The sequence below is a fragment of the Grampus griseus genome, assembly GCF_964374135.1.
Source record: "Grampus griseus genome assembly, chromosome: 2".
Lineage (NCBI taxonomy): Eukaryota > Metazoa > Chordata > Mammalia > Artiodactyla > Delphinidae > Grampus > Grampus griseus.
In genome coordinates, this window is record NC_139018.1 from 14900580 (window position 1) to 15033421 (window position 132842).

The 132842-nt window shown below is 39.7% G+C and overlaps 2 protein-coding genes across 4 annotated transcripts; one reads left to right on the forward strand and one right to left on the reverse strand.

Moving 5' to 3' along the window:
* Positions 1-70540: 70540 nt before the first annotated feature.
* Positions 70541-121416, reverse strand: TTC8 (tetratricopeptide repeat domain 8). Of its 3 annotated transcripts, XM_082648696.1 has the most exons (15): positions 121290-121413; positions 111491-111520; positions 105857-105977; positions 104688-104751; positions 104414-104573; positions 104129-104218; positions 101445-101489; positions 96662-96747; positions 88827-88914; positions 86377-86487; positions 78117-78256; positions 76597-76771; positions 76161-76283; positions 73294-73377; positions 70541-71112 (listed from the first exon to the last, which is right to left on the reverse strand). In XM_082648696.1, exons 1-15 carry the CDS (start codon positions 121401-121403, stop codon positions 70996-70998), a joined length of 1548 nt encoding a protein of 515 aa, XP_082504822.1. In that variant the 5' UTR covers positions 121404-121413; the 3' UTR covers positions 70541-70995. The 3 variants fall into 3 exon arrangements, with proteins under 3 accessions (XP_082504822.1, XP_082504823.1, XP_082504824.1); XM_082648697.1 differs by lacking the exon at positions 111491-111520 and having other exon boundaries at positions 121290-121416; XM_082648698.1 differs by lacking the exons at positions 105857-105977; positions 111491-111520 and having other exon boundaries at positions 121290-121398.
* A 3493-nt stretch (positions 121417-124909) lies between these two features.
* On the forward strand, positions 124910-126608 carry LOC309818558 (elongation factor 1-alpha 1-like). The gene has a single exon (XM_082648315.1). The coding sequence runs from the start codon at positions 124919-124921 to the stop codon at positions 126305-126307; it is 1389 nt and encodes a 462-aa protein (XP_082504441.1). The 5' UTR covers positions 124910-124918; the 3' UTR covers positions 126308-126608.
* Positions 126609-132842: the final 6234 nt, after the last annotated feature.

A 132842-nucleotide genomic window follows, 5' to 3' on the forward strand; every position in this document is an offset into this window, starting at 1 on the left:
CAGTGCAATGCCAGCCAGCAAACACCATCACCACATTTGCCCTCTTACCATCTCCCCTCATGGAGCAGCTCTACGGTATAGCCAGCCCTCGGATCCCACAGGCCCAGCTCTGTCAGACTGGCTCCCTCCAAGCTGTGGGATCTTGAACAAGTCATTTATCCTTAGTTTTCTCATTGGAAAAAATAGGAATGATAATCTCACCTATCTCAGAGGACTCTGGTGGAGCTTCGCAGGAATGATGGATGTCAAGTCTTCCTATATGTGCTCAGTAAATGTCTGCTATTTCCAGCTGTCATTGTTATTATGAATAATTGTCCCTGAAGGTAGGGACCATGTCTGGTGTCAGTCAGTCTTCCCTGGAGCCCTGCCCATCCCCCTGGCACACAGAAAAGACTCTGTACATCCTTGTTCTTCCTTTTCTAGTTTTTTTGTTGTTGGTGGTTCTCTTTGGAGATTTTTGGCAGACTCTTGACCTTTGCCCATACATGGCCCGACCTGTGGTTCAGAACAGGTACGTTAGCCCTTTACAGAATTACCTTCACAGTCCAAGTCACAGCATTGTAAATTACAAGGATGTCTTACTGGTTCCTAATATAGATTTAAAATATTTAAAATCTTGCATTTCTACTTACGCCTAGACCTTTCTGGCCCCTGTCTGAGGTGTCTTCTCCAAATATACAATTCTAGTGGGAAAGGTACCATTTTCCCAAAGGTTCCAACCTACCGTCCACACGAGGACTGAACTGTAGGCTGGGGTCCTTCAATAGAAGGACCCTGGAAGGAAGGAGGCTGGTTGCTCAGAGTTTGTCAATATACTCACGAGGACCAGCTACATAATTTGTGGGACCCAGTGCAAAATGAAATTACATGCCCCTTCTTCAAAAACAGTTACTAATTTCAAGACGGCAGCAGCAAAGCATTAAGCCGACCCTGGGGACCTTCTGAAAACCTGTGCAACTCTACAGGTCATATGCTCATGAACTTGGCCTTGATACTCACCTGAAATCAGCAGAAGAGAAAAAAAATGCAGTCATTGAAGATAAAATGCAATTTAATCGAAGATGAGCCTCAGCCATTAAATTTGCTTTCACTCCAGGAGTGCCCCCTTCCTCTGACTCCCATCCCATGCCTCCCACCTCTCTCTCCCTGCCCAGGTTCCAACCGCAGTGGCCTCCTTGGAGCACCTGGAACATGCTTGTTCTTTCTTGGTTCTTCCTGTCCCTTCGGTCAGGACCACCTTCCCAGACTCTTAACACAGCTGGTTGCTTCTCCTCTTCAACTGTCAACTTATATCACCCCCACGGCCTGCTACAGGCACCCTGTGATTGTTCTCTACCCTAGAACCTCCTTTATTTCCCTCAGAACCCTTATGGCCATCTGTATTTTTCAGTTTATGATCCGTCACTCCCACTGGAGTGTGGTCCCCTAAATGCAGGAAATCTTGTTGACCTTGCTCACTGCTGATTCTCAAGTAATCAGAGCAAAGCCTGGCATGGGGAGGGGGAAGGGATAAATTAGAAATACAGAATTAACAGATACACACTACCATATATAAAATAGACAAACAACAACAATTAACTCTATAGCACAGGGAACTATATTCAATATCTTGTAATAACCTGTAATGGAAAAGAATCGAAAAAAAAGTGTATATATATATATAACAAAAAAGTGTTATAAAAAAGTGTAAAGTATTATAAAAAAGTGTTATAAAAAACACGTGTATATATATATACACAAGTGTATATATATATATAACAAAAAAGTGTTATAAAAAAGTGTTATAAAAAGTGTATATATATATATATAAAAGTGTGTATATATATAACTGAATCACTTTGCTGTACACCTGAAACTAACACAGTACCATAAATCAACTATACTTCAATTGAAAAAACCCTCACATAGGAATAAAGATGCAGACGTAGAGAATGGTCTTGAGGACACGGGGAGGGGGAAGGGTAAGCTGCGACGAAGTGAGAGAGTGGCATGGACATATATATGCTATCAAAGGTAAGATAGATAGCTAGTGGGAAGCAGTCGCATAGCACAGGGAGATCAGCTCGGTGCTTTGTGACCAGCTAGAGGGGTGGGATAGGGAGGGTGGGAGGGAGGGAGACGCAAGAGGGAGGGGATATGGGGATATATGTATACATATAGCTGATTCACTTTGTTATACAGCAGAAACTAGCACACCATTGGAAAGCAATTATACTCCAATAAAGATGTTAACAAACAAACAAACAAACAAAACCCTCTCATACCTATCACAGGAGTTTGTAGTGGGCTGAATAATGACCTGCAAATACATCCAGCCCCCAATCCCTGGAAACTGTGACTGTCCTTATATGACTACATGAAGCTTTACAGATGTGACTGAATTAAGACGTCAAGATGGGGGGGATTATCCTGGATTAAACACGTGGACCCTCAATGCCGTCACAAGTGTCCTTTTAAGAGGAAGGCAGAGGGAGATTTGACACAGAAGAGAAGACCACATGACAGAAACGGAGGGAAACAAGAGTCTGAAAGATGAAGGAAGAGGCCACAGGCTGAGGAACACAAGTGGTCACCCCTGAGCCTCCAGAGGGCTGTCAACACCTTGATTTTGACCCATTGAGACCCTTTAAGACCTCTGGCTTCCAGAATTATAAGAGAATAAATTGGTGATGTTTAAGGCCCCAAGTCTGCGGTAATTTGTTGCAGCATCCACAGGAAACTATACAGTGTCCAGTAAAAATGTGCTGAATAATTGATGGTTAAGCAAATCTGTGGTAATTCATTCAGTGAATATTGTCCAGAGCTTCCCGAGTGTCTAGCAACATACAAAAGGGGTTAAGGATAGCTCTTGCCCTCAACATGCTCAGAGTCTCACAGAGAGGCTGTCAGAAAACTTGGAAATAATCAGGCGAAAGTAGAGAGCCATACAAGGCCAGAACACATCAAAGCACTGAACTGGCGATGCTTGTCAAAGGATATTTTATCCCCCTTAGTTTTCTTTATGACTACACCCTGTCCTTCCTTTCCAATCGCCACAATCTTTGATGCCTTTCGTTTGTTAGTTGACTACTCTCTCCCCTTCTCATGTCTAAGCTCCATTCAAAGTATGAAAGTGTCTGTGTGTCAAAAACCAGATATGAGACAGAATTCTATACCAGAAAATTAATCTCTAAGTTGATTGCTAAATTAAACATACAGGTCAGAGCATATAGTTGCTCGGGGAGGAGAGCTCTGTGTCGGCTCCAACTTTTGCGGTGGGAATCGAGGGGCAGGTGGCACTTGCAGTGGATGTTTGAAGACCTTTGGGCATGGACTGAACCCCTGGGTGGGTCCTGGCCAGGGTCAGCATATTAGTCCCCAGGGCTGCTGAAACAAAGAACCACAAGCAGGGAGGCTTAAACAACAGAAATGTATTGTCTCCCAGTTCTGGAGGTGAGAGGTCTGAGATCAAGGTGTGAGAAAGTTTAGTTCCTTCTGGAGGCCCTGAGTAGCATCTGTTTCAGGCCTCTCCCCTGGCTTCTGGTGCTTTGCTGACAATCTTTTATGTCCTTGGCTTGTGGCAGCGTAACTCCGATCTTCACGTGGCGCTCTGTCTGTTTCTTATCTCTGTGTCCAAATTTTCCCCTTTTTATCAGGACACTAGTCATATTGGATTAGGGACCCACCCTACTCTAGTGTGACCTTGTTTTAACTAATTCCATCTGCAATGACCCTCTTTCCAGATAAGGTCACACGCTGAGATACTGGAGGTTGGGAGTTCAACGTGTGAACTTTAGGGGGACACAACTCAGCCCATAGCAGCAAGGGACTCCTCTCCTGCCAAGCACATAGTGGGGACCCACTGGATTGGCCCATTTTGCCCTTGCTGTGGGCCCCTCCTTGCATCTGTCTAGAGGACCATTCCACAGGCTTGGCTTTATTCAGAAAGCTTTCTTCAGTATCTCCCCCTATCTTTGTTGCCCAGAGCAGAACAGAGCTGGGCTGCCCAGAAACCACCGGCACCAGCACCGCAGCCCTTTCATCGCGGGACTTGGCCTCAGCTGACTCCCCAGGGAGGAGAGCTATTGCAGTGGCTCTGAGAGCTTTCAAGTGGAAATTTCTCACCCCGCAGGGGACGGCTCACCTTCAAGCTCCAATTCGAGGAGGCAGCTCCTGGGGCTTCTTCTGACTCCACTGGCTTGGGTCTCACCTCCTTCTTCTGAGAAGCCCTCCCCAGCTGCCCCTGGTCTCCCAGGACTCCTCCACAGGTGATTGGCTTGTGTGTCTCCTCACACCCCTTCTCATCCCACACACTCATCACAGCCTGTTGACTTGTCTGCTTCCCACAGGACAGTGAGCTTGTGGCAACAGAGACCAGGTGTCAGTCACTGCTGTGTGCTTGCACCCTGCCCAGAGCCTGGCTCCCAACTGGGCCAGGGGATGGCAAACTACAGCCCATGGGCCCAATCCATTCCACTGCGTGCTTTCATTGGCCTGCAAGTTAAGGATGATTTTTACACGTTTAAATGGGTGGAGAAAATTCAAAAGAAGAATATTTCATGACACAGGAAAAGGACATGAAACTCAAATATCAGTGTCCATAAATAAAGTTTTATTGGAATACAGCAATGCTCACTCATATATTGTCTGTGGCTTCTGTAAAAATTTTTTAGCTTTACTGAGGTATAATTAACAGATAAAATTGGAAGATAGTTAAACGGTACATTGTGATGATTTGAAATACGTATACATTGTGGAAGGATTCCTCCCATCTGGTTAACCAACATATCCATCACGATATTTATATATACATACTTGGTGAGAACATTTAAAGTCTACTCTCTTAGCAAATTTCAACTATACATACAGTATTATCAACTGTAGTCACCATTGCACATTAGATTACATTATACCTCAGACTTTTTTCATCTTACAGCTATAAGTTTGCACCTTTGTACCAGCCTCACCCTATTTCTCCCACCCTATTTGCCCTCACCTCCACCCCTGTCTGGCTTCTTTAGTGCTACAAGGACAGAGTCGAGCAGTTGGGATGGAGACCATCTGTTTCACAAAGCAGAAAATATTTACAATCTGGCCTTTTACTGAAAAAGTGTGCCAACTCACCTCCTGGACACTCAGGAGACATGTTGACTGCCGACTAAACGATTGGATACGTGGTCTCTGGCGCTCACGCAGCTCAGGCCACCTTGTGCTGTTAGCTATTTTTATATATGAGATCCTGGGGGCAGGGATTGGGTCTTCTTTTCCTTTTTTGGCTCCTGCACAGGGTCAGCAGGTCTTGGAAAATGTTGATGCTGATTTGTTGCCTCAGACGCCAGGGAGCAGGGATGCTGAGGATAATGTACTGCACACTGACACCTGCTCATCTTAGAGGAAGGTGTAGACTGTCTACACAGTGAAACCGCTTCCGTGAACATCAGTGACCACTTCCTTCCAGTCTGCTTAGAGTCTGAGGTTGGAGAAGCCAGAGGAGAAGGGTTCTGAGATGCTGAGACTCCCTCACCTCGAGGTCAGGCATCCAATGTCTCCGCTCAGGGAGAAGCGATCCCTCCACGCACTTCGAGAAGGGGCGTGAGGTCCACAGACCTGCGAGAAGCATGTGGCTTGGGGGTGGGGAAAACGAACACAGCACCAGGAAGAAAGTGTGGACTAGATACTGGCAGGGCTGCATTGAAACCTCATCTGTGATTCTTCCTGACTCTGTGACTTGACGCAAGCTGCTGTTTTCTCATCTGCGAAGTGGAGATAATAAACATCTCCCCCTTACAGGGCTGTGCTAAGAGCTAAGAGACACAATTGTGTGTAAAAGGATGTTGAGAGATTTCCCATATCCTAGGAATTGGAACCAATACTCAGTCACTCATTCAATAAGTGCTTATTGAATACCTACAATGTATCAGGCACTGTTCTAGCCTTGGGAGATATTTCAGTGAACAAAACAAAGAACATAACTTCGCATCCATTTCATTCTCTGCGAGGCTGTAAGCTATAGAATTCCCAGGAGTACAGGCACAATGACACACACTCTGCTAGCTCCGGAGCCATCCCAGCACCTGCTTGCTCCTCTCTCAGGGACACCTGCTCCGTTGGGAGCAGGTGACTTTTAGCCCTGTTACCATCCTGTGGCAAAGCTCTGGGTCTCTGTGTCAGGTTGGTGGGAAGCGAAGGGATGATAAAGGTCTCTTTTGGGTGTTGCACCTCCCCGGAAATGAAGGGGAGAAGTCGCTCAGGGGGGTCTCTTTTGTGCAACTACACAGTTATGGCATTTCCAGCTGCACCAAAAGAGCTAATGTTCGGCAAAGTCTCTATCTCAAGAGCTGATTCAGGGAGGCAGAATTGTCATTTGAGTGTTGTCCTCAGAACTCTTTTCCATGCACTGGTGGCTCTCACCCTTTGCACAGCCCCACTCTGTGACAGCAGAATGTTGAAAAGGGAGGACGTTGCACTGCCAAGGGGTCTGGCACCAAAGGCCACATACAAGCTGCACCCCATAGACGCCCAAGAAATCAACTCACTCCCCAAGCAGCTGTGCAGTGGCTGCCGTCTCACACGGCCTTCTCCTTAAAGGTTCGAAGTTGAATTCCCAGTGCGCTGGAAGGTTCCAGGTCTCTGGAATCCTTTTCCCTTCCTAGCTTGCTCAAGTGGAGTGCATTGAACTTGGAGGACATAGTTTTTCGAAGAAAGAAAGAGAGAGAAAGGAGAGAGGAATGGATTGAGAGAGAGAAAGAGAAAGGGTGAGGAAGGAAGGGAGGGAGGGAGGGGAAAGAAAGAACAAACTGGTGGGAGGGAGGGCCTTTTTTTTTGTGGTACGCGGGCCTCTCACTGTTGCAGCCTCTCCCGTCGCAGAGCACAGGCTCTGGACGCACAGGCTCAGCGGCCATGGCTCACGGGCCCAGCTGCTCCGCGGCATGTGGGATCTTCCCGGACCGGGGCACGAACCCGTGTCCCCTGCATCGGCAGGCGGACCCTGAACCACTGCGCCACCAGGGAAGCCCAGGGGAGGGACATTTTAGCTTAGGTCTCCTCAGGCTGCACCTGCCTCGCATTAAAGATGGGACCTTGTTAGCAGAAGTGAACTCCATCTCTTGGATTCTTGGCCTTACCTAGAACTCAGGTCCCAGCACCTGAATATTTCCGGGAGTTTCTGGGATGTCTTTGTGAAGGAAGAGTTGGTCCTCTTTGCAGCCCAGTGGTGGCTGCCCTTGTCCTCACTGTTAGCAAGCCCCATTAGGAGGGAGGCTGCACCACTGGCTAGGGGCCACAGCAGGGGACCTGCCCACGCATAGCTGTGTCCTGGAGGCTGGTCTCAGAGCCACCACGTCTGCATCCGAGGCTGCAGCCTCAAGTACGCAGGTACCTCCAGGGCCCAGGGCACCTGCTGTCCATGCAGGGCTGCGGCAGAAATAAGGAGGCTGCGCTCTGTGCTCTTTCTTTACCCCTGAGAGGGACGCTGAGGATGATGTACGGCACACTGACACCTGCCCATCATAGAAGGTGTAGACTATCTACACAGTGAACCCGCTTCTGTGAACGTCAGTGACGCCCTCCTTCCAGCCTTCTTAGAGTCTGAGGTTGGAGAAGCCAGGGGAGAACATTTTCATTCTTTTACTGAGGTGTGACATAAGTACAGTAAAGAGCACAAATCTTCACTTAATGAGGTCACTGCTGTTCTGACTTCTATCACCGTGGAATCCGTCCCCTCTTCTTAAAACTTTGTATCAAGGGGACCATGTGATGTGTGGTCTTTCATGGCTGGCTTCCTCTCCTCAGCCCGTGAGATCCATCATGTTGTCCATCAGTTCACTGCTTTTCCTTCGCTCTGTAGAGTTTCCTAGCAAGAGTGATCAGAGTGCTAGGTCCCAGAAGCAACCCGCCCCCGGCGCACATGACGGTGGAGAAAAAAGTGATTTTCCTTTGCCTCCATCCTGTGGTGGCGGCTTCATAGGGCCACTCAGAGAGCTTGATTTGAGTTTTGGAGCTGGAGGGGAACCCAGCGAAGCTTCTAAAGGTGAGGGATTATCCAGTGGAGAGAGGCGGCTGCCTTCACAGCAAAGGAAGATGCTTGAAGGTCAGAATCTTGTCGGTAGAAAAGGGCAGGGGTGGAGGAGGACAGAAAGGGAGCAGCAGCTCATCATGGCAGTTGCCCTAGGACCTGCACTTTGCAGAGTCTCCCTCCCTGAAGGCAGACCCAGGGGAAGCCACCCTTCTGAGCACCAGGAGGGTCCTAAGGCATGGCTTAGTCAACTGGCATTAAACTCTAAAAAGTGCATGAGGCTTATGTCTCACTGTCACCAGCGCTTATCAACCTCACCTATGATGGAGACCAGAGTGGACTCCTCTTCAGCTGTTTCACAGTCCTGTGCAAGTTTCTTTTTGCCTCTCTTCTGACTTCTCTTCTCCTTGAGGACCATTCTTTCTATCCATTTAAACCTCATTTGACTTCTCTGTAAATGGTCAGGGTGCCCAGGAGTTCATGAAATGTGATTCTTTTCCTCTTACACCTTGCATCCCTCAAACAGCCCTGCCTGTGATTAACATCCCATGTTTATAATCCCCCTTTCTCTGCCCAGGAGTCAGGGATGCAAGTAGACCCAGCTAGCAACCGTCTATCCCTCCCAGGGCAGCATCATGGCCAGGTAATCATCAGGCAATGACCAGGTGATCGATTGATAAATAACCTGGTTCATATTCTTATACTAGGATTTCAAAGAAAAAGAGATTCTTTGAAAGTCATTCATATACTCTTGACTGAAGCATAGGTCTCTTCTATCTGGGTAGATCATCTTCTTTCATCTCAAGACTTTGAAAGAGAAGTGGAGGAAATGAGAGGGAGAAAGGGGACGGCCTCCTATGGCCCATATCAGATGAATCAACCCCAGTAATCATGGAGTGTCGTATGTCACAGCCAAATTCCTCTCACGTTCATAGGCTTCATTAATTCATTTTGCAAATATTTATTGAGCATGTACTATAGGCCAGGCACTGGAGATAGAGTAATGTGTTAGTTTGGGTGTTTTGGGTAGATGCCAAAACAGGATTAGCTGTGCAAGAGATTCATTAGAACACGTATGGGGGAAAACGAGAAGGGATCCAAAGGCAGGCTGGGAGAGAAGTCAGACCTCAATTCAGGTCTGATTCCAGGTGAAGAAAAGACAGGGAAGTGTGAAGGTTAATTTTATGTGTCAACTTTGCTGGGCCACAGTACCCAGATACTTGGCCAAGCATTAGAAGTTTCTGTGAAGATATTTTTTTAGATAAGATTAACATTTAAATCAGTGGACTTCGAATAAAGCAGATGACCCTCTATAATGTGGGGGGCTGCATCCAATCGGTTGAAGGCCTTGATACAAACAGACTGACCTGCACCAAGGAAGAGGGAATTCTGCCAGCAGGTGGCCTTTGGACTCAGACCACAACTCTCTCTGGGTCCCCAGCCTGTTGGCCTACCCTGAGAATTCTGGACTCACCAAACTTCCATAACTGCGTGAGCCAATTCCTTAACAATAAACCAATCTCTGTCGCGCACACATTTGCGCTGTCTCTCTCTCTCCGTCCCTCTCTCTCTCTCACACACGCACGCACACGTCCTGTTCGTTCTATTTCTCAGGAGAGTGCTGACTCATCCAGGAAGGAAGGAAGGTAAGAAGGAAGCGTCTTAGACTGAGTACAGTTCTAAGAGGGTTTGGCAAGGAACTGTTTACAAAGGTGTTGAAAGCCTGAAGGAACAAAAAGAGGACACAGAGGTAACCCAGAGGCGAGTAACTACAGGCAGCAGCCACAACCTCGGAGGAGTAAAAGGGGGGAAATGGTGCTGTGAGAACCTGGGAGCTCAGAGCAAGACCCCACAGACTGGTGGGATGCCAAGCTGTCCCCTCCACAGCTGATATTTGGGTTCCTGAGGAGAGGGACATCCTGGCACTCAGGTCTCTGAGGAGGGGTCTGAACCTACTGGATGTCTGGAAGGCCGAGAGAACATGGCCCAGTGGATAAGGCAGTATGGCAGGTTCTGGTACTCCTAATGCAACATGACGAAGCTGCTGCTGGGGGTACTGAAAGAAATTGGAACCTGGACCCATAACTTCTGCTGCTACCAGAGAGACACTAACAGGAACTGGAAACAGGGAAGGTCTCTTCTCCTCCCCTCCTGCCTCCCAGTCTCCCTTCAGTGTCTCCCATTGGTGGAACCTAACAAGATTGGCAAGGGAGTCTGGGAAATCGAGTTTTCAGAATCCTAGCTCCAATATCCCAGAGCACAATATAGAAGGGTGGGCTTAGGACTGAGAGCCATTAGGTCAATAATGCAAGGAAGCATTAAGGAATTAGTGAGAAAAAGGAAAATCACACATGAGGACAGAAAATGGAGACAGGAACAAGGCTCCTTTCTTCAGAAATGCCATGAAATCTTCCACATATACAATGGGAGGGCATAAGTTTGTGAGCTGTTCTTACCCTTTTATTTTCCTTGGCCCACGTGAAGAATCCAGTCCATTCTCATCAGGCACAACTGAATGTGTTACGTGGTGCCACACCATTTCCTCTCATGTGTACTCCCAGGATTGAAGTCTCGATGTGTCTGCCATTCCACCTGTATTTTTATAAAGCATCTTCCCACACAACGCTATAGCTTATCGCTTCTCAAGGCTGGAGCCTTGTCCTCTTCCAGAAATGGAAAGCACAGGTATGTGAGCCAAACCCTCAGAATCAACTACGCTCTTGAAGGAGATAAAGTCCTTCCTCCTGATCACCACAGTGGCCACACCCATCACCGAATCCTCCTCAAGACTCATGCAGAGTGCCTCAGGCCATTGGTTGGAATGCTACGGCCTACATATAACAGAAGACCCAACTCAAAATATTTTATTATTTTTTAAATATTTATTTATTTATTAATTTTCTTATAAGTCATCCATTTTATACACATCAGTGTATACATGTCAATTCCAATCTCCCAATTCATACCACCACCACCCCCCCCACCCCCCCTCTGCTTTCCCCCCTTGGTGTCCATACGTTTGTTCTCTACTTCTGTGTCTCAATTTCTCCTCTGCAAATTGGTTCATCTATACCATTTTCTAGGTTCTACATATATGCATTAATATACGATATTTGTTTTTCTCTTTCTGACTTACTTCACTCTGTGTGACAGTCTCTAGATTCATCCACGTCTCTACAAATGACCCAAGTTCATTCCTTTTTATGGCTAATATTCCATTGTATATATGCACCACATCTTCTTTATCCATTCATCTGTCAATGGGCATTTAGGTTGCTTCCATGTCCTGGCTATTGTAAATAGTGCTGCAATGAACATTGGGGTGCATGTGTCTTTTTGAATTATGGTTTTCTCTGGGTATATGCCCAGTAGTGAGATTGCTGGGTCATATGGTAGTTCTATTTTTAGCTCTTTAAGGAACCTCCATACTGTTCTCCAAAGTGGCTCTATCAATTTACATTCCCACCAACAGTGCAAGAGGGTTCCCTTTTCTCCACACCCTCTCCAGCATTTGTTTGTAGATTTTCTGATGATGCCCATTCTAACTGGCGTGAGGTGATACCTCACTGCAGTTTTGATTTGCATTTCTCTAATAATTAGTGATGTTGAGCAGCTTTTCATGTGCTTCTTGGCCATTTGTATGTCTTCTTTGGAGAAATGTCTATTTAGGTCTTCTGCCCATTTTTGGATTGGGTGGTTTGTTTTTTAATATTGAGCTGCATGAGCTGTTTATATATTTTGGAGATTAATCCTTTGTCCGATGATCCATTTCCAAATACTTTCTCCCATTCTGAGGGTTGTCTTTTGGTCTTGTTTATAGTTTCCTTTGTTGTGCAAAAGCTTTTAAGTTTCATTAGGTTCCATTTGTTTATTTTTGTTTTTATTTCCATTACTCAAGGAGGTGGATCAGAAAATATCTTGCTGTGATTTACGTCAGAGTGTTCTTCCTATGTTTTCCTCTAAGAGTTTTATAGTGCCCGGTCTTACATTTAGGTCTCTAATCCATATTGAGTTTATTTTTGTGTATGGTGTTAGGGAGTGTTCTAATTTCATTCTTTTACATGTAGCTGTCCAGTTTTCCCAGCACCACTTATTGAAGACACTGTCTTTTCTCCATTGTATATCCTTGCCTCCTTCATCATAGATTAGTTGACCATAGGTGCATGGGTTTATCTCTGGGCTTTCTATCCTATTCCATTGATCTATATTTCTGTTTCTGTGCCAGTAGCATATTGTCTTGATTACTGTAGCTTTGTAGTATAGTCTGAAGTCAGGGAGTCTGATTCCTCCAGCTCAATTTCTTAGCCTCAAGACTGCTTTGGCTATTCGGGGTCTTTTGTGTCTCCATATAAATTTTAAGATTTTGTGTTCTAGTTCCATAAAAAATGCCATTGGTAATTTGGGATTGCCATTGGTAATTTGGGATTGCATTGGGATTGCAGTGATAGGGATTGCATTGAATCTGTAGATTGCTTTGGATAATATAGTTATTTTCACAATATGGATTCTTCCAATCCAATAACATGGTATATCTCTCCGTCTGTTGGTATAATCTTTCATTTCTTTCATCAGTGTCTTATAGTTTTCTGCATACAGGTCTTTTGTCTCCCTAGGTAGGTTTATTCCTAGGTATTTTATTCTTTTTGCTACAGTGGTAAATGGGAGTGTTTTCTTAATTTCTCTTTCAGATTTTTCATCATTAGTGTATAAGAATGCAAGAGTTTTCTGTGCATTAATTTTGTATCCTGCAATTTTACCAAATTCATTGATTAGCTCTAGTAGTTTTCTGGTGGCATCTTTAGGATTCTCTATGTATAGTATCATGTCATCTGCAAACAGTGACAGCTTTACTTCTTCTTTTCCAATTTGTATTCCTTTTATTTCTTTTTCTTCTCTGACTGCCATGGCTAGGACGTGCAAAAGTATGTTGAATAATAGTGGCGGGAGTGGACATCCTTGTCTTATTCCTGATCTTAGAGGAATGCTTTCAGTTTTTCACTATTGAGAATGAAGTTTGCTGTGGGTTTGTCATATATGGCCTTTATTATGTTGAAGTAGGTTCCCTCTATGCCCACTTTCTGGAGAGTTTTTCTCACAAATGGGTGTTGAATCTTGTCAAAAGCTTTTTCTGCATCTGTTGAGATAATCGTATGATTTTTATTCTTCAATTTGTTTATATGGTGTATCACATTGATTGATTTGCGTATATTGAAGGATCCTTGCATCTCTGGGATAAATCCCACTTGATCATGGTGTATGATCCTTTTAATGTGTTGTTGGATTCTGTTTGCTAGTATTTTGTTGAGGATTTTTGAATCTATATTCATCAGTAATATTGGTCTGTAATTTTCTCTTTTTGTAGTATCTTTGTCTGATTTTGGTATCAGGGTGATGGTGGCCTCATAGAATGAGTTTGGGAGTTTTCCTTTCTCTGTAATTTTTTGGAAGAGTTTGAGAAGGATGGGTGTTAGCTCTTCTCTAAATGTTTGATAGAATTCACCTGTGAAGCCATCTGGTCCTGGACTTTTGTGTGTTGGGAGATTTTTAATCACAGTTTCAATTTTATTCCTATGATTGGTCTGTTCATATTTTCTATTTCTTCCAGGTTCAGTCTTGGAAGGTTATACCTTTCTAAGAATTTGTCCATTTCTTCCAGGTTGTCCATTTTATTGGCATAGAGTTGCTTGTAGTAGTCTCTTAGGATGCTTTGTATTTCTGCAGTGTCTGTTGTAACTTCTCCTTTTTCATTTCTAATTTTATTGATTTGAGTCCTCTCCCTCTTTTTCTTGATGAGTCTGGCTAATGGTTTACCGATTTTGTTTATCTTCTCAAAGAACCAGTTTTTAGTTGTATTGATCTTTACTATTGTTTTCTTTGTTTCTATTTCTTTGTATGGGTCTTGTTTTGTATCCATTCAGCAAGCCAGTGTCTTTTGGTTGGAGCATTTAATCCATTCTCGTTTAAGGTAATTATTGATATGTATGTTCTTATTACCATTTTCTTAATTTGGGGGGGAGTTATTTTTTTTGGGGGGGGGAGTTGTTTTTGTAGGTCCTTTTCTTCTTTTGTGTTTCCTGCCTAGAGAAGTTCCTTTAGGATTTGTTATAGAGCTGGTTTGGTGGTACTGAATTATCTTAGCTTTTGCTTGTCTGTAAAGCTTTTGATTTCTCCATCGAACATGAATGAGATCCTTGCCGGGTAGAGTAACTTTGGTTGTAGGTTCTTCCTTTTCATCACTTTAAGTATATCATGCCACTCCCTTCTGGCTTGTAGAGTTTCTGCTGAGAAATCAGCTGTTAACCTTATGGGAGTTCCCTTGTATGTTATTTGTCGGTTTTCCCTTGCTGCTTTCAATAATTTTTCTTTGTCTTTAATTTTTGCCAATTTGATTACTATGTGCCTCGGTGTGTTTCTCCTTGGGTTTATCCTGTATGGGACTCTCTGTGCTTCCTGGACTTGGGTGGCTATTTCCTTTCCCATGTTAGGGAAATTTTCGACTATAATGTCTTCAATTATTTTCTCGGGTCCTTTCTCTCTCTCTTCTCCTTCTGGGACCCCTACAATGCAAACATTGTTGCGTTTAATGTTGTCCCAGAGGTCTCTTAGGCTGTCTTCATTTCTTTTCATTGTTAATTCTGTTCCACAGCAGTGAATTCCACCATTCTGTCTTCCAGGTCACTTATCCATTCTTCTGCCTCAGTTATTCTGCTATTGATTCCTTCTAGTGTATTTTTCATTTCAGTTATTGTATTGTGCATCTCTGTTTGTTTGTTCTTTAATTCTTCTAGATCTTTGTTAAACATTTCTTGCATCTTCTCGATCTTTGCTTCTATTCTTTTTCCAAGGTCCTGGATCATCTTCACTGTCCTTATTCTGAATTCTTTTCTGGAAGATTGCCTATCTCCATTTCATTTAGTCGTTTTTCTGAGGTTTTATCTTGTTCCTTCATCTGGTACATAGCCCTCTGCCTTTTCATCTTGTGTGTCTTTCTGTGAATGTGGTTTTGGTTCCACAGGCTGCAGGATTGTAGTTCTTCTTGCTTCTGCTGTCTGCCCTCTGCCCCCATATAACTTCTGAAACTTTTGCGCTGCACTAGTCTCAAAGCTCCCACCCCTGCTCCTCAGGTCGGGTCCCCATGGGAGGCGGGGCTGCATCTAACTCAAAATATTTGAAACCAATGGTACTCAACACTGGCTGTCCATTCAAATCAACTGAAGAACTTTTAAAAAGACATCTTGCCTGGCATAAAAACAAGATTGAGAACCAATGACTAAAATAATAAAGGGATTTATTAGCTCATATAATATGAGGTCTGGAGGAAAGGCTAGGGATGGTTTATTTAGCAATTTCAACAAGGCTCATCAGGGAGCTGGGAAGATTCTGTCTTTCTGTTCTGCTGAGGAGGGCATCCTTGGCATAATGATTTGTTTCTTCATCTTTGTCTTCTCATGGTCACAAATTATATGCAGCAGCTCCAAGATGCTCCTCACACAACAATATCTAAAGATGGGAGAGAATGACTCTTTGAGCCTTTTTTAGTATCAAGTTTATCTCATATTTTAGTGGCTACAACTGTGTCACATACTTATCCTTAATCTAAGTACTGGTAAAGGAGATGGAATTATATGCCTGGCCTAATCTAACCAAGACCCATCCTCTGAATCTGCAGAGGGGCTTAAAATACAAAGCACGGAAGGAAGAGGACCATGTCTCTTGGGTAGGCAGGCAACAGTGTCTGACACCATTTACCCAGCATCTTCATGAGCTCCTACTCTGGCCTGTCGATTCTACATAAAGCCTTTAAGTAATTCTAGACCCTGAGTTACACACAGAATATAATTCTCATGGAATTTTTCATAGAATTATGGAATTTATAGGGTTAAGGCCTCAATGCAAAGTCTAAATGCTAATGAAATCTGGGTTTTCGCAAACTTCACATACTTCCAAAGCAACTGGAGAATATTGCTGAAGCAGGAAGCTTTGAAGAGTTTCAGATTACCAAAAGAATTCTCCTTGAGCAGTAATACAGAAAATAGGCTTTAAACAGTGGCCAAGTGTAAGCACCAACCTAATTCTTGGACTCAAAGTTTTTTATGTGACTCAGGTGCTGTTGGTTTCTGGAATCATCTCCTGGCAATATATTGTGGCTTTATTTCCTGGCACATCACAGAGAAAGCCTTTTTTCTATGAAAATTGTTTTCCTAAATATGACCCATCTCTGCAGAGGCAGGCCACTTGGTAGGTAATTGATTTATACGTGCTCTTCAGAGATGTGATGAGGTTACTCAACAAGATGATAGGAAAGACAGAGCCCCATACTTCTAAAAATGCTACATGTAGGCAAGTGCTGAGTGAAATTGCATTAAAGCTCCCAACATTTGCAGCTTCTTCCTTCACATCGCCCTTGGGTGGAGATAAGGACTTCCATAGCAATTGCTATCACTACCTTGTTGGTCTACACTTGAAAAGAAAACAATTTTCTTCCAAAATAAAACACCATCTGATTTAGTAGAAACAATGACCAGTTTACCACTAGGGAAATATTTTTATTTCAGAGGTTGGCCACTGTATAATTTCCTTAAAATCCTTAGAGATGTGTTATAATGATATTAAGTCCAGGAAACATAAGTGATTAAAGGGTGGAATGGCCAGATATTTAGCGACCAGTCAACTTGGATGCAGAATGACATCAAAGGCATAAATTACCAAATTCCATCCAGTGACTCAGAGCCCTTAAGGATAGCCAGAGTGAGTATCAGTTCCATTTTCTGACTTTTATTTGCCATCTCACATGCTAATAGATAAAATTAGCAGCCATTTAAAATTAAGAGTTAGGAAAGTAACAAATCTCTTCCACAGACAACGTAGTAGATCAAGGGTCTTGCTCAATGGTTGGTTCTTGATCACTTAACCACTTAACCACTCAGTTTTCTAGAGAGTAAAGAAGAACAATGACAAGGAGAATAACTTATTACCATGGGAGTCAGAGATACATTGATTTTTTTTTAATTAATGATCTTTATTAAGCGCCTGTTACATGCTGTATACTGGGCTAGCTCTTCTGGGTACTATGGTAGACCAGTTAAGACATGGTCCCTCCTCTCATAAGGGTTATGATATAGTGAGGAAGATAAGCATTAATCAAACACACAATTAAATGTAAAGTCCTAAACATAATAAGGCCTCTTCTTAGGAAGAGGAAGACAGTGCAAGGAAAAAAAAATCATATGAGAATTAAACTTATCTGAGGAGATCAGGAAGGTTCCCTGAGGAAGAGACATTGAGCTGAGATCTGAAGGAAGAGAAAGACTTAATTAGGTAGAAGGGTAGAGGGAGAATGCTCTGGCAGAGGTAGAAGGGGACACACACACAAAAGACAAAAAGATATACGATGCTTGCAGTAGTTAAAGTTGCTGCTAAGTAGCTATGACAAAAGACCCCCAAAACACAACTCACATGAGAGCAATTTATTTATTTCTCTGTGTAATAACTACCTAGGATGAATGGAGCTCTGCTCCATTAGCTCATTCAGAGACTCAGGTTCCTTCCATCTTGTTGCTCAGCCATCCCCCTAGAAACACAGGGTGTTCTCCTTATCTACATAATCAAAGATGGTTCACCACAAAAACCATATCAGCATTTCAGCCCAAATCAAAAGAAGTCACTAGCAATCACCGCTGGAGAGGGCTTAATCCCAGAGCCAGATGCAGCTGCAAGGGAGGCTGGGAAATGTGGTAACCAGCAAGATGACCATGCACTCTAACAAAACTTATCTGGGAGTGAGAACAAACTCTACGCTAAAGGGGAGAGGGAAAGAATGGGTATCAGGATATAATAGCCTCTTCCACAAAGCAAAAGCACTCCCAGCATGCAATGCTATTTTCATTGAACTGGTGAATATAGGTGAATATCAGCTGTTGCCTTGGTTCAGTTGAAATGACTACAGCATGAAGATCATTTCTTAATTTTATAAGGTTCCTAGAAGTGTCCTTGTTGCAGCTCCCCATCTTTGCAGATCATGAATGAAGCATTGAGGAAAGAGCTCCCAACACTTTTTACCATCTATGAAGTGCATACTACGTCAAGCACTGTATGTGCTTTGCATACATTATCTCATTTGAACCTTATAACAATCCATTTTATAGATGAGAAAACTGAGGTAGAGAGAAATTAAGATCACATTAGGTCACATAACAGGCATATGATGGATTAGAACTCAGCTCTGATTCTAAATTCCACGCTTTTAACAGGTACACTGTACGACTGCTCCTAGAAAATATGACTCTGATGAAGGAATTTAAGAACTAATGCATAGTCTATATCCAAAAGAAACTAAACCACTATACTGAAAAGATATCTACACCCCCATGTTCATTGCAGCATTATATACAATAGCCAAAACATAGAAACAACCTAAGTGTCCATCAATGGATGAATGAATAAAGAAAATGTGGCATATATATAATGAAATATTACTTGGCCATAAAAAGAAAGAAAGAAATCCTGCTATTTGCAACAACATAGATGGGCCTTGAGGGCGTTATGATAAGTGAATTAGTCAGACAGAGAAATATAAATACTGTATGATAGCACTTATATGTGGAATCTAAAAATAATTGAACTCATAGAAATAGAGAACAGGTTGGTGGTTGCCAAGGGCAAGGCAGTGGGGGTGGGGTGGAAGAGTTGGGTAAAGGTGGTCAAAAGGTAAAACGTTCAGTTATAAGAGTAAGTTCTGAAGATGTAATGTACAGCATTATGACTATAGTTAACAATACTGTATTGTATATTTGAAAGTTGCTAAGAGAGTAGATCTGAAGTTCTCATCGCAAGGAAAAAAATTGTAACTATGCGTGGGATGGATGTTAACTAAACTTATTGTGGTAATCATTTTGCAGTATATACATATATCAAATCATTATGTTATACGCCTTAAACTATTACCATGTTATATGTCAATTACATCTCGATAAAACTGATGGGGGAGGGGAAAAACAAATTGAGGTATGACTTGGCAAAGGACAAGGAAAATAAAAAGAAGTAATACAGATATAACTTGTTAAATTCTTTCTATTTTATGTCCTTAGGAATATTCTGGTTTAAACGTCTGACTTTTTGTTTCTTTACCCTTAAATGCTGGCTTATACCAGGTACTGGACATTGAATACTGATTTTTCAAGGAGTGAAACTCTCAGAACTGATTGCTTCTAATTCACTGAAAGAAAGAAATTTAACTTTTTTTTTTTAGCCATTCAAAAGTTCTCAACTTCACTTCTTCAACAAACTTTTACTGATCATCTATTTTAGGCACAGTGTTAAGCACAGGTTACGAAGACTAACATGGCCCAGACCCTGCCCTCAATATGCTCTCAGCCTTATGGAGGCAAACACACCAGCAGGTGCTGCCATTAGCAGTACTGCCATGATACAGTAGTCAAGGACACTAAAGACTGTGTGGGAAGCAGGATAGGTGCTAAGGACAGGAAAGGCTTCACAGGCAAGATGTTATTGGAGGAGTCTTGAAAGGTGAGAAAGACTTAACTAATAGAGAAAGATAAGGAAGGCCTATCAGGCAGATGGAAGAGCATTTAGCAAAGGCACAGAGGTGTGACATATATGGACACTTGCTTTACAACAAAAGCCCTATGGAAACTGATGGTCTTTTTGGTCATTGATGCTGAGTCATGGGATATTCATATGGGAATAAAAGAACTTCAATCTCTACCTCCCACTGTACACAAAAATTAATTTATGATCGATCATAGAACTAAATGGGAAAGTTAAAACAATAAAGTATGTAGGAAAAAATGTAGGAAGATATTTTCATGACCTTGGGGTAAGCAAAGATTCCTTAAACAAAACACAAAAAACCCACTAACTTTAAAAAATTTGATAAATTGAATTAAATTAAAATGTAACACTTTGGCAAAAACAAACAAAACATTGAAAGAGTGAAAAGGCAAGCCACAGGCTGGAAGATACACACTGTATCCCACAAAGAGCTTGCATCCAGACTGTAGTATGAACTCCTAAAAATCAATAAGAAATAGACATAATGGGCAAAAGAACTGAACAGTCACTTTACAAAGAAGAATATAAAAGTGGCCAATAAAATGTGAAAAGGTGTTTAACATCATTACTCATCATAGAGGTACAAGTTAAAATCACAGAGAGATACCACTACCACAAGGAGATACCATTATACTTTTAAGTGGTTAACATTTAAGATTAGTAACATCAAATGTGGGCTGCAAAGTAGAATAACTGGAACTTTCTTTTGTTCTTGGTGGGCGTGTAAATTGGAGCAACCAGTTTGAAAAAGTTTGGACAGTAACTACTATACCTAAACATACGTACATTCTATGGCCCAGCAGTTCCACTCCTGGATCCACACCCAACAGAAACAAGCGCTCATGTCCACCAAAAGATTTGTACAATAATGTTCATAGCAGCATTGTTCATGGTAACCAACAATTGGAAGCAGCCCAGATGTCAATCAACAGAAGAACAAGTAAATAAATTGTGGTGCTGTCATATAATGGAATACTACTCGGCAATGAAAAATAATAAACCAGCATACCATATTGAAAGAAAGAATTAAGACACAAAACAGCACACGTTGTATGGTTGTATTCATATCAAGGTCTAAAGCAAGCAAAACCAATCTATGGTGCTAGAGGTCAGAATAGCAGTTATCTTTAAGGGGTACTAACTGCCGAGGGACTAAAGGGAGCCTTCAGAAATGATAGAAAAGGCCTATATCTCAATCTAGATGGATACACATGTATGCATATATGTGTGTAAACATGTGTCAAGCTGTACAATTAATATCTGTGCACTTTACTTGAAGGGACACCTCTATCTAAAAAGCATTTTTTAAGTCCAGAGGTGTGAAACTACCTGACAAGTTTGGGGATTATAAGTGCTCTGGACTTATTAGAATGTGTGGTGCTGGGGACAGTATGGGAGGAGATTCATTCATTTAACGAGTGCCAGGTGTGGTGCCTACTATGGGGCACTAACAGTCTGGACTCAAGGGCTCCTGCCCTCATGGACACTGCATTTTCGTGCAGGAGACAGCAATAAGAAAAATAAGCAACAAACATGTGATTTCAGGTGTAATGAAAAAAAACCACACGAAATCAAGGTAAAAAGATAAGCGTGACAAGAGTTGCTATTTTCATGAAGAGAGGTCCAGGAAGGCCTCTCTGACATTTGGTCCATAACCTGAAGGAGCTGAAGGAGGGAGCCATGTGGACATCCGGGGAAGAGGGCTCCAGGTCGAGGGAATAAGAAGTGCAAAGGCCCTGAGGTGGGCTATGGAACAGTGCAGAAGCCAGAATGGCTGGTAGAATGAGAGAGAGAGAAACGGTAAGGGATGACATTAGAGAAACATCAAGGGGCTAATCACAGAGACTCTCCAGGACCAACCAAGGTGAGGGCCTGGGATTACAGCCTGCATACACTGGGACTCCGTGGGGGGACAAGGGGGTGCAGAGTCTGAGCAGGGGAGTGACATGACCCAATTTAGGCTCTCTGAAGCACGTGGAAGCAGGAAGACATGTTGGTACATGACGGGAAAAGTCAGCAGGGGTATATGGTCATTAAAGACCTTACAGCCAGGACGTTACTTGCTCAGATTCATATTTTAGAAAGATCCCTCTGGTGGGCGTGGAGAATGACCCTGAAGTGGAGAGTGGGTAGGGAGGAGACTGTTGGCAAGGAACCAGGTGAGTGGCCATTAGAAGACCCAAATCTTCCCCAGGATCAACATTCTAAGCATCTATAAACAGCTTGTTCTAGGTAGATGGGCGTGCTGACGAGTTGGGAGCTCTGGTTAACAGGATGCCCGATGCCAGAGACCTTTCTCGACAGAATCCGCACAGCAAAATGACAGCATGCTCCTCAGCCCTTCCTCGCAGCGTTTTACACGGAGGCAAAATGAACAGCTGCCCGCGACATGGACTTTTCCCCCCCTTTTCTTCAAACAAAATAGCAACCGGAGCAGAGCACAGCAGAACCGGGAGGGTCTGGCTGCTCTTTTGGGTCTAGCCCAGTTTCCTAGCTCCTAGTCACTCCCATGTGCCCATGAGGAGCTGGTTTATGGCACACGAATGAAGACCAGCTGTGAGCGAGGCAAGCGAAAGAAGGGTCATTATCATAACATCTGATCTGAATTTCATTCTAGCGTGTCCAAACAACAGAGGAAAATTGAGAGATTAAATTCACTGAGAGTCAAATGGAGCTTTCTTAGTTTCAAAGAGACGTTGCAACTCATCGCTGAAAAAAATCACAGAGGCCTGGGGGCAAACAGCCATTTGCAAATACCACCGTGTCAGAGAAGACCTCTTTCCGGGTTCAAGCTCAGGAATTCAGTGTAACATTCAAAGGAGTGTAGTACAAATTCTTTTTTGTGCTTTCTGAGGGGGGCTGGGGAATAGGTTTTAAACATCGAACAAGTATAAGCAGACCAGAATATTGCTTATTACACTCAAATGCTGTAGAAATAATACGAAAGGCACTCCCTTTTATCTGAAAAGCAGGGAGCAGTGGGGTGGCTGTAAGAAAATAACAGGGAATTCGGAGTTGGACAGATCTGGGTTCACATCCCAGCTCTACCATTTATCAGCTGAATGACCTTTGGAAATTTATTAAACCTCTCTGAGCCAAGTTTCTTTCTGTAAAATAGGGATAAAATGCTTATCTTTCAGGGTTGTTGAGAATACTAAACTAAAAAGTGCCCATAAAGCATTGGACACATAGTAGGTACTCAATAAAACAAGATATTTAAACAACACCTTACCATCTACATATTGCTTTCATATGTGTAATTGTATACACTCGATAGTAACAAAACGTATTGGAAACATCAAGTAAAATGGTCATTTTGAATATTCCTCCACCAGGCCTCCTACATGATGCTCCAAAGGCCCATTGTCACAGGACCTTCTTCCATGTGAGACCTCATGCCAGCCCAGGAGGCATTCGCAAGAGTCTCCAGGTCCCCAAAGGCCTTCAAAGGAAATAATGAGGTCTCAGGAGCTATCGTTGGTATTTCAAGAAAAGGCCAACAAAGGCTTTGCCTTGTATAAATCTGCACAGACTATCTAAAAGGTCAAGTGTTATTGCTTCTGTCTGGAATTAAGACAGTCCAGGTGTTAACTCATGCTGAGCAGGACCTCAGATTCTTCGCCAGACATGTTCATGTCTTTGATGATTAAAGATAAGCAAAGTGAATTATACATTTTTTCTCAGATTGTCTTAGTACATTCAGGTGACATAACAAAATACCATAGACTGGGTGGCTTATAAGTAACAGACATGTATTTCTCACAGTTCTGGAGGCTGGGAAGTCCAAGATCATGATGCTGACAGATCTCTGAGGCTGGTGAGAGCCCGCTCCCTAGGCAGCTATCTTTCTTCTGTAATCTCACATGAGGAGGGGCAAGCGATCTCTCTAGGGCTCTTTTATAAGGGCATTAATTCCATTCCATTCTGCCTTCATGACCTCATCACCTCCCAAAGGCCCCACCTTCTCATACCATCACCTTAGGGGATAGGCTTTCAGCATATGAATTTTGGGGGATACAAACATTCTGGCCACAGCACAGATGAAATTTTTCTTATGGGAGCCAGAGGTCAGCTGGGGCCTCCCTGCTCCTCTGAGATCTGGGGAAACCTGGCTCAAGTCTCTCAGTTCCATAGTGTGAGAAAGTCCAAGGCCATTGCTGAGGTGTCTGCAGATCTCTGGGGCTTTGGTTCCCATGATGACCTCACTCTCTGTCTCCCGTGCTGCCTCCTCTTTGACTCCATTTCAATCTGGGGCTAAATCGCCATTTACACACACATACACTGTCCACTCACAACATGCGTGGATTTCGTGAGTTTAGTTGACCTCGCTAAGGTTCGGGGTTCACAATGATGGGGGTCACGGGCAAGGACCCCTCCTCCTGCTGACTTCACACTAAAACCCCCTTTCTTTTCTGTCTCCCTCTTGCCTCCATTCCTTTCTCATTTCTCACCTAGTCTCAGCCATGAAGCCTAGCCACATCCTTTGTAGCTAGAGCATAGCTTCTTTCTCCCTCCAAATACGGCTCTCTTCCTCCAATGAATGGCAAGAAATAAAAAGTTTTCCCACTTAATTAAGCTTAATATAAATTTCTTTGAGGAAAATCATCAAGAAAAAGGGTCTTTGCAATCAAAAACTGGGCAGAAGTCCTAAATAGACATTTCTCCAAAGAAGACATACAGATGGCCAAGAAGCACATGAAAAGCTACTCTACATCACTAATTATTAGAAAATCAAAACTACAGTGAGGAATCACTGCACACCAGTCAGAATTGCCATTATCAAAAATCTACAAATGATACATACTGGAGAGGGTGTGGAGAAAAGGGAACCCTCCTACACTGTCGGTGGGAATATAAATTGGTGCAGCCATTATGGAGGTTCCTTAAAAAACTAAAAATAGAGTTACCATATGATCCAGCAATCCCACTCCCAGGCATATATCCAGGAACAGTCTAATTCGAAAAGATACATGCACCCCAATGTTCATAGAAGCGGTATTCACAATAGCCAAGACATGGAAGCAACCTAAATGTACATCGACAGATGAATGGATAAAGAAGATGTGATACCTATATGCAATGGAATATTACTCAGCCATAAAAAAGAATGAAATAATGCCATTTGCAGCAACATGAATGGACCTAGAGATTATCATACTAAGTGAAGTAAGTCAAAGACAAATATATGATATCACTTATTTGTGGAATCTAAAAAAAATGACACAAATGAAATTATTTACAAAACAGAAATAGGCTCACAGACATAGAAAACAATCTTATGATTACCAAAGGGGATTGGGGGGGAAGGATAAATTAGGAGTTCAGGATTAAGAGATTCACACTCCTATATGTAAAACAAATAATCAACAAGTACCTACTGTATAGCACAGGGAACTATATTCAATATCATGTAATAATCTAAATGGAAAAGAATCTGAAAAAGAATATATTTTATATATATAACTGAACCACTTTGCTATACACCTGAAACTAACACAACATTGTAAATCGATTATACTTCAATAAAAAAAAAAGAAAGAAAAGAAAAGGGGTCTTTGCAAACAGAAATATAGGAATTGTTAATCTAGGGCAGTGGTTCTCAAAGTGTGGTCCCTAGACTAGGAGGAAGGGCATCACCTGGGAACTTGTTAGAAATGCAAATTCTTGGCCCCGCCCCAAATCCTTGGAAGCAGAAACTCTGGGGATAGGATCCGGCACCTTTCATTTAACAAGGCCTCCAGGTAATTCTGCTGTGTACTAAAGTTTGAGAAGCATTGATCTAGAAGGAGGACTTTGGCTGTAACAAGGTGGAGATGCCAAACCCAATGCCCATAGAGACAGGCGGTAATAGAAAGGGTAGTAGGCAGAAGGGAGTGTGGTGGAGATGGGAGTGAACTGTGGCTGATTTTTACCATGTGAAAAGGGAGATCCAGGATGGTCAGTTTTTCTAAATTTGTAAGAGAAGACAGAAATCTGAATTTTTATGTGCAATCTCCAGATGTTTAAATGTTAGCAACAAATTCGTTTTGTCCTTCAAGTTTGATTCAAAGGCTTGCAGGAGCTGCCAACATCATCTCCCTGTTTAAATGAAGAATCACAGGTTTCCAAGCCATGCTCCTGGGTCTGCTACTTTCAGTTCAATTTTTAAAGCACACTTAGATATGGAAAAGTAAAAAGAAACAGAGACGCTCATTTAACATGGATTTTGTGTCAAACTTTAAAAATGGGTTTTTACGTTAATACAGGGCTGTGGAGTAAAGAGCACATAAAATGGCAGTGAAATGGCAGTTGGACTAATGTAAGGTATTGTTTCTGGGCAGCCTTTTTATTTCTGTCCTTATTTTCTCAGAAAGTCACCAGGGAATCCGTTTCGTTCCCCATATCATATTTAAAGCCAGGCTTATAGAATATATGCAGTGCTCAGCCATCGCCATGGCAACCTATCTTCTCCTAATTCCCTTTCTTTTCTAAAAATAAAGTGCCCTTTCTCAAAGTATCTATTACCAATTTTTATTTAAATTTCACTTTTTGCAGAGGTTCTGTCTCCCTTTGACCTGAAAGCTATTTTTGTTTTGCTCAAGAGGAGATGGTGATAACACACATTCTGGGCATGACTATCAGCTATCTCCAAGTGTTTCATTAGAAGACTAATGAGAGCTACAGACACCGGCCGGGTTGGAGGGTGGTTTTAAAACAACCCCACTGATTTCATAGAGGGGGTCATGGTCACCTTCTTATAGTGCAGATACCACTTGGAACAGTGTTTCTCCAGTCCGTTATTATGTCTGCTGCTTCCAAAGAATAGTATTTCTACTACATAAAAGAATATTCAGACAAAGAGATGGGCTGAGGACCCAAAGCCCAAACATCTGATGGTGGATGGAGCCTTGGACACTCACTCCTTTGATCCGTAACCAGAGAGTTCTCTCTCCTTGGTTCCTTGCCCTCGTTGCAGGCTTTCCTTTGCCTGCGGAGGGGTCTTGAGGGTCCACTTCTGAGCCATTAGAAGAGCTGCAGGGGAAGGAAATGTTGAACATCAGCCTAAATTCTGCAGCCTTTGTACATCAAAGACCAGGCCTTGATCAAAACGCCCCTGAAAAGTGATTGCTTGGAACTTCTGCACCGAAAGGGAAACACTCTATAGACTGTCCTTTTGGGGGCCATTTGCCATGCTGAGATGCTACAAAGCTTGGGTATTGTCATGAGATAAGATGAAAAAATCTGCCCAAGACAAAAAAGACACATGGCTGGGATTCCTGCCTTCTGTGAGTCCACACCCAAACAAGGCCACATTCATGTGTCCAAGCAAATGAGCAGAAGATTTCGGAAAGTCACGGAGGCGTCCGTGGCTCTCAGGAGGATGTGTGCTCGGAGTTTTCTCCACAGTTGGCGAGCCATCCACACTCCTGCCTCTGCATCTCTACCATGGCCAGCCTGCTCCTTGACTCCAAGCCTCTCTGTCAAGTCCGTGACGGTGAAAAAGGTGTGTTCCACCCTGCCAAGCTAAGTAGCCAAGGCAGAAATGGGAAGTGTGACTCTGACTCACTTACACCATAAACAGTTTGTGTTTGGGGCACAATGGGTCTAATGAGAGTCTGAAAGCTTGCCCATTACAGATAATACAGGGTTAGGCGAAAATATTACTTTCTTTCTCTTCCTCTTGCCATTTCAAGGGCTAGTCCTGTCCAACATTCTGTCCTACTGTAGTGTTGTTCCCTTGGATGATGGTCCTTTGGCACAGCTAATCTGGAGCCCGAGCTCTGTGGTGTCTTTGCTGAGGGAATGTCACCTCAGTAAATGTCACACCCGACTGTGTACCATGGCTTGGGGCCAGGCTGGACATGATGGGTCAGCCACTTGGGACTCAAAACAGATGATTGAGGATTGCTTCTCTGGACTAGACAGCAGCCAAGATGTCCAGGGCAGCAACTGGGGTCCTGACTGTATCTTCAGATGGACAAGTTGCTCACCGCAGAGGGCACTGAACTGTGGTAGTGGCACTGGGCAATCCAACCATGAGGAGGAGAAAGTCCAGGGCTGGGACCTTGCCCTGTGGGAGGGTGGGGTCACCAGCGCAGAAAGGAGGAATGCACCGCGCTCTGACCGCTTCCCCCTGCATCTCATAGCCTGATCCCTAAAGGTGCGATCACACACGCATCAGCTGCGGCTTGCCTTTCACAACACTTTCTCTAAGGTCTCATCGTAGGCTTAATAATCTTCATGTTAATACTTGATCTTAAAAACACTCGTTGATCCAAAAGAATGCAAAGTGGGACTCAGGTATTTGTACACCTGTGTTCATAGCACCCTTATTCAAAATTGTCAACAGGTAAAGCAACCCAAGTATTCACCAACAGATGAAAGGAGAAACAAAATGGGATACATACATACAGCAGAAGATCATTCAGCCTTAAGAAGGAAGGAAATCCTGTCACATGTTACAAAATGGATGAGCCTTAAGGACATCGTGCTAAGTGAAATGAGCCAGTCACAAAAAGACAAATACAGTATGATTCCACTTATATGAAGTACTAGGGTAGTCAAATTCACAGAGACAGAAAACACAATGGGGCTTTCCAGTCGCTGGGGGAGGAAGAGAATGGGGAGCTATTGTTTAACGGGTACAGAGTTTCCATTTTTCAAGATAAAAGGAGTTCCGGAGATTGGTTACACAACCGTGTCAATATATCTCACACTGCTGAACTGGACACTTAAAAATGATTAAGATGGTAAATTTTATGTTATGTTTATTTTACCACAATAAAAACAAACAAAAAGGAAAAAAGCACTTGTTGAGTAATTCCTCTTTGTTTCCTCAGCTACTCCACTGAGATGCACTGAAGCTCTGGTCCTGATACCAGAACTGCTATTCATAAACCCAAAGACACTGTGAAGCTCACAAAAGCTTCCTGAGCCTAACTTTCTTCATGGGTACTTGGGAATAATAATAGTGACCCTGGAGGATCATGTGAGAAGAGTTCTGTGAAATAAAACGTGAATAGCACTTAAGAGATAATGAGGATTATGAAGCCATTATACCCCACACACCACGTAGCACAAGATCTCACATCTATTAAGGATCAAACGTAGGGAATGAAGGGATGGATGAAGAGATGTGCCCTGGACAGCCATTGACCCACTGTGTTGAGACAGAACAGTGAGGTTAGTGAAATTGGTCTTCAGGCTCCACCTGGGTACCTGGTTTGGATATCTTCCTACCCCCCTAGACCCTCAGTGCTCTCATTCACCCCTTCCCAGAAAATTAGGTAAAGTTTTACACTCAGATCTCTGTTCACCGATATCTTGCACGGGTATCTGCAGTTTCATATACACTGGGGAAAACAGAGCGCTTACCCAAAAGAATAAATGCCGATGATGGAAGTTCAGGCACTAATGATAGCATAATGTGGAAGACGTGCTGGGGAAGGGGGCAGAAGAAAGGATTGTGACTTCTCAGCAATCTTTGAATCACAGCACACAGACAGATGCTAGGTCCACCACCATTCTGCCAATGGGGAAGTCAGCAAGGAAAAACAAGGTCCTTATCCGTAAGTCATGCCACCATTTTGGTGATAAGCATCATAGCTTAGGGTTAAGAGCAAGGACACGGGAACCCAACTAACTGGATTTGGATTCTGGCTCTGCCACTTAGCAGCTGTGTGGTCTTCCACTTATCATTTAACCTCTCTGTGCTTTTCAACTTTAAAATGAGGATGGTGAAAACAGCACCCACCTCATAGGTTTGTCATAAGGATTAAACGAGTCTTTACTCGGAGAGCTCTTGGCATATAGAAAGTGCTCTATGAATATGTTAAATAAAGTCCAGAAAAATTTGTAACCCCCAGATCTATTCCCTGGCTTCTCCATTTGCTCTCCCTCTCCATTCCTCCTATCATCCGGATTCCCTGAGTGGAAAATGTACTCCCCGCTCATGTCCTGACCACAAACAGATAAATCTTTCAGACTAGATTCCTGGCTGCTAATAAAGCTGGCTTTCAGACCTCATTTCCTAGTTAGTTGCCTAATTTAGAGACCTTGTCAATTTGCATTACATAGAAATAATGCAATAGGACTTCAAAGCTAGTTGGAACCATGCCCTGCAGCCCATAGCTCTGAATCTTCCAAAGTGGATTGGGATAATCGTAAATTATTTGAGAGCATGAAACTTCTCCTTTGCCGATTCTCTTATGATCACCGGGCTAGGACAATTTTGGGGGTAACTGTATAGAAATAAATGCCCAAAGTGTGCTATTTTCTAACTACAGATTGAAGGTGAGTTGAAATTAAATGTTTTCATCATAATGATTTGGGTTATCCTGTTGTCATCACCGGTCTTGTTCATTTCTTTCTCCTACTTCTTTTCTTATTTTTTTAATCTAATAAACCTGTTTGAGTTTTAGATAAAATAGTGAGAATGCACAAATGCAACCTGCACCCAAATTTAAAAAAATATTTATTACAAGCCCCTCGAAGCCTCATCATGACCCCTTCTAGTCGCTACTCCCCCACCGTATTTCTAAGGGCACAGAAGAGTTTGGACTGTTTTGATACTTTACATGATTGGAATCTTACACAATGTATGGTCCTGTGTCTTTTTTCACTCCACATTGGGTTTGCAAGATTTGACCACTTGATTGTTACGTGTAGTTGTGGTTTGTTCACTCTCACTGCTGCATAGTGTTCCACAGCATGATTATACCACAATTTATTCATGCATCCTAGTGCATGGACATTTGTGGAGTTTCCAGTTTGGGGCTGTCTTGAATAGGGCTGCTAGGAACCTTCTGATATATGTCTTTTGGTGAATGCGTGTAATCTATCTTGTGGGTACGGTTGTTTTAGTTCCCTCTTTTTCTAACAAGCCTCCCTCCATTTGTCGCAGTGAGGCAGGGTAGCCCAGAGTGGGTGGAGGGTAGGAGGAAGAAGGAAAGGGAGACCCTGACTGCCTGACTTCCAGCCTCCACCTCCCTTCTTCCCCACCCCATCCCTCATACTTGGGGTTCTGTCCTACCCCAGCCGGTGGCCGCCTTCCTGATGACGTGCTTTCCTGCAGCTCCTCCCTGGAACTCCAGCTCCTGTGCAGAGGTGCTGCCACAACCTCTTTCACTCCCCTGCAGGTCAGAGTTCCTGGGACCTCAGGTGAGTCCTCTGAGGGCAGACTCCCAGCCCCGACCGACACTCTGGCCTGTCCCTGTCTTCACTAGATGCCATGATTCTCCTGCTCTGCCAGACTTCCTTCCATCCCTCATAGCTGTTGCTCCCGGGCTTTCATCACCCCAGCAAACTTGTCTTAAGCACTTTTAGTAGTTATGAGTGTAGGATTTGGGGTCAGGACATCTAGATTTGAAATTTGGTTCAAGGTTCTAGTTGTGTGATCCTTGCAAGCGATTTCATCTCTCTGCATCGCAATTTTCTCATCTGTGTTAACAGTCATAATATACACTGAGCTCATAACATGACTGTTGAGTTAAGTAAGATAATACCTTTATTGTGCTGGTGGTCGCTGTTACCTATGCTCTGTGTTAGGTATGCTGCTTTTTGCCTTCTAAAGAGGGATCGTTCTAATTCTTCAAAATCAGCCAGTTCTTATCATAAAAATTACCTTGAGAATGCTATTGAGAAGTAATCACAATTAGTCTGATTCTTTTGCCCTTTTTTGAATACAATGTAAAGGCAGAGGGTTGGGAAGTATTCACGATATACTGTTACATCTTTTTAAAGAGGCAGGATAATAATTTACATATACATACACGTAGTTTTCATTTTAGAAAAATCAAAGAAATATATAGAGAAAGACACTGCAAAGAAAGATATAAAAAGCTAGCAATATTTCTCTCTGGATGGTGGTATTCTGGGTGATTTTTATGATATCCCTTATATTTTTCTATAGACGCTGATATATATAGTTACCCATATATATGTAAACACATATACTTTTATACACATATACACATAAAATAAGCCTAGTTTGACCAATGAAAAGGAAATCGAATTAATGGGCTGGTTATCTGAGGGTGGAGTCAGGATATGGTTTAGTATTAGCCTCCTGGGTTTCACTTGCTTTTTCTGTGCAGAACCAACTTGGGTTGCTGCCATGCAACGGGGGTGAGGAGTAGTGGGTTTGGCACCCAGGTGACTCATTGGAACACCTCTTGGTACCTGCACCATTTTGACAGTAAGTATATGAGTGCAGCAAGCCCAACCTGAGAAGGGCAACAGGGGCACAGACCCCTCTGGGATGCAAATCTTAGTCAGACCACCAGGCAAGCCATCCAAGAAGCAGAGGTGCTGGCTGAGGGTGAGAGGAAGCTGGAATGGATGGTAGAGAGATGATGATGAATAGCAGTCATGATTCTAAGACGAGATGCAACAGCAGGGACTCTAGCTTGTCTTCCTAACCTTCCTCTTCTAAGCTTCCCCCTCGAAAGAGGCCCCCTGAGCTGTGGAAGGAGCTGCTTCCAGCAAGTACATGAAGCGTGGATCTCACTACACAGGGTAGTTGCTGTGATGCATCCCCTATGTCCCCTTTCGGGAACGGCTTGTGGTCCATCTTCTGGGAGTGCTGTTGGTGACTGTCTTTAGCTGTCAGCCCTTCAGGACAAAGAAGTGGCAGCACCAAATCTGTGATTTAGAGACATTTCTCTGACAGCTGTTAAAAAGAATAATCTAGGGCTTCCCTGGTGGCGCAGTGGTTGAGAGTCCGCCTGCCGATGCAGGGGACGCGGGTTCGTGCCCCGGTCCGGGAAGATCCCACATGCCGCGGAGCGGCTGGGCCCGTGAGCCATGGCTGCTGAGCCTGCGCATCCGGAGCCTGTGCTCCGCAACGGGAGAGGCCACGACAGCGAGAGGCCCGCGTACCGCAAAAAAAAAAAAAAAAAAAGAATTATCTAGATCTGTATACATCCACACAGAGAACTATCCAAAACAAATCTTGAGGGTAAAACTCAGAATGTACAAAAATATATCTAGAATGTAACCATTTGTGTAAACCTTGGAACACATACCAAACACAGCCATATATTGCTTGGATATCCACATATGTGGATATATATGTGTGTGTGTGTGTGTGTGTGTGTGTGTGTGTGTGTGTGTGTGTGTGTGTATCAAGATATACAAAATGAACACAATAGACACATTTGTGTTCATTTTGTAAATTTTCACATGCATAAATATTTTGAATTAGGTTTTTTTTGTTTGTTTTGTTTTTCTGCTGTATAACAAATAACCCCAGTATCTTAGGGGCTTACAATAACAAATGTTTATTTTTACTCACATTACAGAGCCATGGCTCTGCTCAACTGTGCCAGGCTCTGTTGTACTGTGATGAGCTATGTCCTGCCTCTAGGAAGAACAAGAGGATGAGGAGGTAACAAATTACTGTGGGAAAATAACACGGACTACTCTACACATCAAACTTCTGAGGGCAATTGCCCCTGGAAGAGCAGGAAGAATGAAAAAAGGAGTTAGTGAATAGAGGGGTTGTTATCTAGAACTGTGGCATAATTTTAGAAAAGACTGGATGCAAATATGACAGTTCTGAATGATGGAAATAGGGATGATTGTTTAATTATCCTTGGGACTTTGCTTTCTACTTTTGCAGAAATGATAGATTGATCTGGGAAGACATTAAAGATGGAGTTGGGAGGGGGCGATTAGGAGGTAGAATTCCAGGCAAAATGATAAAGACCTGAACCATGACTAAGCATAGAAATGATATCATGGGGACTTCCCTGGTGGCGCAGTGGTTAAGAATCCCCCTGCCAATGCAGGGAACACGGGTTCAAGCCCTGGTCTGGGAAGATCCCACATGCCACAGAGCAACTAAGCCCGTGCGCCACAACTCCTAAGCCTGCGCTCTAGAGCCCGCGAGCCTCAACTACTGAGACTGCGTGCCGCAACTACTGAAACCTGAGTACCTAGAGCCCATGCTCTGCAACAAGAGAAGCCACTGCAATGAGAAGCCTGTGCACCGTAACGAAGAGTAGTCCCTGCTCGTCACAACTATAGAAAGCCCGTGCACAGCAAGGAAGACCCAAGGCAGCCAAAAATTAATTAATTAATTTTTTAAAAAAGAAATGATATCATGGAGTTACTTAAAAGCTAGAGGTCACGAGACTTGATGATCAATTACATGTGAAGAGTGAGAGAGAGGTGAGTCAAGAATGTCTCCAGAGATGAATCCATGGTGATGGCAGGGCTCCCGGCTCAGGTGTCTGGGTGAAGGAGTAACCATTCTCCACCCCAAGAAACAGAGGGGAATCAGGCCGTCGGGTGGGTGGGCCAGGAGGAGGTGATGCCTCTCATCGCAAGGCTTGGTTGATAACTCTGAATCATTATGATTTTACTTTTTTCCCTGTTCATTTGTTTACTTATTTGTTCCTTTGCTTATTCTTTCCTACTACTAGTTTACAAACCAGGGGTACATACATCTAACTTTAACTGTTATTTTTTATAACAAGGCCCTTCACTTGAGGCTGTGATTTCTGCAAAGATAAGGCCAATGAAATACTGTAGTCTGGTCAGGAGTGAGTTGCTCTGAAGAAGAAAATGACCACAGTGACAATTCAATGACTGACCAGCACATACATACTGCAGACCTCTTAACTTTGCTTAGGACATTGCTTTACCATAACTAAATACATGCATTTGTTTATTTGATATGAACCTGGAGCTTCTTACAGAGAGATGCTTCTATGAGAGCCTGCTAGACAGCAAAACAATTCTTATAATTTAGAGTCTCAGTCCTTGTGACCTTTTGATTTGGGGTTCATATTTGAAACCACTGTTCATCTCTCTCTGTCGTTTTATCTCACCTTCAGCCAGTCTTGAGGGAGTCCCTCTGCCCTTACTCCTAGGACTTCCCAAAGGAAACTTTTAAACAAGCCAATCAATATTTAATCTCCAAATTGTTAAAAAAAAATCTCTCCAACCTTTTCACATGATGAAATAACAAACAAAAGAAAAATAAATAGCTGCATTTGGCATTATGTATAGAAATAAATCCTAAACAACAAAAGGACTACTTTTTCTGATTATAAGCCAGCCTGACATTGCATCTGGCCATGACTTAGTTCTTCCTCAATCAGCTGTGCTTGAGGAAGAGACTAGAAGCTAAGAGCTAATTCTCTACCCACCCTTCCGTTTCCATCTTTCTCCATAGCCCTTCTCCACGATCGCCTGCATCTCTAGCTCATTATTTGCAGAAATGATAGATTTCCACAGTAAAGTGCTCCAATCTTACTCCACTTAAAAACGGTACTGGAAGAAACGGTGGTCCTAAAACTGCCTGGAACTCACCTGCTGCTTCCATCCCAACAGTAAGGAGAACATAATAGAAGAAATGCCGGGCTTGGAGACCCAGTCTCTCCTTTCCATTTTGTGGTTTTGAGCAAATCACATAACCTTTCAGAGGCTTGATTACCTCATCTGTAAAATAGGGAGAGCGATATCCACAATGCAGATGTTTTTATGAGGATCGAATGAAATAAAGTGTGTGAAAGTGCTCTTGTTTGTTAGAGCAGAGCTTCTCAGACATGGATTTGTGTATCAATACATGGGAATGGAAAACAGGCTCATTCTCTAGGTCGGGGTTGGAGCCTGAGGTTCTGCATGTCTCACAATCTCTCCAGTCACACCAAAGCTGCTGGTCCGTAGACCATAACTTGAGTCATAGGCTGTTTTCTGTGCTGTCCATTATGGTAGCCACTGGCCATTTGTGGCCACTTAGACATAAATTAATTTAAATTTAAATTCATTTAAAATCCAGTTTGTTAATCGCAGTAACGACATTTCAAATGTTCAATAACCGTCGGTGGCTAGTGGCTCCCATATTGAACAGCACAGATCTAGAACATTTCCATCATTACAGGAAGTCCTACTGACCTTTACTGTGTTAGAGCATCACAGAGATGTTAGAGAGCCATTCGGCAGCACTCAGACTGTATGTACCGAGCACATTCCATGAGCCAGAAAATTTTCTAGGCCCCTGTGATATAGCAATGAGCAAAATAGCTAAAATTCTTGCTCTCACGGAGCTTACCTTTTAGTGATTATTGATTTGAAAACATAAGAGATCATTATTAGATGGACGTAGACATGGCTGCTGTCCCATAAATAGACTCTAACTTTATTTTATGACAGCCTCACAGTGGAATCAACATTCCGTTATATCTCCCCAGAGCACAGCCACTCAGATAACCATAAGTGAAGAATTAATCTGAAGATTTTACTGAAGATTTCTTTTTTTTTTTTTTGCGGTACGCGGGCCTCTCACTGTTGTGGCCTCTCCCGTTGTGGAGCACGGGCTCCGGAAGCGCAGGCTCAGCAGCCATGGCTCATGGGCCCAGCCGCTCCGCAGCATGTGGAATCTTCCTGGACTGGGGCACGAACCCATGTCCCCTGCATCAGCAGGCAGACTCTCAACCACTGCGCCACCAGGGAAGCCCTGAAGATTTCTTAAAAGATGGTAAGGGGAAGTTTATATTACATAACAGAGAGCACTTTTACTATTAATTTTCTTTTTCATTTTTCAATTACACAGGTGGTAAATGACAAATAGGATTTTACCTGCTTCCCACTCCTAAACCCCCAAAATATCCCATATATTTCTTCCTAAGTGTTTCTCTTCCTGGCCACCCACTACAGAGATCTCCCGCAATATCTCTCTTTTTTTATGATCTCTGTCCACCTTCTCAAGGTGTGCATCCCTATACCTCTTACTTCTCTGGGTCCCACCACGGCTTTAATTAGAGCAAGAGCCGAAGTCCGCCTGCCCTCACATTGTTGACAATAGAACACTGATGGTGTGCTGGGGCCAGCTCAGAGAAGCTCACAGGAGCCAGTAGTGAATATCTCCTCCCAACTCTGCATTCAGTGACCTCACATTGGAAAGCTTGCAGTTGGCCATGGTGGAGGTATTTACACCACAGCAATTGGCACATGCAATAAGTCAGGGCTCCCTGATTTCCCCCACCCCCAGAGAGCCAGTTGTTAAACATTTACTAGCACACCACTGGGTGCAGAAATTGTGGGGAGATGACATGGTACCCAATGTAAGTTAGAATTACTTGGAGGACTCTTATTTTGCAGTCCCAGATGCTTCTTTCTCTTTGTTTTCTGCTATGGGGTCTGACCTGGGAAACCTGCCTCACTTCTCTGACGGGAACCCTTCCTGACAAGATACAGGAGAAGCAGCCAAACATTGCTTGGTTCAAATGGCACCAAATGGTTCAAAGTCACCATTCCATGGCTTAAGACCGTGTGATCTCCAGTGCCAGAAAAGATACCAGGGAAATAATGAACCAACACCCCCCACACACCCCACTCCTGATAGGCTGCACCTCTTACCTGTCTGCAGGTGTGCTTCCTTGGGTTTGGTGGTCAAGCCAGTTGAACTCATTTCTCCTGTGAATATTAAACTGAAAACCAAAAATGTGCAGAGGTGATAAGGGAAAACTGGGCTTACTTTTCATATCTCACAACTGTCCTCAGCGGGCCATAACCATCATAAGAACACTCTGGAAGACGGGAACACCAAGAACTAGGTGATAGTCACCTCTGCGCAGAACTGGGGCTGGTGGTGAGGAATTGAACACAATGATGTGAAAGTCATTTGGGAGACTGACAGAAGCTCTGGGTGTGGCAGCCCCTGGGCATCTTCTCTTCAGCTCTGTTTTCTTTCCTTTAGAGAAAGTACGCCAGGGACTGAGGCTAGAGCCAACTCTACAGGATTGCAGTGGAAAGTGCCTCCTGAGAGATTCCTACATCTATGCCTGTTCTTCTGCACTTCCCTGTTCAGTTTCTTCTGAAGGCTGACTTTGACGTTCAGTGAAGCCTCTTTTGCTTTGGTTCAAAGTCCTGGAAGTGGAGAGGGAGAGAGTAGGGAGGTTTCCACTATGATTTACCCTATAGTTTCAGCAGGGCCCCAGGTTCACGCCCTCACAACAGCACTGGATGTTAGGTTCTTCCCTAACCCCCTGCACCCTGAGGCTTCAGTGGAGGGGCCACAAGGATGGTAGCAGCTCATGAGGAGCGGGGTCTGCCTCTGGCTGAGATGATAGGGAGAGAAGGAAAAGAAGCACCACTGAGAAGGGTAGGATCCATGGACAACACTTCCCTGTCGCTTTGGCCCTCAATTCACTCTTCTGCTCCTTTATTCCATTTGGATCAGTTGTGGGCTCTTTCTCTCCTGATTACAGTCTATAAATGCCAAGTTTTCAATGAGTTGGCACCTAAATTGAGGCTGCACTTTTCCACAGTGTAGTTTGGTTTTTAATAGCCTAATTAACAGACAACTCAGGTGAATCAGCATGCTTGTAAGAATGTATTAGTGCTACGGGGCGGGGGGGAAATGTCTTTATAAGGTGGCCCTCTTAAAGGTAGATCCAGACATAGCATGTCAACAAGGAACTCCATCTCCCTATGTCTCCATTTTCCTATAATGAAATAGAAATAACAGTACTTTCCACATAGAACTAAGATAAGGTTTAAATGAGATCACATATGCAGAGCACTTAGAAGAGTGTCTGGCACATAGGAGATGCTCAAAATATGTTAACTGTTGGAGCTGTGATTGCGGTTTTTGTGCTTGTCTTATATTCTATTTGACCAGTAGGGTATGGTGCCAGCAGCATCCTTGAGGACTGGAAGGTCGCTGAGATGACTGGATGTGGACAGAAACAGCATTGATGGCTACAGTCAGTAGATAGATAGCTATTTTAGGCAGCTCAGGAGGCTATGATAAAACTACCATTGACTGGGTGGCTTAAATGACAAACATTTGTTTCTCACAGTTCCAGAGGCTGGGAAGTCCAAGATCAAGATGCAGATTCAGTGTCTGCTGTAATCCTTTCCTGGTTTGCAGACAGCTGCCTTTTTTGCTGTGTCCTCATATGGCTGAGAGAAAGAGATGATCTCTCTGGTATCTCTATTACGAGGGCACTAATCCCACTCGTGAGGGCTCCATGTTCATGACCTAATCACTTCCCAAGGATCCCACCTCCAAATACCACCACATTGGAGATTAGGGCTTCAACGTATGGACTAGGTGGGAGCCTGGGGCACAGACATTCAGTCCATAGCAAAGGCAGAGTCAGAAGTCACCTTATCGTGCAGGCCTTCCCTAACCACTGCTAAAATATCACACGCACACACAAACACAGATCACTGTCTTCCCTATTCTGCTATGATATTCATCACCTCCTGAGACATTATAAAGTTGTTTGTTTGGGGTCTTCCTTTATTGTCAACCTCCAACCTGACTATGAACTCCACAAGGGCCAACATCTTGCTTGTTTGCTGCTTTATCTCCAGAGCCTCTAAATGGGGCTGGCGATACCAGGTCTCAATAAAGAGTTGCTGCCCAAAGGAATGAGCGAACGAATGGGCATAGTGTTCTGTGCCATGGTCCAGTCCTTAGGGAAAGATGAGTAGTGAACTTAAAAGAAACAAAGAATGCCAAAAGGGGCACTTTTTTCAATCAAAAATTCTGTGTCATAGGGGAGCAGGGTCATATGTGGCAATAAGTTTGGGGCAACGAACACAGCCATCTCCAGAATAAAGTAGTGGGGTGTGGTATGGGTACAAGACTGCTTTTGTGACATCCGCAGAGCCTGGGGATGGAAGCAACAGCAGCGGCAGGGCTGGGTGGTGACCAGGCACCAGGAGAGCATTCCGACTCATTAGGTGGCAGTGGCAGGCCTTTCTGCAAGGGCAGAGCTGGGGCTCAGACAGCTTTAACAGCTAAGGCCGTTGCCTTCAGCTGGCACATCATGGGAGCCAATAGCTCCTGTGGTTGATGGCAGCAGCACCCTGGATGGCAGGTGCAACCATGCACGGCAGCACCTGAGCTTTAGTGGGTGCCAGACCCTTTAGTGGCAGAGCCAATGCGAAAGCCACAGGAGCACCAGCCTCAAAACTCCCCGGGGCAGGGCTTCCCTGGTGGCTCAGAGGTTGAGAGTCCGCCTGACGATGCAGGGGACACGGGTTCGTGCCCCAGTTCGGGAAGATCCCACATGCCGTGGAACGGCTGGGCATGTGAGTCATGGCCGCTGAGCCTGCACGTCCGGAGCCTATGCTCCACAGCGAGAGAGGCCACAACGGTGAGAGGTCACAACGGTGAGAAGCCCGCGTACCGGAAAAAAAAAACAACAACAAAAAACTCCCCGGGGCATATACCACCAAACAGAGCCCCAAAGAAGATCCCATCAGTTGACAGATGATACCCAAGAGTAGTGCGTTTATGGATAGCAGCGCTTGGAAATACTCCAGAAGGCCCACGGGAATATCAGGAGGGTATCTTAGAGAGAGCTGAAGACCCCGTAACTGTGCAGGGGGCAAGAGCCAGAGGAACGCTGGTTTTGTTAACAGAGCCCTGGTACAGAGGAAAACACTGGGATTAAACGTCGTGCTTGGATGAAACATTGTCTGTGGTCCATAACCACCTTCATGTGCTCTCAGCAAAGAAGAAAAATTCCATTAGGTTCTGCTGACAAGAAGCGCGCACCAAGGCTAGGAGCAGGGAGGAGAGTGGATGCCATTTCTTTGCTGGTCCTGTTAGTGGTTAACCAGGGGGAAGGCAAGGACCACGGGCCCCTTCTGGGGCAGCAGCAGAGTTCTGCACTGTCTGGACTCTAGGGAACATCATGCCTTGCTGCTTTCTGCTCCCACAGCACGTCCCAAGCATTTTGTGACCTAATTCCTACGTTAAATTTCTCTCCACCTAATATCCTAGAGGGGTTTCTGTCTTCCGACTGATAACCCTGACTGATAAAAATATGTATCATCCATTTGTTTAATGGTTTATGGTGTTTTTAAATCTTTTAATTGTCTTATTTAAACTCTAACAATTCTGTAAGGTTGCAAGGACAGGGATCATGGTGACCATTTTTATGTGGCAGATAGAAAAAGAGAGAGACTAGCAGGAACCTCATTGCAGGTCCTGTCTTTTCTTCTGAACAGCTGAGTGATTATGGCCCACTTACTTAATCTTTCTATGCCTCAGTTTCCTTTCCACATGAAGCAATTGGGCTAAAATCATTAGCTTTCAAACAGTTTTTATTGCAACTCACAAAAAGAAAAATATTTTATATCACTACCCAATACTTACATCTGCATGTATATAAAAAACTAAAATTATAGTTTCATGAAATAAGATGCTTAAGAATCACAACGTACTCCGATTTTTTTCTATTTATTCTATTTATTTTTAAAATGCTCCTGGTAATTATTATGTACTGAACGCGTGTGTTCCCCTCCAAATTCATATGTTGAAATCTTAACCCCCAATGTGATGGTATTTGGAGGTGGGATCTTTGGAGGTAACTAGGTCATGTAGATGGAGCCCTCATGAATGGGGTTAGTGCCCTTATAAAAGAGATCCCAGATAGCTCTCTCACTCACTGTCTCTCTACCATATGAGGACACAGAGAGAAGTCGGTGGTCTGCAACCCTGAAGAAGGTTCTCACCAGAATCCAAACATGCTGGCAACCTGAGCTCGGATTTCCAGCTTCCAGAACTGTGAGAAATAAATTTCTGTTGTTTAAGCCACCCAGTCTATCTTAATTTGTTTTAGCAGTCTGAACGGACTAAGACAGCAATCTACTACATAGATTTCAAAACCCAAGTACTTGGGAAAAGTAACATCCATTTCCTGAGTCTCAGTTTCATCATCTGTAAAATGGGAGAAATAATACCTCCTTTATAGGGTTATTGATGGAATTAAGTAATGACTAATTCTGGCTCAGGGTTTAGCCCAGGGTTGATGTTAGATTTATCCCTGAAACCCAACTGACAGGATTAGATCATACCTAGTAGTATGATTACATTAAAATGAAGAAGAGGGTATGAAAACAGCCCAAGGGGAAAAAAAGAAACCTTAATTGTTTACAATATAAGAACACCAGCTCTGCCAAGTAGTTCAAAACCTCCCCTTCAGTTGCCAGGAATTCAACGTAGAAACACTCCCGAGGCATTATACATGCTTGGGGGTGTGAAGTTGAAAGGAAAACAGCTCATATTGGGAATGGATATCATACCATCAAGCGATGTGCCAGTATACGTGTAAGTGAGAAGTAGCCTTATTTGACATGCTTACGCAGCGTCCCATTGGGGTATTTTACAGTCCAAATGTCTTTACAGGTTTCTAGTTGCCAAATACCTGCCTTCTGCTTAACGGTAATGTTATTTCAATAGTTTTGCTCTCCAAGAGGTTGTGAGAAAATTGGATTTTTATAAATCAGCTATCATCCCCCCACTGGCTTAAATTATAACTTGCAGAGGTTTTGTTTCTAATTCCTCATTCGTTTTCAACCCTAACACGTCACTGAAAGTGTCTCTGCCTCCTCTAACCTACCTGCATCAGTCAGAGTTCTCAGCTGAGAAAAATAGAAGACATTCTAGCAGTTTACACAGAGAAAGGAATGTATTAAATGATACAAGGTCACTTAAGGAAATTCCTGGAGGGCTAGACTCACAGCTTGTTTTATTTCTTTAAGAGTACATACTGTTATGATGGGCAGTTACTTCATTTATTTGTTTCCAGTTAATTGTTGGTCTTCTCCTTTTGGAACATAAGAGCCGTGAGCAGGAATCTTGTCTGACCAGCTCCCTGCACCCAGGACAATTGATGGCATACATTAGATGCTTAATAGGTATGGACTGAATGAATGATTTAAACCTTAAAGGATAAGTAAAAGTTTGTAAAGAAGGAAAATAGGGACAGGCATTCTAATCTGAGAGAACAGAAGAGTGTGTGTAATTAGCACTAATGAATAAAACAGCTTGACACTTCGAGGAAAAGGCGAAATGTAGGCAGGCAGAGGTCAGGAGAGTCCTGTGTGCCGTGCTGAAGGATGGGAACTCATTCCTGCGGGGAGTGAGGAGCCATTGGTAGGTTCTAACCAAATGTGAAAGGAAATACACTGAAATGAGACCAACCTGCAGAGATAAAGACAATGGAAGGAGAAGGTACTTAAGGTCAGGCTGAAGACCTTGGATTGGATCTGTTACAGGCACTCTTAAAAAGCCAGGTCGTTATATGGGCTTGGCAGACACTGTGTAAGACGCATTGGGGTAGAGAGAAGCTAGAATCAAGGAGACTAATTAGGAGATGCACATATCCCAAACAACATGTCACTAGGGTCTAAACAAAGATGGTGTAATTTACAATGAGAAATAAGGAGCCACGAGACACTTTAAAGAACCAAGAGGATCTGGTAACAGATTGGCTATTGGAGTCAAAGAAAATGACTGGGTTCTGGTGAGACCCCTTTTCCGGACTGCAGACTGCTGACTTCTGTTTGTAACATTCCCTGGCAGAAAGGGAGCTGGAGAGCTCTCTGGGGTCTCTTTTACAAGGGAGCTCATGCAATTCACAAGGGCTCCATCCTCATGAATTAATTACCCCCCAAAGACCCCACCCCCAAATACCATCACATTGGGACTAGGGTTTCAACATATGAATTTGGGGGGACACAAAATTTCAGTCCACGGCATTGGCCCTGACCCTCCCTTTTCTCCCCTGGCTCCTCCTGCCTGTCCTTGGAGCCTGGTTCTCCAGCCATCCCTCCATTTCTGTGGTCTATCTCACATCCTTCAGATACATTCACTTTCCACTCAAGTTAACCAGACTTATTTCTATTATTTGCAGCCAGGAACCCTGACTATCCCAGCGCCTAATAAAGAGACTTAGAAAATAAGTCAAAAAACAAAAAGAAACAAAACCCAAGATATTTGATTGTTACCTGAAGAACTTGAAGTTGTGAAAAGAAAGAGAGAAACTTTCTTCCAAGCATATAGTAGTTGCGCCTATACTTTAAAAGGTTCCCTGGCAGAAATCCCTGTATTCAGAAGGAATGTTCACAAAAAGCAGCAGCTGGAATAATAGTAAGATGCCAGCCCATCCTGCTCCAATACTCCTTATATTCCTGTGGTTTAAACCAGATTAATAATATCCAAGTCACTGTATGGAATGGATGGTGATACATGCCTAGGAAAGAGCTGAGATGTAATCCAAAAGTCATAGCAGGCCCCCAGAGATAAAAGCTGGGCTGTTATATGGCAGCCAGGAGAGATAAATTGCTACAGAACATAGAAGTTAAATTCTTAAAAAAAAAAAAAAAAGGTGGGGAAGGGAAGGTACTTAATTGGTGCAGTATATGACGGGACACGTCTTCCAGGATTTAATAAAGTTTAGATTATGTGAATCAAATTGTGAGGCCATTTGCAACATCAAGTTACTAGACAGCGTTTTTCAAAATAACTCATGTTACCAGGAAGGACTGTAGCACAAATGATTCCCTGAATTATCCCTGAAGGGGGTTCTGCTGGTCAGGAAGCAAAGCTCCTGGAAAACCTATCACATGTTATATATAAAATATGGGTTTGACGGTCCCCTCTAGCAGTGGGGAAAAGAAGAAACTTAGTGAACATAACAAAAAAGCAGATGAAGGTGACCACTTGTCATCATCTCCTGGTCCATCTCACACCTGGGTTTCTGTAATGGTTTTCTAATGTCTCCTTGTTTGTGCTCTTATCCTTTATGTCTATTCTCATCACAGCAGCCAGAGTGATCCTTTTAAAACCTTTATGATTCTAATCAAACCCTCCAATGATTTCCTACCTCACTCAGAAAAAAAAGCAAAGTCCTTACAATGGCTTAGAAGACCCTAATGATCTGTCAATATCTCCCTACACACACCCCCACCCCACACACCTCTGACCTCACCTTGTGCTGCTCTCCCCCTTACTCACCTCCAGCTGTACTGATCTTCTTATTGCTTCTTGAATAACACCAAGCCTGAGCTGTTCCCTCTGCCTGGAACCCTCTTCCCCAAGATACCCACTTAACTTCTTCCGTCAACCTTCCTTAAGTCTGTGCTCAAATGTTATCTTCCTCACCAGCCCTACCCCATCCTCTCTATTTAAAATTGCAACTTGTGGACTTCCCTCGTGGTTCAGTGGTTAGGACTCTACGCTTCCAATACAGGGGGCATAGGTTCGATCCCTGGTCGGGGAACTAAGATCCCACATGCTGCGTGGCATGGCCAAAAAATAAAAATAAATAAAATCGCAACTTTCTGCTCCGCTGCACACTCCTGACCCCTTTCTCATGTTCTATTTTTCCCTCATATGTGTCCTCTCCTAATACACTATATACTTTACTTATTGTTACATTGATTTATTATTGTCTGTCTTCTTTTCTTGAACCCAATAAGTGCCACGTTGACAAGAATTTTGTGTATTTTTCCCTCTACTGTATCCCCATAGCTTAGAACAGTATTTAGCATTTAGAGGATGCTCAAAAAATGAATGAATGTCTCAGGGGAGATATACAACCAGGCAGAGAATAGAGACAGTCTTCCTCAGTTTTTAAAACTCTAAGCCACTGAGCAATAGGAAGGGTAGGGTGTAGACAAAACATTTGGAAGAAACTTGAAAGGGAGAAGGATTCCTCCCTGCTCACTTATTAGAAAAGTATTTGAGGGGATTGAAAAAGAGTGATGAAAGCGGAGAGTTTGGTGAGTTCTGGAGAGTGAAATCTATGTCTTGCCTTATGGACTCAGGCCTCAAGACCCCTGAGGAGGATGCCTGGGTGCTGCATCCATGTAGAAAGGACCAAAACAGCATCTCAGAGAAGCACACACCCACGAGCGAGCAGAGCAGCAGAGAGAGGTACAGGACCAAAGATTGCCACGTGGACAGAAAAGAGGGAGGTCTCAGTGACAACCTGTGTCCCCAGATGTCCCCTCCCCAAACCTGACAGTATGTAACCAATCCCTCTGCAAAGCCTTCATATAACCCTAAGAAAGGGAAGCGATCCCAAAAGACATTAAATTTTCCCACCATCCCATTGGGATAAAAGTAGAAACCATAACTAAGTTAAGTTGTGTAAAAATAAAACTCTATTTCTGCATGCCAAAGCTCTAACCTGCCTCATTTTATTTTATGTCAAAACAAGCACTAATATTTTAAGGCATGGAATGAATTTTAAAGACATTTTGATCATGTGCCAGGCAGAGACCAATTTTGTCCCCAGGAGTCTGGGACAGGCACTCGGCTTCATCCTCTGCTGACCTTGTGTGCACTTCTGTAGGGAAATCAGAGAAGCGTTAAACACTGCACGCAGCTGAGTAATTGCCATGGCAACCAGAGGCCCATCACCTGAGCTTTATTCCAAACTGCTTTATCAGGAGTGAACTGCAGACAATCTCAGAAAATGAAAGATGGATATTCATATTCTCACTCTCTCTTTTTTTCCTCCTTTCTTGTGTTTTGATACTGGAGTTCTAAAAGTGGCCCATCCTTTCTCCTCCTAAATTATTCTCAGTGCCTTTTATTTCTGTCTTTGATGTGCCGTCTGATTCATGAATGTTCGTGCTTGATGAGGTGAGGGATTGGGATAGATTTAGCACACGGCAGTTCCTTGGGTGTGACCCCCCGTGTCACATGTTGGCAAGGCTGGCAGAATGACGGTGTGTCTCTGAAGAGGTCACACTGGGGCGAGCACATCTCGGTCTGTTGAAGGGGATCCATGACCCTGTCACTCTACTGTCTGGAGGGGACCATAACCAAGATAGAAAAGTTGTCATGTCAGGCAGTTTCTGGACTTGAGGTGGTGTTAACGAATAAATGATGACTTGTCGACCAGATTTTTGTGGGGTTTTTTCTCTCTGATCTATCATTTAAAGTAGAAGGCAGTAAACACGAAATCATGTGAAATATGGTTCAGGTGATGGGTTCTTCCGTTGCTATGGTGATAACTCAGCTATGAGTCAATGTCCCTTCTAAAAACAGTTCTACCACCTTCATAAGCCTAAGAATCGACTACAGAGCACATCTAAAATGTTTATTCCTAGGACCCTTTATTCCCCAGGATCTGAAGAGATAGATATAGGGCCCAGGAATTTGTGTTTTTAAAAGACACCTTCTCCCCAAGGGTATTTTCTTTCGTATGGTCTTCAGAACACACTATGAGAAACAACACTTCCAAAAGCTGCCCCTGTGAGTAAGGTTAGTCTCCACCAGTACAGGTGTGGTGACATGCCAGCGGGTACCAGCTGATTTGGAGGCAGAAGAGCATGGCTCCAGTAGGGTCTGCTACTTAAGTATGTGCCCTTGGGCTAGTTATGACCTCAGTTTTCTCATCTATATTTCCTTTATGCAGGGATACTTGGACTACTTATGAATGAATAGCTAATACAAAATCACTAACCCCTGAATATCAAACGTATACACGGGCAGGCAAAAAAAAAAAGTTAATTCTAGTCTGGTTTGTATGAAAATAGACATTATTTTTTCAGAAACGTTGCAATAATGATTTTTCTCAAGTGAAAGGAAAGTTCAGTCTCCTAACTTGATGTTGAGATTGCATAAGAAATGTGTTTTTATATCTCTGAGTCTCCAGGGCAGGTGTAATAAGAAGTAATATAGATTTTATGAAAACTTTTATTACTTTGCCTTAAGGGGATATACATATACATTTTGGTGTGGAAGATGTAAAATCATTACATATATGGTTATATTGGGCTGCAGAGAAATGGATGGAATTGAATTAATTGTCGGAACTGAGCTAAATCTGTCGCTAATTATCCCTTGAAAAAGAACAACCTTATAGGTCAGTTATAACTTATAGACAAAATTATGGGTTTCAAACAGAAAAAAAAGAAGAATCATGGAATTTTAGGTTGAAAAAGACCTAAGAGATCCTCTATTCCATTATTGACATTCACGGATACTCAGAACTACCCAAATTATATTGTACTAGAGTTTTATCTTGCTGATTATAATGAAATAGGCTTCCCTAGTATTCAAATATCTTTGCCATTCAGGTTTTATTTATTTGTTTGTAATTTCTTTGCTTTTTAGTATTTGGATTTGACTTCTATTTTTCAAACTCCATTTGGGGTTTTTTGTTTTGTTTTGCTTTAGAGAATGGAGTCAGATGAAGCAAGTTGTTTGGAATAATAGAAAAACAAGCTGATACCAGGACTGTGGAAAAAAGAAAGAAAAACAATTTTTAAGGGATAATAAGGCTGTCTTAGTCACCTTGGGCTGCTATAATAAAACACCATAGACTGGGTGGCTTAAAGAACAGACATTTATTTCTCATAGTGCTTGAAGTTGAGAAGACCGAGATCAACGTGCCAGAAGATTCCATTACTGGTGAGGGCCGTCTTCCTGGCTTGCATAGGCTGCCTTCTCACTGTGTCCTCACATGGCAGAGAGAGAGAGATCTCTGGTCTCTCTTTCTCTTCTTACCAGTCCCATAGTGGGGGCTCCATCCTCACGATCTCATCTAAATTTAATTACCTCCCAAAGGCCCTATGTACAAATACCATCATGTTGGAAGTTCGGGCATCAATGTATGAATTTAGGGGGAGCATAAACATTCTGTCCATAACAACGGCCTTGTAGAAAGAGCATTTGATGTGGCTCAGAAGACCTGAGCATACTGTTTCTTTTCTCTTGACCTTCCCACAACATCTAATGCGACCTGGCTTAGGAATCATCTTCAGCTGGCAGATCTGGGTATCACCTTCCCTGGCCATTGATGATCTCAAGCCAGGCCTTTCAACATTTTGGACAATGACCTTATCTGAGACACAAAAGGGAAGGATTGAACACTCTGTATAAGTTCTCTGGCTTCCACATGCTATGACTCCATCATCAGCTAGTGTCTAGCTCTTGGTAAGCCCTCCAAAATGTGACCAAATGAATGAATACATGGATTGCGTGCCTATGGAGAAAAAGAAATCCTCTGGCCTCTAGGAGCTTCCCAGATCCTTTATCAAAAGTCACAATTTTGAGATAAAAGAAATCATCCAGTTGAGAAGCACAACTGTTGAGGTAGACGTACAAAATTGTTTTGGTGGAAGATGTTTCCACTTCTTTCCTTTTAGCAATTGCTTTTTTACATAAATCCAAAAAACAACACATTTTCCTGAATATTTGATAAAGCTTACTGTTTCTTTTCTCTTGACCTTCCCACACATCTAATGTGACCTCGTTTAGGAATCATCTTTGGCTGGCAGATCTGAGCATCATCTTCCCTGTATTTCATGCTGGTCTTGTCTGAATCTCTGAGCCTCTTACAAACCCTGACATTTACCTAGATATTTACCATCAACACTCCATGCTTTAGTTAACTCAGTGCTTGAAACAACACTATATCATCTTCAGATGAGCTTTCCCACATTTTTTGGGTAAATAACTGTAAGAAAATATGCCTATAATTGGTATTTGAGTTATGCTGAAGAAGAGATACACAATATAATACGGTGCCTGGCATAGAGTGAGCCTTCAAGAAAGGTTTGTTGAACGAATAAATAACTGGATTCTAAATATTCTTACCAAGATCTCTCTTTCCTCACTGCCTGCAAACGTCCCTTCACTTGCTGGCCATTCCTGCCCCAGAACTTTGAGCCCATGTGTTCACCACACACAAAGAGGTGGGCCCCAATTTTACACTGATTCTGCCATACCTCTAATAGCCCTTATTCCTCCCAGCAGGCTTGTATTTCTGCCATGTGGACTTCACCATGAACATGGCCCTTGGCTGGCAGTGTATTTTTCCTTTGAGTCAGAGCTTTTCATCAAGAATATAAAAAAGAGAGTAAGGAAGAGGTTTATTTTTCCAGACCCTGTAGGGTGTGCAGCCAGTGCTTTTCCAATTTGCAGAAGGGAACATCAATCTCTCTTTTATTAGAATACCTTTCCTGTCATGGCCCAATGTGCCCAAAGCACCATTCTGTCCTATACAATCTACCAAGACTTTTGCTCCTAAAAGTACCTTAAAATTCTCTTTCAGAGAGGACTGGCCCCAGTAAGGTGATGGGAAGTAACAGACTTCATTCAGAGGCTTAGACCATTCACTATACCCTTACACATCATCCCCTATGGTGGGTTAAATGGTGTCCTCCAAAAATTCATGTCTACCTGGAACCTCAGAAATTTGGAAATAGGGTCTTTGCAGAGGTAATTAGTTAAGATGAGGTCATAACTAGTAGAGTGGCTCCTCAATCCAGTAACTGGCGTCCTTATAAGAAGAGGAGAGGACACATACAGACACATAGGGAAGGAGGCCATGTGACAATAAAGGCAGTGACTAGAATGAGACAGGTACAAGCCAAGGGATGCTGAGGATTGATGGCCACCTGGGAAGAGGCCTTCAGAGGGAGCATAGCCCTGCTGAGAATTTGATTTTGGACTTCTAGCTCCAACACTGTAGGATTCCCCAAATAAAATTATATTAAGGTAAGACAATATTGTTCTGCATTCTATACCATGACACCACTGGCCATCAAAAGCTGGGACCATTGTGAAAGGAGGAGAAAGAGAAGGAAAGAGATCGAGCACACACTGGCTCAACAGAAAAGCACTGAGCTAGATATTTAGGACGTAAACACACATAATCTTATTTACTACCCAAATCCAAACCCTGTGAGATAGTTTATCAATTTACTATGCTTTCAAGAATCAGACAAATTTAATAGATAAAAAAGGCAGTAAGGACATATGTATACTGAATAATAAAATAAATTAAATAGAAAAAAATATTTGTACATTAGAGAAAGAGAAAAAAATCTGATATCTCTTATGTAGAGAATAGACATTTTTATGTCCATGAACACATATCAGATGTAAGGTAAGTCTCCCTGAGAATTTATAACCAGATGCCACAAGTCACAAGAAGAACTGTGAACAAAGAAACTGGTCATCACATAGGTATATCTAAGCAAGCATTAGCAACAGTAGTAACAAATGACTTTTTTGAGAGATAGAGATACAAGGTGAGATTAAAGTACTTGTAACATGTTACCATATAAAACTGGAGGATTTTGAAGTATGCAGGGAAAGGGTGGAAATATTAAATTTAAAATAGGTTTAAATTGAGTATGTCTCTTAATATTAAGAATAACTGCTAAAGACACAGAAAGTGATTCTGAAACTTCCAGATCAGTAGAGAGAAGCTAAGCGGAATATTCTCTGACTCTCCTCAAGGGCAACTTTAACTCATCTCTGCCTTTCAGTTCACACCACAGTGAGAGCAAGCCAGCCAATGGATTTGCTACTCCCCATCCCTGCAGCTGAAGCAGGAGGGGTGGGGGTAGTGTCATGCCCTTTAAACAGTGTCTGTGGTTACGGAGCAGATTCTTCCCAGAGAGATCATGGGCCTTAACAATATGCCTATTGCATATGGTTGAGTGATGCTGCTAATGTGAGCCCCCATGACTATAAAGATTGTCTCTGTATTAAAAGCAAATAGAAGATTTTGATTTCCCAAGAGGCACCTACACCACAACTCTCAGGATGAGATTAACTTGCAAAAAAAAAAAAAAAAAGAATATGATGTCCTCCACTATACATACACCTACACACACACACATACACACACACACACGAATGCACAAAGAAACCACCCCACAGAACCCCGAAGGTGTAATCTGTGTGGCACCATGTGGGCAGAAATGGTTGTGTGAGCCAGCACAGAAAGTGTCTCCAAACACTTATTCATCCTCCCACTGCCTTCCAAAAACATTGTGTTGCATTTACAGCTTTGAAACTGTAATTAACACTTTTACTCATGGGAGAGTAGGTCCTGAGAATTTTAACAGGACATACTAGAAACCGATTCAAATCTCAATGAGCAAAGGTTTACCAGAAGGATAAACCAAGTGCAGTCACCATTTCCTGGTCTCCTGGGAATCTGGAGACCAGCATGGGCGTGGGCCAACCTTTCTTTAAATCTCGCTGTCATTGTCGTCATATCCCTCCATCAGATTGGAAAATTAAACCCCGCCGAGTACAGCTCTAAGCAATACCATGGTGAAAACCCCAAAAGTCTATTTAAATGACTAGGACCTAAAACCTTCTGGCTTTCTGCTCTAACTTCTCCAGCCACTCTCATGGCTTTGGGATTTGCAAGAGCGGTGTCCCTCCCGGGATGGTTGTGCTTGGTTGTCCAGGATCGTGCTGCTCACCGCATGACAGGCCAATAAGTAGACAAGTTGCTGGGACAGGGAATAGCGAGCAGACACAGAAGATGGTAGACGACTGTCCCAAAGAACCGTCTTGCCCAGATTTGGACGCTAGTTTCTTTTTAGGGCAAAGAGGGGGAAGTAAGGCTGTAAAGTGAAAAGGCAATAAGCTGTGCAAATATTTCCTCGTTCCGGCCATAGTCCAGAGGGGATGTGTTCATTTCTTCTTTCCTACAGCCATTCACAGCCATTTAAACACCCTAGTCGGGAGGTTTTCTGTGAGCTAAACAAAGGTATTTTAGCTTAAGGCTCAGGCATGGGAGGCAGAGTTCCCAGAGTTGGGCCATTGTGTGTACTTTAAGTTATAGGCAACGTTCCTTTAGTGTAACAAAAGCAACAGAATACAAAGGTAAAAGTAAAAGAAACAGATCCATTATGGAGTCAGGTTTGTTCTTCAACTGTTACAGCAGCTTCCAGGGTGTGAGCTCAGGGATGCCGTGGAGCAGGGGTCCCCAAACCCCCAACTTTGCTTTGCACAGCAAGCAAAGCTTCATCTACCACTCCCCATCGCTTGCATCACCTGAACCATCCCGCCCCGCCGCCCCCATCCGTAGAAAAATTGTCTTCCATGAAACTGGTCCCTGATGCCAAAAGGGTTGGGGACCGCTGCCGTGGAGCTCTCCTGGGCCCCAAGTAAGTCTCATGTAAGTCTGCCATGATGTCTGAAATCCCACGTGAAACTACAGGTATTTTACTTAGGAGAGAGAAACACACGAAGTTGTACACATTAGACAGAATATGGCATAATCTTGGAAGAAGATGCAGAACTGGCAGATTTGGGTAAAAGGACATAAAGGTCCCGAACAGGAGACGCTGCCGAACAGGACAGGATAGAATCCTGAGCCCTGAGCATGGGGGAAAGGAGGCTGTGTGAGCCAGAGGGGGAGGTGGGGACAGGAAGGTGCTAAAAAAGGCAAACCTCACCCACTTAATTCTTCTACATAGAACTAGAAATAAGAAGGATAGAGCGTGGGTACTGCTGGGGAAACCACAGGTCAAATTATAGACCTTTGCCCTGGAACAGCTGCTTTATGTGAAGATGTGAGAAATATATTATTTTTATATTAAAACAAATATAGATTTGCTTTGGGGATAATTGCAAAATCCAGGTGACTATTTTTTAATTGAAGTATAGTTGATTTACAATGTTTCAGGTATACAGCAAAGTGATTCAGTTATCTATCTATATACACAAGTGTGTGTGTGTGTGTGTGTGTGTGTGTGTGTGTGTATGTTTTTTTTCAGGTTCTTTTCCATTATAGGTTATGACAAGATATTGAATATTTTTCCCTGTGCTATACAGGAGGTCCCTGTTGTTTATTTCTCTTACAGCAAAATTGAGAGAAAGGTAGTAAAGAGATTTCGCATATCCTTCCTGCCCCCAGATGTACACAGCCTCCCTCATTTTCAGCATCCCTTTCCTTTTATATATAGCACAACAATCCAAACTATTACCCAAAGGTGGAAAGAGTTGAGGATGTGACGCTCTTTGATGGTAGGCTGAGGAACGTCTTTCAACGCACATCATTCAAACTCCAGTCCCCACACTTGAAAACTGGTTTCTATTGCACAGACTTGATAATTTGCACTATGTAATACATGCCGAGCCACGTTCCTTGGAATCCCCTTCTGAATTCCACAGACAACCTTGCTGCTGGCCACTCAGCCCGTTTATATGTTTTGTATGTGGTAGTGTGTATTTGTTAATCCCAAACTCCTAATTTATCCCTTCCCCTCCGCTTTCCCTTTTGGTAACCATGAGTTTGTTTTCTATGTCTGTGAGTCTATTTCTGTAAATAAGTTCATTTGCATCTTTTTTAGATTCCACATGTACGTAACATCATATGATATTTCTCTTTCTCTGTCTGATTTACTCCACTTAGTATGATAATCTCTATGTCCACTATTTTAAAGAGAAAAACCCAGGAGGCTCCAACTTCAAATGTCCTGCTTACGGTGGACCTCTTGGGTGGTGACCTGGACTCAGATTTTCTCAGGTCAGTCACCTCCCCTCCTCTTGCTACTGAATGTCACTGTAACACCTGGAAAAGCTACTTGCTGATGAGCTTCATGAATGTGAAACTAAGAAGCCTTGTGCTGGAAAGCCGTATCAGAGCATAGCTCAGTACTAAGAACACAGGTTCTTTTCAATCAAAGTTCTTGAGACATTTTTTTCTAACTGAAATCCTATCAGGGACTATAAAACCAAAGTAAGCCCGCCGTAAGCTTGCACAGGTCAGAATGCAGGGTTTGAAACACAGCCCGTTTCTGTCAGAGCCATTTGGGGTCTTCTGTTTCTTCCTTTGGAATCAATGAACATCCTCCATGCTTACTCAGTGTGATGTACCTAAAGATGTACTCAGACCCATTTGAGGTAACCGTGTTTCTAAACACAGGTCTCCTTTGCCTGGAAAGTTTAATGCATGCAGCTTTGCCTTTCAGTTCATCTCTGTGTTATTAACAGTCTGCGTGGTTGGGAAAGTGGAAATGAATGGTGTAGAAGGGACTAGAAGACCTGTTGTTAAGTCCCTAATCTGTCTCTTACCAGCTATGTGACTTTAGGTGGATCATTGTATCTCTCTGAATTTTGTTTTCTCATCTGGAGGATGGGGATATGAACCGCTGGGTTGCTAGCCCCGCAGGGTTGCTGAGAGGATCAGAGAAGATCCTGAAAGCACTGTGTGACCCGTAGAATTTGTGGAGCCCATTCTGATGGGAGACATCTCATTGTTTGTGGACCATCTGTTCCCTGTCACACCTCATTTCTCAAATTTGTGAGGAGCTACCAATTCGTCTTCTACTTTCGCTAGTTTATCTGTTCTTAACTGGTTGAAAGAAGATAGCATGCCAGGATGCTGAGATTTCCAGCTCTGCCTTTTACTATCTAGGTATCCTTGGGCAAGTTATGTAACTTCTCTGAGGTTTTCACCAGGAAAATGGGAGTCATAATAGTTAATGTGTAGAACTGTAAAGATTACAAGCAGCAGGCCCTTGATACATAATAATTACTTATTATTTTGTTGTCCTTTCTCTGCACCTCTGTTCACAAGTATTTCATGAGGGTCTCAAAAGATGGCCTAGATCCTTCAGTTTAAAACCCTCTCTCAAGGAGTCTGGGACACCTCTCATTGACACTGTACTGGATATCTCCCATTTGAATTGTATTAATAGGTAGACTCTTTAATAGATATAGGGCTATTTAGGTTATCTATTTCATCTTGAGGGATCTTCTGTAGTTTGTGTCTTCTGAGGAATTTAGAGGTGAAAGTGCTCTTAGAAACCATGTAGCAAAGTGGTTCTCAAAATTTAGGGCACATCAGAATCCCCACAGCCTACCCCCAGACACTAGTTGTAACAAATATTATAATGGAGGAAACTGTAGTAAGTATTAATGTTTTTCTTTCCCCCAAATTCCTGTTTCATGAAATGTTAAAATATCACATAACTCATAGACTCACTTTTGTGAAAAGACAGAAATCTTAAGAAAACTATTTGTTGCAAACCGTAATTAATGAAGCACCATCTGTGATACTCAGTGTTCTTTGCATAAGCTGTGACTAGGCTATTTTTTATGCTTTTTAGCACTCATGGGAAAGAGAAAAGTGTGTAACCAAGCAGAAGTGTGGCATGAACTATCTGATTGGCTGCATATGCAATGCAGTTGAGAGATTTTTGTCTATTATCTAGTGTAAATATATTCATTTTCACACTCTTCTGAGAAAACTTGATTTAAAATCTATATGCAACTCTATATTCTCCAACTAATCCTAAACATTGTCCCCAGGTCAATTCTTACAGAATACCTGCTTCCTTTTCAACCCTCAGGTAAAAACTCCTTAACTTGGCATTCAAAACCTCCTCTGTGCCAGTCCTTCCTGAGCCTCCAAATCTAGCTCTCATGAGCAGCCTACTCCTGCTGCTACTGCCCAGCTCCCATCCAGCCAAATTCATGTTCTAATGGCCCCCAAAGCCCTGCCTGGAATGCCCCTCCATAGTCTATCTCTGCTCTCTGGTTGTCAAAATCCTACTGATCCTTCATCCAGTGATTTCTCCCATATGCTCTCAACCCTTGTTATTTAAAAAACATTTATAGAGCTCCTAAACTTTTACAGCCTTAAAGCATTTGGGGAAAAAAAAAAGCATGGTGCTTCAGTTAACTGTGATATATTTATTTTTTAAATCAGGTCTATTAAAGTATAATCTACATATGGTAAAATTGATTTTTTTGTAACGGTGTAGAATTCTATGAGGTTTTTTGTTGTTTTTTTAAAAAAACTTTTTATTGAGGTATAACTGACATACAACAAACTGTAAATATTGAAAGTGTAAAATGTGATAAGGCTGACATACACATACATTGATGAAACTCTTACTACAATTAAGATAATGAGGGACTTCCCTGATGGAGCAGAGAAGAGTTAAGACTCTGCACTCCCAATGCAGGGGCCTGGGTTCGATCCCCGGTCAGGGAACTAGATCCCACACGCATGCCACAACTAAGAGTCCGCATGCCACAACTAAGGAGCCGGTAAGCCACAACTAAGGAGCACATGTTCCGCAACTAAGGCGTCCATGAGCCGTAACTAAGAGCTGGTGCAACCGAATAAATAAATATATATATTTTAAAACACATCATTTAAAAAAAAAGATAATGAACATATCTATCACCCCCCAAGTTTCCTCATGCTCCTTCATAATCCTCATAATCCCTCCTACTCCTCCCTGTATCACCCCACTCCCCTCCCCAGGCAACCACTCATCTGCTTTCTGTCAATATAGATTAGTTTGCATTTTCTACAATTTTATATAAATGGAATGATATAGCATGTGCTTCTTTTTGTTTGGCTCTTTTACTCAGCAGTTATTTTGATATTCATCCATGTTGCACATATATAAATAGTTCATTCCTTTTCACTGCTGTATAGTATTCCATGTGTGGAATATGCCACAGTTTATCCATTCAGCTGTTGATGGACATTTGGATTATTTCCAGTTTGGGACTATTACAAATAAAGTTGTTATAAACAGTCATGTCCAACTCTTTTTTTGAAGGTATGCTTTCATTTCTCTTTGGTAAATACCAAGGAATAGGGATGCCTAGATCATATGGGAGGTGTAAGTTTAACTTTGTAAGAAACTGCAAAACTGTCTTCCAATGTGGCTGTACCAATTTACACTCCCACTGCCAGAATATGATAGTTCCAGTTGCTCTACATGCTAACCAACACTTGGTATGGTCTCTCTTTTTAATTTTAGCCATTCTAATTTAATTTTAATTTGCATTTCTTTAATGAATAAACATACTGAACATCTTTTCATGTGCTTATTTGCCATCCATATAGCTTCTTTGGTGAAGTGTCCATTCAAATTATTTGCCCATTTTTAAATTGTGTTGTTTTCTTATTGTTGAGTTTTGAGAGCTCTTTTTCTGGGTGCAAATTCTTTATCAGATATAAGGTTTGCCAATATTTTCTTCTAGCCTGTGGTTTGTCTTTCCATTCTCTTAACAATGTCTTTCAAAATGCGAAAGTTTATAATTTTCATTATGTCTAATTTCTCAATTTTTCCTTTTTTGGAGTGTGCTTTTGGTGCTATAGCTAAGAAACCTTTGTGTAACCCATACTCACAAAAATTTTCTCTTGTGTTTTCTTCTAAAAGTTTTATACTTATAGGCTATGCATTTAGGTCCATCATCCATTTTAAGTTAAATTTTGTATACAGTGAGAGGTATGAATCAAAGTTGGGTTTTTTCTGTTGTTTTATTTTGTTGCATTTGATATTTAAGTGTTTCAGCATGCTGAAAAGATTATCCTTTCTTCATGGAATTGCCTTTGCACCTTTGTTGAAAATCATTTTCCATATACCTGTGGTTCTATTTCTAACTTGCTTTTCTGTTCCATTGATCTATTTGTCTGTAATGATACTAATATCACCTTGTACCAATTATGGTACCTTTAAAGTAAGCCTTGAAATCAGGTATGTTAGTCTCAAATTTGTTCTTTGTCAACATGTTTTGACTATTCTTAGTTCTTTGCATTTCTATATTAATATTAGAACCAGCCTGTCAATTCCCACCCAAAAAAGCTGGGATTTGGCATGGGATTGTATTGAATCTATAGATGAATTGGGAAGGAAATAACATATTAAGAATATTGAGTCTTCCAACTAATGAACATAGTATATATCTCTCCATTTATTTAGGTCTTCTTTAATTTCTCTTGGCAATATTTTTAGAAGTCTTGTATATATTTTGTTAAATTTATCCCTAAACATATATTTTTGATGCTGTTATAAATGGTATTGACTTGTAATTTCAATTTCCAACTGTTAATTGCAAAGATATGGAAATACAAATGATTTCTGTATATTGAGATTCTGCCCTGCAACCTTGCTAAATTCACTTTTTAGTCCTGGTACCTTTTTGTAGATTCCATAGAGTTTTCAATATAGACAATTATGTTATCTGTAACTAAACATTGTTTTATTTCTTTTTCTTGCCTTATTGCACTAGTTAGAACATCTAATACAATGTGACTAGAGGTAGTGAGAGCCAGCAACCTTGCCTTATTCATGATCATAGGGGAAGGCACAACTGTACCAGTTTCTCACCATTGACTATATTAGCTACAGGCTTTTTGTAGGTGCTTTTATCAAATTGAGGAAGTTCCTTTCTATTTGTAGTTTGATGAGTGGTTTTTTATATAAAAAATGGATGTCAAATGCTTTTTCTCAGTTTATTAAGATGATTTTTTGTTTGTTTGTTAATATGGTGACATATTGATTGACTTTTGAATATTTTAACAAACTTGCATTCCTGATACAGGAGCTTAATGCCATAAATTTTCTTCCAAGTACTACTTTAACAGATTACCACAATTATTTTTATGCTTTGTTTTCATTTTCATGCAGTGCAAAATAATTTCTAATTTCCATTTCAATTTCTTCTTTGACACTATATTGTTTAAAAGTGTGTTATTTAGTTTCCAAATATTTAAGGGGAGGGGTGTTGAGATACCTTCCTGTTATTGATTTCTAATTTAATTCTATTATAGTCATAGAGCACACTTTGTGTGACTTAAATCTTTCTAAGTTTGTTGAGATTGACTTGATGACCCAGAATACGGTCTACTTGGCCTTTCAAATTCTTGATGCTGTTATACTGGTATTGATTTATAATTTCAATAGAAATATGTTTAATGTGCATTTGAAACTTGTTGTTGGGTGGAGTGTTCTATAAATGTCAGGTTGATACTGGTTGTTCAAGCTTGCTATACTCTTACTGATATTCTATCTTCTTGATATACCAATTACTGAGAGAGGTCTATTCAAATTTCCAATTATATTTGTGGACTTGTCTATTTCTCCTTGCATTTGTTTTTGCTTATGTCCTTTTGATGAACTGACCCCCTTATCACTATCAAACAGCTTTCCCTATCCGTGGTAATATTCTTGGCTCTAAAATCTACTTTATCTGATATTAATGCAGAATTTCAGCTTTCCTTTCATTTGCATTAGCATGGTATATCTTTTCGTGTACTTTTACTTTTAACCTATTCATGTTTTTATATTTAATGTGTGTGTTTTGTAGGTAGTATGTATCTGGGTCTTTTTTATCCAGTCTTAAAATCTCTGCCTTGTACTGGGGATAGTTACATTTAATTTAGACCACGTTATGGACTGAATTGTGTGCCCCCAACCCCCAACCCCTGCCAGATTCATATGTGAAACCCTAACTCCCAATGTGGCTATCTTTGGAGACAGACCTATAAGGAAGTGATTAAGGTTAAATGAGGTCATAAGAGTGGGGCCTTAATTCAATACAGCTGGTGTCCTTAGATGAGGAAGAGAGGCCAGAAATTTCAGCCATGTGAGGACATGGCAAGAAGGCAGCCACCTACAAGCCAGGAAGAGAGATCTCATTAGGAACCTTGATCTTGGTCTTTCCAGACTCCAGAACTGTGAGAAAATAAAATTCTGTTGTTTAAGTCCATATAATACAATTATTGATGTGGCTAGGTTTAAATGTACTGTACTACTTGTTTTCAACTTGTGCCATCTCTTCTTTGTCTACTTTTCCCTCTTTTCTGCCTTCCTTTTCTTATTTTGATTTTTTGTTTGTCGTTGGTTTTCATTTTGAAGATACAGGGAGGTGCAGATACATTGTTGTGGGACTTCAGAGATAGGTGACACCTAATTAGGAAGCACTTCATGAGGGAGCTGGATCCGAAGGGGTCCTAAGATTTGGACATACAGAGGTTGAGGTTAGGAGCATCCAAGGCTGACAGAAAATCACACCCCAAACCTCAAAGGTGCACTGAATATTCTGAGAACTAACACTTATGTTTGACTGGCACAAAGGTGACATAAAAGAAATAACATAAAGGGTGGAACTGAAAGTACGTTTGAACCAAATGCTGGCAGAATGAAAATACCTGAGACATCAGTTCAATTTATAACAAAGTCCATTTGATTTAAGTACTATATATGTTTTTTGAAATTTTGCAAAATTAATAACTTGCCTAGAGTCTCCTCAGCCAACACATAATTTTGAAAGTCTTTTCATGGGAAGAAAATGCACTTCTCTAACTTTTCCTTTGTTTACTCTGCCACTAGCACCCTAAATTATTACTTGCACCTGAGTTTTACCTATATATGTTTTCCCCTAGATAAGAAAAAAAAAATAATGTCAGTCAAAATATAATATAGTAGGTAGCTCTGAAATATAAAATTAGTGAGAATGACCAAGCAATTCCTACAAGAAAAGTAGGAGTCTGCAAGTCTCTGATCTGGTAGGATAGCCTTTTAAAAAGCAAAAAGTCGGGCTTCCCTGGTGGCGCAGTGGTTGAGAGTCCGCCTGCCGATGCAGGGGACACGGGTTTGTGCCCCGGTCCGGGAAGATCCCACATGCAGCAGAGCAGCTGGGCCCGTGAGCCATGGCCGCTGAGCCTGCGCGTCCGGAGCCTGTGCTCTGCAACGGGAGAGGCCACAACAGTGAGAGGCCTGTGTACCGCAAAAATAAAAATAAAATAAAATAAAATAAAATAATAAAATTTAAAAAAAGAAAAGTTTTTTTAAAAAAAAAGCAAAAAGTCTTCATTATATAATATGAAACACTAAAACATCTGTTAAATTTAAAAAATTTTTTAAATTGACATATAACTGACATATAACATTATGTTAGTTTTAGGTGTACAATGTAACAATTCAATATATGTATATATTTCAAAATAAGCAACATAATAAAGCTAGTTAACATCCATCATCACACATAGTTATATTTTTTCTTGTGTTGAGAACTTTTAAGATCTATTCTCTTAGCAACTTTCAAATATACAATATAGTATTATTAACGATAGTCACCATGCCGTACATTATATTCTGATGATTTATTTATTTTATAACTGGAAGTTTGTGCATTTTGACACCCTCCACTTATTTCACCCCACCCCTCACCTTCCTTTGGTAACCATCAATCTGTTCTCTATATCTCTGTATCTATTGTTGTTTGTTTGTTTTTAAGATTCTACACATAAATGGAATAATATGGTATTTGTCTTTCCCTGTCTATTTACTTCACTTAGCATAATGCCCTCAAGGTCCATCCATGTTGTTGCAAATGGTGGGATTTCCTTCTTTATGGCTGATTAATATCTATATCTGTATATATCACATTTTCTTTATCCAGTTGTTCATTGATGGACAATGTTTCCAAATCTTGGATATTGTGCATAATGCTTTGGTGAACATGGTGGTGCAGGTATATTTTTGAGTTGATGTTTTCATTCCCTTTGGATAAACATTCAGAGGTGGAATTACTGGACGTATAATAGTTCTATATTTAAGTTTTGAGGAACCTCCATACTATTTTCCATAGGGGATGCCTCAGTTTGCATTCCCACCAATAGTGCACAAGGGTTTGCTTTTCTCCATAACCTCACCGACACTTGTTATTTCCTGTCTTTTTGATAATAGCCATTATAACAGGTGTTAGATGATATATCATTGTGGTTTTTGGTTTGCATTTCCCTGATGACTAGTGATGTTGAGCACCTTTTCATGTACCATTGGCTATCTGTATGTCTTTTTAAGAAAAATGTCTGTTCAGATCCTCTGCTCATTTTTAAATCAGATTGTTATTGTTTGGTTGGGGTTTTTTATGTGAATTATTTATATATTTTGGATATACGGTTTGCAATTACTTTTTCTCATTCAGTCAGTTGTCTTTTCATTTTATCAATGGTTTCCTTTGCTGAGCAGAAGTGTTTTAGTTTGATGTAGTCCCACTTGTTTATTTTTACTTTTATTGCTTTTGCTTTTGTTGTCAGATTCAAAAAATCATTGCCAAGACCTATGTGAAGGAGCTTGCTGCCTGTTTTCTTCTAGGTGTTTTATGGTTTTCAGGTCTTATATTCAAATCTTTAACCTGTTTTGAGTTAATTTTTGTGTATGGTTTAAGATAGTCGTCCAGGTTCATTCTTTTGCATGTGGCTGTTCAGTTTTCCCAGCACTATTTATTGAAGAAACTGTCCATTCCCACTGTATATACTTGCCTCCTTTGTCATAAATTAATTGACCATCTTTATGTGGGCTTATTTCTGTGCTCTCTATTTTGCTTCATTGATCTATGTGTCTGTTTTTATGCCAATACAATTTTGACCACTATAACTTTGTAATATAGTTTGAAATCAGGATGTGTGATGCCTGCAGCTTTGTTCTTCTTCCTCAAGATTGCTTTGGCTTTTCAGGGTCTTTTGCAGTTCCACACAAATTTTAGGATTGTGCTATTTCTGTGAAAAATTTCATTGGAATTTTGATAGGAATTGCATTGACTCTGTAGACTGCTTTAGATAGTATGGACATTTTAACAATATTAATTCTTCCAATCCATAAGTGTGGAATATCTTTCCATTTATTTGTGTCTTCAGTTTCTTATACCAATGTCTTATAGTTTTCAGCACACAGGTCTTCCACCTCCTTGGTTAAATTTATTCTTAGGTATTTTATTCTTTTTATGAAATTGTCAATGGGATTGTTTTCTTAATCTCTCTGACAGCTTGTTGTTAGTGTGTAGAAACACAACCGGTTTTTGTATATTGACTTCGTATCTTGTAACTTTACTGAATTCACTTTTTAGTTCAAACAGTTTTTTTTGGTGGAGTCTTTAGGGTTTTCTTTATATAATATTATGTTATCTGCAAATAGAAACAATGTTATTTGTTCCTTTCCGATTTGGATGCCTTTTATTACTTTTTCATACCTAACTGCTCTGGCTAGGACTTCCAATACTATATTGAATAAAAGTGGCAAGAGTGGGCATCTTTGTCTTGTTCATCATCTTAGAGTATAATTTTTCACCTTTTCACTGTTGAGTATGATGTGAACTGTGAGCTTGTCATATATGCTCTTCATTATTTTGCAGTACACTCCCTCTATACTTAGTTTGTTGAGAGGTTTTTTTTTTATCACAAACGGATGTTGAATTTTGCCAAATGCTTTTTCTGCATCTATTGAGATGATAATATGATTTTTATTCTTCATTTTGTTAATGTGGTGTATCACGTTGATTCATTTGCCAATGTGAAACCATTCTTGCCTCCCTGGAATAAGTCCACTTGATCATGGTGCATTATCCTTTTAACATACTGTTGACTTTGGTTTGCTAATATTTTGTTGACGATTTTTGCATCAGAGTGATGATGGCTTAATATTGTTAAGATGGCAATAGTCCCCAAATGAATCTACAAGCTCAACAAATTCTGCTGAGGGAGGAGCTTCAACATAGTGGAAGAGTAAGACATGGAGATCACCCTCCTCTCCACAAATACATCAGAAATACATCTACATGTGGAACAACTCCTAAAGAACACCTACTGAACACTGGCAGAAGACCTCAGACCTCCCAAAAGGCAAGAAACTCCCCACGTACCTGGCCGTGTGGATGACAGGCTCATGGTGCTCCAGCCAGGTGTCAGGGGTGTGCCACTGAGGTGTGAGAGTCAAGTTCAGGACACTGGTCCACAAGAGACCTCCCAACTCCATGTAATATCAAACTGCAAAAATCTCCCAGAGATCTCCATCTCAACGCCAAGACCCAGCTCCACTAGACGACCAGCAAGCTACAGTGCTGGACACCCTATGCCAAACAACTAGCAAGACAGGAACACAGCCCCACCCATTAGCAGATGACATGATACTATGCATAGAGAATCCTAAATATGCTACCAGAAAACTACTAGAGTTAATCGATGAATTTGGTAAAGTAGCAGGATACAAAACTATGCACAGAAATCTCTTGCATTCCTGTACACTAATGATGAAAAATCTGAAAGTGAAATTAAGAAAACACTCCCATTTACTACTGCAACAAAGAGAATAAAATATCTAGGAATAAACTTACCTAAGGAGACAAAAGACCTGTATGCAGAAAAGTATAAGACACTGATGAAAGAAATTAAAGATGATACAAACAGATGGAAAGATATACCATGTTCTTGGATTGGAAGAATCAACATTGTGAAAATGACTATACTACCCAAAGCAATCTACAGATTCAATGCAATCCCTATCAAACTACCACTGGCATTTTTCACAGAAGTAGAACAAAAAATTTCACAATTTGTATGGTAACACAAAAGACTCCGCACAGCCAAAGCAATCTTGAGAAAGAAAAACGGAGCTGGAGGAACCGGGCTCCCTGACTTCAGACTATACTAAAAAGCTACAGTAATCAAGACAGTATGGTACTGGCACAAAAACAGAAATATAGATCAATGGAACAGGATAGAAAGCCCAGAGATAAACCCACACACATATGGTCACCTTATCTTTGATAAAGGAGGCAAGAATATACAGTGGAGAGAAGACAGCCTCTTCAATAAGTGGTGCTGGGAAAACTGGACAGCTACATGTAGAAGAATGAAATTAGAACACTCCCTAACACCATACACAAAAATAAACTCAAAATGGATTAAAGACCTAAATGTAAGGCCAGACACTATCAAACTCTTAGGAAAACATAGGCAGAACACTCTATGACATAAATCACAGCATGATCCTTTTTGACCCACCTCCTAGAGAAATGGAAATAAAAGCAATAATAAACAAATGGGACCTAATGAAACTTAAAAGCTTTTGCACAGCAAAGGAAACCATAAACAAGACGAAAAGACAACCCTCAGAACGGGAGAAAATATTTGCAAATGAAGCAACTGACAAAGGATTAATCTCCAAAATTTACAAGCAGCTCATGCAGCTCAATATCAAAAAAACAAACAACCCAATCCAAAAATGGGCAGAAGATCTAAATAGACATTTCTCCAAAGAAGATTTACAGATTGCCCACACACACATGAAAGAATGCTCAACATCATTAATCATTAGAGAAATGCAAATCAAAACTACAATGAGATATCATCTCACACCAGTCAGAATGCCTATCATCAAAAAATGTACAGGGCTTCCCTGGTGGCGCAGTGGTTGGGAGTCCACCTGCCAATGCAGGGGACACGGGTTCGTGTCCCGGTCCGGGAAGATCCCATGTGCCGCGGAGCGGCTGGGCCCGTTGGCCATGGCCACTGGGCCTGCACATCCAGAGCCTGTGCTCCGCAACGGGGGAGGCCACAGCAGTGAGAGGCCCGCGCACAGCAAAAAAAAAAAAAAAAAATGTACAAACAATAACTGCTGGAGAGGGTGTGCGGAAAACGGAACCCTCTTTCACTGTTTGTGGGAATGTAAATTGATACAGCCACTGTGGAGAACAGTATGGAGGTTCCTTAAAAAGCTAAAAATAGGGCTTCCCTGGCGGCACAGTGGTTGAGAGTCTGCCTGCCGATGCAGGGGATACGGGTTCGTGCCCTGGTCCGAAAAGATCCCACATGCCACGGAGCAGCTAGGTCCGTGAGCCATGGATGCTGAGCCTGCGCATCCGGAGCCTGTTGCTCCACAGCAGGAGAGGCCACAACAGTGAGAGACCCGCGTACCGCGAAAAAAAAAAAAAAAAAAAGCTAAAAATAGAACTACCATACGACCCAGCAATCCCACTACTGGGCATATACCCTGAGAAAACCGTAATTCAAAAAGAGTCATGTACCAAAATGTTCATTGCAGCTCTATTTACAATAGCCAGGACATGGAAGCAATCTAAGTGTCCATCAACAGATGAATGGATAAAGAAGGTGTGGCACATATATACAATGGAATATTACTCAGCCATAAAAAGAAATGAAATTGAGTTATTTGTAGTGAGGTGGATGGACCTAGAGTCTGTCATACAGAGTGAAGTAAGTCAGAAAGAGAAAAACAAATACCGTAGGCTAACACATATATATGTAATCTAAAAACAAAAACAAAAAATGGTCATGAAGAACCTAGGGGCAAGATGAGAATAAAGACGCAGACCTACTAGAGAACGGACTTGAGGACACGGGGAGGGGGAAGGGTAAGCTGGGACGTAGTGAGAGAGTGGCATGGACATATATACACTACCAAATGTAAAATAGATAGCTAGTGGGAAGCAGCCGCACAGCACAGGGAGATCAGCTCGGTTCTTTGTGACCACCTAGAGGGGTGGGATAGGGAGGGTTGGAGGGAGGGAGATGCAAGAAGGAGGAGATATGGGGACATATGTATGTGTATAACTGATTTACTTTGTTATAGAGCAGAAACTAACACACCATTGTAAAGCAATTATACTCCAATAAAGATGTTAAAAAATAATAATAATGAACAAATTCTGTTAATGGGTATGAAGTTTCTATTGGGCATAGCAAAAGTGTTTTTAAATTGATTATAGTGATGGTTGCCTAACTGTGCATATGTTAAAAGCCATAAATGGTACACTTTAAAAGCAAGAATTGTGTGGTACATGAATATTATCTTTAAAAACTGTTATGTTAAAAACAACAATAACAACTCTGGATTTGCTAATGACAGTCATTAATGACCTCAGCGAGAGCAGCTGAGTAGTGGTAGGGGTTGAAGCCAGACTGAAGAGGGTCAAGAAACAAATGGAAGATGAGGACGTAGGCAACAAACATCACCTGCCCTTTCTAGATGTTCTGACAAAGGAGATAAAGGAGTTCTAGAAAGGGGAAGGTTTACAGGGACTGTGATGTTTTAAAAAATTAAAATACAAATCAAAAAATAAAAATCAAAAATTAAATACAAAGAAAACATATTAAAAGCAGCAAGGGAAAAACAACAAATAACACACAAGGGAATCCCCATAAGGTTAACAGCTGATCTTTCAGCAGAAACTCTGCAAGCCAGAAGGGAGTGGCAGGACATATTGAAAGTGTTGAAGGAGAAAAACCTGCAACCAAGATTACTCTACCCAGCAAGGATCTCATTCAGATTTGATGGAGAAATTAAAACCTTTACAGACAAGCAAAAGCTGAGAGAGTTCAGCACCACCAAACCAGCTCTACAACAACTGCTAAAGGAACTTCTCTAGGCAAGAAACACAAAAGAAGGAAAAGACCTACAATAACAAACCCAAAACAATTAAGAAAATGGGAATGGGAACACACATATCGATAATTACCTTAAATGTAAATGGACTAAATGCTCCCACCAAAAGACACAGATTGGCTGAATGGATACAAAAACAAGACCCATATATTTGCTGTCTACAAGAGACCCACTTCAGACCTAGAGACACATACAGACTGAAAGTAAGGGGATGGAAAAAGGTATTTCATGCAAATGGAAACCAAAAGAAAGCTGGAGTAGCAATTCTTATATAAGTTATATATATATATATATATATGTAGTTTGCTTGAGTGCAGTGTTTTTTGTTTTCTGTACTGAATTCATTAGCATGGGTCGGTATAAAATTTAGCATAGGACAATATGTAATTTGTAAACTAATAAGGTCTTAAAAGTGAGGAATTAAGTCTTAAATTTAATTATTTATTGTAAAGAGCAGAATAGCATACATAAACAGGTGCCTAAGGAAAACTTGTATTCTAATATGGAACTCTCATGAACACCTTTTTTTTTTTTTCTTCTAACGGTATGATAGTAGGCCATTTGATTATTTTTATGGCTTTAACTTTACAACAATGAAATATTCGTAAATTTAAAAAAAAAAAAAAAAAAAAAAAGGAAAAAGAGAGAAAATCCAGTAGAGAGAAAATGTTGGAGCCCATGGAAACTTCAGTTTCAAACACTGGAAGAAGATCTATCTTCTCTGATTTAAAACAGAAAAAATATTTCTTCCTAATATCTGTCTAAATATGACCTTTTCTTCCCTAAGATAATGTGGTGGCTTTCTCCAAGAGTTCCCATCATTTACATTTTACCAATTACTCCTTATTAGTCAGGATTCAGGTAATGGAAAGTATCACATTGCAAGAAATATAGCCTCCAAGGATTATAATTTAATCTTTATGTAATCCTTATTCTTTTATCTCCAGAATTGGACTTTAATACTGAGGACGTAAAATGACAGCATCTCTCAAAAATGTTAAATTTTTAGTCAGCCAAAAATAGGACTAAGGCCATCAATATGGAAGGATGTAAAACTGTGGTTATTTTCAAATCAATAGATAAACTTTTTCCCCTAATATCTGAGCCTAGATAACCATTTTAGAACTCTGGAACATATCCGTGGATCATTCCAATTTACCTATTCCCTAGAATTTAAAACTATCCAGTAATGGCCTTTTACCAAAACTTAATTTCTGGGTTCATTATTTTCCAAGACTGAGTCCTCCTGTGGTAGTTCTAAAATCTTTGTTATTTTTCTGAATGCTTAAATTCAATTCCAGCTGAAAGCTCTTGATAAAAATCCCTGATATTGGTCTTCCCTGGTGGTGCAGTGGTTAAGAATCCGCCTGCCAATGCAGGGGACACGGGTTCGAGCCTCGGTCCGGGAAGATCCCACATGCTGTGGAGCAACTAAGCCCGCGAGCCACAACTACTGAAGCCCGCGCACCTAGAGCCCGTGCTCCACAACAATAGAAGCCACCACAATGAGAAGCCTGCGCACCGTAACAAAGAGTAGCCCCCACTTGCCGCAACAAGAGAAAGTCTGCACGCAGCAACGAAGACCCAATGCAGCCAAAAATAAATAAATAAAAATTTTTTAAAAATCCCTCATATTAATAAAGAGTTGGTGGTGGAAACTATAGTAATGTGTTATCTTTATTAATTTTCCTATTTCTAGGCCATAAATTATATCCTGATGGGTGCTCTGATGCAGGGAAATACCATTCAGAAATGTAACACAACAGTAGTACCATAGGGAACTGGTTCAGATATGACCCTTTTGAAAAGGAAGAACGTCTAACCTCGGCAATTATTCATTGTAGGCAGCCTTCTTGCCATATCTCGTTTTCATCAGCTGGAAGCTCAATAATGTTAGTTTCAGCTGAACAATTTATATATGGATAGAACACTTTTTTAATCATGGTAGAAGACAATTGTTAACCTTCCTGATATAGAAACGTTGGCACAGAAGCCAGAAGTTATACGGTCCAGAAATAATTTTGCTACAAAATATATGTAGCTTCTGATGCAGTGTTATGTCATCATTCTGCCCTTAGCCATCCTGACTCATTCTTTGCATTGGTGTTCACATTGAATTAACATAAATTCAAGACAAAAATCTCTCCGTATCACCTTAGGAATGCTGGCTCATTAATTTTTTTGCTGTGTTAATAGTCCCTTATAATTCAACTTTACTAATGCATGTAACATTCATTTTAAACAATAGTAGCTTTATTTACAGGAGAAACACTAAGAGGAGATTTGACATAGTAGTTAAGAACACATACTCCAGGGCCACACAGAAATCTGCTGTTACCCTTATACCCATTCCTTTATAATGTGCATTTGGCTCCCGAGTATGTGCTCTTACCCACTGTATTAAATGTGCATTTGAATCCCAGCTCCGCCATTTAATAGCTTTAGAATTTGGGCACGTAATTTGACTGTGCCTCTGTGCCTCATTTTTTTCATGAGTAAAATGGGAGTAACAGCATTTCATAGGACTGCAATGGGAATTAAATGAATTACTCCATATCAAGTGCTCCAGAACAGTGCTGGGTACATACAACATCCTCAGTAAACGCTAGCCACTGTTATTAGTTCTTATTTTAAATTAACTAAGAAAATAATTCACAATATAAAATTTGAACCTAAATATTGCATACAGTGTTAGGAAATCTGATAGTGCTTGAGGAAATTCTCGCAAGCTGAACGAGCACTGGCGTATCATGGAGAACCAGGGGAGGTTCAAGTCTGAAGTGCAGGAGCAGGTCTTGTTTCCAGCCTTACCAACCAGCAGTGTGACTCTGGGCGTGGCCTCCTCCTGTCCCATGGAGAGATTCATCTACATAGTCTCTGAAATTACTTCCAGCCTCAAACAGTCTATTCCTTGAATTCACATTTTTTGTGTTCTGTCAGCTAAGTAGTACTATTTGTATAATCTGAACAGAAACAAATGAATACCTGCAAAATAGTTTTCATAAAGTTAAAAAAAGGTAAAGTAACACAGATAGAGCCCAAAGCCCAAAATATGAATGTGAGTGGCCTTGGCCCTTTAACGCATTTTGTTGTATGAACACCTCAATGAGAATTCCACTAAATACTGGAGAGGAGAGCCTGTCTAGGATTTTACAACGCACAGTATTGGGTCCAGCCTAGCCTTCTCAGGGCTGACCACAGGGGACTTCTGGCCTATGACTCCATTTCTAATCCTGATATTCTTATATTGACAACATGATAGCCCATAAATAGCTTCTCAGGAAAAAGCAAAATTGATCGCACATCATTTCAAATAAAATTAGAATAAAGACTTGATTTCTAAGACTCCTGGACTTCTGGAAAACTTTTTTTAACTGAGATGACTGAAATAAAAACTCCTGAAAAATAACGGAATGATGGTGTTTTATACACATTTATTTTAAAGCATAATATATAAGAAAGAGTAGAGTGTCTCACAAAGCATTTGATAAAAAATAGCCTTAAGTACAAATTTTAATCTCTAAAGTCTCTACCAAGGATAAGTGTATACACTTTTAGTCATAAAAGTGCAATTTTAAAGGCAGATTTCAGACCTCTTAAGCTACATGATAGCTAATGGCCAGGACATTAAAAATGTGCATTTATAAAAATTTGAGGAAATTCATGGAAATGTTTTGTAAACATTATAAACAAACATCTACCATATAATGTGGGAGGTTTCATAATCTGCTTACAAATGCTTAAATCCTGTCTCTTATAACATTATCTTATAAAGTTATTATTATGAAGTTTTAAACATTCTGGTTTAGATTTCCTTATGTCACCTTCACTAATATCAAGCACAGGTCTGTACTACACATATATATACACTACTTTTTCCCTTGCATAATGTTCCTCCCTAAGAATATCTTTAGTCTGAGGAAAACTCAGAGCATAGCAAAATGCTGCTTTAACTGCTTAATTAAATGTTGAGTGTCCACGTGATCTGGAAATGCTGCTTCAGACTTTTGAGCAGCAATGTAGCTCCTCTGTAGATCTCCCATCTGTAAGAAAGACCAGACCAGAATAAGACCACAGAATGAGAACCAGAAAAAAAAAAAAAAAAAAGACATAGTATCTGCACAATGTAGAAACCCAAGGTGAATTGCTTGATTGTGCTACTTCGATTTAAAATTTTTTTCACCTAGATTACAACTCAATCTTGAAAAAACATGAGAAAAGTAAAATAACCAATTAATAAATAATTTCTGCTCTATTACAGTTGTCTAGTTATGAATTCATAAACCTGTGTTTTCTTTTCCTGTCACTGATAGTTATCATAAAAATAAACTGATGTCTGCATGCTAAAACAGCCAGCTCGGTAAGAAAACTATTTGTAATGTACCACAGACAATGACATATTTTGATTAGGGTATTATCTTTTAGACAGAAAATTCAAGTAAAAACTATTGTATTTAAGATACAATAACATGCTCTGGGAGCTTTTAAATGGTTGCTAACACAGTAATGTTGGCCAGATAACCTGGTTTTAAAAGTTTATAAAGGACATATCTGATTTTCTTTTCTTTTTTTTTTTTGCGGTACGCGGGCCTCTCACTGTTGTGGCCTCTCCCATAGCGGAGCACAGGCTCCGGACACGCAGGCTCAGCGGCCATGGCTCACGGGCTTAGCCACTCTGCGGCATGTGGGATCCTCCCGGACCGGGGCATGAACCCATGTCCCCTGCATCGGCAGGCGGACTCTCAACCACTGCGCCACCAGGGAAGCCCAACATATCTGATTTTCAATAAACTTTGTGTTAAAGTCCAGTCCCCAAGGAAAACACACACAGTAACCAAATCCATCTGAATGTATCTTGATTCATGTATACATTTCTACAAAGAGAAAGCTTTTTAGTGTGTACACACCAAAAAAAAACAAAACAAATCTAGATCATTCACTTCTGGTAGTTTTTTGGTAACATGCATATGAATTAAAAACGTAAGTTTCCTTTTTTAAATCATAGCATTTCTTTTCAACATGCAGTTTTCTCTTATGGAAATGTAGCCTTTGGCTTAAAGAAATATTTCATTTGCATTATATATTATTAAAATGTAATAATCGTCCTGAAAGAAAGTAATCAAGGCTTCTTTGTGGTTTAACTAAGTGGCAGCACAGTGCAGTGGAAAATATGTGGGAATCCTTGGGAGCTGGGCATGAATTCTGCCATGGGACTCCAGGGAAGTCTTCTAAGTTCCAGAAGCCCTGGGTTCCATTAGAATATAAGCTGCACGAGGTAGAGGTTTCTGTTTTACTCATTGCTAACATCCTCTGTGCCGACAACAGTGCCTGGTACGTAGCAGAGGCTCAACAAATGAAACATCAGTTGTATGAAAAAATGAGTAGGGGAGGTAAGTGTTACCTACATCGCAGGGTTGTTGAGAGAATTAGCGGTTCAGAGAGCACCTGGAACAGTGGCCAGCACTTAACACGCACTCAAAAATGACAACTTATGAATAACAGCTTATTTTATTTTCAAAACAGAAATGAAAGTGCAAATGACTTCACATTCATGCTATGAAAAATGATTTTTATAATGTCTTTTGGTCTATAAAGAGTCTTTACATCAGCAAACATTTTTAGCCATTTCCTTATCCTCAAAACTCACCTTCCATGTTAAAGTAAGGTTTCCAAGTCAAAGTTATTAGATGACTTTTGTTTGTTTCCTCTTATTGTTAAAATGGCACACGATTCCTTTTAGCTCTTGGATGTTAACTGACTTGTAACACAGTATCGATGGTTGCATTTTCCCCATATTGTTCATAGCTAAAACAGCTTTCACTAATATCCCTAATTTTACAGCATCATGCCAGACTTGATGGCAATATGACCTACAAATGATATACAGGATTTCCTTGCTGCAAACGCTAATTACTAAATCCTTCCCAAACCAGGAGTTAATGAATAGTTTTTCAATGATTAAATGTCATATCTGAAAACATAAAATAATTCTTCTGCAATCTATAATGGTGTTAAGTTTAGCTAATATTCAGTGATAAATATACTTAAAGTGTATTAAACTGTCCCTCGAAGTGAAGACATATGTGTACATAATAATTAAGTGTTGAAAAAATAATCTCTCAGGAAGTTATGGGTAGAATGTCCTTATTTAACTGCACATTGTTTTAAAAGCAAGAAATAAAAACAAACAGGTCAGATGATAAATTGACAAAGAAAGAGAATACCTTATCAGAAACTGTTGCAAAATTAAAATGCGGTTCATACATGTGGGGTGCTAAAGATGAAGCAGTTTGTAACAGTGCTCTTGCCTGTGTTAAAAAAAAAAGGAAAGAAAAGAGAAACCAAAGCTATATGAGCATATATTAGCACTGTATTTGTGATTTTTTTTGTTTATTTTGGTAAAAGAATACTTTACCCAGGATAGGACTTTAATAAACATAACCCTGTAATAAATAAGATGAATTCCTCATGAAATACAACTTACTGATAACCAGGAACTACCTATATCTTGCCAAAATTATATTAATAATAAAATGCTTCAAAATATGGAAAAAATGATGGAATCCAAAAGTTATGTGAGAAACACTGATCTTACAAAGTTTATATTTCAGTATGATGTACAACTGAAAAATAATGCTCTCAATGCTAAAAAGTCTTATTAATCTAGTTTTTGTTGATGTTGATTGATTCAGTAGGCTTCTAATTACCTGTTCTCTAATGCAACAACAAAAACCACCAAAAAACCACTGTAAATTCAAATCCCCAATTTCTGTGCTGGATGACACTGAGCAAGCATTTATTATACTGCTGACCTGAAAATGACAACTGAAGGCCTCTGAAAATGACAAGCTTTCTGTTCTCTAAAGTACTCAAAAGACAAAATTCACATCATTTTTTTGTCCCCTCTAGACTCAAAGGATCACACATTGCAGAGACCACTGAGAGACACGAGATGCCCGTACACTCATTGTTAAGATCACAAACTCAGCATTCCAAGCTGCCGAACAGCCTTTCAACTTGTAGCCAATCTTCTATGTATGACCCTGAGGACAAATTCTTTTATCTTTTTTTAATGGAAAATAAATAATAGTTTAAATAGGATAGTGGATATTAAATTTTGTTTTATGATTTGTTATTTTTTTTAAATTGAGCTATAATTTTTAATAATAATGAAACCTTTCACCAAAACATTTCAAATCAATTGTATGCTGGAGAAACTACAGTAAGTAGGAGGGAAAGAAAATCACCAACATGGAAACAGAGAAAATCATAAAGAACACTTGCTTCAAATGGACACAGGCAAAGTTCTATGACAGAACAAGTTCCCAGTTTAGAGTAGTTAGTTTTTGTTTAAAAAATACAAATCCATCTTATTTACTTTGGGAAAATTTTGTGAAACAAAGGCAGCATCCAGTGACGTTTCTTTGCTTGTTTTATTAAGTTTATCAACGTGCTTAGGAGACCAGGCTGGAGGTTAACATCCTGGCGTGCTGCTCACTACGTCTGTGACCTTGGGTAGTTACTTACCCTCCTCTAGTCTGTTTCTTCATCTGTAAAACAGAGAATGTAATATCTATCGATGTTGATTGCCATTAATATTGTATGAGTGTATTCAGCATTTTAAACTTCTTGTTATGTAAATAATAACAGTAATAATAATAAAATTTATTAAGCATCTATCATGTGCTTTTACTACGCCAAGGGCTTTGCATGCACAATCTGCTCATCTTCACAAGCACACCTTCGGGTCAGTACTGTTATTACCCTATTTTATTTATCATCCGCTAATTCCACCAATACTAAGCACCTACCGAGTGTCAGGCAATGTTTTCGATACTGAAAATATAGCAGTTAGAAGACACAGAAGGCCCCTGCTTTCATGCAGCTAGCATTCTACATTTTACATATAAAGATGAAAATATCTAGTAAAATGATAAGTATTGTGAAGAAAAGAATAGTAGGAGATGTGATAGCACCTGAGGGCTCCTTTAGACTGATGTTCAAGCAGGTCTTTCTAAAAGGGCGGTAATTAAGCTAAGACCTGAATGATAAAAAGAAGAGTCATTTCAGGATCTGAAAGTATTTTCCAAAGGCACTACAGTAAGAACAGGCACTGCCCAGTAGCAAGCAGCTAATGTTTCTGGAAGTCAGTAGTGAAGGAGTAGTGGCAAAAGATACAGTCTGGCAGGACCCAGAGGCTAGATTAGGTGGGGCCCCGCAGGCTAAGGTTTGAAGTTCAAATTTTATTCCAAGTGCAGAGAGAAGCCTTTGGAGAATGCTAAGCAACGTAGTAATAAATAATCTTGTTTTTTGAAAATATCCTCTAGGCCAGCGGTCCCCAACCTTTTTGGCACCAGGGACCGGTTTTGTGGAAGACAGGTTTTCCACGGGCGGGGGTGAGGGAGGGGGGCACAGTTCAGATGGTGTTGGGGAGCGATGCGGGGCGGCAGAGGAAGCTTCCGCTCGCTCGCCCGCCGCTCGCCTCCTGCTGTGCCGCCCAGGTCCTAACAGACTTCAGCCCAGGGGTTGGGGACCCCTGCTCTGGGCTGCTCTGAGGGAGATGTATTATAGAGTGCTACTCCTTGCTGATGGAAGTGGAAACAAAAGCAAGAGCTAGGAGACCCTTGTAGTCACCCAGGCAGGAGATGAGAGCAGCTTGGAGAAGGGGGCCGGGAGGGGAGGACTGAAGAGGTGGGGGTAGAACTGACAGGGCTCACTGGACAGCACGGAGGCAAAGGGTGGCAGGGAAGGCACTCAGAAAAGACAGGTTTCAAGGGTGGGTCCTAGGATTTTGGCTTGAGCAGCTGGATGGCGGATGGGGGGCGGTGTGAGTGGTGGAACAGTTCACGAAGATAGGGAAGCCTAGGGAGGAGCAGATTTGTCCTAATAAAATCAAGTGCTCTATTTTGGATACTGAAAGGTTAAGTAACTTGTCCAAGGTCACACTGCTAACATGTGACAGAGCTGGGATCAAACCCAGGCCAGTCAGACTCCAGAGCTCATTTTAAAATTGTAACGTAAAGAGAGCTGCACGTGACAGCTTTTCTTTGAAGAAAGAAGACTGTCCACAGTAACCCAGTAGTTCACTGACCTGTTCGACATGGCCCTTCCGCATCTCCAGCACGGCCAGGTTGTTGTAGGCCTCTGCGTGGTTATTGTTGTTGACCAGAGCCAGCCTGAAGCACTGATGGGCCAGATTTGTATCTCCTATTCCCTACAAAAGAAAAGCACAAACTCGTACACACAAATCCATTCACTTCCCCCTGCCACCTCCGTCCTCCTTTCCTCATACAAATCTTGTGGCCACCACAGAATAAACAACATAGTACCAACACAGGAGTCAAGTGTGAATTGTACATAAGAGGATTTAACCTAAGAAGATAAAGTGAGCTGCAGTGACCCCTAGCAATCTCCAAATTGCTACAAAGGCTGTAACCAAACCTAGATTTCCAATATCTGAAAACTTCTTCAAACTAACATGTGGCTATCTTCTCTATTACAGAAATTATATTACAGAAACAACATACCACAGCTACATGTCCCAAGTTGTACCAGACGTCAGCTATCTCTTCTTCATTTTCAGCCAGAGAAAGGGCACGTTCAAATGAGGTCAGAGTCATATCATACTGCTGGGCATAGAAGCAACAGAGCCCCAGGTTGTTAAAAAGCTGGCAGTTATAGACACCCATCTGCAGGAGTCGCCTTTTGGAAAAAGAGCACACATAGTTTGGTGTCAGACCAACTTTATAAATATTAAGACATATTTTTTACAAAGTTAGAAATGAATTCACTTTATAATTTTTAATACCCTCCAAAGAACATAAAGTATTATAGTAAATGAAAAATATTTTAGAGCAAATACAAAAGCATGTCTTTTGTAATGGTACTAGTCATAGGAAATGCATCCAGAGGCAAGGTCAGAAATAACTTACATCACTTTTTTTTCCCCAAAAGCTTTGTTAGAGAGTCAAAATAATCAATAAATAGTCACATAAAGTAAAACCCACACATTTTTGCCTCATACAGCTTTGGTGCTTGTAGGTAAATTTCTAAGAGCTTCTAGTCAAATTTGAGGCCTGTGTTTAGCATTTACCGCCAAGTTTTCAGCTGAGTTGGATGCTGTTTTTGGTTATTTGTATTGTGTGGTTTAGCTGCATCTAACGACCTCCGATGAGCTTCTACTCAGGAAGACAAGATTGTCAGAGGATCCCCATATTATCCACTTAGCTTTCACACTGCAGCTCAAGAACCTCATTTTGCTTCTATGTGTCATTAATCCCAAAGGATGAGAGTTCAAATAAGCATATGAAAATCACCCCAGCTGCCCCAAGGAACCCATGAGCCACTGTGGGGGTAGGCGAGTGGAGTCAGCTGTATGTGCACAGGCTACATTCATATTATTGTTTTATGCTTCAACATATATTTGGAAAGAACTCTTGTCAGCTGCCAGTTATCTCCTTGTATACTACCCAGGGGCTAAAGAGGAAATCATAATTAAAAAATTAATTTCAGGAACCATCTATAAGATAAAATAAGTACGTGTTCAAAGAACCAGTGAGAATAATTTTAGATTTTGAAAAAATATTTGGACAAGAGTTGACAATACTTCACAAAACCGGAATCCTGTTTAAGGTCCTCATCAGGATTAGGGCCTGGGGCCCACTGCTCTTTGCAAATCACATTACTATTTAACCTTCAGGGTCTTGATATTATGTACAGTGGTATTAATGGAGGCAGTGATGTGGAAGTGCTTCTAGGAACTGTTAACCTGTTATTGGCGGATAACAAAACGGCCAATTTATACAATGACAAGGTGTTTAAAACTCAGGCAATTATCCAGGTGTGTTTCTGCAAGATGCCAAATACTTGTGCATTTCCAAATTATTAGATATAGCTTTAATATTCATAAAACATCTGGGTGCTTGAATTTTTAGTCTCATATAGATGTGGCCTAAACATTATTTGTCTACATTTTCATCCCATCTTTAGTACTGTTGCATCACTATTTCATAGGAAAGCAGTTCTACAAATTGAATGTAAAGTGCACCTGTAAAACCGGAGAGCTACTTCTGGTTGATCAGAGTAAAAATGGTTGCTTCCAATGCATGCAATGGCTTCCACATGAGTATTGTCCTGTTTCAAAACCTCTTTGTAGTATTCAGTGGCTGATGAAATATTGTTCATTTCCTATTCTCCATCAAGACAGAAGAGCAATACTGTATTAATACTGGACAAGAAATTATTTTTATTCTGACTGGTTTAGATTATTTTATTCAATTAAATATTTATTAAGAGCCTACCATATGTCAGACTCTGTTCTAGGCCCTGGGGACACAATGTGAACAATAAGATAAAATTACAGTCAGCCCTGTGTATCTGCAGGTTCTGTAACCACGATTTCAACAAGCCACAGATCAAAAATTTTCAGAAAAAAATTCCAGAAAATTCCAAAAAGCAAAACTTGAATTTGCTGCACTAGCAAGTATTTATATAGCATTTACATTGTATTTATAGCTAGTTATATAGCATTTACATTGTATTAGGTATTATAAGCAATCTAGAGATGATTTAAAGTATACAGACGGATGTGGGTAGGTTATATGCAAATCCTATGCCATTTTATATAAGGGCCTTGAGCGTCCATGGATTTTGGCAACCAAGGGGTCCTGGAACCAATCCCCCCTGGATACGGAAAGACGGCTGTACTGTCCTCAAGGAGGTTACATCTGGTAGGAAGACAAACAAATGAACAACTATCTAAGAGGAAGTTCTTTCAGTTTTTCACCACTGAGTATGATGTTAGCTGTGGGTCTGTCATATATGGACTTTATTATGTTGAGGTATGTTCCTCTATGCCCATTTTCTTGAGAGTTTTTATCATAAATGGATGCTGAATTTTCTCAAAAGTTTTTTCTGCCATCTATTGAGATGATCATATGGTTTTTAGTATTCAAGCTGTTAATGTGGTGTATCACATTGATTGATTTGTGAATATTGAAAAATCCTTGCATCCCTGGGATAAATCTCATTTGATGATGGTGTGATCCTTTTAATGTATTGTTGGATTTGGTTTGTTAATATTTTGTTGAAGATTTCTGCATTTCCTCTAAGATCAAGAACAAGACAAGGATGCCCACTCTCACCACTTTTATTCAACATAGAGTTGGAAGTCCTAGCCACAGCAACCAGACAAGAAAAAGAAATAAAAGGAATCCAAATTGGAAAGGAAGAAGTAAAACTGTCACTGTTTGCAGATGACATGAGACTATATATAGAAATTCCTCAAGACACCACCAGAAAACTACTAGAGCTCATCAATGAATTCAGTTACATTACAGAATACAAAATTAATACATAGAAATCTGTTGTATTTCTATACACTAACAACAAACTATCAGAAAGAGAAATTAAAGAAACATCCCATTTACCATTGTGACAAAAAGAATAAAATACTAGGAATAAACCCATCAAAGGAGGTAAAAGATCTATACTTGGAAAACTATAAGAAATTGGAAAACCATAAGAAAGAAATTGAAGACGACACAAACAGATGGAAAGATATACTATGTTCTTGGATTGGAAGAATCAATACTGTTAAAATGACTATACTACCCAAGGCAATCGACAGGTTTGATGCAATCCCTATCAAAATAGCAATGGCATTTTTCACAGAACTAGAAAAAGTAATTTTAAAATTTGTATGGAGACACAGAAGACCCTGAACAGCCAAAACAATCTTAAGAAAGAAGAACAGAGCTGGAGGAATCATACTTCAGACTATACTACAAAGCTACAGTAATGAAAACAGTATGGTGGACTTCCCTGGTGGCCTAGTGATTGGGATTCTGGGCTTTCACTGTGGTGGCCCGGGTTCAATCCCTGGATCCCTGGTCAGGGAAATCCCACAAGCTGCACGGTGCAGCCAAAAACAACAACAACAAACAAACAAAACCAGTATGGTGCTGGCATAAAACCAGACAGACATATAGATCAATGGAACAGAATAGAGAGCCCAGAAATAAAACCAGGTACTTATGGTCAATTAATCTACCACAAAGGAGGCAAGAATATACAATGAAGAAAAGACAGTCTCTTCAATAAGTGGTGCTGAGAAAACTGGACAGTTACATGTAAAAGAATGAAATTAGAACATTTTTTCACACCATATTCAAAAATAAACTCAAAATGGATTAAAGACCTAAATGTAACACCAGAAACCATAAAACTCCTAGGAGAAAACATAGGCAGAACACTCTTTGACATATATCGTAGCAATATTTTTTTGGATCTGTCTCCTAAAGCAGGGGTCCCCAATCCCCAGGCCATGGACCAGTATCGGTCCGTGGCCTGTTAGGAACTGCTCCACATAGCAGGAGGTGAGCAGTGGGCGAGCGAGCAAAGGTTCATCTGCAGCTCCCCATTGCTCCCCATCACTCGCATTACCACCTGAACCACCCCCCGCCCCCATCTTTGGAAAAATTATCTTCCACAAAACTGGTCCCTGGTGCCAAAAAGGTGGGGGGCCGCTGTCCTAAAGCAAAGGAAATAAAAGGAAAAATAAGCAAATGGGACCTAAATAGACTTAAAAGCTTTTGCATAGCAAAGGAAACCACTGACAGAATGAAAAGACAACCTAATGAATGGGAGAAAATATATGCAACTCATATGACTGATAAATGGTTAGTATCCAAAATATATAAACAGCTCATACAATTCAACATCAAAAAATAAACAACCCAATTAAAAAATGGGCAGAAGACCTGAATTGATATTTTTCCAAAGAGGACATTCAGATGGCCAACATACACATGAAAAGATGCTCAATATCATTAATCATCAAAGAAATGCAAATTAAAGCCACAATGAGATATCACCTTACACCTGTCAGAATGGCTGTCATCAAAAAGACCATAACTAACAAATGCTGGCAAGGATGTGGAGAAAAGGGAATCCTCGTACATTGTTGGTCAGAATGCAAATTGGTGCAGCCACAGTGGAAGACAGTACGGTGGTTTCTCAAAAAACTAAAAATACAACTACCATATGACCCAGCAATTCCACTCCTGAGTATATATCTGAAAAAAACAAAAACACTAATTCGAAAAGATTCATGCACCCCAAAGTTCATACAATTGCTAAAATATGGAAATAACCTAACTGTCCATCAATAGATGCATGGATAAAGAAGATGTGATTTTATATATATATACACACACACACACACACACACACACACACACACACACACACATAATAGAATACTACTCAGCCATAAAAAAGAGTGAAATTTTACCATTTGCAACAACATGAATGGACTTGGAGTGTATTATGCATAATGAAATAAGTCAGAGAAAGACAAATACTATATGATGTCACTTATATATGTAATCTAAAAAATACAACAAACTAGTGAATATAACAAAAAAGAAACAGACACAGATATAGATAACAAACTAGTGGTTACCAGTGGGGAGAGGGAATGAAGGATGGGCAAGACAGGGACAGGGGATTAAGAGACACAAACTATTATGTATAAAATAAGCTACAAGAATATATTGAACAACACAGGAAATATAGCCAATATTTTATAACCATAAATGGAGTATATAACATTTAAAAATTGTGAATTATTATGTTGTACACCTATAACTTATACAGTATTGTATATCAACTATATCTCAATTAAAAAATTACATCTATTAAATTTATCACCCATTTCCTCAATACTATTAGTATTATGAAAATGGTTTTGACCCTATAGACTCCTAGAAAGGACTTCCCCAGGAATCTCTGAACCACACTTTGAGAAATGTTGATAATTAGAATGATTTGGGGGCCTTTCTTCCCACTCATTCCCTCATTCCCATGAGGCAAATGAGTATGGCTGTCTCAGCCCCTTCTGGGTCTCTTTAGAAGTCAACTTTCCTATAAGTTGCCCACATTCTCTTCCCTGCTGTGTAGAGCAGGCTCTCCTGGGTAGGGTACACTCATGTCTGTGACAGGATGGATTAGTCTGTGTAACTCAGAGATAGAACAATATTAAGTCCTTTTGGTCAAAATCTAGAGCCACATGCTCCAATTCTGCTTTTATCAATAATAAAATTAATGGTTTATCCTCCATTTGTGTGAATCTTGTATCTACTTTTCAGTTGGTTCTCAAATTGGAGAAACAGGAGTGTTATTTATTAGTCCCATAAAACCCTGATATAACATCCACAGATTGAGCCAAACTCATGCTTTATATACATTTTTTCACATGCTTTATATTTGAAATTCTTATTCAAAGTGCTTCCAGGATTTGGCTCCTAAAGAGAAGAGGCTTTTTCATTCATTGCTTATAGCTGAAAAATAACTAAACTGTTTTCAAAACACAGGGATGTTGATACATTTGTTAGTTAACTCTGAGTTAATTTTCTCCTGAATTCTACACTGCTTTTATACACAACTATTCCACGTTCTTAATATTTTAAGAACATAAGAACCCACTGAAAAGTATAAAAAATAATTTCAATAGAATTATATTTTCTATTTTTTGGTAAAACAAAAGCCTCGTAAAACTAAAAGGAAACAACAAATGAGCATCTTAACTCACCACCCTGTAATCCCCACCCCTATACATACAATAAGTCCTTCCCTGACATGGGCTGTTTGTGTCCTCCCAAAATTCATATTGAAGCCCTAATCCCCAATGTGATAGTATTTAGAGGTGGAGCCTTTGGGAAGTAATTAAGACATGAGTGTGGAGCCCTCATAATTGGGATTAGTGCCCTTAAAGAAGAGACACCTGAGAGATGATCTCTCTCTCCACCATGTAAGGATAGAGGAAGAAGGTATCCAGACCAGGAGGATCCCTCACTAGGAACTGAAATGGCCAGCACCTTGATCTTGGACTTCCTAGCCTCCAGAGCTGTGAGAAATAAATTTCTGTTGTTTAAGTCACCCAGGTTATGGTATTTTGTTATAGTAGCCCGAGCAGACTAAGACTTTCTCCTTCCAAAGAATAATCTTCACACTCAGGATGTGACCTGACCAGTGAGCCTTAATGGCCCCATGAACCATGGGGCCCCCTGAACATGACTTATCTGGTTTCCAGGGCAACAGCACCCCACAGTACAAGGCTTCATTCAGCGTTACAGCTGCCAAACTTGGTGTATTAGTCTGCTTGGGCTGCCATAACAAAATACCATAGAATGAGCGGCTTAAACAATAGAAGTTTATTTTCTCACAGTTCTAGAGGCTAGAAGTCCAAGATCATGGTGTCAGCATGGTCGAGTTCTAGTGAGGACTCTCTTCCTGGCTTGCACCTTCTCACAGTGTCCTCTCATGAGAGAGAGAGAAACAGAGACAGAGAGAGAGGGCTCAAGTACTTTCTGTTGTCTCATCTTATAAGGGCACTAATCCCATCACAAGGGCCCTATCCTCGTGAGCTCATCTAATCCTAATTATCTCCCAAAGGCCCTATCTCTAAATACCCTCACATTGGGGGTTAGGGCTTCAACATATGAATTGGGAGGTGGGGGGAGGGGACATAACTCAGTCTGAAACAGGTGGTAATGTCCAATTCAAAGAAGACTCCAGCCTCAATGGTCAATTGTTTCAAGGCTTTCAGTTCTATAAAATTACTTTAGTAGTCTGTATCTGTTAATCCCATACTCCTAATTTGTCCCTCTCCAACTCCCTCTCCCCTTTGGTAACCCTAAGTCTGTCTTCTATGTCTGTGAGTCTGTTTCTGTTTTGTACACCTGAAATTAAGACAATATTGTAAATCAACTATACTTCAATAAAAAAGAAAAAAAAGAACATCTTAGAATGTTTGTATACTTGATTGATGGGCATGGACTTAATTTATGTAATCTCTAGGAATTTTAGATTGAAACTAACATGTTTTTGACAACCTTACATGCAGTTTTTCAAACTTGTTATTATAAAATACGTGCTGATGTTAAATAAATTTAAATGCATGTTTAAAAATCTCATAAGTAATTACAAATAGCCTCCAAATGGCTTGTACCAATGTACACTCCCAGCAACAATGTTCATACGTGACCTCTGTTCCTCCACACCCTTGACAACCTTAAATGCCATGGAACTTATTCATCTTTGTTAACTGATTAAGTAAAAACTGACACTATTGTTTGAATTTTTATTTCTTTAATCATTACTGAGGTTAGACATTCAACACACCAGGTATTTACATTTCTTTTTCTGTGAATTGTGGATTCGTGTCTTTTGCCAGTTTTCTTATCCTGTCTCTTGTCCTTTTATTATTTGTTTATGTGTATGAGGGGCTTGGGTGGGAAACCACCCTCCTGGGCTCAGGAGAGCTGGAGACACAGCTGTAGCTCGGGGATCCCTGGACACCGACTGTTTTCTCCTTCCGGATGCAATGAGCCTGTGCTGACGCTGAATTCAGTTCAAAACCCAGCGAGGCCCTGTGTTTATAAACATTCACTTCAGAGGAGAAGCACAGATGGTTTGGTTGAGTTGTTCCAGATGTGTGTTAACCGGCGCCGGTATGAAAGGGCAGCGGGGTAGCTGAAATGCAGCTGGGGTTTGGCGGTTGTCTCGTCTCTGGGGGGACTTTACTGGCGTGGAGACGGTCAGCAGCCACTGTGTGGGCTGGAAGGACAACAACGGTCACACTGTGATCTCACCTCCACAACTGCTCTGAGGAAATACCGAGTTTCCGTGTTTACATGCTTGACCAAAATGGGAATCTATAAGTTTGTGTATGCACAGGTATGTGTCTATGTGTAATTCTCCATCAATTGGAAACCACCTGAAACCCAGCAATTGTTAAGCAATGTATAAACTGAGGAAATGAAAAGAAGCCCTTTTTTCTGTCCCAGGTACGGCAAATATGTGCCCTGTTTGATATTTTTACCTTTTTTTGTTTGGGTTTGCTTTTATTGGTATTTTTGTTTTTACAGTATAGAAAAGTTAACTTTTACGTTCTCAAATTTATCAATTTTTTTCTGTTATGGCTTTCTGACTTAGTATCATGCTCAGGAGGGTCTTCTCCATTCCAAGTTTATACAGATAATTCATCTGTATTTTCTTCTGGAACATTCATGGTTTTAAATCTTTGAGGCACCTGGTAGCAATGGGTTCTTTTAGTATAAGAAATCATTACTCATCCAGCTCTATTTCTAAACTATTCAATAATCCAATAATCCAATTGGTTTAATAGACAATCTTTAGCACATAAATTTTCATATGTATGAATAAACACAGATTCTATTTTTGTCCTTTAAATAATATCTTCAAGCATATAAATGTCACTTCAAGTGTATAAACAACCGTGGTATCATTTAAGTGATTTTATAGTAGCTATCAGTGGTTATTTTTGAACCAATTCACAGAATATTAACTCTAATTAGATTTTTAGTTATTTAAAACAAAACTGCAAATAAGAAAGTGAATTTTGCAATGATCCTCAAACTCTGTTATACTTCAGAATCACCTAGTGAGCTTGCTAAGCAGACAAAAATCTACATCCCACCTTCCAGGACATCTGATTCAGAAGGCAGAAAATGGGCCTCACTCTCAAAACACTCCCAAAGTCACTTCTATTCACAGTAAAGTTCAAGGACCACAAGAATAATATTTCCTAGGGTAATGTTTCTCATTCCAAATACCTTTTAACATAGAACAATTCAAATGAAGTTTACCATACAAAGATTTCCAGTATATTCCTTTTCTCCTTATGTGACAATGGATTGAGGGTTAATTACTAAAGTTTGTTCCTTAGCGTTGCAGCCTACACAACATATGCCTTAAGGGATTTCTGCATGTCTATCGTACTTTTCTCTGGAGGGATTCTTTCCCTTTATGTTCTTTTTTTTAAATTTATTACTTTCATTTTGGTCTTCTTTCTTCTAAATGAACATGTTGTGCTGCCTATTGTTCATTGCTTGTTCTGTACAGAAACTTGTTTAAAATGATTTATCCTTGCTAATTTTATTTGGTTGTGGTTTTAATTTTTCTTGGGGCCTTTTGTTTATTCATTTGAAAGACAGACCTTTATTTGAACTGTTCTATGTTAAAAGATGTTTGAAATTAGAAACATTTAAATCCCTATCTCATACCATTCTCTATACCCTTCTATATGTCTGAAATACTTCATAATAAAAACTTAGTTTGACTAATGCATACACTAAAATCTCTTATTCTGTTGGTAAATCACAGGCCAACAATCATAATTTTATAAACTGTTATCCTTTATAAGACCCCAAGGGACTATGACCTTACTTAAGTAGCATACAACCTCAATTTTACAATAACTTTTTGAATGATATGAACCTTACCTCATAGATCCTGGCAATTCCACAAAGTAGGGCTACTTCTCCTGGAAACTTATCTAAGCCTTGTTTGAAAAGATTTAAAGCAGTCACAGGTTGATCCAATGAGATGTAAACCTAAAACCAAGATACATTTCAGTAAAAGTACTGGTTCTTAAAATAATAGCATTTGTTATGACAAGTTTATAATTATTGCTTAGTAACAAATTATCTCCTAGATATTACAGTATAAAAATTTCAGAAATCTGTTGGATTAATTTCCAATAATGATACTATACTTTTATATCCACATGTTGTATATGAAGCATTCATTCATTTATTCATTCAGCAAACACTTACTGTGGACTTACTATTGTCACAGAGACTGGCCAGGACTAGAAAAGAAAGGATCAAGGGAAAATCTTTCTAGGATGGAACAGACATAAGTATATCTATAGGCTGGCACTATAAAGACCAATTATGAGGCTGATTTTGAAGATGCTGGAGAAAGAGGGACGACCCATGGAAGAAGGTCTGAGAAGGAGCAGCCGGGGAGAGCCTCTGGAGATGGTGGTTTGGGAGAAGGACCCTCGGAAATAGAGGAGAAACAGATTTGTAGGGTACAGGGTCAGGGAGTTGAGAGGGTTGGCACTTGATAGTTTCTGCTTAATTAGCAACTGGAACATTAGCGTGGATAAACCATATACTTATTAGGAATTTCTAAAATAAGAGAATTATAGTTTTATGTATAGAAACATAAGATTATGACATTTTTTTCTTCATGACCTTGGATCCTCTGTTTCTTCCTAAACATTCAGATTGTGCTTTGAAGAGGCCCAAATGGATACACAAAAAACTGCTTGCAGTGTTTACTGCTAAAGTATGAGATTAGAGGGAAGGGTATGGATGAAAACTTTTCAATTATTACCTTACATGCTTCTGAACTGCTTTTTAAAATATAGTAAGTATATAATTCCATATACTATGTAATATAAAATATTTAATAATTTTTAAATTAACAATCTAAAATTTTAAGAAATAATGTGGTTCCTAAAATCTGCTTGGTCTCTATTACTGAGCAATAATTCCTTCACATATTAAAGAAAATAAGTAAATTGTACCTCTATATAGTCATGTAGGCAACAGTGGATTTAAACAAATAAATTTATGAAAAAATAGTCAAATTAGAACTATTAAATATGACTCTAGTCATATTTAACAATAGTTAAAAAGTACATTTTTTAACCATGTGGCAAGTGATTATCAATTAAGATAATAGTCAAATACTGTGACCTGAGTTATAATTTCAAGCTGTCAGAAAATTTTACTATGATGTTTAGAAAACTCTTTAAGAATTTTAACATATAATGTATAGAAGATACTTAGAACCAGATAGCTTCAAATATTTCTGAAAAACCACTATAAACATACTAAGATTATCACAGTAAGTTTATATGGCAGAACTTCCATTTTGTTTCTTTTTAGTATGCAAACGTTAATACCATATTTTTTGAATTTTCTTTTATTTATTTTTTTATACAGCAGGTTCTTATTAGCTACCCATTTTATACGTATTAGTGCAATACCATATTTAGAAAGTAGTAGCACTTCCTTTTACATCTCATCTTCTTTTCAACCTCCTTTACCACACTTTTTTTTTTACCACACTTCTTAAATTTAAAAAATTCTTAAAGATATAGCAAGATGATATCCTAAGCACCACTTCAACAAATGTTCCTTTAAAGTAGCCCCGGTGAGGGTAAAGAAGTAACTTTATTCCAATACTGAAAATTCTAGGTGGCCCTTCACTTCTGTTGTGGTTTGTGGATGGTACTACAGGGCAGTGAGTCAGCTCTGGAATCAGAAATTCCTGAGTTTGAATGCTGGCAAATAGCCAAGTGAGCTTGAAAATCTTAGTTACCCTCTTTAGGTCTCCCTTTCCTTAAGAATACAAAGGAAATGTTAAAATCTGCCTCGTGGTGTTGCTATGAGGTTAAATCGCATATGGAACAGACCCGATAGGATACCTTACCACTGAGTAGGTGCTCAGTAAATGGGAAATATTGTTTTTGTAATAATGGCAGAGCCAAAAAGTGAAGGACCTATATAAAAACAATCCCTGCTCTCTATAGTCTGCTTAGGTGGGAGACAAGTGTGCTGCAGAAAAGTGCCTCTCTGGGGCTTGTTACCCATGGGGGTAGTAAGCCTGGGGCATTTTCTTCTGTTCTAATGGGCAATATTTCAAAGGTGTTGTCTTATTTTTCACGGCAATCAATTTTTCCTGAGATGGGTATTCTCCATATGTTCTCACCTTTTCCCTTATTATTAAAAAAGAAAAACAACAACAACAAACTTAAGTTTGAACACATTAACTTGTCAAATATTCCTAAAGAAACTGGTAACTCTCCCCATGCACTTGTCAGAATTTAAACATTTACCCTGAGAAGACAAATTCTACTCAAATTAAGAATACTTACTTTTGCCAAGTAGAGAAATGTATCTACCATTTCCTGCTGCTTCAGGGCTGATCTAAATTGTTTTTCTGCTTCACGATACATTCCTAACCTAAGAACAGCCATTTAAAAAATTAGACATTCAATTTAAAATAAATACTACAGCATTTATTCATACCTCGAGGATATGAATTAGAGACAAATTACATCTGTAAGAGCAAGCATGTAGCAAAGAAGGTGATGTTATACACACATACATATTAACATGTATGTTTATATAGTTTAGGAAAAAGATTCCTGTTTTCCCATATTCACTGCCTAATGCTTAAATGGTATGTAAAGCGTCTGTCTGAAGCCTAGTCACAGCAGGACTAATAGCCGCCAGGGAGCAAGGTCACACCAGTTCACCACCCAAAGAGCTTATGATCAGCTGACATATGTCACATGACCTCAATAAATGCTTGGAGCCTCCATTTTATTGGAAGAACTGAAGATGACATTTCTTTGAAAACATCTGCTTTGAGATAAAAGCCCATTTTTTTAAAGTGAGGTATAATGACATACAACATTATATTAATTTCAGGTGTACAACGTAATAATTTGATATTTGCATATATTGCAAAATGATCATCACAGTAAGTCTAATTAACATCCGTCACCATACATATGTTAATATAGTTACAGAATATATACTTCATTTTGTTAATACAGTTACAGAATATAGATATAGTTACAGAATTTTTTCTTGTGATGGGAACTTTTAAGGTTTACTTTCTTAGCAACTTTCAAACATGCAATACAGGATTAACTATTGCTGCAATGCTGTATGTGATATTCCCATGACTTGTTTATTTTGTAACAGCATGTTTGTACCTTTTGACTCCCTACACCCACTTGCCCACCCCCTACCCTCCAGCTCTGTCAACCACCAATCTGTTCTCTGTATCTATGAGCTTTGTTCTTTATTTTTTTAGATTCCTCACATAAGTGAGATCATACAGTATTTGTCTTTCTCTATGAGACTTATTTCACTTAGCATAATGCCCTAAAGGTCCATCCATACCATCGCAAATGGCAAGATTTCATTCTTTTTCATGGCTGAATAATATTCCATTGCATATATACATATATATACACACATACATATATATATATATTTCTTTATCCATTCATCTGTTGATGGACACTTAGATTGTTTCCATATCTTGGTTATTGTAAATAATGCTGCAATGAACATGGTGATGTAGATATCTTTTCTTTGAGTCAGTGTTTTCACTTTCTTCAGATAAATACCCACAACTAGAATTGCTGAAGCATATGGTAGTTCCATTTTTAATTTTTTGAGGAAGCTCCATACTGTTTCCCATATGGCTGCACCAACTTACATTCCCACCAACAGTGCATGAGGGTTCCCTTTTCTTCACATACTACCAACACTTGCTATTTCTCATCTTTTCAATAATAGCCATTCTAACAAATGTAAGGTGATATCTCATTGCGGTTTTGGTTTGAGTTTCCCTGATGATTAGTGACACTGAGCGCCCTTTCGTGTACCTGTTGGCCATCTGTAATGTCTTCTTCAGAAAAATATCTATACAGAGCCTCTGCCCATTTTTTAATCGGATTTTTTTTTTTTTACTATTGACTTTCATGAGTTTTTTTATATATGTTAGATGTTAACCCCTTTTGGATATATGATTTGCAAATATTTTTTCCCATTTGGTAGGTTGCCTTTTCATTTTGTTCATGGTTTCCTTTGCTGTGCAGTAGCTTTTTAGTTTGAAAAAGTCTCACTTACTTATTTTTGCTTTTGTTGCCTTTGCTTTTGGTGTCAAATCCAAAAACTCATCACCAAGACCACTGTTAAGGAGCTTACTGCATATGTTTTCTTCTAGGAGTTTTATGATTTCAGGTCTTATATTCAATCTTTAATCCATTTTGAGTTAGTTTTGTATATGGTGTAAGATGGTGATCCATCATTCTTTTGCATGTGGCTGTCCTATTTCCCAACACAATTTATTGAAGAGACTGTCCTTTCCCCATTGTACATTCTTGACTTTTTATAAATTTTTTAAATTAATTAATTAATTAATTTGTTTTTGGCTGCATTGGGTCTTCGTTGCTGCGTGCGGGCTTTCTCTAGTTGCAGTGAAGGGGGCTACTCTTCGTTGTGGTGCCTGGGCTTCTCATTGCAGTGGCTTCTCTTGTTGCAGAGCACAGGCTCTAGGCATGCGGGCTTCAGTAGTTGTGGCACTCAGGCTCAGTAGTTGAGGCTCATGGGCTCTAGAGTGCAGTCTCAGTCATCGTGGCGCAAGGACTGTTGCTCTTCGGCATGTGGGATCTTCCCAGACCAGAGCTCGAACCCGTGTCCCCTGCATTGGAAGGTGGATTCTTAACCACTGTGCCATCAGGGAAGTCCCTCTTTTGTAAATTTATTGACCACATGTGCATGGGTTTATTTCTGGGCCCTGTATTCTGTTCCATTGATCTATGTGTCTGTTTTTATGCCAACAGCATACTGTTTTGATTCCTATAACTTTTTAATTTAATTTAATTTAATTTATTTTTTATGCAGCAGGTTCTTATTAGTTATCTACTTTATACAATCCCTATAGCTTTGTAATTTGGTTTGAAGTCAGGGAATGTGATGCCTCCAGCTTTGTTTTTCTTTCTCAAGGTTGTTTTAGTTCTTCAGGGTCTGTTGTGGTTCCATACAAATTTTAGGATTGTTTGTTCTATTTCTTTCAAAAATGCCATTGTAATTTTCATAGGGATTGCACCGAATCTGTAGATTGCTTCAGGTAGTATGGACATTTCAACAATAATAATTCTTCTAATCCATGAATGTGAAATATCTTTCAATTTACTTATGCCTTCATCAATTTTTTTTATCAATATCTTATAGTTTTTGGTGTACAGGTGTCTCAACTCCTCGGCTAAATTTATTCCAAGTTATTTTATTTTTTGATGCTATTGTAATTGGGACTGTTTTCTTAATTTCTCTGATAGTTTGTTATTAGTGTACAGAAAGCAACAAATTTCTGTATATTCATTTTGTATCCTACAAATTTACTGAATTCACTTATTAGTTCCAATAGTTTTTTGGTGGAGTCTTTAGGATATTCTATATATAGTATCATGTCATCTGTAAACAGACAGTTTTACTTCTTCCTTTCTGATTTGGATGCCTTTTATTTCTTTTTCTTGCCTAAACTTCTCTGGATAGGACTTCTAATACTATGTTGAATAAAAATGGTGAGAGTGGGCATCCTTATCTTATTCCTCATCTTAGAGCAAAATCTTTCAGATTTCCACCAATGAGTATGACTTTAGCTGCAGGCTTGTCATGTATGGCCTTTACTATATTGAGGTACATTTGCTCTACACCTGCTTTGTTAGGAATTTTTATCATAACTGGATGTTGAATTTTGTCAAATGCTTTTTCTGCATCTACTGAGATGATCATGTGATTTTTATCCTTCATTTTGTTAATGTGGTGTATCACATTGGTTGATTTGCATATATTGAACCATCCCTGCATCCCTGGAATAAATCCCACTTAATCATTATTATGATCCTTTTAGTGTAATGTTGAATTTGATGTGCTAATATTTTGTTGAGGATTTTTGCATCTATGTTCATCAGTGATATTGGCCTGTAATTTTCTTTTCTTGCGGTGTCCTTATTTGGTTTAGGACATTACCATTATCAGGGTAATGCTGGCCCCATAAAATAAGTTCAAAAGTGTTCCCTCCTCTTCTATTTTGTGAAACAGTTTGAGAAAGATTGGTATTAATTCTTCTTTGAATGGCAGAATTTACCAGTGAAGCTCTCTTGTCCTGAATTTTTGTTTGTAGGGAGTTTTTATATTACTGATTCAATCTCCTTACTAGTACTTGGTCTGTTCAGATTTTCTATTTCTATGACTCAGTCCTGGAAGATTTTATGTTTCTAGTAATGCATCCATTTCTTCTAGGCTGTCCAATTTGGTGGCCTATAATTGTTCATAGTAGTCTCTTATGATCCTCTGTATTTCTGTGGTATCAGTGGTAACATCTCCTCTTTCATTTCTGATTGTATTTATTTGAGTACTCTATTTTCTTGGTGAGTCTAGCTAAAGTTCTGTTAATTTTGTTTATCTTTTCAAAGAACTAGTTCTTGGTTTCATCGATCTTTTCTACTGTCTTTTTAATCTCTATTTCATTTATTTCTGCTCTGATCTTTGTTATTTCCTTCTTTCTACTAACTCTGGGTTTCATTTATCCTTCTTTTTCTAGTTCCTTGAGGAGTAAAGTTAGGTTGTTTATCTGAGAATTTTCTTGTTTCTTGAGTAGGCATTTATTGCTAGGAACTTCCCTCTTAGGACCGCTTTTGCTGCATCCCATAAGTTTTGGTGTGTTGTATTTCCATTTTCACTTATTTCAAGGTATTTTTTGACTTTGCATAAACCCATTTTTAAACTTTAAACAATTTTGAGGTAAATAGTAATTGCCACGCGAGTAAAACAGCTGTACCATTTTATTATTCTACAAACATTTTCTTTTCCTTTTTTTGTATCTAGTCTATGAACTTCAGACTTGTTCCTTGCCTAAATATAACTGCTCTGATGTCAACACGCACTTCTTCTGCCCAGGGAAATGAAATCAATCATTAAAGCGCACTTCAGCCTGTCTTTAATAGATCTGTTGGGCTTTCTCATAACTACTCATCCCCAGACATCTAAGAGCTACTTAGCACTTTATGACAATGCTTTTATTTTGTAAAATAAAGTCAAAACAACATACAATATGGTCCATTATGTTACTTTCATTCTTGAAAGAATAGCTTTGTTCTTTTTTCCTAACCTAAGCCTCAAGTACTGGCATGGCTATACCCAGCTATTTGGGACAATGGACAATGTGGGACAATGGACAATGTGGGACAATGAGGTTAAAAGTGACCCCAAAATCTGGCCTAAAGTTAGAGGATGTGTGATGTAGTAGAAGCCCCTACCGCTTCAAAGGTCCCACAACTTTTACAAGGAGTATTCATAAAATGTTATCAGAGAACTCTGAAGTTCTGAAGAACGGCTTTATATTTATATACAAAGCTTCAACTGAACATTCAAGTCTTAAACACGTGGCTGAAGTTCAGTCACTGAATTCCATGAACACCTAATTATCCATGAGAGTCTATATTTGTAACTAAGTTGTCTCTTTCGAAAAATGATTTAAAAGGGATTACAATAACAAGATACATGTAAAATAAGAATATGAAAACAGAAATAGATTTATAAAAAAAAATGGAGAATAAACAAATTAAAAAGCAAACAAGCAATCAGAGCTATTGAATCACCTGGAAACCAAAGAAAGGAAAGAAGAATGAGTCATACGTGTTTTATTACTGTACCCTTGTCTAGGAATAATGAAAACATCAGTCAAGTTCACAAACACAGGACAATATCAAAGAATCAGAGTCCAGAGATGATCTCCACCAACTGCCAACTTTTTCTCTCCAATTTAATTCAATAAACATTGTCAAGGATCAACTGCATGCACATTTAATGATGGTAAGGAGTTGCAAAAATGAAGATAACAACCATGTTCTGAAGGCACCAGTAAAGATTGAAACAAAACATATTTTAAAATAAATTTAATTGCATTATGGCCAATGAGAAAAAAAGTGTTTTGAGAGCACAGCGGAGGAGCAAACTAAGTTTCAGTGGGGAAGTAACAGGCAAGATTTTGACAGCTAGATAGGATGGGGTGGGGGTGAGAGAATACCTCTGATGGAAGCAAACTATCAGCAAAAGCACACAAGCAGGAAAGTACACAGCATGTCAGGGGAGTGCTGAGTTGTTGGGTTTAATTGAAAAGGAAAACACAACAAGGAATGAGAGAAGTAACAGAAAAGTGAAAAGCTGTAGACTGGGACAAAGTCATGGGTGCCACACTTAAAATCCAGGCTTCATTTCAGAGATAATGGAGATTAACCAAAGAATCCAACAAGAGCTGTTTTTTTTGCAACAGTTACTCTGACAGTGGGGTATACAGGAAGGATTGATGGGACAAGAAAATGGAGGCAGAAAACCCAGATAAGTACCTAATGTAGCAATTCAAACAAATCACACTAAAAGCCAGGATTAAAGCACTGGAGTGGGAATGGGTAGCAGTGGAGCAACTGTAAGAGATACTGCAGAGGAAGAACCAGTAGAACTTAATGATCAGGAGCAAAGAGACAGAAGTCAATATGGGGCTACATCCTCTGGCAATCCATCCTTGCCATCTTTCTCTGGGCTCCCACTGCACCCTGCACTTGCTTCTATCATAATGGGAACCACATTTATAATTGTTTCCTGTTCTCTCTCCTCCATTCAAATGTAAGCCATTTGAGCAAATGAATAAATGAATGAATGCTGAATACATAATAAGACAAGAAGCTATTAAGGAACAGAGGAGAACAATAATTAATATGACAAAATATACTCATTTAAATGCCATCTTATATGGATGGCAGAAGGAATCCAAGTTGTGCTTTTCTCTCATTATTATAGATTTCTGAGAGTTTTGCTTAGAAGCTTAAGATTTCAAGCTTGTCTTCAGAAATTATATTCATAAGAGTTTAATGTTATAATTGTCCAAAATTACCTTTTAGCAGAAAATACTTCCTCAATCTAACAGTAGGAAAAAATACTTCAGAGTTCTATGTGAAATATCTAAATGGAAAATAGTCTTAATTTCAATAGAAGAATAAGCATCCTTTTTATTCTATTTATATATTTCCTTTTCCTCACAGTGTTTAACTAATAACTAAAGTTAATAACCATCGAAGGATACTCACAGTACCTAGTCTACCTTGTTTTTGAATAATAAAAGACATATTTATCTTTATAAAATATAATTTTTCATTTGTCACTATTTTTCAAATGCTCCAAGTGCATTTCAATATCAAGCAATCATTTCAGATCCTATTTACCAGTTGCTATATAATATGCATAAATTATTACAACTTTTTTTATCTCTCAATTAATTTGCTTAAAAATGTGTTTAAACATTAAGTAAATTAGTGTAAGACTATTTAGATCCTAGAGAAACACCATGGGATTGTGCAAATAGTAAAAGAAGTGGCATCAGAAAGCTGAGCTCAAATTCTCGTTCTGTCACATACTAGCTACATGAATTTCGGAAAGTCACTTTATCTTTCTGAGGCTCAGTTTCTCACATCTGGACAAAGGGCTAATAATAGCAACTATATCCAAAGTGCCATAAGATTTAAGTGAGATAATGTAATGTGTGGACAAGCTATCTCAACTATAAAGCACTTTACAGACGTGAGGCATCAGTAGAAATAAAAACTTGATGGGGAAAGAATCTAAAAAAAAAAAAAGTGGATATATGTGTATGCATAACTGATTCACTTTGCTGCACACTTGAAACTAACACGACATTGTAAATCAACTATACTCCAATAAAAATTAAGAAGGAAGGAAGGAGGGAGGGAGGGAGGGAGGGAGGAAAGACTTGAGAGCCAAGAGGAGTGGAGTGAGAACGAACAGACTCGATTCTAGTCCTAGGTCTGTTACTGACTAGTTCCTGATGCAAATCACAACCTCTCTCTGGCCTCAGCTTCCTCATCTGAAAAGGAGTGTTGGATGTGATGGTCTCAAAGTTTCCCCTTCCCAGCTCTAAAATTTTACTATTCTAAAGGTGTCAGTTCTTAGTGCCATCATGTGATTGCTAAGTAAATGCTTCCTCACGTAAGCCAAAGACACAGTTCTCCTTTCTTCGTGAGGAAATCTATCCCCCAGAAAAGGTTACCAGATTTGAGACTCTAAAATATGTTGCTGCTTCTAAGCCTTTTCCAAATAATCAAAATTTTACCTGTAGTAACATTTTCCAATCTGCACTTTCCACCACCAGTCCTTGTACTGAGAATGCTCTGTGGAAAGGGCAGCCAAATCCAAAGCCTTTGAAAAACAATTCATTTTAGATTAGGATTTTCTTTTCTAACAATAAACAGAAACAAAAAATAATGAAATAAACTATATAATTAGCATCAATCAAAACATGCATTAGAAATCAGACAGAAACTCAAGCTGCTCATGTCTCCAGATGGCCCCACCAATCTTCCCTAAATAATCAGTTCCAGACCAGAGGACTGACAGCAGATGAGAAGTAAACAGTGATCAAAGGGAAGCAGATGTACAGTCTATTTGAATACAATTTTAATATACAAGGTACGAAAATGGTATTTAAAAATCCGTCAGTTTTTACCCTCTCCCAACCAAAATGCCTCCAAACCCAGTAGGAGTCAAGCCTTTACCACGTAAGGCAGGCCCAACTGCAGGCCCCACTTTAACGACAGGTGTAGAGAAATAAAGAAAGATCAAGTATGCAGATAGAAAAAGGTTTGAAAACAGGGTCATGAAGAAGAGTGAAAGGAGCTGGGGTACTTGGGTAACCGCCGTCTTTTAACAACCATCATTCCATTATTCTGACATTACCTCGCATGCCAGTAATTCTAAAGGTCAGACTTTCCTTCGCTGCAGACTGAAAAGGATCTTCTTAACTGCTTTTGCATTTTACATGTGTTTATCCCTTTCTCTCTAACGTCTTCTAGTTTGTTCCTTCTAGTGATTATTTAAGATCAGACAAGAGACATCTCATTAGGAATTAGGATTCTATACCAAAAAAGTGGAAACCATTTGGACAAAGAGGAAAGTAAATCAATCTTTATACAAATTCAAAGCTCACAGAAATCTGAAGCTCATATAAAGATTTGGTGAATAAAAACTCAGGTTATTAGTTTAAAAAGAATTCCGATTTTTTAATAATACTTGTTATTCTTGCTCTTAAGGTTGAAAACCTTTTATTCTTTAGTCAGTGTTAACATCATGATGATATCCAACAGCTCAGTTAAAGTAACTCTTAGATTTTCAGTTCTATAATCTCAGAATGCATCCCATATTATTGCCCATTTCTTAATACTAACGCTTTTCTGAAATGAATGCCAGAAGAGCTCCTTGAATCTCCTACTGCAAAATAAATAACTTTCCTTGTGTTCCCCATCTTCCCTCGCTCCAGGGGAGACTTCTAAATATGCAAACTATTTATAAATGAATGGTGTCACCATGCTGAGGTTCTAATGGACTTGAAAAATCAACACCTCTACTTGAAAGCTATGGAAATTAAAAGCACACTACACACTATGTTCATATGCTTATTTTTCTTTTTTTCCCCAAGCAAGAGGTAAAAATGGAAGTGAAAAATGCAGAAAAAAAAGTATAATTTCAATTATCATTATCTCTGGAAATACCAGAGAACCATATTTCAATCAGCTCAGTTCAGGAGTAAATTGTAAATATCTGAATATATTCATTTTAACTTAATCCTTTAAAAGACCTGTTCCAGCGAATAGATCAGATTCACTTTCATGTTTAATACAACAGACCTTCTATTTTTCAGAAAAATGTCATTCTAAATTTTTTTTACATCTTCTAATTTTTCCAAGATTAGACCTAGTGCTGATTACAGGCTGCTGATTTTGCTTTCAGATATGGTTCCTATGTAGGACCCACAAGTTTGTCTAAACCAATTAAGGAAATTAATATGATTACTGATGTAGAATAAAAATGGCCAAAAAAATTACATATTAATGATCACTCTTCATTTGAAGACTGGGGCTACACTAGACAAAACCACTTGTGACTATTTCAAATGGACTCTAAATTCCCCGAGGACAGGCATCCACTTCTTAACACATCTCTGTTGCTCTGCAATGTCATTGTGCGGTTAAGAGGCCCTCAAGAATTATTTGTTGACTGAATTAATTCTATTCTTTACTTCTGACTTACGTTGAAAATAACTTAAGAACCAAACAAAACTGTCATAGTAATAAGATTCATAATTAAAAGCTATTAACATTTTAAAATTTTAAAGAGGTTACAGAGAGCTATATTTCTTTAAAGTCTTCCCTGGTTTTTTAAAATAAATTACTATATACTTATATTTAAGGATCTTTGAATAAGTCAATCAATCCGATATCTAGATATTAATAAAGACCTAGAAGGTCATAAATAAAAGGCGTAAGTTTATAAAAGTCCATAAGGGAACCTTGGCAGATCTCGACAACATGTTTGTGAATACATCCACCTGGGCATCCCAGTGACCTTCCTAAGTAATAGTGCTCCAATCTCTAAAGTTTAAAAAACAGTCATCCTTTCACTATTGTTAGAGTTGCGACAACTTCAGCATGACGAAATTAAAGAGCATATGGAAATAAAGATTCCAGAATCACCAACCCACACGCCCCTTCAGTTTGTCAACATTGCCAATGCTGCCCCAAGAAGGGAGAGGAAGGAAGTTATTAAGAACTCAAAGGCAGAAATACAGTTTTCCATAGAACAAATTCTATTTTTTCAATGTAGCTGAAGAAACTACATTCCTCAACAAAATTATGTAAATGCCAAGATGCAGAACAACATCTTCAAGATGAATAAAGACATCATCACTATGACCTATAAACAGCATATGATCTGTCAACTTTCTGAACCCATTGACTACAACTCTTCCCCTTCAAAGACCTCACTCCAGCCACAGTGGCCTCCTCACTGTTCCTTAAACAATCCAAGAATGCTAATATTCAGGGCCTTCGCAGTTAAAGTTCTCTCTGATTTACGTGCTCTTCCTCCACCTAACCATATGGTTTGTCTCCCTTCATACAGGTCTCTGTTTAAATGTCTTTTCAGAGTGGACTTCACTGACCACTTCCCAGCCCATATAAAAGGACAAACTTCCCCCATGTCATCTATTCTCTTACCTGGTTTCCCTGCTTTATTTTTATACTGCTTATCCCATGACATTTTATATATTTTTAAGTTTGCTAACTGTCTCTATTCCTTGCCCAACCGGAACGTAATCTCCAAAAGAGCAGAGATTTTGTCTGCTTGCTCCACTCTGTAATCTCAGGGCCTATAACAGTGCCTGGCACACTGTAGTGGCTCAAAATATGTTGGAAGAAAGAATAAATGTCTCTGCAATAAATGAATTAATCTTCAAAAAGTCAGGATATAGCTTTATGATACTCTAGTAATTACAAATATTTACTCATTTATAAAATGGGATGGTATTTGAATGTTTCTTTTTAATGACAGTGTAACTACATGATTTTATATATCACCCTGAAACCCTCTGACCAGCTATATATTGAGTGAAAATGGCATTACTGACTTTTATTTACAGAAATGTGCATGGTTTCTCAGTTGCCCCAACCTTCGTTTTCTCTTTTCTCGATGTGACCACATCCACTATCACTTCATTATCGATAACTCCCATACTCTGTGTATCTGGCCCAGGACCCCTATATTTTAGTGTCACAGCTTCCAATACATGCAGTGACATCTCCACTTGGATAGCCTTTCACAATTTCAAACTAAAAATGCCTTCTAGTGAATTATTCAGCTTCTTTACAAACTGACGTCCTTCCCTAATAATCCCATTTCTGTTAGTAAAACGGTCATTCTTCCAGCATCTTTAAGAGGCAAGTTTGAGCTGTGTCTTTCCTTTGTCTCCCATACCAAATCTAGATCACGTTCTGTCACTTCTTTCTCTAAAATGTCTCTGACACCCCCATTTTTGAGAATGTGGTTTATTTATTTCTCTTTCCGTACCTTGCTCATGTTTTTACCCTTCTTTTACATTTTTTCCCATCCATTCCAAAAAATCCTACTGATTTTATGGATTTTTACTAATATTATCCCCTGATTTTTCCCCTTGATCTTCAGTACCAATTTCACATTCCGGCAATTACCTTTTTAACTGTTTCATTATGTCAATTCTATTTCCTCAGCTAGATTACATGGCTTGTAGAGGCAGGAACAAATATCATATTTTTATTAGTTTTCCTAGTACATAACATAATGGTTGACACATAGAAAACACAATTGAGAAAAATGCTTTTGTCTTCCTGAATACTTAATATATAAGGTTTTTTCCTTGAATAAGAAAATGACAGAAAATACTATCATTAGACACTGTAGAATTAACTACATTTGATTGGACAAGATTTGTGAAGTTACTGCTCATTTGCATATTAGCATGTTGAAAAATGACACAAATGGAGAAGTCCTGAGCATGTAACCTTAAAATTCTCTGTTGAAAGGCTACCAAGACGACTGATTATTGATTATTGTTGAAGCTGGGTGATGGTTGATACAGGCTCATTATACTCTCCACTTGCACATGTTTGAAATTTTCTATCATAAAATGTTAAAGGGGAGGAGATGGGGAACACTACAAAGAGACCAGAAATACATGTATTAGTAAACCTATAATCACTATATGGACCAAAGAAGAAAATGGATCAACAATGCTAACTATTAGTATAAAAAATAAACTTTAACACAAACATACTACGCAGCATTCTCCATTATCTATATCTTGCCCTTTAGTGGAGATCTACTACTCTATAGATCAGGCACAAGTCTTATGACTTCTATAGTTATACAAAGTTTCCTACTGAAACTGACAGTGGATTTGAAAGTATCAGTAATTCTCCAATCTTCATAATTCCATCTGTTTATAAGGTAAGAAATAGAACATTTCAGAATCTAAATCCCCAAAGTCATAAAAATCACATTAAAAATAGTGCAAATTCAAAACTTACAGTCTTAACATCATTTTCATGATGAAAGATATACTCGAACAAAGCCTGTGAAGAAAAAAATGCAAAAAAATACATTAGATTTTATTTTAACAAAGTACTTTATTGTCATATCAAAACTCAAAGGCCATTTTTTTTTGTTTTTTGGGGGTTTTTTTGGTTTTTTTGCGGTACGCGGGCCTCTCACTGTTGTGGCCTCTCCCATTGCAGAGCACAGGCTCCAGATGCGCAGGCTCAGCGGCCATGGCTCACAGGCCCAGCCGCTCCACAGCGTGTGGGATCTTCCCGGACTGGGGCATGAACCCGTGTCCCCTGCATCAGCAGGCGGACTCTCAACCACTGCGCCACCAGGGAAGCCCTCAAAGGCCATTTTGACAGCAGCTAGATTGAACCAAAATAACAAAGTACTGTAAAGTGCCTGGGATTTATAAGTAAAGGGTCTATCCATCATTTGTTACAACCATTCATTTTAAAATAAGGCTACTTATAACTGATTCCTGTTTTCACAGAATACGAACTGGAAAGCTCAAATAATTCAACAATTTTTTTCATATTACACATACTATTTTATCAGAAAGAGACAAATGAAAAGACCAACTTTAGGACTGTCATAAAACTGCATGTATTATACAGTGATTATGATATTAATAATGACACTTTAGACATGGGAAAATCTGGAAGTTCTTTCTGAAACAAAGTAGAGTTTAACTGTAAAGTAGGGAGTTTTTCCTTAATATGCAGATGCCTCTATGTGCAGCCAGGGCTGAGAATCATTATTCTAATACTGCCCCCAACCTATCTGGATAAATAAGCATTTACCAGACTACCTCTTGGTGGTACTACATTTGTCCATAACACCATTATTTTATACTTGCAAAGAGGCTAGCACCCCTGAAAGATATCAAGATTATTAACAGAGATGACCTGAAGGCAACCAAAAAAAGAAATCAGGATGAGGCCCTCTTTAGAAAACTATTCCTAATCCTCCATTTGTTCTCTTATTAAAAAAAAAAAAAAATTATGAGAGCAGTTGGTGTTACCACTGCCATGAAAAGGATGTTATAACACCCAAGGCAGTGTCAAGGAGTCACCAGCCACCCCAAGCAATATGCCAATATTAGAAATGAGTCCAGATAAGTCAAGGCAAGTTGGGGACCAAAGACAGAGAAACCTGGCATTATTTCTACAACACACTAAATAAGTGCAAAATCTAGTTCACCTAAATCTAGTAACATAGACCAGGTCTGTCCTGGAAGCATCCTAATTTGAGGGAAATGCCTCTACTGACTACACTCCCTGGTTAGAAAACAACAATGGTATTAAGTAGCCATTCAGCCACCTCAAATAAATGGCCTAAAAAGATAAGGAATCAGATATTCCTCATAAAGGAAAGGGAAATAAGTAAAACTTTATGATTTTGCTAAATGAAGTTGACTGGGTTGCTATCAAATAAGAAATTAAGAAAAACATCATTGGGGGGCTTCCCTGGTGGCACAGTGGTTGAGAATCTGCCTGCCAATGCAGGGGACACGGGTTCAAGCCCTGGTCTGGGAAGATCCCACATGCCGCGGAGCAACTGGGCCTGTGAGCCACAACTACTGAGCCTGTGCGTCTGGAGCCTGTGCTCCGCAACAAGAGAGGCCACGACAGTGAGAGGCCCGCGCACTGCGATGAAGAGTGACCCTCGCTCACCACAACTAGAGAAAGCCCTCGCACAGAAATGAAGACCCAACACAGCCAAAAGTAAATAAATAAATAAACTTTAAAAAAGAAAAAGAAAAAGAAAAACATCATTGGCATTCTTATAGTCTGATTCCTTGTTTGCCAACTGGCATTCCTTTCCCTGATTTAAATTTCAAGTCTGTATGGCTAGTGTCCTTTTTCATTTTCCCTAGAGTGTTTAATATTTACTAAATATGTTAAACGCCAGTAGAACTAATAATAGGAATGAGCTCAGCACTCATGCACAGAATTCATAGAGATTACAGCTAAAAACCTGAGCTAGGCTTACACCAATTTCCAGAAGCTAACTGCTCCTGGCTCTGCATTATTCCATGCTCACCTCTAAACTTTTCTGTACTGGAAAGGTCACGAACATCCTCCTTTCTCTCCCTCTCCCTCTCCCTTCTCACTCTCCTATCACTTTTTCTCTTGCTCTCACTTTCTCTTTAATTTAGAGGAGCATTTAATAGTTAGAAGTACTAATGCAGTTGGCTTGCTGCTGTCTGGCTCAAGCAATCTTTATTGAGATGCCAGATTAATTACTAATTAGAAAGAGAACATTTTTTTATCTTCTTTTTGACAGTTCTAAAATCCTACAAGGATAGAAAATTATTTTTCTGAGAACAGTCCAAGCTGAAAAAGAAAAATATACACACATACAGATGATCTCCTAAACTTCATTACCCAAAGATGGTGGGTAATGGGTAACATCTGCTTTCTTTGTTATAAATTGCTGTTCTTTATTAGGAGAAAAAGAATTTCCTATTATAATGGTATATATGCTTTATTTCTGATTGACTTTCCTTAACTCAATACTAAGAGAAATTTTAGATATTAGAATAATTAAACATTTCCATTTCAATCAAGACAAGGTCTTTTCTTCACAGATTTTTATCCATTTCCTGTAATGTTATGATAACATTTTGAACATTACTTCATAACATAAAATAATTTGAAGTACATACCTTTGCCAATTTAGGTTTCTGGGCATATTTTGTTAAATTCAGTCTAGATAAATTTATAAAAGGTCCATCAGGACTTGTAAGCATGGAAGCCTATGGGGAAAAATGATAGAACAAGAAATCTGAAACTTTCTCGAAAAACAAATTGAATTTAATGTGCATAAAATTATAAAGCCAACACAAGTAAATTTTCCATATAATTGTCTACTATAAAAATAGTGAAAAATGATTAACATAACATAAATTACTTTGGTCATACAAGGCTATGGTAAAGCTGACAGAATTTACCGTTCCCAGCCTGACAAATCTTCCAGATGAGCTGGTAATAGGGCGAGCTGTGTAGGCAGTTCTGGGTGTTCTGATGGCCTGTTCCATAGTGCCTGGCCTTCCACTTTGTGTGCTGGGTCTAAGGAAACCTGTAATGGGTCTTCCAGCTTGAGTGATCGGCCTGTGAAGATTGTAAATTGTTAAAATACAAAGAAGATCAATAAAGGAAGATTCTCATGCAGCCCGGTCAATATTTAGTGGCAAAGGGAATGAAACAGGAGTATACTGAACATACCTGACAGCTGGACTAGGCCCTCCTGTCTGATTAGTTCCAGGGAGTTTCAGAGATGTTCCAGGACCTATAAGATGAGATGGCAAATTCAATTTGTATATTATTTATTGATCTGTAAAAACTGTCCACTAACGCAATTTTCACAAATGTGCTAGCCTGGTGAAAAAGACATTAGTAACAGGAAATGTATCTAGAAAAATGTGTTTGAGATTAATATTTATTGAGTACCTGTCATGTTACTTTTGTTATTACATTTAATCTCCACACTAATTCTGCAAGGTAGGTAGTACTAACCCATTTAGCAAAGGCTTAGAGATTTAAATAAACAGGTCAACCTGTTAGTAGAGCCAGCATTCAAACTCAAGACAGGCGGGTTCCAAAGCTCCAACACATCAAAATGACAGTTCTATACTCATAGTTTATTTTTCATACAAACTTCTTCTCCCAATAAAAGATCAGTTACCCCCAATATTTGGAATTTAGATATTTTAACTCCAAAAGAGCAAAATGATAGGGAAAAAAGACATCTTAACATGAAACATATGTACTTTTTTTCTCAATTTCCACTGAAGCATTGAAACAGCTATTACCTTCCAAACATATATAAATGACTGATAACTGTCACAACTAACAAATTACCAGCAAGATACCATACGTCATGGTAATCATCCAATACCATTCACAGCAGCACACCTGCAAGCTGGGACTAGGCCACTGTGACAATCCTGATGGACAGTCACTGCCTAGCAAATCACTCCATCACCTCACATCATGCATTAGAGCAAATCATCGATTATTACAATGAAGTGATGTTTTCAAATTATCATTTTTTTAGAACACTTCTGTTGTTTGGATGCTTCCTGTGTTTAGACTCTCAGATAAACAATCTTTGGTATATTAGATAAGCAGCTCAGATAGAATGCCTTTTCATAAAATATTTTAAAATGCATAATATAGCTTCTACTGAAAAATAGTTATACATCAATCTCACACCTTAAGTTCAAGATAATATAATTGTGCCTTTGTACTATAAGGCAGAATAGAGGTAATATTTTTTCATGCATACACGTGCTTCATGTATGTGTCTTATTTTTATTATAAAAAAGTACACATAGAGAGTATTCCTCCTCCTAATGGCTTTTCATTTACTTAACTGAAAAACCAGTACTTACGTGGAACCTGAGCAATAGCATTTTCATCCAGTATCATTTCTGCAATTCCTTCCTGATCTACATCAATTTCATCTATGTACACCATTTCAGTTAGTGCTCGTGCTTTTAAAATCCAGGCTGCCTAAAAAGCATAGATAAGATAAAGCATATCTTAAATTGCATTAGAAGTAGTGCATAGCCTATAGAAATCAGCCATCCTTTATTATTATCTAATTTTTTATCAAACATGTTTACCATACTTAATGCATGATACTAATTTAAAGGGCTATGTCCAGGAACTAATACAAGAAGACAAGGTCATTATTAATCAAGAAACAATCAATAGATCAATTACCTAGTAAACAAAAGTGTGGTAATTACCTAGTAGTCTTCTAACATGCCTTTTTATAAGTGAAAGATCTTTATAGAAAATTTTACTAGAATAATAATTTGAAAACAGATGAGTAAAGCTACAACCACGTGTTCTTTCTGCCTTTCTCCTTCAGGGCCAAGTCCTTCGTGAAGACTTCCCTGATAGTTTAACTCTGAACCTACTTCCCTCTTGTCTTTCTTAGAAAGCACTTTCTTTTATACTTCTATTATTATGTACTTACTATATTCAACCAACACTATAATTATTTGGGCATATGTTTGCCCTCCCTTCCCCCAGAACACAAGCTTTTTTACCTTGTTCACTTTTGAATTTTCCATCACACCTATGGTTTGTGTACACAATAGGTATTCCAAAAATGTTAACTTGAACTAGGATTAATTTTTCCCACTTCCCAATAACTAATCAACACAATCTTGGTTGCTTTGTGATCTAGCCAGTAGATCAGCTAGTAAACCTGCTAGAAAGTGGGGGAAAAAATGGAAAGGTAATTAAGGAACCTAGAAAATATCTAATCAGCTTTGCTTTACCCTGAGAAATTAGACGTAAAGGTGTGCACGATTAAATACCTTGTGAAATATTTAAAACTGCTTTATCAGAAAAGTTTACCGTTCTGCTTCAATAGAAGCAGAGAGCAATAAAGCTTGGTGTCCTGTGGCAGATTTGGGGAGAAGGCAACCCTTGAGGCAGCAGTATAGGACCGACTCTATACTACAGGGGGAGCAGCAGCAAGGGAAATCTGGAAAGGGGTTAGGCCTCATCATACTAGGAATCTGTCTGTGAAGCATGCTGCATGAAGGCAAGGGACTGAGGGAGGAACAGATGGAGGCTACAAGAGGACCAGAGAGTCCTCACATAAGGATATCGAGATGCACTGAAGCATCAGCGTGTATTTATTGAGCACCTCCTACTTATGTAGCACTGGGCTAGGTTCTGAGAAGGAAATGCGAGAAGATAAAGACATGGATCCTAATTTTCCTGAACGTATCACCTACTGGATTAAATAACAAGGCAAAGCAATGCATGATATGTGACAAATGAGCTACATGGAAAATGGTTTTACAAGAATTAGAAGGCAGAGATCCTTTTGTGGGCTAAAGTAATTGGAATGTATATTTTTAAAAATTTTTAAAGAAAAAGAATTTTTAAAAGTCTTCATGCTTTCCTTTTAATGGGAACAAAAGGAAATTACATTGTTGCCTTTGGTCCTCACCATGAGGTATTATCTCCCCTGTGTGAGTCCAGGTCCTCCCAGAAGCAGATGCCAAGAGGGGATTGAATGTGCAGGGCAGAAATGGAGACACAGATGTAGAGAACAAACGTATGGACACCAAGGGGGGGAAAGTGGTGGGGGGAGGGCGGGAGGGGGGAGGGGAAGGGTGGTGGTGGGATGAATTGGGAGATTGGGATTGACATATATACAACTAATGTGTATAAAATGGATAACTAATAAGAACCTGCTGTATAAAAAAATAAATTAAAAAAATAATGTTGAAATGAAAAAAAAAGATATATATAGTATCAGCTGTCCACAGAGCTTGTCATCACAAGAGACAGCCTACCACAGGGAAAAAAAAAAAAGAAGGCTGTCTTCACAATATATTTAGGTTCCTCAAGTGAAATTACATTTGATTAGATTATTGGGGTTTTGTCTTATACTTTTCTGGTTGAGGTTTACTGGATTCTTAACAGATAACTTAGAATAAAATATTTCAAACGTTATGTGTAAATTTAACCCAATTGAATGAGAAGAATATGGACCCAAAGAACTAATTTGTTTGTTTAAAAAGTCAGTTCCAATTGGAACTGCATCTAACTGTGGGAGCCACCAAAGACTAGGCAAGTTGCCAGATTGATACAGCTATTCTCAGGGGTCAAGGAAGTCGTCACTCATCACTGGCTTGGACTAACGGTTTAATTTAACTTTAAAGATGGAAATAAGTAATCCTGATTTAAGTCCTCACAGTTCCTATTGCCCTGCAAGTATCTGATGGCTTTAATTTTTCAAAAGGGCATATTCTTTGCTGAGCACCTCTGGTGGACAGGAGGAAGGACGGCAGCATTTTCTGTTCACACAGTAAAACAGGATGTGGGCTTCACTAGTTCATTCCCATATTCCCAGGAAGCACCTACTGCATGCCGGGTCCTGGGAACAGAGATGCGTAAGTCACAGCCCAAGTTCTAGCTCATAAGAATTTCAGTGTTATGGGGAAAGTGTAAAAACGAAAACCTGGAACATGCTATAGAAGGACAAAGAAAGGCACGCAGCTGCCTTGGGGTGGAAGAAAAGGTAAAGGAGAGTTTGCCCCACGGCCAAGACAGGAGAGTGCGTGCCAGGTAGAGTGCATAGGGCAAAGGAAGGCCAGCTTGAGGGCTCATATGGAGAAACAAGAGTGTGGTAGAAGAATCAGGTTCAGCTGAGGAGAAGCTGCTTGAGAAGAAGCTGGAGAAAAAGGCAGGGGCCAGTGAGGGATCCTGTATGCCACCTGTGTGCCATGATGAGGAGTTAATAAAGCTTCAGGAGTATGATTTGGAGTCCTAGTTAAATTGACTCTCTAAAAGTCAAGTTTTTATTATTATAGTATCATTTATACAGTTGGATATTAATTATCCATGCACATATTTTTTAAACTATTTTCATACCCATTCTGTTATCTCATAGTCCAATCCATCATGCTTCTTGACTTCTATCCTTCTACTAACCCCTCAAATATTAAGAAGGTGCAAATTATTTTACATCAGGCTAAGCAAAACATAGGAATGTAAATCCACTATTCTCTCCCAACCAAATGAATATATGCTTCAGAAGCCAAATAGGAAGATCTTTTTTTTTAAATTTTATTCCATAAGAATTCACTTTTTCAAAAAGGTAAATCTATATTTGTTTCAGTTTCTAAAACCTCATTATTAAGAAGCAGAAATAATGAGGTGAATTTCTGATATTTAAAGATCTGCAATAAGACCTACTTGCACCATTACTTAATTTTAAATTTCATCAGTATTTGAGAATATTAATTTTCCTGACTTTCCTCCTTCTATCCTAACAAAAAATGACCTTGAAAATCATGTATCACTGCTTGATTAAACATCAGATTGTATTCAAAGAACTGCTCTGGGCAACAGGAACAGTTCTCGGAATTTTAATGAAAACATTTTATTTTGGAGGCAAGCCAAGCATGTTTTATAGCCCTAAATTCCTCTGCCTGTTTAAATTTTTTTTAAGTTCAACACTAATCAGTGATTAAAATAAAATGCATACAATATTGTAAATCAACTACACTCCAATAAAAATTTTTAAAAATAAAATAAAATGCATAACAAAGCAAATTGGTAACCCTACACTGCCACTTGAATCTGAATAAAACTATAAACTGAAGTCAGAAGTACTTAAGTTGTTAATAAATGACAGGGTCATGCAGTTTATGTAGATAAATTTGAATACCTACGTATTGGAAGTTCTGTAAAATCGATAAAAATAATAGATGCTTAGGAATTTTTTTTAAGGGAAAAGCATAGATCCTCCCAATGTAAATGAGTAATCATCACATCAATTATTTCCTTTTTTATCTGCGAAACATAATCCCATCTCATTTACCTGCTTAGTTAGTCTATATATAGGACATTACTCTTGAGGCAACTATCTACCAGCTAACATCAGGAAAATACTGACTTCCCTGTACTACCTTCTGTGAGGGTAATCCAATTTTAGTGATAAAAATAGACAAATTAAAAGGTTAAAGCTCTACTGACTGAGCAAAGCAGGTTTACACTGTTTTGTTCCTCTTAATACAGAATGCAAGGCTATGTAAAGCCTTTTAAGACAGGTAAGAAACAATTTTACTAAGTTATTCTTAGAATAAAGCTACCAAAAGAACAGTCTGTCTAACCTGATTTAGACATCATGAGAATCAGTAACATGTGACACTCTGCCTACTCTATGAAAATGAAAATTTAGGCACAAAATGTTGAATTGCTATTGTAAAGCCTCATTTATCTTGAAGTGATAAAAACCTGCAAAAGAGGAAAGGCAAAAAGTGTGAATAGTGAGCTCAAAAGAATCCAGTCAGCCTTGTTCCCTTCTGATTCTTTTAGATCACTATCCAATTAAGTCTATAGTAACAGAGCAGGACATGTCAAATACAGGTCCTTCATGAAGTCCCTGTGCTGGTCGGAAACTTTCAAATACCATTGAAAGTTTTCAAACCATACCAACAATGCAAATTATTGATGTTTCAATTTAATTTTAACTTTAATCAAAATCTTCCAAAATTACTGAAAACAAAAGGCACATTACTTACTCTCTTTATACCTTAGGTGATTCTTATGACTTGTACATGTATTATACAAAAAATAGTTTTCCACCCTCTATCAATTTGGAAATCATGATTATGAACATTCCAGTGACAAATGTCATCCTTTTAAAGAACAGAGTACTACATTTTAACCTATTTACCATGTTTGTTTGAAACTGCACAGGCCTCCATCAGAGTATTTTGCATACTACTTTCTTCTAAAAGGTCTGATAATTACACATGTAAACCCCATGAGGTTCAAATTGTTTATTTATCTAAAAAACACTTAAAATTCACTCTTGCTTGGCAGGGCAAATCCCTGACAATATTTAAGTTCTCTGATTTACATCTCTCTCGTCCCTTCTCCTTATTCCCAGACTTACTGGAAACACTCTTGGGCTAAAAGCTTCACTGGCCAGGAGGCCCCCTAACCAGACCTCCTCTTCCTGGGTTCCCTTTCCACTCATCTACTGTCTCATGCAGTTAGCAGGTCTCTCTGGCCACCTCTCATGTCTAACAAAGTTCATTTGGTAGATGTGGCTGTCTGGCCAAGTCTTTTCTTCCTCACAGTGGCAGGCACCTCTCTCTAAAAACAAGACCTTCCCAAGCGGAGTCGGCCTACTCTTTACTCAAGACCTATGATCCAATCCATCACAGACACTCCTGACATCTTGGCTCCCTTTCTAAGCCTCTGACTCCCCTTGCCTCCGCCTTTATTTTTCTCATCCTCTAGGTCAATATTGGTCATTTCTATTTAAGCTACAAGTCTTAATGAGTAGAGTGCCCTAGTTTTACATCCATAGACACAAAGTATTAGAAATATAATAGTTTATATCTACAGAATGACTGATAGATATAGCTAATTTTATAACAGCACAAGTAGATAGGCAGCAAATTTTCTAATCTATAGCAACAACTAAGCAATAGTAATTAAACTATTCTCTAAACTAAAGGTTGCAGCTAAACCTTTACCTGAGACACTGGCAATTCTGGATCTGGTTCCTGGAAAGCATTAAGAAGGTTGTAAACATTTTTAGGATAATACAGTTTCTAAAATTAAAAGTCTTAATGACCAACCAAGTATTTGTAGGTGGACTCAAACTCATTCAATAAAAACCCAAACATGAACTTTAATCTTTCCCCAAAAGCGCCCTCACAAGTTCTGTACGAGTAACACCCTATCCACTGAAGAGTGCTAAATTTTCTATGATCAGAAAATTCTAATTACTGTTACCTCATTTAGAGCACAGAGAAGAGATCTTTACATATTTAATGAATTCACAGTATCTCAGGAATTAAAAATAATTTTACAACTATACCAAGGAAGCTATTTTTATATTCAAAAACAAGTTCATGGTGGTTAAAGCATTCAGACTTCAATCCCTTGAGGAGGAGGAGAAAAATCCACATACTATAAACCCTTTGATTCCCCATAAACATAATGGGATCAGTGGCTAAAGATAAGAAATTAATTCTGACTGCAATGTCTTCCGAGAAATTTTTGTAAATAGACTATATAATATATATCAGGGTCAGGTGCTGATAAACTCAGGGGTTTTTTCTGTCCAAAATTAAATAGAAATGCATTGGTTAAAAACACAGATTTATAACAAATTTATTTATAAAAGATCTACACTTTCACATCTACAGTCAGCAGCCTCTGAACGCTCAATCTGCAGCATGTTTTACTGGGAAAGCTACTAAGAAACAGAAAAAGGAAAGAAAAAAAATCCTTGCTTTCCTTGCTTTCTACAGCTCTAAAATCCAAAAAGAATACCCGAAATATTTTTTAAAGAATATATTATGTGTGCAAGCAATGTGTAAACCATCTGGTCACCAAGCAAGGATAAGCAATTTCACATGACACACAGCAGCAACAAGAGAGGAAAAGGCTAAACTAAGCTAGAAAGTGAGAGTCCTAGGGGGTGGGAGTTAGAGAATACTTGGCAATCAGCTGAACAGAACACAAAACAGCAACTAAGAAGACACAGCAATTGGAGGTTTTCAATGCCAGCGTGCAGAAGAAAGAGCTGGAAAAAGAATAGATTTCCTAGATCCCACAATCCATATTTAGAGAAATACACTGATACAGGCAATGAGATGACAGAAGGAATAACCCCTTCTATTCTTTCTTCTATTTATTTGTATACGTGTCTAAATGACCCCCCATTATCTCATTTGAGTCCCACAACAACCATTTCAGGTAGGCAGGTAAGTGTTATTATCCATTTTACAGATCAGTAAACAAATTCAGGGATGTCATGTAATTTGCTCAAGGTCACACAAAGAAGCCAGAGCTCTTTCTTGCCAGTACACCTTGGAGATTAAAAAAAATGAGTTGGATACATAAGGCAGGATTGAAGGGTAAAGTGTAGGAGAGATACAAGATAAGTTCCATATAGAAACAGGTAAAAAAGTTTACCAGAGGTGATTGTAGACAGCGTTTGAAAAGGAAAACAGTGAAAGGAGACAGAGCCACGGAGAGTAAGTAAATGCTGGACGCTTGTTAGTCTGCAGGGAGATTCCTCCAGTGGCCCAAACTGACCCCGGCAGCTCAGCCTCAGAGCGCTCTGTTCACCAACGAACGCCTTCATGCTCTCTGTGTCTCATCCTGCCCCGCAGGATTGCACTTACGACTTACCAGGCAGGTAAAGAACATTAGGGACCTGATGTGAAATGAGAAGAAAATGAGAAGGGAGAGGATGGAAAGGTGTAGGGACCGGTGAGGTGGTATGGATGGAAGATGGAGGCAAGGCTTAACCACGAGTAGGCAGAGAATACATTAATTCCACAACATTCTCCTGGCATCCCTGGAACCCCGAGAGGCACTGAAAACATTCTATGTGGGAAGGCACATAATTAAATAAATTACAGTACAATGTGTTAAATGCCATACTCAAGCATGGACCAATCACAGATGACTTAGATGGACGACAGAAAAGCAGAACATGAGAGATAAGGAAGTCAGGGTAAAAAGAGAGATTATTCTGGAAATGAGTGTGTACCAATGATCTATGAAGTATATTCCACATCATTTTATCATCAATTTCACTGGACACTTTCCTCACAGATGCTCTCCAGATTACCAACAATCCTTTCAGAAAAATACGACAGAATCCCACCTGCAAATATCTCTAGCTAACTAGAGATAATAGCAGCTCACTTTTTTGATCACTTAGCATGTGTTAATGAACTTAACCCTCACAACAACCCTTTGAGGTAGGTATGTTATCATGGCCATTTTACGGATAACTCTGAGGTCAAAGTGTGCAGGCAGTATTTGAACCTAGACACTCTCAGTCAAGAGCATGCACTTTGCTTTACATACGAGACCACAGCAAGGTCGGAACGCAGACTACTGTAGAGTGCGGGAAGACCAAGGCCAGGTATGGCTGGTCTGGAGATCCACCAGGAGCAGCAGAACGATGGAGGAAAGAGTCAGGATATTTTAATTTAGAGACAGGGCAAATTTAGTGATTTTGTTTTTGTTTTTGTTTTTTGCAGTACGCGAGCCTCTCACTGTTGTGGCCTCTCCCGTTGCGGAGCACAGGCTCCGGACGCGCAGGCTCAGCGGCCCTGGCTCACGGGCCCAGCCGCTCCATGGCATGTGGGATCTTCCCAGACCGGGGCACGAACCCGCGTCCCCTGCATCGGCAGGCAGACTCTCAACCACTGCGCCACCAGGGAAGCCCAAATTTAGTGATTTAATTTTTAAATCACTAAGACCTTCATCTGGGTCTCTCTCAATTATAGTTTTTATGATTTAAATTAATCCACATACACAGGAAACCACAAGTTAGGTTCACTTGGTCTAGCAAATTATTTCCATGGGTATTATCAGCATAGTTTGAGTAGAAAGCATCAGGCCCAGGCCTAGAGTCAGAAAACCTGGGCTTGATCCTCAGGGAGCCACTTAGCTGCATGACCTTGAACAACCTCCATTACCCAGTCCTCCTCTCAAATTAGAGCAATAGTGCCTACTTTATAGGATAGCTTTAAAAATAAAACCTTGAAGATTATTTCATAATTTTCAGAGTTCTTATACCACAGTAGTTCATGAAGTATAAGGTGGTAGTACTTTCAACAAGAAGTATTAACCACACAGAATTTCTACATAAATACATGTACATAATGAACAGAAAAGCACCCAACTCTCTATTACTTCCTTTTTCAGAACTCAGAACTGACTCCCAGTTATGGCACATCAAATTAAAACTTCCCTTTGAATCTCCGTGAAAGTAAGAAGACAGGGAAAGTAGAGTGGCACTGCCTAGAACCAGCAAAAACTCACCAGCATAAACTTCAATTCACAGTAGTTTGCTTCCTTCCTTCCTCCCTAGGGCATAGCTTTCTCTTAGGTTGTTGCTATTACTTTAGGGAATTAAATCTCCAGATGATTCTGAATGCAACTTCCAAATTGCCACCAATACTTACTCTGGCTAATGAGTCTGCCCAACTCTGCTCTTAAACTACAGAGTCATTATTCAGAATTTAGCAAAAACAGGAAGGAAAAGAATGTAAGAGAACAGAGAAATGAATGGATTTCAGAAGGTTTAGGGAAATCTAGTGACCAAGGAGCCAAGTGGGAATGTAATCTTTAAAATTCAGCAACATGAACTGCTCTGCAGAGTACAGAATCAAAAGAATGCCTGGTTATAAGTCTCCATGGCCCCAATGAGGAAATAAATTAGATAATCATACAGAAAGATGTTTATTTGGCTTGGATCACCAGATCATTGTCTCAACCAACTACTAACATACAGCTCATTGGGGACCCCTGCTTTTCGACCTTTCATCTAAGCCAGTGGCTTTCAGCCTTTTCTCCACCTTCAAACCATTGACAGTAATAACCCCCTCCTCTCTCATTATAAGCAGAGATTGCGGGTGGCAAGAAAAATGTGAATTACCCCCATTCCGATAAACAGCTAACCCTCCCACTCACAGAATCACAGATTTTAACAATTTAAAAATCTATCAGCAATCTACCTCATTAAGAAAAGTATATTAACTTTAAAAAAAAATCAACGACTACCTCTATGTTTTATGAACTGTTGAATTATACTGGAGCTAAAATCGGGGCTGCTTTTAAAGCCATGAATCTGACATATGGAACACAAAGAACAGTAATCAGATTAAGCAACTAATCAGGATGACCGACATGAGCCGTAAAAGCAAGCATTCCCTCTAGGTCATGTTGCTGCATGGAAGGCCATTTTGCATTTCTCTCTTTTATGTCTTTTAACTTTTAACCACTTTTCTAGTCACGATTTAGAGAAAACTTTGAAAAAAGATAGCACTTCTCTATGAATTGATTGTTCCTACTGTCTTTTGTCAAATGGGGAAACTACGATGATGAATTAACCAGTTATCCTTCTTTATTCTTAACTGATCAGAACTTTAATGTCCTTCAGGCTTACAGACCCTGCCCTCTGTTTCACACCATTCTGCATCTGGGAAAAGCAGTTCAGAATCCATCTTTTTCAGGAACCCTTCCCAAACATCATGTTATTACCTTCAACCTAACCTTCAGTCCTCCCGTATCCAAATAAAATTGTGTAACGCTAAGGAAACAAGCTGGTCCATAGTATATCATACCTCTCCAGCCAACCTGACTACTCTGACTTTGGCAAGAATCAAAACTAAATAAAATCCACATGTCCTAACAGAAAATACAAGGCACTAATTAAATATTTTTGATGATACTATACCAAAATCGTATCTCTTAAAGGAGAACTAAACGTAGAAGAAATAGTCTTAGAGGTGGGCTTCATTCCAAAAGGTTAATGTATCACCACCAAAACGTCTTTTTGAAGCTCCCTGGACCAGCTTATAAAAAGATTAGCAAATAGCAAATCACTTTAGAGAGGTTCTCCTCATCTGGGAGAAAAATAAGCAAAACCCAAAGTGAATATTAACATAAAAAACAAAAGCTATTTTTGTTCTAGAAAAAAAAAAAGCAAGAGCAAAATGAATCCATTTGGCACTCAGGAGAAATATTTTAATTTCCTTTCTCTTCCATGTGTCCAGGCACTGCTTCAAAGTCACTCATTTGTAATCAAATCAGTTGCGTGGCACAGGAATGGTAATTCAAGAAGCTGCAGAGGAAAAATATTCTACTTTAAAATGTAGAAGCCTCAAAAAAAAAAGCCCATGAGGCTAAAGGGGTACATGAAGATAAACCAGGGAAACCGCAGGGGCTGAGAGTCATCTGCCTCTGCTCTGATCACATTACCGTTAGCTTTTCATAGATGGCTAGTCTCTCCAATTAACTTCCTCCACTGAAACAAGAGCGTTGTGAAGAAATACCAATGATGATAATGACTATCAGAAACACTCTCCTGGAGGGATCCAGGAAGAATTTGCTCAACGGATTTAAAAAAAAAAAAAACTGACCCTCGAGATAAGAAATGAATTAAGAATGTCCATAATGAGGGCTTCCCTGGTGGCGCAGTGGTTGGGAGTCCGCCTGCCGATGCGGGGGACGTGGGTTCGTGCCCCGGTCCGGGAGGATCCCACATGCCGCGGAGAGGCTGGGCCCGTGAGCCATGGCCGCTGGGCCTGCACGTCCGGAGCCTGTGCTCCACAACGGGAGAGGCCACAGCAGTGAGAGGCCCGCGTACCGCAAAAAAAAAAAAAAAAAAAAGAATGTCCATAATGCAATTACATATGTATGAAAAGGTGAATACATATAAGAACCTATGGTGCTGAGAATTAGGATGGGGGGCAGGGAGAAGCAAAGACCACCAGGCAATTAGGGTGATCTCCATAAACAGAGTGGAAGTTGGCACACATAAATAACACCATCCAGGTGCATATATGAATATGATCAAGGCACTCATTCAGCAAAATACATAATGACGGCACCTGTGTGCCAGATTCTGTGCCATTCCATACAGATCTGCCATCCTGGACTCATATTCTAAGAAAAAGAATGAGAATTTTCAAGCTTTTAATCAAAGGAACCTCCTAAAGCTTCCTGAAGCTCCTCATTAAATGCATCAGCACTCTAACATAAATATTTAAATTCTTTTTAATTAATTAAGAAAAAAGCAGGATTGCTTTAAGCTTGGGGAAATCATAATGGAAAATATTTCCAAAATGAAATAACACTTGGATACAAAATGCACAAATCGGTGCTAAGAGAAGCATACAGAGAAAAAGCGCAGTGTTTAAAGGCTGGATCAAAGAATAACTAACAGGAGTGAGCCATGTAAACTTTTCAGAGGCCCTAACCAGGAATCCAAAGGCCGGTTTGGTAAGGTAACATCAAGTTAAAACTTCTGTTCCGGGATTCCCTGGTGACACAGTGGTTGAGAGTCCGCCTGCCAATACAGGGGACACGGGTTCGTGCCTCAGTGCCGGAAGATCCCACATGCTGCAGAGAGGCTGGGCCCATGAGCCATGGCCGCTGAGCCTGCGCATCGGGAGCCTGTGCTCTGCAACGGGAGAGGCCACAACAGTGAGAGGCCCGCGTACCGCAAAAAAACAAAACAAAACAAAACTTATGTTCCTGGTGAAGTGCTACTCGTCATTCTGACAATATATATAGTTCCTCCTTAAATAAACTATCTCAGCATAACAAATAAAAAGGATTAGAAAGGGAAAAAATGTCATAAATTTCTTCTAGATCTGGTAGATTCTCCTCGGCAGCCTTTGATATTTGTAGGAGCTAAACATATCAACCCCTGCTTATAACAGTAAAACAGTAACAAAGAATTACATTAAAAAAAACATTTCTAGGATATTAAAATTAATTTTGTATCACATTACGAAGTATTATTTCAAATCCACAATAAATAGGACAGTGGAAGAGGCCAGGACTTAACAAGATCTGTTGCCATAATGATCTTAACCATGTCAGATGGTTAACCAATGACAACAGCAATATTTCCCAGTATGATCCTGTATCTTTTATTCTTCACCACCATTCTCAAAGTCAGATCCACTAACCATTCCCTGTAACAAGTCTTAATTTTCCAAGAGGGCCAGCAAGGCCTAAAGGGAACTATATAAGAGGCCAAATAAAAAGATCCAAGTTACTACCTTGTTTAGCTGTTAATTTTGGAGACTTTAAATGAAGTTCTTAATTTGTTCACCCTGTTCTCCCTAGGTACAAGGAAAGGGGTCAAGATCTCCGCTACAGCTCCTTCTTAACCATTAATAGAAACGCTGATGCTTTGCCTATGCAGTTCCCAAAGTGACAACATCTCCCCAGGATAAATTTGTACCTCTCCCCCAAAAAAGGAATCAGTCAGCGGTCGAGTAAGTTTCAGAATACTGTCTTAATCAAAATTAGGCAGGTTACCTTCCTTCAGGACTTCTCAGAGCCTTTAATCCAAGTACACAGATATGTCAAATTCCCATTTAGCTAAAAATCTTGAAAAAGGAACAGCACATGGGAAAATGTACTGGAAGAAGTTCAGAAACACAGAGTTTTGAAAAATTAGGCTACATAAGCACCAAAGAAGCAGCACAGGATAGACAAAGGGTATGGGCTTACCAGCTTTGTACCTTTGGACAAATTACTTCACCATGTGCCTCAGTGTGCTCTATCTGTAAAATGGGGGAAATAGTACCAACTTCCTAAAATAGCTGAGGATTAAATGAGATAACATATAAAACCCTCTGAATCAAGCCTGACACAGAGTAAATACTCAATAAATGTTACCTATTATCTTTGTTACATACTTTGCAAGGTTATTCTAAGCAAAGAAATACACATAATTTATAGAATATATCCCTGGCAAGTAGTAAGCACTCAATAAAAGGTCATTGAACACTGTAAACTCCTGATCACAGTGTCTAGCACAAACTAAACCTGAATTGCAGTACTGAATGTCACTATGATTACATCATTAAGATTAGAGACATGGAAAACAAACTATGGTTACCAAAGGGGATAGCAGGGTGCGGGGGGGGGGGGTGGTGGTGGATAGATTAGCAGTTGGGGATTAACATATACACACTACTATATATAAAATAGATAACCAACAAGAACCTACTGTATAGCACAGGGAACTATATTCAATATCTTGTAATAACCTATAATAGAAAACCTGAAAAAGAATATATGTATGTATAACTGAATTGCTTCGCTGTACACCTGAAACTAATACAACATTGTAAATTAACTGTACTTCAATGGTTAAAAATGGTTTAAAAAAGATTATAAGGTCTTAACCATTAATAAAAACCCTGCTGCTTTGCCTATAACACATTTCCTAATGTGACAACATCTCCCTAGGATGATAACAACAAAGATATCTGAGCCTCGCCCACTGCCAAAAAAGGAATCAGTGATCAAATAAGTTTCAGAACTATTGTATTCATCAAAATTAGGCAAAGTTTCTTTCTGCAGAACTCCTCAGAACCTTTAGTACGAATCTCTAAGTAGGGAATATACATTTCCCAAATGCATTTAATGAGGAAACTTTCTTTCACTGAGCACTCTTGGGACTGTTGTTCTTTGGAACACAGAATGGAAACTATCCTAACTCAATGGAAAAATAGAACAATGTCTGGTATATCACTAGTTTGTAACAAACTTTGGTTGTACAAATGTAAAGGGGTCCATATTTTGTCGTGGTTCCCAAACATATCTAAGGGTGAAATCCTTTTTTTTTTTTTTTTTAAGCAGCATTTGTGGGACTACAATGCCAGGAAACATATCTGGAAGCGTGCTTGTCTATGGAAATGCAGTCCTATTAACCAATGTGACCTAACACAAGCACAACCTAGTTTAGCATTCCTACTAACACAGATTGCTCTGTGGGAGATGTGCTATCTATCTGAAGGCCAAAAGATTCACTTTAATAGGTTATCCTCAATCCATTTGCTGGGCACTAAGGCAGAGCCTAGTGACAGTTTTCACGCCTCAGTTTACGGAACTCCCCCTCAATTTTCCTTTTTTTTCTAACATCTCCAAGGCAACACCACTAGAAGAAAAGCTGGGAAACTATAACTACATGGGTACGTTCTGCATTTAATAGACGTACTCACAAACTACCAGAGTTCTGCTCTCCCTTTTTCGTCTCTTCCAGGAACTACCTGACCCCCAGAGTTGTACCTCTCTTATACCTAGCATAAAAGCCTTTTCACTCACTATATTTAATATTATACTTTATTTAAGAAACCCTAAATAAACTACTATAATCAATGCCATCTTTCCTTCTTTTACAGGAACTTTTTTCCCATCCCTCCCTCCTAATAATGAATGTATCTTATCCTCTCCTAGATTCTCATTCCTCTAATTTGCATTATTTGCCTCAAGTTGCACTCAAGCCCCAGCATCGAAGGTTCCCCACTCTTGGACAACAGTCTTAAGATGAACCAGAAGGATTACACGTTTGATCAAAAGAAAAAAAGGCAGCTATTTCAACAGGGAGTGGGAAGTTACAGATCTTTATGTTTATACATAATGGTTTTAGAAATCAATACCGTACGTGCAGCGAGCTTAAGAGCCCATCCGCATGCAAGTATAAAGGAACTAACAAAGTTCGTCACCAAATTGTTCCTTTAAGCGACGTTTGAAGGAAAGGGTCTGCTGAAGTTTGAGGAGGGGGCGGTCGTGGCACAGCACTCGTGGGTCCCGCGGGCAAGGACCCACCGGCCAAGGCTCCAGGGGGTCTCGCTCCAGGTGCCTGTGCTGACCACAAGGTCAACCTCGCCCTGCGCCTTCTTCCCTGGAGACCCCTCCCGGGGACCTGGGAATCCCCCAGAGCCCTCAGCCTTATTGCCGGGATCCACAGAGCTGACGGGGTCCGGCCTGTACCTGGTCATAAGGGGACTTCTCCAGCATCTGCGTGCACAGATCGGCGCAGAGCTGGAACTTCCTGCGCCTAAAATAGCTCCAGGCCAGGAGCAGCGGATCCATCTCCGAGCCCATGGCGGCTCCGAGAAAGACCAGGGCCAGGCTCAGGGAGGGCGGGGGGCGAGGAGCAGGCGGCGTCCACCCCTGCCCGGCAACGCGCGGGGGCAGGGGCCTTGCCAGAGAGGCGCCCCGCGTCGCGCCTGAGAATAGGAAAAAGAAAACCCACCTCGAGTAGAACTCAGCTATAGGACTGCCAAACCTTGGCTTTAAAAATCATATACTTTTAAAGACTACATATTTCATTAATTTTCTGGAAGAAGGAACCGTGGCTAAAGTAAGAGGCAGTGACTTAGACACCTGCAACTGGGGTCCTCCACCCACCCAGAGGAGGACCGGTTGCCTGGCAACCGAACTCTCCGCGTACTCTGCCAGTCCCAGAAAAATCCCGAGAGTTGACCGTACGGCCGGTCGTTGTCATACTCTTACTCTTCAGGCTTTCTTACCCTATCACTTATCCCTCCGACTTTAGAAACACAAACATGAGAACAGTTTCTCCAATACCATCTCGCCCACCAGAACCCAAAGACCTAAATCCTAAAACTCCCAGTCTGTTTTTCTAAATCCCTCTCACCCAATCTCGGTGTCCGAATGAAAAGGTACATTGAGGATTGCTTAGTCCAAACCGTTCGTTTTACAGATAAGAAACTGAGATGAGCTCAGAGAAATTATTAACCTAGTGTGGCGTGGAGTTAGGGAGCTGGATTGTAATCCAGATGACTACAAACTGTTAATACCATTTGTTAATTCCACGATGCCTAGGGGTTCTGGATTATAAATCGGTGACATTTTTGCCAAACAAAATAATGTACGAAAAAAAAATCTTTAAGGAGGTTTTGAAACACCATCTCCACGTACTTGTTGTTTGTCAAATGTTTACTTGTGCAGAGTGATTTTTTCAGGTACAATTCTGACTTTCCTCTAGAGATTTACACAGATGACAAATATCTTTTATGGTTAGGAAAAGAGAAGTGTGACCAAGCTAAGTCCAGGTTGACTTCATTATGGAGGACTAGGGGATATTTTTTCCTTGCCTTCTTCCTACCACAGTGAGAGAGGCGGGAGAGGAAAAATTAACTCGATATTGAAGAACTTTCTGATCAGTTCTAAATCTCCTTTACAGATAAGAAGCGAACTAACAGCTCTTAGTAAAGATAAATCACTCGTAATTTTCTGAAACCACTAAGGTACCATAATGAAGACATTATATTGAATCCAGATATATATACGTCTCATATATATCATAATGAAAGCTTTCTAAAATAAAAAATGGGTTGTGAGTAGTTTTTTCTCCTTTACTAAGCAGTCATTCTTGAATTTTTGTATCTTGGAAGCAATTAATTATCAGGATTGTGATTATTCCAGTTACGTTTACTACAATTAGTCCATTTGTGTTTCCCTGGAGGTGCCTCTAGAAATGTAACCGGTCTAATGCAGCAGCCCACTCTTTCTAGGGGTCAGGACTTTAGGACCGTACATGCTGGAACTGGCACTTGGGCTCGATATTTCACAGGGTCCTTTTGTTTTCTGGTAAAATGTAAGTGGAATCTATGTAAGTGATTCTCAACCCTGGCTCCATATTAGATAGATTTTTTTTAAGTAAACTATTTTAGAATATATTTAGATTTATGGAAAAGTTACAAAGATAGTACGGAGAGTTCCCATCTACTCCTCACCCAGTTTCCCATTGTTAACAACATTACTACAGTACATATGTCACAACAAAGGAACCTACATTGGTATATTACTATTAACTCCACAATTTATTCAGATTTCCATAGTTTTCCCCTAATACCCTTTTTCTATTCCAGGATCCCACTTTGGATACCGTATTACATTTAGTCATCAATGTCTCCTTTGCCTCCTCTGGTCTGTGACAGCTTCTCAGACTTTTCTTGTTTATGATGACTTGACAGTTTTGAAGAGGGCTGGTCAAGTATTTAGTAGAATGTCTGTGGAGCTTTGAAAAATACAGCTGCTCACATTCCATTCCTAGAGAGTCTGACTTAAATGGTTTGATATAGGGCTGGAGCATCGGTTTTTTTGTTTTGTTTTGTTTTGTTTTTGTTTCCCATGTAATTCTAATGGGCAGCCAGGGTTAAACAACCTCTATGCTGAGTTCTAAATGGTTTTGTATACATTGTGATTATTGTCACCTTCCTAGAGAAAAAAATGTGTGTGTGTGTATATATATATATATATATATATATATATATATATATAATTTTAAGAACATGTAATTCATCTTAGCTTCTTCCAGAAGGCTGTTAATTTTTTTTCTTTCAGAAAAGTCAAGTGGACGAGAAAAACTGTAGAATCTTAGCACATTGCAGATTGTTAAGCATGTCCAAATGTGGCATAAAATGTTACTTTAAAAGCTTATAAACATTTGTTTTTTTTAATCTTGTTAATATGTGTATAGTTAATTTTATGAATACATAGATAGATTTTGTTACATATTTTATAATTACTAATCCATAATGCAGAAACCTTTTTGTTTTTTATGGCCATGCCAAGCAGCTTGTGGTATCTTAGTTCCCTGATCAGGGATTGAACCTGAGACCTCAGCAGTGAGAGCGTGGAGTCCTAACCACTGGACCTCCAGGGAATTCCCAACCATTATTTTTTTTAATGACATGCTAGTGATAGGAAAAATAGTAGATGTAACAGTTCCTGGTGAAGGGGATGGATAAGAATTACTAGGGCTATTTTCCTACTGGAGAAAATGAAGCATAGAGAAACGACTTAATCTCTTTGAACGGGTCAATTTCACAATCAGACTTAGATCTCAGTTCATGGATCCTTATCTTTTGCTTTCTAGCAACTGGATCTCTTTAGGTTAATTCAGTTTAAAATCAGATACGGAAGACAGTGTAACTTTAAATGCAAAAGATTAAATTTTCTTAAATGTTAAATTGGAATCACTCAGGCCATTTAAACTTAACCCAAAACAAAAATAGAAATGTAACATGAGGTATTCTCTTGATCAACAGCTCCTATGCTTGGTGATAAGAATGCAGAGAAGAAAAAGACAGATCTGCCCCAAGGGTACTTATACATGAAGAGTAGTTACAGGAAAGAGCATTGGGCTTGTGGTTAGACTTGCTAGCTGTGTTTTCTCAGGCAAATTAGGAATCAAGATAGGATGGTGATTAAAAAGTGGGCTCTAGAGCGAGATTTCCTATATTTGAAACCCTGTCTCTCCCATGCACTAAATGTGAGGATCTTAGGCAAGTGGTTTAATGGTCCTGTACCTCAGAAATGTGCTTCATCCATAACAGAATAAGTGTTTTCTGTATGCTTTAAGAAGTTTAGATTCTGCTTCAAGAATTTTAGACTCTGCTTTAAAGAACAAGAAAAACAATGGGATGGATGAAATTCATAAGAAATGTTAAGAATACATAGTAAGTACATCTTTAACATATAGGACACGTTAAACATACATAGAATAAATAGACACTTATGGCTTTTTCGCAACGGGTTTGCCGCCAGGATAGAGGTGTCGTGAAAACCACCGCTAGACCTAAGCAAAAATGGGAAAGGAGAAGACGCACATCAACATCGTTGTCATCGGACACGTAGATTCCGGGAAGTCCACCACTACTGGCCATCTGATCTACAAATGTTGTGGGATCGACAAGAGAACTATTGAAAAGTTCGAGAAGGAGGCTGCCGAGATGGGGAAGGGCTCCTTCAAGTATGCCTGGGTCTTGGACAAACTGAAAGCTGAACGCGAGCGTGGCATCACCATTGATATATCCCTATGGAAATTCGAGACCAGCGAGTACTATGTGACCATCACTGATGCCCCAGGACACAGAGACTTCATCAAAAACATGATTATAGGCACATCCCAGGCAGACTGTGCTGTCCTGATTGTTGCTGCTGGTGTTGGTGAATTTGAAGCAGATATTTCCAAGAATGGGCAGACCCGTGAGCATGCCCTTCTGGCCTACACTCTGGGTGTGAAACAACTAATTGTTGGAGTTAACAAAATGGATTCCACCGAGCCACCCTACAGCTGGAAGAGATACGAGGAAATTGTAAAGGAAGTCAGCACCTACACTAAGAAAATTGGCTACAATCCCGACACAGCAGCATTTGTGCCAGTTTCTGGCTGGAATGGTGAAAACATCCTGGAGCCAAGTGCTAACATGCTGTGGTTCAAGAGATGGAGAGTCACCCATAAGGATGGCAGTGCCAGTGGAACCACACTGCTTGAAGCTCTGGATTGCGTCCTGCCACCAACTCGCCCAGCTGACAGACGCTTGCGTTTACCCCTCCAGGACATCTACAAAATTGGTGGTATTGGCACTGTCCCTGTGGGTCGAGTGGAGACAGGTGTTCTCAAACTTGGCCTGGTGGTCACCTTTGCTCCAGTCAATGTGACAACTGAAGTGAAGTTTGTTGAAATGCACCATGAAGCTTTGAGTGAAGTCCTTCCTGGGGACAATGTGGGCTTCAATGTCAAGAACGTGTCTGTCAAAGATGTTCGTCGTGGCAATGTGGCTGGTGAGAGCAAAAATGACCCACCAATGGAAGCAGCTGGCTTCACAGCTCAGGTGATTATCTTGAACCATCCAGGCCAAATCAGTGCTGGCTGTGCACCTGTGCTGGATTGTCACACAGCTCCCATTGCCTGCAAGTTTGCTGAGCTGAAGGAGAAGATTGATCGTCGTTCTGGGAAAAACCTGGAAGATGGCCCCAAACTCTTGAAATCTGGTGATGCTGCCATCGTTGATACGGTTCCTGGCAAACCCATGTGTGTTGAGAGCTTCTCTGACTATCCTCCTCTGGGCCGCTTTGCTGTTTGTGACATGAGACAGACAGTTGCTGTGGGTGTCATCAAAGCAGTGGACAAGAAGGCAGCTGGAGCTGGCAAGGTCACCAAGTCTGCCCAGAAAGCTCAGAAGGCTAAATGAATATTATCCCCAATACCTGCCACCCCGGTCTTAATCAGTGGTGGAAGAATGGTCTCAGAACTGTTTGTCTCAACTGGCCACTTAAGTTTAATAGCAAAAGACTGGTTAATGATAACAATGCATCGTAAAACCTTCAGAAGGAAAGGAGAATGTGTTGTGGACCATTTGTTTTGTGTGTGGCAGTTTTAAGTTATTAGTTTTTAAACTCAGTACTTTTTAATGGAAACAACTTGACCAAAAATCTGTCACAGAATTTGAGACCCATTAAAAAAGTTTAATGAGAAAGAAAAAGAAAAAAAAATAGACACTTATGTGTTAAATGTAGATTAAACTGATGAAACAAATGAGAGTGTTCATTTGTAGATAGAGAGTGATGGAAAGCAAAACCTTAAATGTTCACAAAGCATGGTTCAGCTTTACCTACCTCAAATTGGCCACCCACTGGTAGCTACCCATTCTAGCCCACTTATCCTGTGGTTAAAGCATGCACTGCTGCCCACCAAGTCATCACCGAGCTATAGCTGTGGCCATGCATACTTGCCTTTTCATCTCTCCAGCAGAACAAGCATTTTGGGACCATGAACCTTCCACCTCTGAACTTGCTTGTTTGCCCTCAACTCTGGTTCTTATAACCACACAATCTGTGGTGTAGGCAGTTGAGGCAAAGAGTCAGGATATAGGAGCCTTAAGTGACCCACAAGTAGTGTGGTCATTCTACCTGCTTTCACTAAATGTCTTAACCTACCTAATCTCTTTCCTCTTGCTTCTCACTGTATGTTTTAAGTAGATTTAACAAACTAAATGATTTGAGCATCTTAATTTGGTTTATGAGCATTTCAGTTCCAGGACCTCTGGGATAGCCTGCTAGGTTGTATACTTAGAGGCCACCATAGCACTTCCCTACTACGTATAATATGGGGGTGATGACGCTGCTGAGGAGGAGGGTTATGATGACAATGATGATGATAATAGTAAATATTTTATGGGAATGTTGTAGAGATCAAGTCAATTTAATTCAAGTAAGGCATAATTACATTGTCTTTTCAAAGAACATACAGACTCATTGGAGTGGAAACCAGCAATATGTGCAACCAGGGATCACATCAATTTTCAGTCAGAAAAGATTTATTACATGCTAGAGATAGAGCACTTTGAGACAATGTCAAAGACATTGAAGGTAGTTCTCATTTTCCCATTTGAGGAAATGCTTGATAAATATCTGTTGATATTGATGTTGATGCAAAAAAATGGTTTTAAATACAAACTATGAGATGCCAGAGATACAGAATGAATAGTGCATGTAAACAAGTTCAATAAAACCTATCCGGGTAATGGATACAAGTGAAGACACAGGACTGGGCAATTCTACTTCTGCACACATGGTTGGTGAAGGGCTTTGCAGTCAGCAGCTCAGGAAAAGGTTCACAACAGCATGGAGCCATGTGACCAGGAAAGAAAGTGTGGAAGGAAAGAAGAGGCAAAGGTGGGCTGAATGTGACACATGATACAGTGGAGTTTGCATGAAAAGCCCCCAGAGAAGTTTTATAAGGGAATAAAAGCAACTTGACTAAGAGTGAAGGACAGGAGATTGCTTAGGATACTATGGCAGGAGTCAAGGTGTGAGAAGCTGGGAGTAAGGAGAATGGACAGAAGAGGCCGAAAAATATTAAAGTAGAATCCATAGGACTTGGACCCTTGATTGGATATGTGGAGGGCATTTGGCTAAGGAAAAAGAGGAATCTAAGCTAGCTCCCAGGTTTCCAGGTTGTGAGGGGGCACCAGTCACCAAGATCAGAATGAAGGAAAAAGAATAAGTTGAGAAAAAAAGGGATTAAATTCAAATGGGACATAATGATTTTAAGTGTCTCTAGGACAGCCAGATGGAGATGTTCTGTTGATAACTGGAGACAGATACATGTCAGAAGCCATAGAAAGAGGTCAGGGAGAGAGAGAAAATTTGAGACTCATCTAATCATATGTCTGCTCACTGAAGGCAATGGAGAGGATGAGATACACCATGGAGAGTTTGTGGAATGAGAAGACAGCCAAAGAAAGAACCCTGCAGACGCCCAGCATTAAGGGACAGCTACTGAAAAGAGGAAAGATGAACCATACCAAGAAGAAACAGTCAGAGATGTAATAAAGCAGATGTAAGAAAACCAGGTGAGTGTGGCTTCATGAAGCCAAAGCACAGAGAATTTCAAAAAAGCAGAGGCATTTCAACCATGTTAACTTCTGTAAAGAGATGATGGAAACTAAAAGCTAAAAAAAAAATCACTGGATTTGGTCATTAGTCATCTATTTACAATATTTGTCAGAGAAGTCAAAAGAGAATAGGCACGGAAATCTGAGTGCAATAGGCTGAGGCAAGAAATAGACCTAAAGAAATAGACATATAAATACAGCTTACTCTTCCAAGGGACAGACACTAGTGCAAATGATTTTAAAATACTTGCAAAGCCACATGCCTATGTGTGAATTAATAAAAGTGTTATGCTTTTTGGCTATTTACCACGTAGTAGATGTTCTTTCAGAATTTTAAAGCTTTAGAGTTCTATTACTGGCAGTTGCATAAACCGCTGATTCTGGGGTGGAACTTTTTCTCTAAAGTGGATAGGATCCGAGGTAACGTGTTTACAGTCTTTTTGCTCAAGAAGAAGTGATACTTCCTCTTGGGTTCTTTACGGAAAAGTGAGCTCATTATTAGCACTAACATAAGAATTATTCTGCTTTTTAAGTTAAAAAAAAACATGAGGTAAATAATTCTCAGCACTACATAAGCAAATCACTACTTGATACTACTTAAAGGAGTCACTAACAGATTTATCTATATACCAATGTAAAGATGACTAACATTTATTGAGTCTTACTCTAGTTAGTAGTCTTCCTACTAGCCCTTGGTACTATTATTATCTCCATCTTACAGAGGAAAGAACTGAGACTTAGTTATCTGCTCAAAGTCATCCAGCTAGTGAGTGGCAGAATCAGGATTTTAACTCATATTGACTCAAGATCCTACACCCTCAACCAAATGTGCAACTTGAACTTTTGAAAGTACAAATACTCTAGTCACACTGCATTTCTTCCTATTCTCTGTACACTTCATGTACTTTCAGGATTTTGTGCCTTTGCATATGCTGTCCCATACCTGCAGTGTCCTTATCTCCTTCCCCCATGCCTTGTGTCTTGTTGGTATAGATCCAAGCCAAATTTCAACTCTACTTTGAGTTCCAATTCTTCAAAGACCTGTCTGCAAGATACTCTCAATACTACAAACAATAAATGCTAAAGAGGGTGTGGAGAAAAGGGAAACCTCTTACACTACTGGTGGGAATGTAAATTGATACAGTCACTATGGAGAACAGTATGGAGGTTCCTTAAAAAACTAAAAATAGAACTACCATGTGACCCAGCTATCCCACTACTGGACATATACCCAGAGAAAACCATAATTCAAAGGGGCACGTGCACCCCAATATTCACTGCAGCACTATTTACAATAGCCAGGACATAGAAACAACCTAAATGTCCATCAACAGAGGAATGGATAAAGATGTGGCACATACACACAATGGAATATTACTCAGCCATAGAAAGGAATGAAACTGGGTCATTTGTAGAGACATGGATGGACCTAGAGACTGTCATACAGACTGAAGTAAGTCAGAAAGAGAAAAACAAATATAGTATATTAATGTATGTATGTGGAATCTGAAAAGATTGGTATAGACAATCTTATTTACAAAGCAGAAATAGAGCCACAGACATAGAGAACAAACATATGTATACCAATGGGGAAAGGGGGGCTGGGATGAATTGGGAGATTTGGATTGACATATATACACTATTGACACTATGTATAAAATAGATAACTAAATGAGAACCCATTGTATAGCTCAGGAAACTCTATTCAGTGCTCTGTGGTGACCTAAATGGGAAGGAAATCCAAAAAAGACGGGTTATGTGTATATGTATAGCTGATTTGCTTTGCTGTACTAACAACTAACACAACATTGTAAAGCAACTATACTCCAATAAAAATTAAAAAAAAAAACCCGATACTCTCAGTACCCCTCTTATAAAACTTATTGTGCTACATTGTAATGTCTGTCTCCCTAGCAAACTTTAATGTTATTTAGCCCTTTTCCAAAAGCCCAGCACATGGTACATAGTAGTAGGCATTTCGTAGATGTTTGTTGAATGACTAGATGAATAAAGTTCAATAAATACTATACTTTTCTACTAAATGCAAAACTAACAGTTATATATATATATATATATATATTTTTTTTTTTTTTTCGGTACGAGGGCCTCTCACTGTTGTGGCCTCTCCCGTTGCAGAGCACAGGCTCCGGACACGCAGGCTTAGCGGCCATGGCTCACGGGCCCAGCCGCTCCACGGTATGTGGGATCTTCCCAGACCGGGGCACGAACCCATGTCCCCTGCATCGGCAGGCAGACTCTCAACCACTGCGCAACCAGGGAAACCCTAACAGTTATATTTTTAAATAAATAATTTAATGTTTGAATATACATTTTGCCATCTATTTAAATGTTTAGGGAACTAATTTTAACCATTTCAAAACTTAGTGCTATATAACTTTTTCTTTAAAATGCCAAAGCCTCTGAAGATCAGTCTATGTAAGTAGCGTTTACCTAAAGCAATTTGAAAATTATTTTTCACTTGAAGGAGGTAAAAGTCAGTCAAACTGGTTTTTGTTCTTTATTTTTTTTAATGACCAGTTTAAAGATCTTTGTGCATTTTAAGGTACTTTAATTATTGTACAAACTATGAAAAATTTCACTTATTTTAAGATAATGGATATATTTTTCTAATACAACTTTTCTCTTTTTTTTAGTTTTTTAAAATCTTTATTGGAGTATAGTTGATTTACAATGTTGTGTTAGTTCCTTCTGTACAGCAAAGTGAATCAGTTATACATATACATATATCCACTTTTTTTTAGATTATTTTTCCATATACGTCATTACAGAGTATTGAGAAGAGTTCCCTGTGCTATACAGTAGGTTCTTATTAGTTATCTATTTTATATATAGTAGTGTGTCTATGTCAATCCCAGCAATACAACTTTTCTATGTGTATAATTCCAATATTGTTAGATAAATTATTAAGATCTCAAATATTTTCAGAAAATTTTATTGACACTTCATATGTTTTCTTGATACAATCCTCTTAATTTCTTATTCATTTGCCAAGCATTTATTGAGTGCTCACCTGTGCCAGGCACTTTCTAAACTATGGGGATACAGTACAGACTAGAGCAAAATCTCTCTCCTCTTATGGATGGGAGAGAAAGTGATAACTATTGGTAAACTAGGAGTATAAGGACATTTCCTTATGTCCTTGTTAAAGTATAGCTATAGCATGTTAAAGTATAGCTATCTTAAACCACATTCAACAGTACAACCTTAGAAGCATCCCCAGTAAAATCTGGGATAAGACATGCTAGCACTACTATTATTTAATACTGTTCAGAAAATTATAGTCAATGCAGTGAACAGAATAAGACATTTGGCTATTGGAAGGCAAAGCCAAAGTAATTATTATTTGCCAATTGCTGATAATTGTCTTTCTAGGAAATTTTGTTATACAGGAAAGCTCTTGGACTTTTAAAAATATTTATTTAGTATTCCATAATTTATTAGACACTTTGATTCAGTGATTTTGAATGCTACCTTAATTATGTGCTAAATTATAGGATAGAATGAATGCTGTTTCTGGATTGTCTATCCAAGGCCATTGATATGAAGGTCAATATTTATGAAAATATAACACAACTTTAATTACTACAGCTCTATTTACAAATCTTCACATTTTCTCAAGTCTTCAAACTTATGTAAAACTTTATTCATAGACAAACTACTTTATGCAATGAAGTTAGTCACAATCTAATATTCCTGGCGTTTCAAATATTTGGAAAATAATTTTTCCTAGCCTGGTGGGAAATATTCTCTGAATACTCTGCTACTACCATTGTAATTTCCAAATTGAAAAACACTGTAAAACTAGTGACTTCCCTAAAAATAAATAAAATGCTTCTCAATTTCTGTACATGAGCTGCGTTTCATTAACCTCAAATTGCTGACCATCTGCCAAGATCCATTTTCTTCTTGTGGCTCTCCCAATGAAGTCATCACTTGTTATTTTGGCAAATGTCTTAGAAACGTGAAAGTACAATTATTAAACATTCCGTTTTATTCTAAATTTGCTTGTTTCAGTCTGAATTTCACAGGCAATTACACATCCACTAAGGTGAGCATCTAGGTGTTCTAACGAATATTTATCAAGTCTCTCTGATTCATATCATATACGACAGCCTAAACAATTTTAAACCGAACACATAAGGAGAGGCTGATTGCATTCAGTTGCTTTTTCCATCAAGCTTCTTGTACTCTGAAAATCGGATGCTGACGTCTGAAAATGAATTAATTTTCAATAATTGAAGTAAGCTTAGAACTCTGCTGATATAAATTCTATTTATGTGACAATCACTTCTGGCTCCATGTCATACTC

Bases quoted from the DNA above. Each gene is read 5' to 3' on its own strand.
- LOC309818558 (XM_082648315.1), top strand. From the start codon at position 124,919: ATGGGAAAGGAGAAGACGCACATCAACATCGTTGTCATCGGACACGTA.
- TTC8 (XM_082648696.1), bottom strand. From the start codon at position 121,403: ATGGGCTCGGAGATGGATCCGCTGCTCCTGGCCTGGAGCTATTTTAGG. The intron at 105,978-111,490 runs GTAAAGGTTTAG...TATGCTTTTTAG, and splicing joins CAGAATTGCCAGTGTCTCAG to GCAGCCTGGATTTTAAAAGC. The intron at 71,113-73,293 runs GTATTCTCTTTC...TCTTTCTTACAG, and splicing joins TTGCAACAGTTTCTGATAAG to ATGGGAGATCTACAGAGGAG.